The sequence below is a fragment of the Patella vulgata genome, chromosome 6 (assembly GCF_932274485.2).
Source record: "Patella vulgata chromosome 6, xgPatVulg1.2, whole genome shotgun sequence".
Taxonomy (NCBI): Eukaryota; Metazoa; Mollusca; class Gastropoda; family Patellidae; genus Patella; species Patella vulgata.
The window spans coordinates 60,739,366-60,883,544 of NC_065884.2; the positions used below are offsets into that span (position 1 = coordinate 60,739,366).

Here is a 144,179-nt window from a genome sequence, read left to right on the forward strand (position 1 = left end):
GTAACATATAGTTTAATTTTATTTTCAATAATTCGCTTGCGCGTAGGGGTCTTTAGCAGTGGGAGGAAACCGGAGGACTCGGAGAAAACCCACGAGGTTGGACAGGCGACCATACTCCTTGTCACGTACAACCGGTCTCAGGAAAGAATTGAGGAACAGGCTAGGCCTATATTACCTCTCTCCTAAATTCGACCAGAGCCGTAATTATGGTGTAACTGTGATATTTGCTGATAACACTATTTTGCTGAGACCGTTTTGTTTTAGAATTTCGAATTTTGTGTAAGGGTTTGGATTTTCGTTTTTGGTTTAGTTTATTTGAACGGTTTTTAAAATCGAATAGAAATTGTGACTTCTAGAAAGACCACAGAGGGCTATAATCCAGAAAGTTACGGTCCGATATGCGCCAGTATAATAATATAATGAGATATATTGATATATGCTAAGATTCATCAAAATACGAGGGCTGGCTGATAGTTCTAAGCCTATTTGTGAAAGACCTGTACAAAGTAGATGGTTTCCATATATTTTTCGACACTGCCCATCTTAACAAAAGGGTCGTTCGTTACAAGGACCAGCGGCTGCCAGGCAGGATATGCCCACATTTTGCAAGGGATGGATAGAGAACACGCTAAACAAAAAGCGATTTTTCGAACAATCAAGGGCCATAATTCAGGAAGTTAAGAATCGATATACGCAAATATCTAACGGACCCAAGATCCTTGAGTTATAAACATGCATTTCAAGTTTCATCAAAATCAGATTAAAATTGTGACCTCTACAGGGTCCACAACCTTGATATACCATATTTTTACACTATTCGCGTACAAGCGGTGGCCATTTTGTCCGTCAGTTTTGGTCCAAAATTCAACCTTCATTACGGTGTAACGGTGATATAATCAAACGATTTTTAAAATCGGATAATAATTGTGACCTCCAGAAGGACCACAAGCTAAAAAAAAGGGCGATTTTTCGTATTATCAGGGGCGATAATTCAGGAAGGTACGATCCGATATAAGCAAATATCGACAGGATTCAATATCTTTGGGTTATGAACATGCATTTCAAGTTTCATCAAAATAGGATTAAAATTGTGACCTCTACTGGGTCCACAAGCTAAAAACGTGATTTTCCGTACAACCAGGGGAGATAATCCATGAAGTTTCGATCCGATACATGCCATATCGAAAGCAACCAAGATCTTCTGGAGATAAACCTATATTTCAAGTTTCGTCAAAATCGTATAAGAATTGTGACCTGTAGAGTGTCCACAAACAATTGTGGACGGACGGACAGGGGTGACGACAATATAAGTCCACATGAAAATGTAGGCGTATAAAAATGAAGACCGGCTAGTTTCCTTTTCATTTTCCATTTTGTCCGTTTCTGGTGATTTCATTGGGTGGGTGATTATATGACAAAAGAATAGATAAGTTGTCAGGGCCTTCAACAAGGGTAATCGCATATTTTTGCTTTTGTCGGTAATGGAACATTTGCAATACACTAATATCTGATAATTAAGTAATTATGAGAAATCAGTAGAATTTGCTTGGCAACTAGTTCTGCCCCATGCTAATGTTCAGTATGGATTTGGCTATTCAAATTATGAGGAACCACTGAAACTCAATATACTTGTTTGTTTGTAAACATTTAACGTTAATCGAATGATAATTTTGTTTTGTGCAATCCACAAGAATTTTCGAAGTAATCAAGATCTATAACTCTGTAGTAATGATAGTAAATCCTTGAAAATCAATAGAAGTCTTCGTCTCATGACATTAAATATACTTTTACACACAAGTATTTATCGGGTGGTTATTTCCAATAAAAGTATGGCAATTTTTGTATGTATAGAAATTAGAAACACCCATCTTACTAGTAAAATGCTGGATTCCCATGGAGCGCATACAGGACAAAAATGTAAGCGTTTCTGTAAACCGCATCTCGACGATTAGGGATGTCTGCTCGAGAGACGTCAAAGGTTACCGCGCAAATATCAGCGTTAGTGAGCGCTTGATGTTTTGATACTTGATGGAGGGTTTAAGCGTACAACAGTTTCTGAGATTAAAAAAACCTCGCAAAAAGACGTAGGCAGCGGATAATCCGAGAATTTAATTAAGTTTCGATATTTATTATAAATAATCAGCTATTAAACATCGTCTTTTATGCAACTAATTCTCCTCCGACTTCGCACCCGTTGCTAGGTACCGCGTCCTCCAAGTCACATGACACAAACACGACCACTTTTAATAGATTTGCCGGACCAATGTACGGACGGGCTGACCAACCTACGGACAGGGGCGATGACAATATACGACCACATTTCAATGTGGACGTATAAAAATTATTGAATTTTTTTTTTCTCTCGACGCTCTACTTTTGCAATAATGAATACAATAACGGAAGGGAATTTTATTCATTAAACCGGCATTAGTTTTTTAGTCCTACCACCCAGCTGAGTGGTCTAGTTGTTTAATGCGTGCGCGTTAGATCACAGGGTCTATCATTGAGTCATATAATGCAGTTTCCATTCCCCGCTCTAACGTGATTAGGATCGCTTGTCCAACCTCGTGGGTTTTCCCCTGATCCTCCGGTTTCCTCACACTGCTAAAGACCTCTATGCGCAAGGGAATTATTGAAATATAATTGAACCATGTGTTAGTCACGAAATGGCCTATTTGTGTTGAGTGGACGTAAAACCCCATCTCTCTCGTATTCTCCCTGGCCCGCACATAACATAACCCTTGACAATTGAAATTCGAAATAAGAGTAGACCGTAGCGCCGATGTCCAGACATAATTCCCCTCATAGCAAACTGCACGGCGTATGTCCGTTTTCCTTAGCGCTGGTACCCACGGAAGCTAAGTGAGTAAGACGCTGGCTAGCTAGCCCAGAGGTAGTGGGTTCTATCCCGGTGTTGGCCGTTCCGCGAGAATGTTCATTGGGATTTTCTGGTGTGGATTTTACCTTTTCAGTGGTGCAGAATGGAGGGCCGGACAAGGACCACTGTCTACTCGTTCGAGAGGGACGAAAAACAAGGTCTTGTGTACACATTGGCGTGCACGTAAACGATCCTTTGGTAGTTGGAATTCGATGTAAGATTAGGCCGCAGTGCCAGTGTCCGACAAAATGTCCCTTATACCACACTGTATGGCGTATGCATGTCTTCATTAGCCCAGTCGGAGCAGAGCAGTAGAGCTTTAAACCTCATTTTATTTCATTAGGGCGCTTTTTCTAAAAACGCAGGAAATTGTTGAAATTTGACAGGCTTCTTCGTTTAACTAGTTTAAATAATGCATATAAATTTCGCAAAGATCGGATGATAAAATTCAATAGGGTTCTTCCTTTTACGAATTTAAATGACGCATATAAATTTCATACAGATCGAAAGACAACTTTTGATGTTAGAGCGTTCACAAGGTGCAACAACTTGAAACAAGGGCCATAACTCTAGAAGTAATTAACATAAATTGATGAAATTTAATAGGCGTCTTCGTTTCACTACTTTAAATAAGGGGGGTTGGATGGCCGAATGGTAAGCACGTGCGCGCTGTATCGTATGGCCTGTCATTGAGTCAACTGGCGGTGTTTCGATTCCCCGGTTGTACGTGACAAGGAATAGGGTCGCCTGTCCAACCTCGTGGGTTTTCTCCGGGTTCTCCGGTTTCCTCCCACTGCTAAAACCTCTACGCGCAAGCGAATTATTGAAATAAAATTGAACCATGTGTTAGTCCCGAAATAACCTAGTTTGTGTCGAGTGGACGTTAAACCCCATTTCTCTCTCTCTCTCACTACTTTAAATAACGCATATACATTTCACAAAGATCAGATGATAACTTGTGGCGTTAGAGCGCTCACAAGGTTCAACAAAGTGAAACAAGAGCCATAACTCTAGAAGTAATTAACCGAAATTATTGAATTTAAACAGACTTCCCTCGTCTCACTAATGTAAACAACATATTTCAAGTTTAAAACAATCGGATGATAATGTTTAGCGTTAGCGCGTTCACAAGAAATTGTGAACAGACGGACCGACAGGATCAACAGCAATATACGTCCACATTTCCATGTGGGCGTATAAAAAGGACGAAAAAAAATAAGAAAGCAAATTGAATGCATATTTGTATTTTATTGTCATAATTATTAGTTTATATACAAACTAATTATATTTACTACTTCATATCACAAATGTTTTCAATTTGAGCATTTTTAATGAACAACATAACGTGACAGATGGTATAATAATTAGATTTATATTATCTAAAACAAGCAAACGGTGAGTTAGATGTCCCCCCCCCCGTCCCAATCCCAAAATAAATAGATGACACATATTTATTAATTGCACATTTATCTTTTTGAAAGAGTATGGAGCAATCAAACTGATAAGTCCATGTATAAAATGTTGATGAACTTTCTCGGCCAACACCGGGAGGGACCCACTTAGCCACGTGGCTTCCACACGGACAGACAGCCGGGTGGACAGACTCATTTTAATAGCCCCCTGCTTTCTTCGAAAGGCGGAAGACACTCAAAGTAAAGAAAGATAAAAGCTATACAATCAACGGAAAACATAGTTTTTCTAACCTTCATTAATTATAGCACGGATTTAACAAGTCCACAAATTTAAAATAAAAAAATCTTCAAATAGATTATATTTGCTACAAATAATACCATGGGAGATTATTAAAAAACGATTATGCAGATAAGATAATATTAAAGCAACGTGTTATGCCTTATTAAGCATTAAAGCACAATATTGGTGTCAGTCATTATCACATATGTGATAGAAATGGTTAAACACGTTCCAAATATTATTTTATCACAGAGATCGTTGCTACGATAGATGCGTAATCAATGCTTGAACAATCGGAAGTGACCAACGCAAAAGGAAAACACGAGTTATCCCTCTATATAACTGACTGAAGTGACGAGTGATAACAGATACATGGGCGAATTTCTGCTCACTAATAATTCCTTCGAAGACCAAAAGTTGTTATATGAGACTGTAAGAGTATATCTGACAATTCAAAAAAGTAATTGAATGTCATTAAAATATAAACAGTCCCTACATTCACGTGTGTTTGTTCATTCTATACTTATAAAAACATGGTAAAGCACGGACTTTTTCTATTTTTCTTTCATGTTCCTTATGAATTGTCGGATATCCTTTCACAGTCTCACACAACAACTTTTGGTCTTCGAAGGAATTATTAGTCAGCAAATATTCGCCAATGTATCTATTATCACCCGTCACTTCAGTCAGTTATATAGAGGGATAACTCGTGTTTTCCTTTTGCGTTCGTCACTTCCGATTGTTGAAACATTGATTACTACGCATCGAACGTAGCAATCATCACTGTGATAAAATAATATTTGGAACGTGTTTAACCAGTTCTATCACATATGTGATAATGACTGGCACTAATATTGTCCTTTAAACTGAACCAGTTTGAGCGGATCATTTAGTCATTAATGGATAACATGGCGATAGGATAATACAAAATGGCTTCTCGAATTGCAGATAGGTATTAAAAGTATTTGATATCATTTTTATTTTAAATCCACTAAGATTAATATCAGTTTTAATCAGCTATTATTATTCACGTAAAAAAACCCCAACACATTACCGATTGGTGATTTGATCAATTTTAAAACAACGTAAACAAAGGCTAAAATATATTTTTACATTTCATGCAATGCCTTCAAATATATATACTTTAATCCGGAATCAGTTCAATTACTAATTAAGAAATTCGAAATTAATTAGACAAATATGCCGTTTATACTGAGCGAGAATGCGACCGCGAACGCTCCGAAAACATTAGGCCCCGAGTTCACAAAGTATTCTCAGACTTAAGTTAAGAATTTACCCAAAATTGTTCCACTTATTATAACCAAAACTTGCCCTTTTATAATCTTTTGTTGTTTTAATGTATCAAATACATCAATTAGAAACTAAAGCCAGGCGCATACGGGCAACAGTGAAATCGTTGGTCGTTGAAAGAAAAAATCGCTCGTCTGCGCCAACGGGCAACAATAGTTGCCTGCTGTTGCTCCGAGTTGCTTCTCGTTGCCAAATATCAAACATGTTTCATATTCGACAACAGAAAATCGCTCGTCGCCGAGAAATTGTTCATCTGTTGCTTCAAAATTGCTCGTCTGCGGCGGTAGGCGACAACAGGCAACAGGCAACTGGTTAACTGTCCAATCAGCGAGCGCTCTACTGAAATGTGATACTTCAAGATGGCTATTTTGAATGATCACGTGATATCGGCATTCCGGATACATCCGGGGAAAAATTGCTTCTCGTTGCCAGTCAGCGCACACGGGAGACCTCGAGTTGCCAATTGCTCGGAGTTGCCAGTAGTTGCCTATTGCAGCAACAAGCGACGAAAAGTTGACCATCTGCGCCAAGCTTAAGTGTAAAGTTTTGTGTTTCTGGATTAAAGACATTTCTCACTAACAGTGATTCGTCAGCTATTGTGTGAATGAAGCCGTTTATACCAACTGCGAGCGCGGCCGAATTTCTGTTCGCCCTGAAAGCAACGGGCGAATTTCTAGGAATAATTCGCGCAAAAGATTTTTTTTTTTTTTAGCAAATTAGAGTTTAGGTCAAGGAACATACATAGTCAAAAATCGTCAATGCGCATATTTTATCTGCCAATTTCCATGGGTATGGCATATTCGCGTGGAACGACGCAGTGGTCAGAGATCACAATCGCGCTCAATATATAAATGATCGCATTTGATAGATTAACTAATATTTGAACGAGGTCGTTTACACTTACGCGAATGCGGCCGACTTTACGAGCGCGGTGATTGACTCCAGAGTGTATTATTTATTTATTTTTTTTTTTGGGGGGGGGGGGGCCCAATGGTTAGCACGCGCGCGCTGTATCATACGGTCTGTCATTGAGTCCACTGGTGGGGTTTCGATTCCCCAGTTGTACGTGACAAGGAGCAGGGTCGCCTGTCCAACCTTGTGGGTTTTCTCCGGGTTTTCCGGCTTCCTCCCACTGCTAAAGACCCCTACGCGCAAGCGAATTATTGAAATAAAAAGATTAAACCATATGTTAGTCCCGAAATGACCTAGTTTGTGTCGAGTGGACGTTAAACCCCATTTCTCTCTCTCTCTCTGTATTTTGGGGAACAATTTTAATAGTCAATTGAGCGAGAGCAAACGGCACACATGGTTAAATCGTAAAATTTTATTTGCGAATTTCCGCCTGCATCTCCGCTTAAGGTAGGAACGATGATTCACGCGGAAAGTCGCAATGGTCGCTTTCGCGGTCGTTTCCGAGCTCAGTATAAATTTAATGCCCCTAAGGTAAAAGCGAATAATAGACAATCATGACCCCTGAATACATTTTTATCTCACTATATCTAAAGGGCAATACAGCCTGGGCTGTATTAAATGAAATACTATGTAACTAAAAATATTAGAGGAATTTAATACCAGGGATAAAAAAAAAAGAGAAATTTAATTGAACGTACTTCCACTATTATAATTCAGATATTAGATATCTTATTAACACAATCGGATCGGGAAACAAGCACAGCCTACGCAATGCCTCTAACTAATATTAAATATTGCATTGGCGTATTGCGATCATTCACAGCCTAAGTAATATTAAAGCATGTTCTTTCCTACTGCACTCAGCGCCGGGTTATGAGTTCGTGGGTTCATCTCCCTCCACAAAGAATGTTATGTACCTAGGAATTGTTTTCAGTAGCCTACAGTATTGTATTTTGCAGTAAGTTTCCTACAAATATAATGTAGAGTATTTTAATTGAAGCCTTATTAAGAATACATTGTGCAAGAGCTAAATCTGCCTATTGCAGGTCTTTCTTTAGGCCTGAAATGTTATCAAAATTATGAATTAGACATTAATTAACCTATCCAGACCATAATCAACTCTCGATGTCATCGCTAGTCTGCGATATTTACTGGATTGAGATCCGATTTGCTGCTCAACTTTCATTCATGATTAGATCATGAAATGGATAATGGCGACTATGTTTTTATCGTACCGACTTTAGTAATGATGATCGAGGCTAGGCCGAAAATTCAATCGCTAAATTATCGGTTCAGAGTGGATCAATTTGACTGAAATCTTCAGCAAATACCCTTTACATTATCTGGATTTTTACTATTGTAGTGAGAACTGTCAGCTCTTTATCTAATCTCCCATAATGTGTCTTTAATTAAACAGTTGCGGGAATTTATCATTTGATTCAGCATTTATACAGCTGGTGGAGGCCTTTGGTCTATATACTGGCCCTGAGTATACTCTAGAACTCCGGGCCCTGTTTCACGAAATTTTAGCTAAAGATAAAATCCAAATTGTAGTAGATACTTCAATTTTGATTGGCTAAGCACTAAAATCAATCTAATATTATCCAATTAAATTACTAAAATTTGGATTTTATCTTAGTTAAAAATTTCGTGAAACAGGCCCCCGATCTTAACATTATAGACACTTAAAACATAATAATGGCATGCGCACACTGGGGTATAATAACTTTTAGCTATAAGAAGCTACGCTCTCTTCCACTTCAATACAGGCACCGTTTGGTTGACAAAAGGCACGAAGCAGTATAACAAACAAACAAAAAACAAAACAAAAAATAATAACATATGAACACCGCAAAATCATACAAAAGGGAGACAACTCTGAATTATGTTATACCAATGCCTTGTCTGCCTTTAAATTGATTTATCACCCAATAATACATTCTACAGTAGATATCGCTTGTGTTATACATTTCATAATCTACTGCGATATCTACTATTTTTATTCAATTGACCTAGTTGGAAACACTGGGTTTAATATAAAGGACTTTGCAATGGTTGAATTGCTGTCAAAAAATGATGTATCACTACGCTGTAATGTTCAGTAAAAGTGAAATCTACAGCAAAGAATTATATTTATCTATTTGTGCATGTAAGTAGGGATTGGGTGATAAATAAAATCTCCTACTCGTCTTTTTTGATATCAAAAAATATCAACACTCGTTGATAAAGTAAATAAAAACTCGGCAGAACCTCGTTTTTTGTTACTTTATCAACTTGTTTTGATATTTTATTATATCAAAAAAGACTGGTGGGAGATTCTCTATGTGTAAATTATTAACAAAATAAAACAGCTCCCATTTCTCAATCTGTTTCCAAAGTTGTCGTACAAAAATTGGTATTAATCGGTAAAACAAGAATACAATGTCCAGTGGACCAATTAGACAAAATTGAACGCGAATTGTAATTAAGTTGACTGTTAATTGAAATTTATAACATCTAAATATACATAGATTTATACGTTTTTCTGTATTTATATACAGTAAACGTAGAAATACTTTGTATTTTGTATCCACCTACATTAAAGACACATTATGTAAGAGCTAAATCTGCCTACTGCTGGTCTTTATTTTGGCTTCAAATGTTACATATACTAATATTTAGACATTTATTCACACGACAAGCTTATAATCGACTCTCTAGACCACCTAATGGCGGAGATTTAAACAGATTAAAACACGATCGACATTTAATGATTCAATTTAGAAATGGTGAATCGAGACAAGTACGGTTAAATCGTTTCAAGTACGGTCGCTACGATAATAAACAATCTATGCAACATCTTGTCAAAACTTCAAATAGTGATAACTTAACTTAGAATAAAGTAATTTGAATGAAATTTTCAATAAAGTTATTTTGCATTATCCGTATTTGACATAATGTGTCTTTAATGAACATTGTATTGTATATATCATGCATAAAAATATTAGTCACCTTTCGCTTTATATGCTTCCGCCTGAGCTATGAGATGAGTGTAAACATGATTATATTTGGCCTTTTCGAGACATCTTAAAAATTTCTGATAGGCGTTCGGTCCCGATTGAAAGACGAAGTCAATACATTTACCCATTCCAGTCTTTCGTCCCTGCCTTTCTTCTGCATTGCAAATGACTATTACCTCGTCGTCCGTTAAAATCCCTTCTTGAAACATATCCTGCACCAAGTCCTTAGCACGCACCTCCTCTGTTAAAAAACAGAATTCTCTTTGTAATATGGTTTTATCTGGTTCCATTAGAGAACCCCTCTCTTTTATTCCCACAGTACTTAAATCTGTTTCCTCTAGACGTTTAATTACATGTGGGTAACTTTTTTCTAGTCCTTTTAAAAATTCCTCATAGGCCCCCACACCCGAACGGACTAAAATATCTAGAAAGGCTTCCATTTTCTCTCTGCGAGTCGGCTTGCTGCTTATTACGTCTAGGTCATGCTGGTCGAAAATCTGTGCAGAGAACATTGCATCCGCCATACCATGATCAGGGGAAATCTCATCCACTAAAAACACTCGGTTACACTGTAGTTTCTTCCGCCCCTCTTCGTCCATCAATCCTCGAGAGATCTTTGACATTCTGAAAATAAGAAGGGATTAAATATGAAATATTCATACTACTAATAAACTAATGTTCTTGGGTATCCAGAACCTAATATTGTATACACCCTAATAAATGAAATGAAATGGTGTTTAACGTCCTACTGTTCTGTTACGAACTGGGCTAATGAAGACGGGCATACGCCATATAGTGTACAATGGGGGCATTTTGCCCCGACAGCGGCACTACGGCCTACTCTTATTTTGAATTTCAACTGTCAAGGGATCTTTTACGTGCACGCCAATGTGTACACGGGACCTCGGTTTTTCGTCGCATCCGAACGACTAGACAGCTGTCCTTGTCAGGCTCTCCGTCCTACATCACTGACAAGGGGGAACCACGCCGGAAAATCTGGATGAACTTTCTCGGCCAAAACCTGGATCGAAGCCGCAACCTCCAGGATAACGAGCCATGGGAACTACTATATGCTGTCCCTTGTAAGCCAACGCCCATGCGTTAATCCCCATCCCACCTCTCAGATACCCTGTAGCATATATATTGGGGTTAGGTCTAAATATTAAGGCCACCTGCCTGGTCACGAGATGTAAACAGTCCTAGCCCTAACCCACAATCTCGTCAACAATCACGTGCCCTAACGCTATTTACATTTCTCAATGTGGCCTTAATATTTAGACCTGACCATGCGTACGGGTCTTGAGAATAACCCCTGAACCCAGTCACGAAGTTGTTTGAATGAGGAAATAGTTATTTTAAATGTTCGATAATAATGGCCGATTAATAATGACCTTTCAGTGTTAGTTTGTAAAATATCTGCATTATGGTAGTACGTCCACCTTCGTTACATTATGTCCAAGGCTATTACCTTCCATGTTTCTATGATTGATGCTGTTAATATAGGAGGGTTAATTTTCTACCCTCTCGAAATAAAGTGATTATTATTATTATTACGAGGTTTAGTTTTAGTTTCGATACGGAAATATTTTTTATAATTTATTATTGGATCATTTCGTCGGTTTGGAAAGATTTATCGATGGATACATTATTCGTATATGTTAGAGGGTTGTCTAGCGTGGATTTTGCCAAATTATTTCTTTAGCACTTAAGAATCAACATAGGCATAGGGCCTATCAATTGTTTTCTTACCAGAGGTCTAGCCCAAAGTTATTAATAGAGTTATCTCCCTTCTTAGCCATTCGTGGACCAATTTCCCTTAACAAAACCGAGTGAACGTCCATCGATCACATAGATATACACGAAGCAGGCATGCCAAACGATGTAAGAATAAATAGAGATCAAAGTTAAGCGCATCCAACACACATTTATCTGATTGAGCTTGTTATTAAACCGTGTCGCCATCGTCAACATACCGGTAGCTTTAGACTGTTACGTCATATTATATACGATCCATGATTAAAATTTAACCTAAATTGAGATTCGATTTTACACCGGCTAGTATTTAATGATATCGAATCCTTTACACCCCAAATGGTTAAATAAGGTTAGCTATTAACAAATGTTAAACATGTTAGCCTACCTGGACAATAGCTGTAGAGATCAAACAGCGCAATATAATATAAAACTGTCGTGTGGTGTTCAGGGTACACGGATTTATTCGCTAGTCTATAAATAGCATGTATACGGAAGACCTAGATAGGCTTATACTATAGTTGTATTAAATCGCATGACTATTTCTTCAATAGATACACACAATAAATATAATATCTGCAAACTTTTTCACGTGGCTTTTATACATATATATATACATGTAGTATTAGCTTACGCTCACATAATAACCTTAGTATAGCCCTATTGATATTTTTTCGGAGCTCGCTAGGGGATTCAATCACACTTATTTTCTCCATTGACGCTGGCATTAAATCCTAGAAATTCGATCAAATGTATGTAACACATTTATAAAATCCAACTGTCACCTCCGGTTGGCATGTACTATGATAACAGTCTCCTATTGGCATTACCAAAAATTCTCCGAAGCTTTTAGCCGCCAATATCTTTACAGTACACTGCTTATTTCAGCAAGGGGATTTCCCTCATTCGGTAATATTCGTCGATATGCACACGCGCAGCTGCCACTGTGAGTGGTGGTTATGCCCGATATGTTCATTTTCGGCCCGTCCCAAAATCAGTCAAATTTATTAATAAAGATCGTCAAATAATATAATTTTACACATTTTTCCACGGCCAAAGTAAAAAATTGGCATGTAAAAGGTAAAACAAGGGGATTTTGGTTAATTATCTATATCTGGAACTATCGTCATAGATTATTCTCTCTTTTATCATTGGTGGCTAGCCTGTCTTATCACGTCAGGTGCTGCATGATGTTAACCCCAATAAAGAAGAATTTCCCGTCATCGAGTTCCAAATCAACATTAAAATATTCTTTTCGGATCTAGAATGTACCAGATTCTCTTGGCAGCGCGGTGGTTCAGTAAGTAAAACATTTTCGCCGAGGAGGCTCGGGTTCGCTCCCGGTGACGGTCGAAAAGATTCCTCGGATTTTTCGGCGTTGTTTCGCCTCGACTATGGCACAGGGCGGAGTGCCTGGCAGAGAAGAGTTTCTAATCATTCGAATAGTACAAAACATTGGCGCGTACGTAAAAGAACCCTTGACAAAATAAGAGTAGACTGTAGTGCCGCTGTCCAGGCAAAATTTCCCAGTCCAGTCGGTGCAGAAGAGTAAGACTTTAAATCCCATTCATTTCGTTTCATTTTCAAAATCTGTCACACTGTTTTAATTACAAGTTTAATCAACCCTTCACGGCAAACCTGGGCCATTTAATACTTATTATTTATTCGACTGATGCTGGGTCGTGACCTTATAATGATTGATGCTGTGTGTGAAATTTGTTGTTTTAATAAGACCTGACTCTCTCGACTTCAATGCCAGTAGACTCAGAGATCCAGACGTTGATCAACGTATAATGTACCAACATTGCCCCGAAATTACTTAGTGGGAGTGTGTCTAGCTTACAATAAACCTCATTTTCATTTTACTAGGCAGTTAAGATCAACAGATAACAGTGCGATTGATGTTGCTATACATAGTGTAGATCAAATGCCAAGAAAACAAAAAGAAAACCTAAAAATTAATTTCATCAAATGAAATGGGTTTTAATGTTCTATCGTTCTGCACCGACTGGGATAATGATCTCGGATATAAGCCAAGCTGTGCTATGAGGGGAAATTGTGTCCGGACACCTATACTCTTATACCGAAATCAAATATCAAGAGTCAAGAGTTACCCCCCTCCCCTTTGCCAAAACCCTTTGGAACACGCTTGATGCCGAAGTTTTTAATCGATTCATTTCAAATTTTGTGAAAAGCATTGCGAGAGGACGAACCGTATTGATATTCAGTGTTCTCCAATGGTCATTTTTACAGGCACCCCACCCTTTATCGAAATCCTTGTGAGCACACTAGAAGATTAGTTTTGAACAGATTCTTTTGAAATTTGGTGTGAAGCAGTGAGACCTTTAGCGTACGAACCCTGTTAATATTCAGTATTCTGCGACTGTCAGTGATAGGGTTACACCCCCTCCCTACCCTCCACACACACACTATATCAAATATCAAATTTTCCTTTTGGATAAGCTGTTGTTGAGACATTGATGTTATGTGGGTGTATGTCTGGTTTATGCTAAATGATAAGGCCAGCTCAGTTTTTCGTCATAGGTCACGAGATGTAAACAGGGCTAGCGGTAATTCCAACCCTCACCCTGGACATACCCCCGAATGCTTTCCCTAACTTTAACCTACAATCTCGTGCCCTAACCTTAACCTACAATCTCGTGCCCTAACCTTATTTAAATTTCAGCGACCTTGACAAAAATTGAGCTGGCCTTAACAAATAGATTTACCCGTGTAGGTCCACACTTTGCATGGCTATTTATATTCTAAAATTGTCAATGTGTCATAATTGTTTAAATTTATATATTTTTGTAGAAATGAAATGAAATGGGGTTTAACGTCCTAATGTTCTGCCCCGAACTGGGGTAATGAAGACGGTATATTTTTGTTTAATTGTAAATTGGATTCGTACGCATTGAATTCAATTAGAGTTATGATTTAGAACAGATCGCATCTTTTTCTTTACTTGTAAATATATAGTTGTATTATCTGTGTTTAATAAACCCATAGAAGTTACTTGGACTACAATATTTGAGGTGGTCACATTACATCGAATGCGTCGGAGACAGTTGTTAAGAGCGAGCATATTAAGAGAACCAAGACATGTTCGCAATTCCTCAATAGGAGAGTCGGCAGACCCAGTTTTCATGATCCCTGTGTATCATGGTCCATATTCCATGCTCTTACAAACAAATAGAATGCCTGATTAACAACGCGTGTTATCTCCGGTTTATTGAAATAAAGATATGTAAGTAACAAAATGCTCTCTCTCCCTCTCTCTGGTAGTGTTACCATAATATGTATATTGATAGCTGTAATATTTCAACGTGTACAGGTTTACTACTTGATCTGTTTCCGCCACACAGCAATGTTGCTGATAGTGTGCCACATAGTTTACTTCCGGTGATGTCATAAGGCGGGTCTTAACTTACGATAAAGAGAGGAAGTCCTGACTGAACATGATATAGTTAATTATGAGTCTATGAAATAAATTAATATCATTACTATTGTCGAATTAATACTGGTAACTGTACATGTAAGTATATTATGAATTTCTTGTTCAATTTTAAGCATTTCTTATATTATATTACTTATTATTTTGCGTACTGTTGGTCGGGCGTTTCTACAAACTCTTAATTATATAATATTAATGTTTTGAATCGGAAAAGATCACTTAAAGGACTGATCACTACCCATATTCGAAAGCTACGCAAAATAAATTCTCCTCTCGGGTTGCGATACTCCCCCGTGGGCCACTATGGACTAATTCATATATACCACTAAGTACGTAAATATATCTGATATCTGAATATAACGGTATATACATGCAGTACTAAACCATCTGTATATACATGTACTGCGTAACATATATAAATTGTCTATGCAAGTACTAGTAAAAACGTATTAAATGTATACAAGCACATGTACTTCTAAAAACGTATATAAAGGTGTACAGTATATACGCATGTCCTTCTAAACCGTACATAAATGTACATTCATAATGTACTACTAACACGAGAGAGAGAGGGGGGGGGGAGAGATATGATTTAACGTCCACTCGACACGTCCACAAACATATGGTTCAATTTTATTTCAATAATTCGCTTTTCGTGTATGGGTCTTTAGCAGTGGGAGGACGTGAGAAAATCAACGAGGTTGGATAGGCACCCTACTCCTTGTCACATACCACCGGGGAATCGGAAACACGCCAGTTGACTCAATGACAGACCTTATGATACAACGCTCACGCGTACCATTTGGCCATCCAACCCCTAAACGTAAAAACCTTTATATACTACTACAAAATAATTCCGAGAACCATTTGGCCATCTAACAACCCCCCAAACGTATAAAGATCTTTATACTACTACAAAATAATTCCGAATGATATTCTACTATTTTCCAATTTTCAGTTTTGTTTTGTATAATTATGGCACTCAGTGTTTCTCAGATTGTCGTTCTGGTTGCTGGAAGCGTCGCATTTCTTCTTTTAACAGTTGGAATCTTCTACCCCCATTGGTGGAAATCGGTTGACAAATCAGATTACACCGTCCCATTATTCGGTGCAGTTTATTGTATCGACGATGTATGTTATTCTGCTGTAGTTGTTCCTGTAGACTATTACTCCGAACCAGGTAAGAACAAATAAATATTAAAGGAAATGAAATGAAATGGGGTTTAACGTCCTACTGTTCTGCTCATATACTGGGCTAACGAAGACGGACATACGCCATACAGCGTGCTATGAGGGAAATTTTGCCCGGGCAGCTGCACTATCGCCTACTCTTATATCGAATTCCAACTGCCAAGGGATCTTTTACGTGCATTCCAGTGTATACACGGGACCTCGGTTTTTCGTATCATCCGAAGGACTAGACAGCTGTCCTTGTCAGGCCCTCTGTTCTGCACCATTGACAAGGGGAAACCACGTCGGAAAATCGGGATGAACTTTCTCGGCCAATGCAGGGATCGAACACCCGACCTCCGGGCTAGCGAGCCAGCGTCTTACCCACTTAGCCACCGTGGCTCCCAAAATATTAAAGGAGCTAAATCTCTAACTCAATATTTTCCATAATTAGGGTGACCCGCGCACTTTACAGAAAGTTGGTCTCGACACGGCTAAATGTGCACGCTTCAGTTGCGTGTCTCGAAGTGATTTCTGACTACCCCGCACTCGCTTTGAGTCGATAAATAGCCATGGCACGTGCAATTCTCTACAAATATATCAACTATTACAGCCGTAAAAAATCTATTGTTGACGCTTTTGAATAGCAGTAAAATTTAGCGTCTTGGTTATTACAGCAGCTTTAGTAATTATGTTTGTTTTATTTTTTAAATTGCTTTATCATTAACTGTACCGTTAAGAGCGGCATCTTTTGGTTTAGTACAAATACTATCTCTGAATCACTTTCTTTAGCAGGAACATGATACTAGCAGTAGTTTCATTTTACTTTTACAAGTTTCTTAAAACAATTGTTGAGTTGTCTAAAGTGCTTATTTCTAAATTCAATTTCTTGTTCTAGCTTTCTGTTATGTTTCGTAAAAAAGTAGTCTTGATTATCCCGACCTGTCAATCAGACGTAGAATGGTCGATAGACTGGTTAAGCGAGACTAATTTCAAAACAAGGGCACGTAACCTATCTTTTACTCAAAAGTGTCTGGATGTTATGGACGCAACTTGGAACCAGTTTTCAGTCTATTATTTATAGATGATTAATGGTCATAGCTTATTAAGTACAACATGATCGTTTATTTCGTGACTATAATTGTGTGAAACTGATTTGAGGCTTGGCATATATATAAATATTGTGGCGTAATTGTCGAGATATTTGGAGATATTTATTTATGGTGGGTCACCCTACCATAATATTCGAAATTAAAAACACAAAATAGAATTCAATCATGGTCAATTCCAATCAATAGTGACGATATTATCTTGTCATGAAAATATAGGATCCTAATATCCAATACTTAAGACACAATTAACATTCGCAGTACACGAGTCGTGTATTATATGGATTCGGGTGTCATTTTGTAATAAACAAATATAAACACCCTACAACACAATGAGGAAGTAATTAGTAAAGGCTGATTCACTAACGACAATATAATAATAATAATAATAAAAACGTGTAGAATAGACTAAGGAGACGTAAACGACTGCCGTTCAATTTGAACTGTTCACGTATTTAATTGAATAATTGATTAGAAATTATAATATTTTTTTTTTTCAAAAACTGAATATTAATCACGTTACGTACATTCATATTACTATAATATGTGTTTTTAAAACCTTTTTTTTTGTCTATTTCAAGGTTCCAAAAATAGAGCCGTCCACCCTTTAATACACCATTAATCAGAATCAATTTAATACAACTCAAGACAAAACCCTTGTTGGTTTAACGTTATACTATGGAGCCCTTTAGGTGCACGACTCCTCTCTGATATAATTATTTCGATGAAATATTTTTGTCAAATTCGACCTTGTTTTAGTGAAGGCGTATAATGTTGTCGCCCCTGTCTGCAAATTTCGCCAGTCAACAATTTGTGACCGCAATACAGTTTTTTTTAGTGTTTTTTATTTCCAAATTTGGTGTCAAGCATTGGGGTCACAACATGTTAAAGCCTATCTATTTTCAGCGTTCCACGACCTTCATACCCTACGGAGCTCCTTAAGTGCCTCATTTCTTTTATGTTATATCCATATAATTCAAGGGCAAATAACCCGCATGAAAGCTCTTCTCGTTCTGACAAAAATAGATATTAACTTAAAGCATGTAGAGTCTAATATTTTTAACTTTAAAGATACATTCCCGCGTAAAAACTGGGTGATTTAATGGTATATATGGACTAAAAACATATTCAAACTAATTAATTTGTCATAATTTTGCTTCAAATCCTTCTCAAACATTGTAATTGCGAAGGAATGCCCTGCTATAAAAATCTGATCAAACCCGGTCATGTTTACGTCACGTGACTTACCTCTCTTGGAAGTCAGAGGAGAATTCATTGCATACATAAGACGATGTTGTCTTTAATCGCTTACTATTTATTACAAATATCGAATCCTAATTAAATTCTCGGATTATCCACTACCCGCGTCTTTTCCGTCATTTTTATCTCAGAAAGTGTTGTACGTCTAACTCTTCATAAAGTTTATCAACTTGTAAATCAAGCGCTCAATGTTCGTGTGTGACCTTTGACATCACGAGTGCAGAAATTCCTAATCGTCGGGCTGTCGATTAGGGGAACCCTTACAATTTTGTCCTGTATACGCTCCGTGAGTGTTTTTCGTGGAATCCAGTATTTTTCTAGTAAGATTGGATATCTCTACTTTCCATATATACCAAAATTGCCATACTTTTATTGGAAATAACCATCCGATAAATACTTTTATGGGAACCCATCTTTAAGTTTTGATCGTTATATGGTATTCATATTCCAGGGTGGCTAATGGCTGGACGTATACTAAGTTGTTTTGGTTTGTTTTCCGTAATAGGAGGAATAATATCCCAATTACTTAATATGAGATGGCAAACGGAACTATTTCATATTATGGCCTTAGTTATGTTTGCAACTGGGGGTAAGTATACCTTATAGAAAATTAAAGTGGACACCGCTCAAATAAAATGGGGTTTAACATCTTACTTTTCTGCACCATCCGAGCTAATGAAGACGGACATACGCCATACATTTGCCTGGGCACCATTTCAATTCCCGAACTTATAGCTACGTCATCTTCCTTTACAGCAAACACGTGAACAGTAGCGTTCAATCAGACTGAAATCAAACATGGCGAACTCCATGGAAACCTTGACATTTAACGAACCTTGAACTTTGCAACCCGATTATGACAGGTAGACATTTTAGCTGAAAAGCGCGAGATTTGGTATTCGCGATGATCGCAATTAGAATCGTAACGTATTTTAAGTAACAAATATGTTTCAGCTGCCATGATTGGTTGAGATATTTTTTAGGCAGTCGGTACATGCGCTGTACTCAGAAATTCTCCTTTTCACTCGATTGACACTATTTTCGGAATTGAAAGAATGTAATTCCAGAACGTTCAATCGAGTATCCCCTAGGTGTCATGGGTGTGTGTGTGTGTGGCCGAATGGTTCGACACAGGCGCGTTGGATCATAAGGTCTGTCATTGAGTCAAGTGGAGTGCTTTCAATTCCCCGCTTGTACATGACAAGGCAAGTAGAGTCACCTGTCCAACCTCGTGGATTTTCACCTCCTCCCCCGTCCCTATAGCTAGAGATCCCTTTTGCGCAAGCGAATTATTGAAATAAATTTGAACCATATTATGTTAGTCCCGAAATGACCTTGTCAAGTGAACGTTAAACCTATGAATTATTAGTCGATCATTGTACATATTATTTTTTATTGATTATGCTCTTTGATTTATTTCAGGTTTCTTAAGTTTTATTGTTTCGTTCGTCTTTATCGCGAAATTCAGTCAAATATCAGCGGCGTATCAATTAATGAGGATTCAAGACTCATTAAGCTACAACTTATTGCCCATCTCCCTGATGTTACTGGCCAGTATAACGTCTATCTTCACTGCCGTTGCGTCCGGTATAGGCTACAAAGCGGAGAGAGAGGTGGTGGTTCTAACTTGGAAGAAAGGCTCCTATTTATTATAGACTATCTATTGAATAGATTCTATTTATAGATGCACATATTATTGAGTGGTTTATATTTTATATATCATGGTTCCCCCCCCCCTCTAGCTGGCAATAGTAAAAACAAAATGTACTTTAAGTCGCTGATCCCGATCGTTCATTTTTAGGCAGTACCATGAAATATTTCACGATTTAATCCATGCTAAACCCAGATTGAATATTTAACATTGAAGTAAAGATGCATTATCTTAAGAGCTTAATCTGTCTGTGCATGTATTTCTTTTTTGTATCAAATGTTTTATAAACTATTATTTAGACACTTACAATCAACTCTCTAGACAATTGGATAGCCGAGATGCAATTTAATAATGTAATTTTAAAATGGTTTGGCAAACACTTGCTACGTTAATAAACAATCTTATGAAAACTTCAAACACTGATAATTCGATCAGAATACAGTAATTCGAACGAACTGTTCAATATATTCATTTTTCGTTATCTATTATAGCAAGAACGGTCAGCTTTTATTTTATCTAAATCTTGCATATTGAATCGTTAAAGTCCGGCCCACACCGCCACGACTTGCCCAGACTCTACCCAACGCAACGTCTTGTCTCAGATAATCAGTGCAGTGTTTTACAATCCCACGACCACGATTCAATCGATTTCCGTCGCGTCGTGGCCCGTCGGCCCGACTGAGCATGTTCAGTCGTAGTCGGATGCAGTTGGATGCAGTCGTAACCCATCGTGTTTGCGTGGACACTCACACGACAAGATCAATTGTCTTACTGTTGTTTAGCCAATCAGAGAGTAGCATTTAGTCATGTGACTGTGCAGGTCATGTGCTCCTTGTTTTCCCGGGACAATTCAAGATGGCAGATTTTTGTACAGAAGAGAGAGGGAAGTGGCGTAACTCACGACGCATAATCTGTGAGAGTCGGGTCTGTGTGGACTGGTACCGTCGTAGGCAAGTGAAGTAAAGACGCGACCCGATTTTTTTTACAACTACCCAAGACGCTGAGTCCTGTCGGGTTGTGTGTAGTCGTAGCGGTATTGGCCGGGCAAACCAAAGCCAAATTATAAACCTGTAGGTGATCTCCCAACTTCGATTCAATTGGATTAAATCGATTTTATCAAAAACTTACCTGTGCCGTTTGCTTTTTTATATAGTATGTAATCTTATTGAAATACAGATTTATATTTCGTTTCGTTGTTTTATACTTTCGATGACCTCCAACACATGAAGATCTGACCGGGTGTAGTGGAAGATCGCGTAAGGGGCAAATTGATGTTTCTAGTGTGATACCCACAATTCCGTGCACCTCACGCCAAGATCTCACCGTATAACTGACCGTTTCATTGGCTAATCCCCCCCCCCACATCAACCAGAACGCTTGTTTTATAACAACTCATCCAGTATAGTTTAGTAATGACAAGTAAAACAAATTTTTGAACTATAAAAACGAAACAAGATACGGTCTGTGTTCTAATCGGATTGATATTGTAGGCAGAAGATGCCGAATGTTGCAAAAATGAAATGAAATGGGGTTTAACGTCCTACTGTTCTGCTCCTATACTGGGCTACAGTGTGCTATGAGGAAAATTTTGCCCGGGTAGCGGCACTGTCGCCTACTCTTATATCGAATTCCATCTACCAGGGGGTCTTTTACGTGCATTCCAATATATACACGGGACCTCGGTTTTTCGTCTCATCCGAAGGACTAGACAGCTGTCCTTGTCAGGCCCTTCTTTCTGCACCACTGACAAGGGGAAACCACGTCGGAAAATCCAGATGAACTTTCTCGGCCAAAGCAGGGATCGAACACCCGACCCCCAGGCAAGCGAGCCAGCGTCTTAACCACCTAGCCGAATGTTGCGAAATATATCTTTGTAAATACTGAACGGATCTGAGCTTTTTTGGACTGATATCCATAGAGAGATTCAACTTTCACATGAAGATCAGCGGCTTTAACTACAGATCTGTAGACAGTGGAGAGGGATTGTTATGCTCATAGGCAATCGTTTAAAGGACACTCATATTATTGATTTAATAATTAATTGTAGATTGATTGATATTTACTTATTAAACGTAATGTGTCTTTATTGATTACATGTAATTACTTAATATCTATTGTTGCAGATAAATTCATATGTGTAATTATGTGTAATATGGAAAGGGTTTAAAGGGTCAACACAATACCTTGAGACTAACATAGATGATGGGAGACGGGGTGGGGGGGGAGGAGAGGGCATGTTCTCTTTTTCGAATTACAACTACCAGAGCTTCTTTTACGCCCAAGCCAATGTCCATTGTTAAACTTCGGTTTTTCGTCCCTTTTAAACAACTAGGCACATTTAACTTTCAGCCCCGCCACTACAAAATCCCAATGATTCTTCCCAGCTCACTCCGAGATTCGAACTAGGTCATTCGAGTCGATACCGATAAAGACCCTTATGCTAATAGTTACTGTTTTTGCACTTCGAAGTTTCCAAACTTTGGGGTCAAAAATAAAGTTGCCAATGATATGTTGATTTGTAATAAAAAGCAAATGATAAAGTGAAAGGTTATTGCATGGCGACGAGAGACAATGTGGCTTATTTGATAATTAACTATCGGAGTGACGTCCCTTTAATAATTGTACAGCAGTTGCTTCAATCGGCATTCATTGATAGATTCGGGAGATTTCCGACGTTACGTGATAAAGTCCATGTGTAAGCGAAATGATATGAAATAGGGTTAATAAAGGCAAATTGTGAAGACTATTATTTTGTAGGCTATATTGAAAAATGATCTATCTGGGATTCTGATATCGTGCCGCTTACTCCTGTTCCCAATCTTTATCCAGTGAGGGAAATAAATCACCAAAGGCCTGGTTTAAATGGCATTCTTGTAATGACTACGTGGAACAGCAGTTAACAAAAACATTGCACAGTAGCACCCGATTTCTTCAAATATCCTCGAAACATTTCTTGAATTTCTTACCTCCGTAGGTGCTCTATCAATACACACCGGGAAAGGAAGAAAGGTCTAGATCTATTTCACATGCACACCTGCAGATTTCGTCATAGATCACGAGATGTACACAGGACTTGGGCACGTGATTGTTGCCAAGGATTGTGGATTGGGGTAAGGCTTAAGACTAGGTCTAGGGTTAAGTTAAGGGTTAGTGCTATCTCTGTTTACATCTGAATACATCTGCAGGTGTGCATGTGAAATAGATCTAACCGAAAGAAGGGCTATGAATAATAAAATAACATGGCGTAGATTAATAACATTTACAGAGTTGTAATAATTCAACTCTTCTAAAAACAATAGTCTGATATCACAAACTCGTTTTAAAACTTTAGGTTTTTCACTTGATATCCTCTGGCAGAAATCTTACATCTTCTTCAACAGGTCAATTATTCATATGTACCCCCCCCCCACCATCCACTCACTTCATTTAAAATATACTCTTGTGATTATTGGTCACTCATGTGATGTGTGTCTTGTCCGCGGGTTTGTCTTTTTTTGTATGCGCCGTGGACTGTTATAAGTTATGTTCAATAATTATTTTACAAAATATAGTGGTAATTGTAAACAATAAAACATTAAATAGGTTTAATATAGCCGCCAATTTGTCGCTGGTTCTAGATTCGCCTTCGCACCTTGTTGACTCCATGTGTATCGGCTTCCATAGTTTGTTGTCTTTTCTTTAAAAAAATTAACAAAAACGCGGAACAATAGTACCAATAATAGGACTTTAAACAATAACATAACAAGTATGGGTTTAAACAAAAAAAAAACAAATAACCAATGCGAATTTGTTGTTAAGACAAAGGACTTTCCTAGCCAATATTAAAAATAACTTTCGTACTTTGTCTATTCCAAAAATAAGAGTTAGCAATTGTTAAGATTAAAAGTCTGTTTTTTTGTAGAATTTTCTCACAAGTATATCCTCATTATAATAGTCAGCAATGCTCAAGATTACAGGCACACGTTTTACACTGTTTTCTTGATTTACACACTCATGCATACTCTGTCTGGACAGCAGTATCTTTGATATAAGGCCAAAATTCAGCGAAACGGAGCGGGGAAACCATTTAAGGATATTTAGTTTCGCATTTGAGTAATCACAGGTTTAATGTCTTGCTGTAGTTCCTTTAATAATTTATTCAAGATGTCAGCGCCCTGTTTACATTTAATTTTGTCTGGTTGTATCAACCCCACGTGCACAGGGAGAGGGGTTTTACATAGGCTAAGCCTGTTCCCCAATCCCATTCAGACATCCTGAATAAAAATATTGCTTATAAAAAACCCCCAAAAAACCCCACGATCTCCTTATCTGACACGACATTGGTCAAACTTGGCCTCGTGATTCCTCCTTCCCGTCGTTCTCTGTTATACTGTTCTCTTGTATCGACTTCCGGCATGTAATTTTCGCACACATAGATTTGATCAAACCCATTAAGCAGGCTCTATGTTTTTTGTTGAATAAAACATACATGATAGGATTTAACAAAGGACTTAAAAACAACAGTGCCATTGTAATGGAATGATCCAAGCGATCTTGACTTTTTATGTTGTAGATGACGTCATATAATACTCGACTCTGAAATAAAAATTATAATTGTGTAATAAATTTCATGCGTTAAAAAGGAGTAAATTTAATCAAACTTTCGTTTTGTTCTGATGGCTTAATGGTTTACAGCGTGCGCGTTAGATTATTAGGTTTGTGGTTTCGATTTCCCGCTTGCACACGACAAGGGCTAGGATTGCCGTCCAGCCTCGTAGGTTTTCTCTGGTTTCCCCGTAGCTGCAGACCCCTACACACAAGCGAATAATTGAAATAAATTTGAACCATATGTTAATCCCGAAATGACCTGGTTTATGTCGAGTGGACGTTAAACCCAACTTCTCTATTTCTCTCGCTCTGTTCTGGACGTAGATCAGTAATTTTTGTTTTATTAGTGTGACGTCCGTGCCTTCCTTCAGACAGGGACCATGTATTTTGTAGCACGCATACTTGTGCTACAATGTTTACGAGAAAAATGAAATGGGATTTAACCGTCCTGTCCTACTGTTCTGTCCGGACTGAGCTAATGAAGATGGGCACACGCCATGCAGTATGCTGTGAAGTAAATTTTGCCCGGATAGCAGCGCTACGGCTTACTCTTATATCCAATTCCAACTGCCAAGGGATCTTTTACGTGCACGCCAATGTTACACTAGCTACGAGCACGTAAATAAGAACGCTGAGATATACTGATGTGCTAGTTATTAGCTACGATTGGATGCCTTTAGTTCCAAGTGGCAAACCCAATTTCTTTATTAATGTATGTACCATCTTAAAAATAAGTTAATTTTATACTATTAGTAATTATTACACATACGCAGTCCAATCTACCGAAACAACATTTATTTATCAGCAAATATTTACATTAAAGTAAATCAAGCGTTGTTTTTATCAAAATTGATTCGGACGTTCATAATTACGCCATAATACCTACTGCGCAACTCTGATCAGATGGGTACTTTGATTGGCTATTGCACACGACGCCCCGCCTTTATGTGTGTACAGATGTAAATTTAAAATGTCGGAAAAAGCAATCTACTGTTGCTTTGATTTAAAAAGAGGGGATTTGTACCCGTTTCAGGTAGGATTATATGCTTAATTGTAGATGGGTGTGGCAGAAATATTATAAATAACAATAACCAATCGTTGTTTTGATTAAAAATATTGTCAATTTTGTTAACAAATGCCGGGTGCGAATCGCTCCAGCATGTGCTACATTGAAGACAATGGCCTCATCTCTTATCTCGAAACACGGAGGGTTGAGAGATTAAGGTTTGCTATCTAATGTTACACGGGATCTCGCCTTTTCGTTCCATCATAACGACTAGATAGCTGTCCTTGTCGGGCACTCCGTCTTTCAACAATGACAATGGGAAACAACGCAGGGAAATCCCGATGAACTTTCTCGGCCAACACCGGGAACGAACCCGCGATCTCCAAGCCAGCGAGCCAGCGTCTTACTCACTTTTGAGATAAGAACGTATGTGTGTTACAAAGACATAAATCATCTGAAATATGGGTCATCATCCTACTGTTAAGCACAAACTGGGATAATGGAGACGGGCATGTATGCTATGAGGGAAATTGATTCAGTCTTTTCGTTCACGGAATCTAGGCTTTCGGCCCTTAAAAAATTCGCCCTTACACTACTGACATGCACACCAACGTGTACACGGGAACGTGTTTGTTGGACCGTCCGATCGACTAGACTCTTACCCGACCATCTGTCTTAAAGCTCGCTGGAAAATGTCGAGGAACGCCGGGATCGAACCGGGGCCTTCTGGTTAGTTCGCCAGCACAATAATAACTTAGCCACCGTGACTCCCCATTGCTTTGTAACACACATACGTCCTCTTCAGAGTTTTCGACGAAAGAGTATGTGTTTTACTAAGAAATGATCTCCAGACGAATGTAAAAAGATGACAGTTATGAAACATTTATTCATAGAGCTGTGTTCTGTTAATGCCTAAACCCCATTCCAGTTCTTTTCACCGAGTTCATCGTGATTTTCAGTCTTGGTCCCCCTTATCAATGATGCAGGATATAGGGGCTGGTAAAAGGGACAATCGTTCGGTGGGACAAAAAACCCATGTTCTGTATACACGTAAGCGTGCACGTAAAAGACCCCTTGGCAGTTGAAATGCGATATAAGAGCAGGCCATAGCGCCGCTGTCTGGGCAAAATGTCCCTCATAGTTCACTGTATTGCGTCTTCATTAGCCCAGCTGGAGTAGAACAGTAGGACGTTAAACCCCATTTCATTTCTGTGATGAATAGTTCGACCGGTTTACTTTTTGTAGAATACCAGTTGTCGGGGGTTGTTTTATTTTCACGTCAACCTCGGTGTTCACCGGGCTCCGGTGTTTCGTTCCATCCATCTTCAATCGAAGGTTTGATCTCGCTTTAACTACGTACATATTATCAAGGCCTTCACGTAATACCGTGCATATTTCGGAAATAATTTCGATTGGGTAATCACGCAGCTTGTGAGCCTATCAGATACCTCGATCATCGCGAATACCAAGTCTCGCGCTTTCCAGCTAAAATGTTTTACCTGTGATAATCGAATTGCAAAGTTCAAGGTTCGTTCAATGTCAAGGTTTCCGTGAACGGCGTGGAGGTCGATATGTCACAACCTCGATTGGACGCTACTGTTCACGTTTCTACAGATAACGTAGCTATAAGTTCGGGAATTATAAAGTAATCTAACAACGTCCAGATGTAGTATAACTCACAGTCGTTGCTTCAGGAACATGCGTCCCATCCGAACGACTAGACACTGTTCCTTGCCAGGGCCTACATCATGCACCATACTAATATGGGGAAATCACGCTGAAATATTGTCAATCAGGTAATGAGTGAGAGTGCGGCTAAATTTACTGGGAGCACATTAAATAAACAAATATGATCTTACCAAAAATGGACCGTATGTTAAAACGTAGACCAGTGATACCACTAACGTAACGGACGTAATCGCCGTTCTTTTATTATTTAATACTGATGACATCTTAGTCGGATCGGAATGACCAACACTAGCAGTTTTGCGAATCTGAAATCAATCGTTAAAAAATATTTATAAATGCATAGTTATAGTTTATCTTCTATTTATCCTAGCACAACATTCTGGGAGGTCGTAAGATTTTATTTTGATGTAATTTAAATTACCAAGTCGCGTCCGGTGTTAGGGGGTGCAAATTACCATCTGGGCTGCTCTGGGATATAATATCCATCTAACTATCTTCTATATAAATGGTATCAAATATGTGGTATCAAATTAACCAGCATGACACTGTGAATTTTTTGGGCCATCGAATTTGGGCACCGGGCCAACTGGGACTGGACCACCGCCGAATAACGCTTCGTCGTCGCTCTCCATTGCACCCTCACGTGGTATCAAATTAACCAGGATGACCCCATGAATGTTTTAGGCTATTGAATTTGGGCCCCGGGCGAATTTGGAACCTGGGTGAATTTGGGCCCCGGGCGAATTGGCCACTGGCGAATAACGCATCGTCGCCGCTCTCTGCTCCCACATGGTATCAAATTAACCAGCATGACACCATGAATGTTTTAGGCCATCGAATTTGGGCCTCGGACGAATTTAGGCCCCGGGCGAATTTGGGCCCTGGTCGAACTTGGCCTCCTGGCGAACTTGGCCCCGTGTGAATATGGCTCCCGGCGCAGCTGGGTATCCTGCTAGTTAATTACTAATTATGCCTTCCCCTACGTTCAGATTTGGGGATCACGTGGCTAAGTGGGTAAGGCGCTAGCTCGCTAGCCTGGAGGTCGGGTGTTCGATCCCTGCATTGGCCGAGAAAGTTCATCCAGATTTTCCGGCGTGGTTCTCCCTTGTCAGTGATGCAGGACGGAGGGGCTGACAAGGAAAGCTGTCTAGTCGTTCGGATGGGACGAAAAACCGAGGTCCCGTGTACACATTGGCGTGCACGTAAAAGATCCCTTGGCAGTTGGAATTCGATATAAGAGTAGGCCGTAGTGCCGCTGTCCGGGCAAAATTTCCCTCATAGCACACTGTATGGCGTATGCCCGTCTTCATTAGCCCAGGTTAGGAGCAGAACAGTAGGACGTTAAACCCCATTTCATTTCATTTCATTTCATTTACGTTCAGATTTACAGTTCTACTTAAATATGAGTACGTTATAACGTTGATTCGTTATAATAATTAAATATGTTTAGTGTGTTGCATATCTCATCATTTACTGTTTAATTTCTCCCGTCAAAAGTCAAAACCTAGTAACTCACTATTTTTTTTTTTATTAAATTTGAGTTAGGACCAATTTGTAGTTACTAGGGTAGGTACTTCCTGTTGTTGTACTAGATATTCCGATCTATTGATTTTGTAAGCAGTTACACTCATGACACAACCTAGCAACTTCCTTCATTTGCCTAGTATATGCCACAGAAAAACCCAATAACTCAATAGTCAAATCAATTGATAACCTGGGCTTTAATATTCATTCATTTCGTTTTCCTTTGTTTTCTCAGAATAAGAAAAAACATGAGTTACTAGGTGTTGCCTTTTGACGGGAGATTTAAACAAATTTAGTAAAATAGCACAATATTATGACATCTCGTGTATGGGTGCTAAAGGAGTGTTTGTCCCTGGTCGCTGAGAATCCTTGCCACGCCACTGGACGTTTTTACACTAATCTTTGTCCCACTTTCACGTATACACGTATTATAATAATAATTTGCTAAGCAAATCTCGTATATATACGCTCATATATAATCATAAACTATACATTATCTGATTTCATAAAAAAATAACAATATATTAGAGCAGTGGTTCTCAACGGCACACCCTGGAACACGTGAAAAAAGTAGCGGGACACCTGGCTAAATATATATGATAAATATTTGAATTTAGTAAAGTAAAAACATGATACGTCAGACGGCATACAACCGTAGACAGAGACTAGTCATACACACATAGGATGGCTCAAATCCAATAAAGAAAAACACAGCTATGAACTTATCAGTAGACACCAGGGAATACTCAATTGGGATCACGTGGTTTTTCGCATTTTCTTAGTCTGTGCACACTTAGGAAGATCTCGCGAAACAGTTGTGTGCCGCGGCAACGGGTTGAGAATATAAGCGTCAGATAATTAAATTTAGTTCTTCAGTTCAGACTCAATGTAGTTCACCCATATTTTTTTTTTATAAACAATATTTATTCAGAAACTGAGGGGATTGGGGAACAGGCAAAGCCTATATAAACCCCTCTCCCGGAGATCACCCATATCAAAATAGTAAGTGCAGGAGGACCACGCTACACCTAGTTATAGCCGATATAAGGAGCGATTGTTTCTTTATATTTTAAAACAAAATATATTACCTGCCCAACAATTGAGATGTTGAAGAAAAGAATGACTATCACTGTCAATAATCCAAACACTGATATGATACCCAGGATGCACCTGTGAAATAAGCCGCCATCACCAGGAGTAAAGTTATAAGCACAAACCATGTTTGAAGAATAGTAATAATACGGTGACGCTAACCCCACCAACGGAAACGTCACCATAACCAGAAATAAAGCCAAAAATCCCACAAGGCCAATTTTCACTGATTTCGCATTCACGTGCAGTCTGTAATAAAGTGGTCGCACCAAGGCTAAATAACGACACCCAGACATTACGACCACAATGCCCGCAGACCAAATTACGGTAATCGTTCCTAACCATCCGAATATATCACAGGTTATATTTTGTAACATCTGACCACATGATATCCATGACCCTATCCACATAAAGGTGTACAACAAGGTCGATATCATATCATTATAGGTCAAAGTCGTTACCAATAAATGATCAATTGTTTCTGTCAGCACTTTCATTCGATTTAAAATAAGCAATGAAACTGAATTGAATATTAACGTCAGCACTAGCAATATCGGGAGTTCTGCCTCCGACAAGTCCAAAATGCAGTTAATATCCGTTGTGTTGTTTTCCATTTTTCCTGCTGAAAAATAAAATTAAAATAAAATATTAAGCCCGAGCGGTGATAATGGAAAGATCTACAAAAATAGCGACGGGCATTCATAGGATTTGGGTCACAATAAAGTAAACTTCCAAATGGACTTACTGATTCAGACAGCAGGACCGGATTTCGAATGTAGAGACGGGGTGGGTGACTTGGCAAGCGTGGTGAGTTTTCAGAGGAAACTCATACAGCAAAGTCGACTTAAATTTCCTTCATAGAACACTTTACAGTGTAACCCGTCTTAATTATCCCAGTTGGTGCAGAAAAGTAGGACGTTAAACCACATTTCATTTCATTTTGCAGATCATAAGGATGTTTGCTCTGGTTCGCACGCCCTCTTGATTTAACTTTTGATTTCAAAAGTTCAGGAACAAACCTCACAATATCCCCAAGCGCCAGAACCAAACTGATCAAATAAATTCGTCACGTAATGATATGACCTTATAATTGATAGTTCAAATCACTTAGATATTCACTATAAATGTATATGTTACATCAAAAGGTCTGTTTTAATAACAAACGAAAAATATGAAACGATAAACGCAAGAAAAGGAAACGTGAATTTGACACGTGTATATAAATGAAAATATAATTTACATTAATACTAAAATCTGGGTTAAGAGTGCGACTAGTCCTATTGTCTTACATGTCCACTTTGTTTCACTAATTATAATTTTAAATAAAATAGTTAGAGTGTCATAGCGGCATTTTTTGGTAATTTCCGACATGTTTCAACTTTATACTCGGACGTCATGTCGGCGGAAGTGTTAACCCGGAAACTAAATGAAATGAAATGAAACGGGGTTTAACGTCCCGTTTTCCTGCAACGACTGACGACTATAAGGGAAATTTTGCCCAAGCAATACGGCCTGCTTTTATTTCGAATTCAAACTGTCAAGGGTTCCTTTACGTACACGCCATGGGTTTTCGTACCATCCTTCTCAAGCCTTTCGTCCTGCACAAACGACAAGGACAAACCGCGACAGAAATTCCCGAGGACCTTTATCGATCCCGAGACCTTCTAGTGAGCGAGCCAACGTCTAACTCACTGAGCCACCGCGGTTTTCGGCTGTGAAACCATATCCAGTAATCCGTGAAATAGTTGGTATATATTCTTACCTTTCTACAGTCTGGTTATATATCCCACGAGAAATATACAGATACACATTTTTCAATTTATTGTTAAGTCTATTCGACAAACATCAGTGACGGACAATCTATATGGTCTTTGGTATTTAGTTGGTAGTATAAAGAACTGAGTATGTTCGGCCAAGTGTACTGCACCTGCAATGGAAATAAAGAGATAATTATTTGACCACTGTTGCTGAAATGATCATGAATATTGCGGCATATTGACATTTGGGAAAGGTATTCTCACTCACTCATTCTATACACCCGGAGACCATTTCTCATATCCAGTCCACAAGTATCGCCATTAGATAATGTACCTTTTCAGCTGCGACAACAATGATTCAAATATCAGAATTTCCGTCAAGTAATTTTATTCGCGATAAAACAAAAAATGGTCAGATTTATGGTAAGTTTTATGACTCTGTGTTCTTTGTTAATTCTGTTAATATTGACCGTTTATATGAAGTGTTTGTTTTGCGTTCCAGTTTAGATCTACCAATAGATTGTCATCCGCAGTAAAAACAATAATGGGTTGAATATATATAGATATTGTTCTGTCATAAAAACAACAGTAGACTGAATATATAGATATTGTTCTTTTATAAATATACATTTTATTGATTTTCTTGACAATATGTGTACAGTTATCGGGTCGTAAGCGAGTAAGAGGACATCAGGCACACACAAAGCGCCATGCCACGTACATATTAATTTTTAATTTATTCTGATGTCATTTTGTTAGTAAATACAAAAAAAAGAAGAAAAAAAAAACCCACCAAAAAAAACAAGGAAGCTGATCGAATAAAGTAAAGTCTAGAAAGTTGTACCAAGGCCATGAGATAAAAAGGCCATATGACGATTATCGCTCAAGGCGCTTATTTTGACAAATGTATTTATTTGAGCCTTCGCTCCTCGAGATCAGTTATGTTTCGTGATCCGACATGTTTTCAATGGCACCTCATTGCCAACTGGACTATATTGTGCCAATATTTTTCGACGTACAGTTAGTTTTTGTTTACATGGCTAATTGCATCATTAAACACAGTTGTCATGGTAATATACCTTTAACTATTTTATACTTTGTGATTAATCCCTTTTAAAAATGTGATTCGTAGTTTGTGAGAAACTGCACGGTCTTTTTAAAAGTGTGGTTAGTAGTTTATGAAAGATCCCTTTAATAGTGTTGTTCGTAGCTTGTGATAGATCCTGTTGAAAGTGTGGTTCGTAGTTTGTAAAAGATACCTTTAAAAGTGTTGTTCGTGGCTTGAGACAGATCCCGTTGAAAGTGTGGTTCGTAGTTTGTGTAAGACTGCTAGATCTGTTTAAACATGTGGTTCGTAGTTTGTGAAAGACATCTTTAATAGTGTTGTTCGTGGCTTGAGACAGATCCCGTTGAAAATGTGGTTCGTAGTTTGTGTAAGACTGCTAGATCTGTTTAAACATGTGGTTCGTAGTTTGTGAAAGACCCCTTTAATAGTGTTGTTCGTAGCTTGAGATGGATCACGTTGAAAGTGTGGTTCGTAGTTCGATCTCTTTAAAAGTGTAGTTCGTATTTTGTAAAAGATCCCTTTAAAACTTGTGGTTAGTATGGCAAATCAAAATCAATAAATCATGGATTGATTTCTGTTCAGAAGCTGCACAATCTGTTCAAATTTCAAAAGTTCCCATCAAAATTGCGGTCTGTAGAAGGTCCACAAGCATTAAGGCTGTGGTCTGTAGAAGATCAACAAGAATACTACCAGTAGCAAGTACCTCTAGGTCCTCTAAGGGTTTTAAAAGGGTTCGTAAAGAAGGGGAAGTAACCCCGAGAGGTATTATCTGCAGTTGTTGAAAAAAAATGTCGTGAGATTTACGAACTCATCGGCAACCACATATTGAATGAAAGTTTGTATATCACAGCGTTTCAGATAGTTATACAACACTAGGATGATGGATTCTAAATGAATAAGCCCGTTGGAATACCTAATGAAATGAAAGGGGGTTGAGTATCCTATCTGACTGCTTCGACTGTGTTAATGAAGAAGGGCATACCCATGCAATGTGCTATGATGGCAATTTTGCGCTACTCTGATATCGATTTCAAACTGTCAAGCTTTTTTTTACGTGCATGCCAACGTCTACGCGGGAACTCGGGTTTTAGTCCCATTCGTATGGCTAGATACTGTTCTTGACAGACCCATCATCCCGCAACACCGTTACTGAGCTACTGGGGTTCCCTAGATTACAATCTGTGCTGGACTTCATTGTCCCGATGAGTGCAGAGAAGTGAAGCGTTTAATATCAATTGAATCTCATTTCCCTAACCTAACTGAACTATTTTAAATTTTATATTTATAATATTGATTATTGGTATTTGTACTTTATTAAAACAGTAAATGTATTGTTGTAACCACGAAGATAAATATTAATGTGTTTAATGTCATCAATATAAAATTTTTTAATTGACAAACTGTATGGTAACTAAAAGGTCAGAATCTCTGTGATTGCTGAGAAATACAGAATGGCAGTGTGGTTATATGTGATACGTTTATTTGAGTAGAGGTGGTGAGCAGTCCGGAGATTCTGTACTGCACTGTGGTAGTTTAAATAGGGATTTACATCCTGTTCTGCTACGAAAGGGATAATGAAGACGGACATATGCCATATAGAGCGCTATTTTACCTGGACAACGGCACTATGGCCTACTCTTATTTTGAATTCCAAATGCCAGGGGTTCTTTTACGTGCATACCAATGTGTACACGGGAGCTCGGTATTTTATCCATCCGAACGACTGACAGTCCTTTCACCCTGTACCACTGATAAATGGGAACCAAGTCGGAAAATGCCAAAGAACTTTCTCTTCTAACACCCGGCTCGATTATGGCAGGGGGATCACGCGGCTAAGTGGATAAGACGCTGGCTCGCTAGCCTGGAGGTCGGTTGTTCGATCCAGATTTTCCGGCGTGGTTCCCCCTTGTCAGTGATGCAGGACGGAGGGCCTGACAAGGACAGCTGTCTTGTCATTCGGATGAGACGAAAAACCGAGGTCCCGTGTACACATTGGCGTGCACGTAAAAGATCCCTTGACAGTTGGAATTCGATATAAGAGTAGGCCGTAGTGCCGCTGTCCGGGCAAAATTTCCCTCATAGCACACTGTATGGCGTATGCCCGTCTTCATTAGCCCAGTTCGGAGCAAAACCCCATTTCATTTCATTTCATTTCGATGGCACCTTCGGGTTAGCGAGCCAACGTCTTATTCACTGAGCAACCCCGGCTCCCCAGGGTAGTCGAACCTTAAAATAGAACCTGTGGTATTTGTTAAGCCATGTTCACACTTGTCAGGAATAGAATGTTCGAATCACAGTATTGCCTGTCAGGGGCCTCGGGATTATTCAAACCCGGTTCCCAGTTGTCGGGGACAACTTTAGTCTTTCGGATGGGACAAAAAGCGATGACCCACCTAATTATATCACATTTATAGACTCTCCAAAAGATACCTTTAAAAGTGTTGTTCGTGGCTTGAGACAGATCCCGTTGAAAGTGTGGTTCGTAGTTTGTGTAAGACTGCTAGATCTGTTTAAACATGTGGTTCGTAGTTTGTGAAAGACATCTTTAATAGTGTTGTTCGTGGCTTGAGACAGATCCCGTTGAAAATGTGGTTCGTAGTTTGTGTAAGACTGCTAGATCTGTTTAAACATGTGGTTCGTAGTTTGTGAAAGACCCCTTTAATAGTGTTGTTGGTAGCTTGAGATGGATCACGTTGAAAGTGTGGTTCGTAGTTCGATCTCTTTAAAAGTGTAGTTCGTATTTTGTAAAAGATCCCTTTAAAACTTGTGGTTAGTATGGCAAATCAAAATCAATAAATCATGGATTGATTTCTGTTCAGAAGCTGCACAATCTGTTCAAATTTCAAAAGTTCCCATCAAAATTGCGGTCTGTAGAAGGTCCACAAGCATTAAGGCTGTGGTCTGTAGAAGATCAACAAGAATACTACCAGTAGTAAGTACCTCTAGGTCCTCTAAGGGTTTTAAAAGGGTTCGTAAAGAAGGGGAAGTAACCCCGAGAGGTATTATCTGCAGTTGTTGAAAAAAAATGTCGTGAGATTTACGAACTCATCGGCAACCACATATTGAATGAAAGTTTGTATATCACAGCGTTTCAGATAGTTATACAACACTAGGATGATGGATTCTAAATGAATAAGCCCGTTGGAATACCTAATGAAATGAAAGGGGGTTGAGTATCCTATCTGACTGCTTCGACTGTGTTAATGAAGAAGGGCATACCCATGCAATGTGCTATGATGGCAATTTTGCGCTACTCTGATATCGATTTCAAACTGTCAAGCTTTTTTTTACGTGCATGCCAACGTCTACGCGGGAACTCGGGTTTTAGTCCCATTCGTATGGCTAGATACTGTTCTTGACAGACCCATCATCCCGCAACACCGTTACTGAGCTACTGGGGTTCCCTAGATTACAATCTGTGCTGGACTTCATTGTCCCGATGAGTGCAGAGAAGTGAAGCGTTTAATATCAATTGAATCTCATTTCCCTAACCTAACTGAACTATTTTAAATTTTATATTTATAATATTGATTATTGGTATTTGTACTTTATTAAAACAGTAAATGTATTGTTGTAACCACGAAGATAAATATTAATGTGTTTAATGTCATCAATATAAATTTTTTTAATTGACAAACTGTATGGTAACTAAAAGGTCAGAATCTCTGTGATTGCTGAGAAATACAGAATGGCAGTGTGGTTATATGTGATACGTTTATTTGAGTAGAGGTGGTGAGCAGTCCGGAGATTCTGTACTGCACTGTGGTAGTTTAAATAGGGATTTACATCCTGTTCTGCTACGAAAGGGATAATGAAGACGGACATATGCCATATAGAGCGCTATTTTACCTGGACAACGGCACTATGGCCTACTCTTATTTTGAATTCCAAATGCCAGGGGTTCTTTTACGTGCATACCAATGTGTACACGGGAGCTCGGTATTTTATCCATCCGAACGACTGACAGTCCTTTCACCCTGTACCACTGATAAATGGGAACCAAGTCGGAAAATGCCAAAGAACTTTCTCTTCTAACACCCGGCTCGATTATGGCAGGGGGATCACGCGGCTAAGTGGATAAGACGCTGGCTCGCTAGCCTGGAGGTCGGTTGTTCGATCCAGATTTTCCGGCGTGGTTCCCCCTTGTCAGTGATGCAGGACGGAGGGCCTGACAAGGACAGCTGTCTTGTCATTCGGATGAGACGAAAAACCGAGGTCCCGTGTACACATTGGCGTGCACGTAAAAGATCCCTTGACAGTTGGAATTCGATATAAGAGTAGGCCGTAGTGCCGCTGTCCGGGCAAAATTTCCCTCATAGCACACTGTATGGCGTATGCCCGTCTTCATTAGCCCAGTTCGGAGCAAAACCCCATTTCATTTCATTTCATTTCGATGGCACCTTCGGGTTAGCGAGCCAACGTCTTATTCACTGAGCAACCCCGGCTCCCCAGGGTAGTCGAACCTTAAAATAGAACCTGTGGTATTTGTTAAGCCATGTTCACACTTGTCAGGAATAGAATGTTCGAATCACAGTATTGCCTGTCAGGGGCCTCGGGATTATTCAAACCCGGTTCCCAGTTGTCGGGGACAACTTTAGTCTTTCGGATGGGACAAAAAGCGATGACCCACCTAATTATATCACATTTATAGACTCTCCAAAATATAGCAAACTTAAAATAACCAGGGACTCATCTAGTTATATCATACTTTCCACAGATGTTAGAAAACCAAAACCCGATAAACCAGCAGTGAGAATTACCATACCATACCAAGGGAAACTATCATACCATCTCAGAAGACTCCTCACTCCAACAGGCATCCAGGTCACGTTTACAAAAGGAAGGACCCTTGACGACATCCTTAAAGCCAGTCGTAAACTAAGTCGTTTGTACCTGTGGCAGCAAATATATTGGAGAAACGAGGCAGCCCCTTGACAAAAGAATCAGCCAGCACAAGTCCTCTACCACCAACTCGGCCGTGAGCCAACACCTACAATTCAACCAAGGACACAGAATAAAATCGTATACAACTCTGGCAGCCAACCTTCCTGTAGAAAAGACCCGAAAACTGATCGAGGCGATATACATCAAAAGAAACAGTCCAGACCTCAACCGCGACACAGGGATATTCCTGCCAAGCGCTTATATAACTCAATATTGTGTTTTTCTCCACACCTACTCATTCGTTAGTACTGTGGACTAATTATTTTGTTTTTTTCCAAGTAATATTATCCTCGTTATCATATTAGACATTTAATCACCACACATAAGATGGTTATTATAAGTTCCGTTATCTATATATAATACGGTAACTCATGCATTTGTATTGTAGTTGCTATTCCATTATGTCGATAGTCTTGTATCTGTAACCTTAGCTACTTAATTGCTTAACTTTACTTAATGTTTTCAGTTAACCCTGGTTAATTAGTCTTTGTAGAATATCACCCCTTTGATCTTGTTGTTGTCCTGTATGGTTTCATGAATTGTTGTTATAGGTTTTCTGTATAAATCGGCCTCATATTTGTTTTGTATTACTGTATTAGCTTGATAACGCTGAGCGAATACTTTTCGAAATGTCGCCCAAATAAAGACGTAGCTGTTTTTCCATAAGCATGTGTTATTGTTTATTGCTCTATTCAGTTACTAAATGACTCTCAAATATTATTACATCATACTTAAAATATACAATAAAAACATTTAGCAAGTTTTGTGCAATGCGTCTATTCATAGTAACATACTGTAGTACTATCGGACTTCTTGTGCTTGTTTCTTTCATGATCGGAATAACACTACAGAATAAATGGTTCTTTATTGCTAAGCTATAATGGCTTTGACGGTTTCTCGTTCTCAATAATAATAGCTGCTTGGAATATCTGGAAGAGCTCTGATCAATCTCGCTCTATGGCCTGTTTTATACGCCATAATTTCTGCATGTCTTAGATAGCCTTGACGCTCATTTACATCCCAAATATGGAATAAACCTCCTTATTTCACAAGACTAAAGGAGAAAACATTGCCTTATTTGGTCTACCAACTATAGGTCAATTAACAGATAGACTTTGATGGATATTTTGACAGTGGTTATGATTTTACCAAAATATCACTGTTTTTTTATGTATAACTATATATTCACGCTCATTAAGTACGTGTGATTTGACTCTATAGACAGAGTGAAGCAACAATTTTTCAAAGAAACAAAATTGTCTTAAGGACCAAAGTGTTACAATACCAACCTGGCGTTTCTTCTGCTGCTTATTTTAATTAGTATATATAAAATAACCAGAAAAATAACCATACAGCCATCTTATTATAACATATCTAAAACAACAAATTTAAAATAAACATAGACTCGTCTAATTAAAACATATTTAAAATAGCCGTATACTCACCTATTATAAATTAAATATAAGCACTGTCTTAATAAGAGAAACTTGTATCTTTCAACAAACATATCTCAAAGATTTTGCATAAAAATCTGATTAAAACACGTTCAATGTAGCTTACATAGTCAAATCAAGTCAAATAGAAAATTATTATAGTTTTTTCTTGCAAGTGGCATTCTCAAATTGCTTCTTTTAAGTCTTAAAATGCTTTGAAATGCTTTGCAATACAGCACGCGTTAAAACACTTAGATTGATTACCGATCAGGTACAATGTGTATACACACGCAAATACTCACCAACATCGATGACTTCAAAAGTCATGTACCGTTTCACTTTTGTGTATTGAGAAAACCCTTGTGTTCCAAGGTAACAAAGGATAACTGCGCTATGCCTTTAGTTTGAAGAGCAATGAAAATTGGAAATGTCAAATTACTTTATTCTGAGCGAAGTTATGATTGTTTTGACAAGATGTCGGAAGTCAAGTACCATTGCTACGAAAATAAGGAAGTTTCAATTTACTATTTTAACCTTTAAAACTGTTCAGACATTTATTTATACTTGTCTCAAAAATCATTCATGTAAGATTTAAAGCCAGAAAAAAATACCTACGATATACAGATTTAGCACAAACATAATTCAGCGTTAATTGAAGATTATAAACGAAAGTACCATACAGGTGTTGCCTAATATTACACACATTAAACTTGGAACAGTTTTCATATACCACATTGTGGATAGTGGGTTTGAAATGAAGTGAACTGGGACTAACGTTTATTTTTTTTTCTGCTTCAACCGAGATAAAAGACATTTAACCCGGAAAGCAGCACTACAGCCTTCCCTTTCAGTGATTTTAAAACGGCAGGAGACGTTCAATTAAATGTAGTGCTTGTAGGATATACGGAACCTTGTGATTTTGTCGCCCTAACACGAAGAACATAGGTTGGAAATACCTCATGAAGTTCCTTGGCCAACACACGGAGATCGATCGCGCAACTTCCTGGTTATAGAGCAAGCGAGTTATACTCAGAGAGACAGAGAGAGAGAGAGATGGGGAGGGAAGGGAGAAAGTCAACTCGACACAAAATATGTCATTTCGGAACTAACACATGGTTCAATTTCTTTTCATTATTTCGCTTGCGTGTAGGTTTTTTTTTAGCAGTGGAAGGAAATCGGAGGACTCGGCGAAAACCCATGAGACTAAATGACAGGCCTTGTTATTTCACGCGCATGCGTTAAAGCACTAGACCACCAACAACCCCCCCCCCTTCCCCTTCCTCTAATGAACATTTGAAAGTCAAGTAATACGGATAATAATAATATACATTTACTCACATATCTATAGTCGAGCATCTATATAACAATTTCCTTATCTAAACATAAAAGGTGACTGTTGCTGTTCTTGGAGCAGCTTACTCTATCTAAAACACCTTATACCACATCTTTTTTATCTAATACGTGGCTTACAATTTCTGTAGAGACGCCGTGTGTTCGGCCATTGGTAAATCATCGTTGTCAGTTAACCTATTGTCCAGAAAATCTCAATATGGTCGCTAATTCAGCTGTCAATATGATTAATCCGACACGGAAGATAAGAAAATTAACAATTGGTTGTTTTGTAAAGGACGATAATTAATCTCTGGAGCACAGATAGAATTACAGTAAGTTCGGCATAATATTTAAACATTACTTAATTCACATGTCCATCAATATAATAAAATGTCTATTGATTGATAGTAATTAACTGTATTTGTTGTAGATGTTGTTTATTAAAGTGTGTATAGTTCTATCGTTTCACACCTTAAATAGACAAAATCGATCTAAAATCACACATTAATGTAATATGTATGAATATAAACCATCGCCTGTCCAACCTCGTGGGTTTTCTCCGGGTCCTCCGGTTTCCTCCCACTGCTAAAGACCCCTACGCGCAAGCGAATTATGGAAATAAAATTGAACCATATGTTAGTCCCGAAATGACCTAGTTTGTGTCGAGTGGACGTTAAACCCCATTTCTCTCTCTCTCTGAATATAAACTCATATTTACGAGGACATGACGACAGACTACACCCCAACACAGCCAAGCTCCTTCCGGTAACAAATGTATAACCCTGTTTGAGATTGAAATGGCCATTTATTACAAATAAATGACAAAAGGAGTATTACATATATAATAATAATAATCTAACAACAACATATTATTGCACAAACTTAAAACACTAATATGTAATGAGGTATATTGACATTGCTTAATTACATAAATATTAGGCTTCCCAAAGATGGGGTACAGTATATCCCGCCATAGATTGGGAGCGGCACACAGGTGAGATTAACTAACCTGCAGTGACGGGACCAATTCCCCCCATCGATTCAATTTTTTAAATTTTTATCTTAATTTCTAATCAATTATTTGCTTTAGCGATTGAACATAATATAACACAACACATATGGATAACGATTACTATATAGGTTTTCTGTATAAATCGGCCTCATATTTGTTTTGTATTACTGTATTAGCTTGATAACGCTGAGCGAATACTTTTCGAAATGTCGCCCAAATAAAGACGTAGCTGTTTTTCCATAAGCATGTGTTATTGTTTATTGCTCTATTCAGTTACTAAATGACTCTCAAATATTATTACATCATACTTAAAATATACAATAAAAACATTTAGCAAGTTTTGTGCAATGCGTCTATTCATAGTAACATACTGTAGTACTATCGGACTTCTTGTGCTTGTTTCTTTCATGATCGGAATAACACTACAGAATAAATGGTTCTTTATTGCTAAGCTATAATGGCTTTGACGGTTTCTCGTTCTCAATAATAATAGCTGCTTGGAATATCTGGAAGAGCTCTGATCAATCTCGCTATATGGCCTGTTTTATACGCCATAATTTCTGCATGTCTTAGATAGCCTTGACGCTCATTTACATCCCAAATATGGAATAAACCTCCTTATTTCACAAGACTAAAGGAGAAAACATTGCCTTATTTGGTCTACCAACTATAGGTCAATTAACAGATAGACTTTGATGGATATTTTGACAGTGGTTATGATTTTACCAAAATATCACTGTTTTTTTATGTATAACTATATATTCACGCTCATTAAGTACGTGTGATTTGACTCTATAGACAGAGTGAAGCAACAATTTTTCAAAGAAACAAAATTGTCTTAAGGACCAAAGTGTTACAATACCAACCTGGCGTTTCTTCTGCTGCTTATTTTAATTAGTATATATAAAATAACCAGAAAAATAACCATACAGCCATCTTATTATAACATATCTAAAACAACAAATTTAAAATAAACATAGACTCGTCTAATTAAAACATATTTAAAATAGCCGTATACTCACCTATTATAAATTAAATATAAGCACTGTCTTAATAAGAGAAACTTGTATCTTTCAACAAACATATCTCAAAGATTTTGCATAAAAATCTGATTAAAACACGTTCAATGTAGCTTACATAGTCAAATCAAGTCAAATAGAAAATTATTATAGTTTTTTCTTGCAAGTGGCATTCTCAAATTGCTTCTTTTAAGTCTTAAAATGCTTTGAAATGCTTTGCAATACAGCACGCGTTAAAACACTTAGATTGATTACCGATCAGGTACAATGTGTATACACACGCAAATACTCACCAACATCGATGACTTCAAAAGTCATGTACCGTTTCACTTTTGTGTATTGAGAAAACCCTTGTGTTCCAAGGTAACAAAGGATAACTGCGCTATGCCTTTAGTTTGAAGAGCAATGAAAATTGGAAATGTCAAATTACTTTATTCTGAGCGAAGTTATGATTGTTTTGACAAGATGTCGGAAGTCAAGTACCATTGCTACGAAAATAAGGAAGTTTCAATTTACTATTTTAACCTTTAAAACTGTTCAGACATTTATTTATACTTGTCTCAAAAATCATTCATGTAAGATTTAAAGCCAGAAAAAAATACCTACGATATACAGATTTAGCACAAACATAATTCAGCGTTAATTGAAGATTATAAACGAAAGTACCATACAGGTGTTGCCTAATATTACACACATTAAACTTGGAACAGTTTTCATATACCACATTGTGGATAGTGGGTTTGAAATGAAGTGAACTGGGACTAACATTTATTTTTTTTTCTGCTTCAACCGAGATAAAAGACATTTAACCCGGAAAGCAGCACTACAGCCTTCCCTTTCAGTGATTTTAAAACGGCAGGAGACGTTCAATTAAATGTAGTGCTTGTAGGATATACGGAACCTTGTGATTTTGTCGCCCTAACACGAAGAACATAGGTTGGAAATACCTCATGAAGTTCCTTGGCCAACACACGGAGATCGATCGCGCAACTTCCTGGTTATAGAGCAAGCGAGTTATACTCAGAGAGACAGAGAGAGAGAGAGATGGGGAGGGAAGGGAGAAAGTCAACTCGACACAAAATATGTCATTTCGGAACTAACACATGGTTCAATTTCTTTTCATTATTTCGCTTGCGTGTAGGTTTTTTTTTAGCAGTGGAAGGAAATCGGAGGACTCGGCGAAAACCCATGAGACTAAATGACAGGCCTTGTTATTTCACGCGCATGCGTTAAAGCACTAGACCACCAACAACCCCCCCCCCCTTCCCCTTCCTCTAATGAACATTTGAAAGTCAAGTAATACGGATAATAATAATATACATTTACTCACATATCTATAGTCGAGCATCTATATAACAATTTCCTTATCTAAACATAAAAGGTGACTGTTGCTGTTCTTGGAGCAGCTTACTCTATCTAAAACACCTTATACCACATCTTTTTTATCTAATACGTGGCTTACAATTTCTGTAGAGACGCCGTGTGTTCGGCCATTGGTAAATCATCGTTGTCAGTTAACCTATTGTCCAGAAAATCTCAATATGGTCGCTAATTCAGCTGTCAATATGATTAATCCGACACGGAAGATAAGAAAATTAACAATTGGTTGTTTTGTAAAGGACGATAATTAATCTCTGGAGCACAGATAGAATTACAGTAAGTTCGGCATAATATTTAAACATTACTTAATTCACATGTCCATCAATATAATAAAATGTCTATTGATTGATAGTAATTAACTGTATTTGTTGTAGATGTTGTTTATTAAAGTGTGTATAGTTCTATCGTTTCACACCTTAAATAGACAAAATCGATCTAAAATCACACATTAATGTAATATGTATGAATATAAACCATCGCCTGTCCAACCTCGTGGGTTTTCTCCGGGTCCTCCGGTTTCCTCCCACTGCTAAAGACCCCTACGCGCAAGCGAATTATGGAAATAAAATTGAACCATATGTTAGTCCCGAAATGACCTAGTTTGTGTCGAGTGGACGTTAAACCCCATTTCTCTCTCTCTCTGAATATAAACTCATATTTACGAGGACATGACGACAGACTACACCCCAACACAGCCAAGCTCCTTCCGGTAACAAATGTATAACCCTGTTTGAGATTGAAATGGCCATTTATTACAAATAAATGACAAAAGGAGTATTACATATATAATAATAATAATCTAACAACAACATATTATTGCACAAACTTAAAACACTAATATGTAATGAGGTATATTGACATTGCTTAATTACATAAATATTAGGCTTCCCAAAGATGGGGTACAGTATATCCCGCCATAGATTGGGAGCGGCACACAGGTGAGATTAACTAACCTGCAGTGACGGGACCAATTCCCCCCATCGATTCAATTTTTTAAATTTTTATCTTAATTTCTAATCAATTATTTGCTTTAGCGATTGAACATAATATAACACAACACATATGGATAACGATTACTATATTATTATATACAATCGACTACATTTCACTGGTACAAATGTACAAATGATGAAAAATACAAAAACGTTGTATATGTAGATTTAACATTTGTTTCAGTAAACATTGGATTTGATATGCCCGATTACCATTAAATGGGGTAAAATGGGATGACTGTTGGTTGTTCTGGTTTGGGTTTATCTGGTTTACTCTCTTCATGTATGGTTTTACTAGGGTTTATTAATAATGCTAGTAACAAGTTGTTCCAGGTATCCATTCAGAGGGGTGAAAACTTTTCGCCCCTTTTTATCGTAAATTTGATTCTTGGATGCTGGCTGCTGAGGTGTTGTAGAAGGGTTGCAGGGTCATCATCTTCATTGATTATGAGGAACGTATCATCAACCTTTCTATACCAATGTTTAGGTTTGATAGGGGACAGTTCTAATACTGTTTCTTCGGAGGCTGACATGAAGATTTCACTAAGGGTATAATTGATTGCCCATAGGTAAACTATATAACTGTTGGTAGCAATCGTCTCTCCAAGTGAAATATATAGAATTAATACACTCTTCAATAAGCAGTATGGTGGTTTCAGTTGTAAGGATAGGGCGAATCGGGGATCAAGTTGTTGTAGCCGATTTCAAATAGTGCTGAGAGCTTCTTTCCTTGGTGACCGGGAGTAGGATCGCCTGTCCAACCTCGTGAGTTATTTCCGGGACCTCCGGCTCCCTTCCACTGCTAAAGACCCCTACGCGCAAACGAATTATTGCAATAAAATTGAACCATGTATTAGTCCCAAATAGACCTAGTTTGTGTCGAGTGGACGTTAAACCCCATTTCTCTCTCTATACAGAGGTTTGTATATTTACTGACTTTACCATCTCATTTGTGGATTTAAATCAATAAACAATATCATAGCATCTTAATATTGTAGCAACGGTACGTGACAATGAGTAGGGTCGCCTGTCCAGCCTCGTGGGTTTTCTCCGGGTCCTCCGGTTTCCTCCCACTGCTAAAGACCCCTAAGCGCAAGCGAATTATTGAAATAAAATTGAACCATGTGTTAGTCCCGAAATAACCTAGTTTGTGTCGAGTGGACGTTAAACCCCATCTCTCTCTCTCTCTCTCTCTCTCTCTCTCTCTCTCTCTATCCCATTATACCGTAACTATTGGACGGTAGGCCTGTCACGTGCTCACCTGGGACATGGTGTTCTGCTATACTGATAAAGATCCCTACGCAAATTATTAGTTTGAATCGAGTGGACGTTAAATCCCTTTTCTCTCAATCTTTCTCTCATTGGAAGTCCCAGCCTCCAAATTTAGACATGATTAAACGTTATAAGATGATTTAATCAAAGAACACCGGAAGGACTACTAAATAAATCCGATAGTGTTACTAATGGACAGTCTCTCATTCTGGTGAAGTCACGAAGCCGTTTAGTTGCACGGATATATTATTCCCCAGATCGTGTTGTACATTATATGGGATACCTTAAAAGAAGATGTAAACCCAACCGCATATGTAAACAGCGTTACAACCTGTCGTAATGGAACTAAGACGATAGTAATTCTCTACCCCATTATATTCAATGTTAAATTCAAGACATATATTGGATCTATAACATCCAATGTTATTAGAGTTTATAATTACAAATAGCCAACTTGTCGCAATCGTCTGATCAAGTGGGTTGACCATTCTATTTTACTCTACGCCTAGTTTAAGGAATCTATACGTTGTGGTGTCATTTTCCGTATACATGATTTCCATAATTCCTGTCTGATAACTTCGTTATCCTTCCGCCTAAGAATCATGAATATTCGACAAAACCTGGCAGAAAATGTAAATTCAAACACTGTCTTCTATTCTAGACCCCCCTCAAATTACAAAAAAAATGCCATACAGAACGGAGAACGGGGTAGGGTAGGATACTATAAATAGACGAATTTATATTTGCAAAACCAGAAATATGAGCGCTAGAGATTAAAATTGAGCTGACGTCATACTACCCGTACTTTTAAGATCCTACATATTCGGGATTTTTCTGTGGAGTCAAGGCCATATCGTTAACATGTCGTTAAAAAGCTAAAACATATTATGTTATTGTTATTATTATGTGTAACACTATCAACATAATATCTGTTTCGTAAATATAGAATTTATTTACATTGGGAACAGAATATGAAACAGGAACATAAATAAAAACATAAACACATTGCATTATTACTTTAAAACGGCCATTCCGTCCCTCTGCCTTACTTTAAGACAGCCATTCCGCCCCTCTGCCAAAGCAGTGACTGAAATCGGATGAGTCCATAAGCTCGTTTCCGCTCGACTCAGCTCTTCTCAACCAAGTCTGTATAACAAGTTTGTTAAACTGTCCGAAAACTCGTTGCTACATACCTTCCAACAATAGGGAAACTGTATGGCGTATGCCCGTCTTCAATAGAACAGTCGGGGCAGAACAGTAGGACATTAAACCCCATTTCATTTCATTTCATTTTATATTATGTAAAGAAAACAGTCTAAATTTGTTAAAAGATATGGAGCACCTTGTCACATATGTAGGTAATTAAAACCATCGGCGGTATGAGAACATTTATGAAGAATAGACTGGCCTGCACGTAAAAAGGATAGCAAAACTATTATTCAAGTATTTATCTAAGACATACAAATTATTATTATTCATTTATTTTCTTCTTAGACATATAATTCGAATATTTTTTAACCATTTTTTTATTTTTTTTATTTTTATAAAATAATTATAAAGTGCCGTTGATTGTGTTTAGTCTTATACTCTATTTTAAAGGGGGACTATAGGAGATATAATATTGCTGAAAATGTCAGTCAAATTGCCTCACTCCTCTGAATCGAGATATTAGCTTTTGAATTTTAGGCTAGCCTCGATCATCATTACTAAAGTCGGTACGATAAAAAAAAAAGTCTCGATTATCCAGTTTTACATTTAATTCTCTTTCACACAATGTATTCCAATTCGCTAAATATCGCAGGCTAGCGGTGGCATCGAGAGTTTATTATGGTCTGGATAAGTTAATTAATCTGCAATTAAAAATTTAGATAACAGTTCAGGCCTAAAGAAAGACCGACAATAGTTTAGCTGTTGCATAATGTATGTTTAACATTACAAGCCATAATGCATGTTTAATCTTATTCGTGACATGTTGGAGCTGTAATTGGTTGGAATCATTTTGTTATTCCTGTAAACAATACAAAAGGTCACGTTGAATCTGAATACAAACAGATTCTAGGCGGATTATCTTTTGTCTGTTAGATCTATTATAGAGACTTGATTAGTTGTAGATTTTATTACATTTTACAACAATAAATACAATATTAACAAAATAATATATATATCACCACGCCCACCCCAACCACACCCTTCGTGCGTATTGATGACGTAAAATGTACAACCAGGTTCGCTTACCCTTGCATTAAAACTGATCAGCAGTGAATATTCATTGAAAAGGATGACATCGTTGCGGGTTAATTCGCTCACAATATTAACTTTCTTCCTTTTGAAAATTAAATTCTTAAACATTTTCTTGAAGTATTAGAAAAAATTAATAACGGTGGTTGAGGTATATCTAGATGAAAAATATTTCTTATTTAATGTAGATGGATACATAAAATAGTAGGCGAAGACGTAAACTTGGTAAAGGGCACCATTCTGTCCGGACCAGTTTGCGTCAACAAATAGTCATGTCCAAAATCGTACTGGTCCTGTAACAGTAGTACGTAGTCGAAGGGATCTGAAAATTCAGGGGTCCCGAGTGAAAAATTTTTTTACATCTGTGCGTCACGTCACGTAGTCTTCATTGCAATTGCTGGTATGGACAAGTAGGACGTTTGTACCAATGTCATTTCATTTCGGGAAGTCATGGTGGCTCAGTGAGTAAGTCGCTGGCTTACTAGCCTGGAGGTACCATGTTCGATTCACGCGTTGGCCTAGAATCTTCATCCGAATTTTCCAGCGTCCCCCCCCCCTTGTCAGTGAGGATCTGGGCCCTTATTCACGAAAACTTAAACTAAGATACAATCGAAATTTTAAGAAATACTGCAATTCGATTGGCTAACCAGTAAAATCAATTTGCATATATCCAATGAAGTTGCAGTATTTCTTAAAATTTCGGTTGTCACTTAGTTTGAGTTTTCGTGAATAAGGGCCCAGGCAAGGGACATGAAATGCAATGGGGTTTAACGTCCTACTGTTCTGCTCCTATGCTGGGCTAATGAAGACGGGCATACGCCATACAGTGTGATATGAGGGAGATTTTGCCCGGGTAGCGGCACTATCGCCTACTCGTATATCGAATTCCAACTGCAAAGGGATCTTTTACGTGCATTCCAATGTATACACGGGACCTCGGTTTTTCGTCTCATCCGAAGGACTAGACAGCTGTCCCCATCAGGCCCTCCGTCCTGCATGACTGACAAGGGGGGACCACGCCGGAAAATCTGGATGAACTTTCTCGACCTGGCAAGGGACAACGTACAATCGTTCGGATGGTGTGAAAACCGAGGTTCCGTGTACACATTGGCGGCAAGTAAAAGAATCCTTGGCAGATGGAATTCTATATAAGAATAGGCAGGCCATAGCGGCGTTGTCCTGGCAAAATGTTCCTCATAGCACACTGTATGACGTATGCCCGTCTTCATTAGCCCAGTTTGGGCAGAACGTGGGACGTTAAAACCCCATTTCCTTTAATTTCTACAATAACACATAGATTGGATAAATATAGAAACAATATAAAACTAAATAATAAAAATTATCTTCTATAAATAGTTCAAAAGGATAATAAAACAATCACGTAGCTGTAATAAACATTCTCCCATTAAAAACCACATAGGTCACCATAATGTCTTAAAATAACTTTCATGGAAATAGGGTTTAACGTCGATGGACCAATATTTTTATCACCCATTAACATTCATATAGTACTTTATAATAATAGCATACTACGAATATTAACTAACTATCGTGATCGAGACATTAAGGAATATGTTGATACTTCCCGAGTGTTGTTTCAATATATACTATTCAAAAAAAGTAGGGGATATTTGATTTTGGGGGCATAATACTAAAATATGCAAATGACTAAGAAAAAAGTCACTATAGAACCTAACAGAAGAAACATTTCCAGTTACATGTGACGCCCAAACGCACCAATAGCTACCGCATGGAATGCAGGTGATGCTTGGGATCATCATGGGGGTCCAACCCAAGATTTGCACGACTCTGACTTTGAATGTTACAGTCATTGTGGCATTGAATTCCAGGGTGGAAACATCAGTTTAATTGTTTTAGTGACCAGAAAACAAATTTTGATATGCGTCGGCTTACCCAAAATGAAAGGTTACGTGCCCTTGGCATGCTACAGATCGGCACAACACAGGCGGTTGTGGCGCGGACGATGAATGTTTCTCCAGATACCGTGATACACAATCTGTACAGGACAGACCACGCTCAGGTCGACCAAGGGCGACAACTCAAGCCCAGGATCGATTTATCCGTACCTTGGCCTTGAGAAATCGTGTCATCACAGCAAATCAGATCAGCGATCGTCTTCAAACAGACACTGGTGTGAGAGTGAGTGGCCAGACGATTCGGAATCGACTGCATAGGGGTCACCTTCGCGCCCGACGTCCTCGCGTGATCCCTTGTTTGAGAGATCATCACATTCAGGCAAGACGTCGTTGGTGTAGGGATCGTCAACACTGGGATAATCGACGCTGGAGCAATGTGATGTTTTCAGATGAGTCAAGGTTCACTGTTGATTTTTTGGACAGACGTAGGAGGGTTTGGCGTCGTCGAAACGAGCGCTTCCAAGACGTTAACGTCATCAGACATGATCGATTTGGGGGTGGTTCTGTTATGGTGTGGGGAGGCATCACTGTTGCTGGAAGAACGGCTTTACATGTTGTTGCAGGGCGTGTTACAGGCCAGTACTACCGGGACAACATCTTGGCAGTCCATGTTGTGCCGTTCGCACGACGTCATGGCCGCCGTTTCATCTTCCAGGATGACAACGCAAGATGTCACAGGGCCAGGATCGTTACAGGTTACCTCCAACAACAGAACTTCACCACATTACCTTGGCCAGCACTGAGTCCCGACCTCTCCCCCATCGAGCATGTCTGGGACATGCTTGGACAGAGGTTACGTCAACAACGTCCTGCCAATGTCCAAGAACTTGCTGCTGCGTTGCAACAGGAATGGGACAATCTGGACCAAAATGACCTTAGACGTCTCATTAGGAGTATGCCACGTCGGATCAATGCTTGTTTGGAAAACAGAGGAGGATTTACCCGTTACTGACTTGGTTGTGATGCTGTGGTAACTTTGCTGTTTGACCCCGGGTATCATTTAACCCTTATAATGGTCAGTATGTGCCTTACTTAGTCTAACGATCATTTGGAATAAATCGATGAATGTGAACTTCATTTCATTTTGTCATTTGTTTCTTCGTCAGTTTCATTAGGTGACTTTAATAACACTTAAAAATCAAATATCCCCTACTTTTTTTGAATAGTATATTACGCAGCGGAAGAAATTAAAACATAGACGGTATCCCGCACGTGCATTTCACTGAAAGTGTCAAGAGAGAGAGAGAGAGAGAGAGAGAGAGAGAGAGAGAGATGTGATTTAACGTCCACTCAACACAAACCAGGTCATTTCGGGACTAACACATGGTTTAATTTTATTTCAATAATTCGCTTGCGCGTAGGGGTCTTTAACAGTGGGAGGAAACCGTAGGACCCGGAGAAAACCCACGAAGTTGAACAGGCGACCCTACTCCTTGTCACGTACATACGGGGATTCGAAACCACGCCAGTTGAGTCAATGACAGGCCTTATGATACAGCGCGCACGTGCTAACTATTCGGCAATCCACACCCACCCACCCTTGAAAGTGTCAAGCGAATCCAACATTTCATCGGGTATATAATAATGTAAGATTGACACGTTGCCCGTACAGTATTTAAAATGGTGGTAGGCCAAACATCAAATGAAATGAAATGGGGTTTAACGTCCTACTGTTCTGCGCCATACCCCATACAGTGTGCTATGAGGGAAATTTTGCCCGGACAGCGGCACTACGGCCTACTCTTATATCGAATTCCAACTGTCAAGGGATCTTTTACGTGCACGCCAATGTGTACACGGGACCTCGGTTTTTCGTGTCATCCGAACGACTAGACAGCTGTCCTTGTCAGGCCCTCCGCCCTGCATCACTGACAAGGGGGAACCACGCGCCAAACATCAAAGAATATCAACATATTTGTATTTTAATAGCATTCTATACCCGAAAAAAGAAGGGTAGTGAATCTGTAATGAAATTATTTTCAAGTTGAATAAATAAACATATCATATTAGACACGCCCTGTTAAAGGAGCTTAACCTCTAACTCAATATTTTCCTTAATATTCGAAGTGAAAAACACGAATTAGAATTCAATATTGGTTCAGTTCAATCAACATCGATGTTTGTTATCTTGCCGTGATGGGATCCTCATATTTAAGACGCAATGAACATTTCTAAAAAATGTGAACTCTATATTTGTAATGAACAATGAGAAAACAATGCCGAAGTAATTAGTAATGGCTGATTCACAAACCATAAAATAGCGTGTAGAATGGACTAAGTAGGCATAAAAATTTTGATTGTTTACGTAGTTCAACGAACATAATTGATTAGGAATTACAATATTTTTTTCAAGAGATAAACCACTTTATATAAACTCATATTATAATAGTATATGTGCTTTTAGAATATTTTTCGTCTATTTAATGGTTCCAACAAATAGAGCTATACACCCTTTAACAGCGGACAATATGAATATTTTACAGTAATTAATGTTAGTACGCGCATTTCGTTAATTAATCAACATTTATCAAATGATGTCCAGTTCAGTAGCTTCATTGCATTATCAATCAAAGCCATGAGATAACATGCGAAGCATTTAGAACGATTGAATGCCTGGGCAAGCTACGGTTTGATCGAGTCTCGGACGGTCTAACTGAAAGAGAGAAAGAGAAATGGGGTTTAACGTCCACTCGACACAAACTATTTCATTTCGGGACTAACACTTGGTTCAGTTTTATTCAAATAATTTGGTGTTTGATATTATAATCAATGCTGATAGAAACCCGAGGGAAAAATGAATCCGCTTGATTTATGTGATTATTTTACATGGCGGGGTGATACAAAAGGGTAGATATGTAAAAAGTTGTTGTATGTAAACATGTCACTTTAATCTTTTGTTGTTTGATATTATACTCAAAATGAATCCGCTTGATTTATGTGAAACGCGACCCTGGTCATCACCTTTTTAAATCTACAGATCAATTATAATCAATTTATAACATTACTCTCACCTTTCCCCTGAAATTGACCAATATCATTTAACAACCATTAACCTAAAACTAAACCAGCTGATTGACCTCTGTAAGAACTCCCTATTGCAGGTCTTTTTTTCTGGCTTCAAATTTTACATAAATTATTATTGAGACATTTATTCACATGACAGGCCCACAAGCAACTCTAGAGCAGTGGTTCTTAAACGGGTGTACATGTACTCCCAATGGGAGGTTCGAAGCATCAAAGCTGGGGCTACGAGATATGGTGTCAAATTCAATATTGTATAGACCCACTAGTACTTCAATTGCAATAATACTACTAATAATAAGAAGAAAATAAAGAAATAAATAACTAATAATTACTATTATCAATCATTATAATTTCATTTATTTCCGCAATTGATTTTAGACAGGGGTTACGGGGAAATATCATGAAAGTCCAAGGGGTACAAGCACATAAGAAATGACTTTGAACAACCGCGAGATTTAAAGATTTAACGATAAAATGGATAATTAAGACTGTCAAGCACAGTAACCGCAAAATTTAAATGAAATATTCAATATATTCACTTTTGTTCAACTAGTATAGCATATATCAGCTCTTAATCTAAATCTTGCATAATGCCTCTTTAAATTCAGCAATATCAGTTTTCTAATAATAATAATAATAATATGTCAATTTATAAGGCCATATATCCACAAAATGTGCCCAATGCGCATAATACATGTGTCTCTAATTATATAATTTAAACAGATTAGTTTTCAAGTTTTCTATTGTAATGTTGTAGGTTTTATTATCTGCTAAGCTTTCACCGCAGTGATCTCTCAGCTAGAATGTATCGGGTTCGAGTGCCGGCGTGGACTGAATAGAACTTTGGGAATTATTCAAATTCTGTTCTAACTTGTCTTTTTGCGTCTAATGGATTGACATGAAACGTGTTCTTAGTCTCCCGGAAGGGACATTGGCTAGGACGAGAGAGTGGAGTGGGGGCGGTAAAGTCTATTTGGGACTAACAAATTGTTCAATTCCATTTCCATAATTCACTTATGATCACTTGTACGTATTTTAGCTGTGGGAGGAACCCGAGAACCCAGAGAAAACTCACACGGTTGGACGGGCTATCCTACTCTTTGTCACGTACAATTTAATATGGAATCGAAACCAAGCCACTTTACTCAATAACAGGCATTATGGTCTAAAGCGCAAAATGGAACACCAACACTTACATCCACATCAACATTAAACTAGGAAATGAATCACACTTGTCCCAAATTGATTCTTTTTCTAAATTATGAAACCAGTTCAAAAGCTTGTAATCGCTTATAGCCTGCTATTAATCTTTATTTTATTTCAAGTCCCTGGTGCATGGAATAAAAACCCACAACAATACAATTTCCATTAGGCGGAGTATTTTCCATTAGGCTGTGTACTTTAATAAGCAAGATAAATATTATTAAACAATAGATGTTATAAAACATTATAACCTATATCATTATAGATTCTTTTTTATATATTTAGCACATTACTTTTGAAACGTTTAGTTAATTTAATTGCACGAGACAAGTGTGTTAATACCTATACGTAATATGACCTTGTATTGTTCGTTATTTTTTATATGCAAATGGATGGGGGTGGATGGCCGAATGGTTATCGCGTGCGCGTTGTATCATAAGGTCTGCCATTGAGTCAACTGGTGTGGTTTCGATTTACCGGTTGTACGTCGCCTGTCCAACCTCGTGGTTTTTCTCCGGTTTCCTTCCACTGCGAAAGACCCCTACGCGCAAGTGAATTATTTAAATAAAATTAAACCATATATTATTCCCGAAATGATCTGGTTTGTATCGAGTGGACGTTAAACCTGTATCCTTGTTTATCAACACTTAATACTCCGAAGACTAACATTCCTGTCTATCAAAACTCAATATTCCGGAAACTAACATACAGCAATTTCAACAGAAGCGTTTCCGCCTACCCTTTTTCGAATTCCAGCTGTTTTTCTTATTATCCGAACGACCAGACACATTTAACCAGACTTGAAGGTTCATCTCGGCAAACGCCGGGATTCGAGCACGGAAATACTTATCGAGAGGCCTGAGCCCTTATTCACGAAAACTTAAACTAAGTTACAACCGAAATTTTAAGAAATACTGCAATTCGATTGGATATATGCAAATTGATTTTACTGGTCAGCCAATCGAAAGGAAGAATTTCTTAAAATTTCGATTGTATCTTAGTTTAAGTTTTCGTGAATAAGGGCCCAGTGCAAGGCTGTACAACTACATACAGAAGAATGATGTATGTATGATACAACGGGAATCCGTGTTCCTTTCCGGCAAAATCGGATTAATATTTCTACGTCGAATGTTAGAGTTCGTAGTTTTCATGGAAGCCATTGATCTGTCACCAGATCTATAAAAGCTGTTTTTGTCCTTGTTTTTAACGGAGTTATTTCAAATTTGGTGTTGAGCATTGAAGTCATAAGGGGACGAACCCTAATCATATTCAGCGTCACTATCCCTTTTTTTCCAGAGTTATGCCTCCCCCCACTCCCCCACTTCCAACTTTCTGAAAACCTTAACAACACAATAGAGCTTACATTTTTTACGATATTCGTTCCGCTTGGGGGTGAGGCGTTGCAGTTATGGGGCGGACGAACCATATCTTTATTCAGCGCTCAGTGAACTTCCTTTCCAGAGTTACCCCTAACTTTGTACAACTTTTCCGGAAAATTTTAAGAACATGCTAGAAGTTGCAGTTTTTGGCGGACTTTTAGCATGCCTGTGAAACTAGATTTCTTGAAGGTATTAAAGTAGCCTACCATTGTCAAATTTGGTGAGGTAACCAAGTTTTTCTTTTGAATGAGTGCTATCTATGGTATGGCTATCTTTATCTTTAATGGAACAGATTTATACAAACAGGAAACCAAATTTAAGTGTCATTCCGGTTTCATATAACCAATCAATATCATAGACACAGTTATTTTCGTCCTGTTGTCGTGTAAATATTATTCCATAAAATCGTGTCCTGTCTATAAATGTCTTTCTCCGTAGTTTATATTGTATCAATACTAAAAGAACTCCAAATTTGCTGGTGTGTCGAAGATGCGCTGCCGTGCTAATTTTACCTTTTATGTCATATGTAATTCTAATGGGGGAGCAAGTGATTTAATTCAAACTAATGCTATATAAATTAGCGATTTGTGTATTTAGTAGTTTGTTTCTATGAATATAAAGAATGACAATAGCGGTTTTAGACAATGGAAAAAATTACACAATTAATATCATTGTTAAATTAGAACAATATTACAGAGTTCCTATAAAAGGTCTCTAAAATAGACAAACAATAAGTGACGATTTTGTTTCGAAATTTTTACAGATTAATGTTTAAACGTTCATTAGCGTATTCAAAATTCACTCATAGCAAACTGCATGGATGACGCCGGTAAACAGAGTGTCAAATCCCCATTTCATTTCCTTTCAATGGAAGATACACTAACTATTTACATTCTCTATTTTAACTCGTATCTTTAAGGGAAATAGATATAGGGTTTAGCGTCCACTCGATACAGACTAGGTCATTTCGGAACTAACACATGGTTCAATTTTATTTCAATAATTCGCTTGCGCGTAGGAGTTTTTAGCCGTGGGAGGAAACCGGAGGACGCACGATGTTGGACAGGCGACCCTACTCCTTGTCACGTACAACCAGAGAATCGAAACCACGCCAATGGCCGATTTTATGATACGTGCTAAACATTCGCTGCCCCCGCCCCCCAATACCTTTAAAGATACATTATGGGAGATTAGATAAACAGCTGGCAGCAGATCGGATTCCAATCCAGTAAATAACGCAGGCTAGCAATGGCATCGAAAGTTGATTATGGTCTGGATAAGTTAATTAATGTCTAATTAATAATTATTTAGATAACATTTCAGGCCTAAAGAAAGCCCTGCAATATACAATCGTGATACCGTGCTGTAAAATTGAAATACTGATCCAATTTCTGATACGCCTAAAACCAGTAGTGCAAATGCAGGACGGTTTGCCAGACAAGAAACAGTGTCTAGTTGTCAGGGTGTACATAGCCTAATATTAGCGTGCACGTAAAGGAAGCCTTGCCGGTTTGAATTCGAAATAAACTTAGGCCGCAGTGCCCTTGCCAAGGTAAAATTTCCCTTATATAGCACATTGCATGGTGTATGCCCGTCTTCATTGGCCCAGTAGGACGTTAAACCCCATTTCATTTCATTTTATTAATGAAATAGAATCCACGACTTTGTCTCGGTCATTCCAGTATAGTTTGAAGCTGGGATATTTTAGACTCGAATGATTGGTTTATAGGTTTATATGCTTACAATCTAATCAAGTATAGATCCTATTTCGTTTCGTTTTTTTATTTTTCCAATTTCGGCAGCATAAATAACTGTACAAAAGAGGGATATATGTATTTTGTTCTTGAGATTGCGATGATAGTCCAACTATTCTATTATGTGATTTTATTTTCCTTTCCATTTGTGCTATCTGTTTCCAGTTATCTAATTATCGCCAATGACATATAATCATAGCCAATGTTATATAATCATGTCTGATCTGAACAGATCAAAATTAGTTGAAGTTATAAACAAACGGCACTTACCTTATACAACAGTTTGCTGTTTTTCTCCGCATTAAAACATTATCTTTCAGTGTTATTATAATCCACTGTTTTTAAATATAAGATATTTCTTTGAATCAATACGTGTATTTATAAAGTTTTACAGATTCTGTATTTGCTATTATAAATATTTTTTACAGATTTTACATAAATACATTTTACAGATTGTATATTTGATATCATAAAAAAACATTTACAGATTTTACAGATTCTGTATTTACTATTATAAACAAATTTTACAGATTCTGTATTTACTATTATAAACAAATTTATAAACAAATTTTACAGATTCTGTATTTACTATTATACACAATTTTTACAGATCCTATATTCACTATTATAAACAAATTTTACATATTCTATATTTACTATTATAAACAAATTTTACATATTCTATATTTACTATTTTAAACAAATTTTACAGATTCTATATTTACTATTATAAACAAATTTTACAGATCCTATATTCACTATTATAAACAAAATTTATAGACTCGATATATATTATTGATAAAGATAAGTTTCCTCATCAAAACTTCGCATAGAATAAACTCAGTAATTGTGTATCCATAAAACGGTACCTTGTACCTATATTTCTGATTAAATATCTGTCTTAGTAATAACATCAAACAAGGGCATTATAACCTATTGTGATAGTCCCAGAAAAAACTGAAATATTATTTGTTTTTAACCAGTTATTAAATACTGTTATCTAACGCGTACTATTAACCGTGTTTTATCGGAAGCTAATTTCCAACCACTTACAGTTGGTCAGATTATAAAACATATTGCATGTCTTGATACAGTTATTATATTTACGTAATTTAACTCCAATTAGAGAATATGACCGCTCTTAATTAACATAGGGTTAGTCAGGAAACAATCTCACGCGACAGGCAATGGTAGCAAGCGATAAGATCTAGTTAATAATTGCAGGCAGAAGGCTGATAGCGGCCATTTTGACGAAACTGAGATTTAACTATTCAATGTTTGTCATAATTTTCCTATTATTGAAATGATTTCCTTTTTCTATTATTTGGCAGTCACGGTGACTCAGTAATGACTGAAGGCTCTGGTTCACTAACCAGCAGGTTCGGATTTCCCAGCGTAGTTAACGTTTGTCAGTTGTGTAGGACGAAGGGCCTGTGAGAGAGAAATGGGGTTTAACGTCCACTCGACAAAAACGAGGTTATTTCGGGACTAACATATGGTTTAATTTTATTTCAATAATTCGCTTGCGCGTAGGGGTCTTTAGCAGTGGGAGGAAACCGGAGGAACCGGAGAAAACCCATGAGATTGGACAGGCGACACTACTCCTTGTCACGTACAACCGGGGATTCGAAACCACGCCAGTTGACTCAATGACAGGCTTTATGATAACAGCACGCACGTGCTAACCATTCGGCCATCCAACGGCCTCGTGAAGCCGCATAGTCTAGTTGTTCGGATGATATGGAAAACCAAGATGAAGGGTACTAGTCGGCGTATACTTAAAGAAGGCCTTGGCAGTTGGAATTCGATGAAATGAAATGAAATGTAATGGGGTTTAACGTCCTACTATTCTGCTCCGACGTGGGTTAATGAAGACGGGCATACGCCATACAGTGTGTTATGAGGGAAATAGCACCCGGGCAGCAGCGCTATGGCCTACTATTATAATATATCGAATTCCAACTGCCAAGAGATCTTTTTTGTGCACGCCAATGTATACACAGGACCTCGGTATTCCATCCCATCCGAACAACTAGAAAGATGTCCATGTCAGGTCCTCCGTCCTGCATCACTGACAAGGGGTAACCACGCCGGAAAATCTGGATGAACTTTCCCGGTCAATGCATAGATCGAACACCCGACCTCCAGGCCAGTGAGCCAGAGTCTTACCCACTTAGCCACTGTGACCCCCTGCGATGCACGGAACTGTGGGTAAACCACTAGAAACGTCAACGCTGATTGATTAATCAATGTCTGACTTCATAGGGTCAAAAGCCGCTCGTACGACCCTTGACACGACCTTTCAGTACAACTGGTCAGATCTTCATGTAGTGTGGGCCATCGAAAGTATAAAAAAAACGAAACGAAATATAGATCTGTATTTTAATCAGATTGAAGAGATATCATCTACGCCTAGCAGAGTGTCTAGATTGTGGGCCGTCTCGCCATCAAAAAAAGATTATTTGCGAATCTCCTAGAAACTTTTTTAGTTTTAGTTTATATTCTATTATTTTCTGATTAGCAACCCAAAAGAAGCGCACTTGAGGTGAGAATTCTGGGGTCGGGTACATTTAAAGCACAACACAAGAAACTTACCCTTTCTGTAACCTTCCAACTTTTACTTTTATCTTATTTGAATCTGATTCTCCGGTTGTACGTGACAAGGAGTAGGGTCGACTATCCAACCACATTGGTGTTCTCTGGGTCTACCGGTTTCCTCCTACTGTAAAACCCCTTCGCGCAAGCGAATTATTGAAATAAAATTGAACCATATGTTAGTCCCGAAATGAGTGGACGTTAAACCCCATGTGTTTGTCCCGAAACGACCTACAGTTTGTGTCGAGTGAACGTTAAATCCCCATTCTCCCATTGCTAAAGAGAGAGAGAGAGAGAGAGAAGTGGGGTCATTTCGGGACTAACATATGGTTCAATTTTATTTCAATAATTCGCTTGCGCGTAGGGGTCTTTAGCAGTGGGAGGAAACCGGAGGACCCGGAGAAAACCCATGAGATTGGACAGGCGACACTACTCCTTGTCACGTACAACCATTGCTAAAGACCCCTACACACAAGCGAATTATTGAAATAAAATTGAACCATGTGCTGGTACTCTCTCTCTCTCTCTCTCTCTCTTTCTCTCTCATTTGAATATGGCTCTTTAATTCTATATTCCAATTAATCAAAAGGTTATTATCGAATATGAGAAAAGTACAGATGAGCTAATATACAGACGGTAAGCGACACAACTATCTGATAGTGAAAGTGATTTTATACTACCTGCAGGTATTCCTAGCATATCATAAATACACTTTTATTAGTTTTACAACGGGAAATCTGGACAGTGTTATACATTTTATTATACGTCATTATTTATTCAATAATAATCGATCATCGCTTTCGTGGTTTACATTAAAGGAGATGTAACATATAAATGAAATGAAATGGGGTTTAACGTCCTACTGTTTTGCTCCTGTGCTGGGCTAATAAAGACGGGCATACGCCATACAGTGTGCTATGAGGGAAATTTTTGCCCGGGCAGCGGCACTATCGCCTACTGTTATATCGAATCCCAACTGCCAAAGGGACCTTTTACGTGCATCCCAATGTATACACGTGACCTCGGTTTTTCGTCTCATCCGAAGGACTAAACAGCTGTCCTTGTCAGGCCCTCCGTCCTGCATCACTGACAAGGGGGGGCCACACCGGAAAATCTGAATGAACTTTCTCGGCTAATGCAGGGATCGAACGCCCGAACTCCAGGCTAGCGAGCCAGCGTCTTATTTCTAATGTCAACTGTCAATGAATCTTTAACGTATGTGCCAATGTATACATGGGATCTCGGTTATTCTCTCTCTCTCTCTCTCTCTCGTCTTATCACAAGAGCAAATGAGTCTGGGTTATCTACGTCAATCGAAATTAATGAACCGATAGACATTTCTTGAACACAAAACTAATAAGATGCCATCCGTTAGGGTTTGTAATTGGCTTAAATTCATACTTCAGGTGTTAGCTAAATATCATGTATTTAATACATTTGTTTTCATATTGGTCCTGGGCAATAATTAATAATTGATAATTTATATGTTAACTATTTCTGTTTATCGATATTACCACACCTACAGAAAATTTCGTTTACATCGATCGAGTTTTGCAAGCGGTCCTGCTGGTCTAGCTGCGCGCCTACGGCCCATCGGAACCTTGCTCCGCCTCTGCTTATCGAAGTCAATCATTTTCATTTACACCCAGGAACAGATGAACAAAATCTACTTCTAAACCATTAGCCAAGTATAAAATTTCTAAAGAAAATCATACAATATTTTCCTAGAAGCCTTTTAACTTTGAGTCCTTGTGAAATAAACAAATGAAAGACAATTGTTGTATCAACAGAAGGTTTTTGTCTCCGCAGGCAATATTTGATCAGTTAGAACTTCGTTTTAAAAGCCTTGTCACAACGATCGAACCTTTAAAAAATGTTGTTCTTTATTTTGACATCAAAGGATGGAGTGCCCCGCGTCTAATCGGATATGATTTTCGATGGTTTGTCAAAGACATACCAATATCTATTTATTCATCTTCGAGAGTCAGTGGATATTAATGGTAATGGTGTTCTTCGTGGGGTAGAGTATACCCTTGACGAATGAAATGAATGAATAACAGTTATAACTCGTGCATGAAGCGATGGACACAGACACAAAAACGGGGTTTAACGCCCACTCGACGCATCTTACAAACATTCCTTAAATTTTACGTTAAAACTTACATTTTTTGTCTAATGTAATTGTTTCTGAAAGCTCTAAGTTAAATTGTAACTTCATGCTTTATGTGAAGTAATTACATGATAATTAAAGTCCGCTTTCTTTTTGGTTTGCGTGTACAGGCGATAAATACAGGTGACATTGTTTGTAGTTTTGGACTACACGTAGTAAATAAATACAGATAGTAATGTTTGTAGTTTAAGCTGTCCAGTGGTAGAGGGGGTGGCTGAATGGTTAGCACATGCATGCTGTATCATAAGGTCTGTCATTGAGTCAACTAGGCGTGGTTTCGATTCCGCGGTTGTACTTGACAAGGAGTAGGGTCGCCTGTCCAACCTCGTGGATTTTCTCTGTGGCTTCCGTTTCCTCCAACTGCTAAACACTCCTACGCGCATGCGAATTATTGAAATATAATTGAACCACCTGTTAGTTTCAACTAACTAGTTTCTAGCTTTGACATCCATATGATGGAGACATTAATAACAATAATACAGATTGCCTTGCTTGTAGTTTTAGTAAACAAGAAAAATGAAGTTTTGACATCTATATCATGGAAACATTAATAACAATAATGCTTACCTTTCTGTCCGTAATCGTATATCCAATACAATTAATAGTTTTTGAGGTATACACTCTTCTTAAACGTCTTTTCGAATTGTGTATGAAAACTTATTGATAACAGCTGAGTGTGAATTAAATATCGGCTATTGTTATATCGATCAGTATAAACTCACTAAATTATTCACTATATCACATAAACTGACAACATGAAATCTGTAGATTAGTTATAGTATAAGGTTGTCTGTACATCAATCATATTACATATTATGAGCCGTCAAACTTTATGTCGTACTCTAATGTAAAAGTTGTTATTGTTAATTAAGTAGAAGGGGCGGATCTAGCCATTTGGTTAGGAAATGAAATGAAATGGGTTTAACATCCTACTGTCCTGCTCCGACTTGGCTAATGAAGACGGACATACGCCATACAGTGTGCTATGAGGGAAGTTTTTCCCGGGCAGCGGCACTATGGCCTACTCTTATATCGAATTTCAACTGTCAAGGCCTCTACAATCACTGATAAGGATGACATCGATGCGACTTATTGAGTCCCAAATATTAACTTTTTTCTTCCGTCAAATTAAATTCTAAAACATTTTTTTCATTTATTAGAAAAATAAATAAAGATGTTTGCATTATTTGCAGGTAGAAATCATTTCCTATTTAGTGTAAATGGGTATTAAAATAAGTAAAATTCACATTTAGCCCGAATCAGTAACGTCTTATGTAAACAATGCACGCGCTGTTGAGCCAATGATTGACGCCTCGTGATGTGACGTCACGTGTCGAAACAGTCATCTGTTACAGAGATATTAGAAGATCTCTGTGAAACAGATTGCGGTGTGATATGAGAGAAACCGTGGTCGGATAGCGGCTTATCCCCCTACTCTTCATTGAATCCATCTGTCACGAGTACAGAATTTCAATAATATCCAGGCCAGGTTCAAGCCTAGACGATCAAGGCTAACAAAGATGAGTAGCAGGGAATGTGTCACACGTCGGCTGTGGTAAGCTTTTGGCGTGTTTTCTTTCCATATTCGACCGACGGGTAGTGCTACATGCGACATCGTGGCTATCTTCAATCTGATTAAAATACAGATCTATATTTCGTTTCGTTTTTTTTTATACTTTCGATGGCCTACACTACAAGAAAATCTGACAAGTTGTACTATTAGGTCGTGTCAGGGGTCGAACGAACGGCTTTTGACCCTATGACGTCAGGCATTGATTAATCAATCAGCGTTGACGTTTCTAGTGGTTTACCCACAGTTCCGTTCATGGCACGTCAAGAAGTAGCTGTAACAGACCGTTTCATATGGCTTATCTCTCACTTCAACCAAAACGTCAGTAATATAAAAACTCTTCCAGATCCTAGTGTAGGGAAGACAACTAAAACGAAATTTTGAACTATAAAAAACGAAACGAAATAGGATCTCTGTTTTAATTAGATTGGGCTTTGGTGAAAGAACTACACGTAGCGGAGTTAATTACCCTAAAGATTATTACAGTTAAGTATACATCAGTCATATTATATAATCTACGTCATGTCCCTATATTAACAGTGTTAATTAAAATGGTATAACGACTTCATTCAAATAGTAGTTAATCTATCATATGTGATCGCCGTGTTCGGGTTCGCAGCCGCGGTCGCGTTCTCGGTCAGTGTAATCGGCCCTTTAAGCAGAATGGGCGGATCAAGAATTATTTTTCAGCTGGGGCTATTTTTAGGTTATATTGCAATTACAAGTATTTTTGTAATGAAATTGCAAGTTGACTTTATGTCGATCTGATTAAAACACAGATCCTATTTCGTTTCGTTTTTTATAGTTCAAACTTTCGTTTTACTTGTATTCGCATTACTAAGTTCTGGAAGAGTTGTTATATAACAGGCGTTCCAGTTGGTGTGAGTAATAAGTCATTGAAATGGTCTGTTGCAGCGAGTTCTTGGCGTGCTCAAGAAGGAACTGTGGGTAAACCTCTAGAAACGTCAACGCTGATCGGGTAATCAATGCCTGACGTTATAGGATCAAAAGCCGCTCGTATAACCACTGACACGACCTCGCAGTACAACTGTAGGTCATCGAAAGTATGAAAAAACGAAACGAAATAAGATCTGTATTTTAATCAGATTGATTTTATGAATGTGGAAATCTAAATAAAATGTTTATACAGTAATTATTTATTATTATTTTATCTTTAGAGTCAGCGAACTGAAGATTCGATCTGCATTTTCATTGACAAAGAAAAGTACAATCAAAATAGTTCTGTGTTCTTTACTTTCAAGAAATGGTCCATGGGCTATTAGTTTAGCTCGTAACCATTGTTATACCACTTGTATATTCATCTAATTATCGAAAATCCAAGCATAACTTAGCATATTAAAGGGACAATAACACTCTTGCTTGCTTGACAGCTCCGGAAAATAAAAAATAGCCTTATTCTAAGTACTAGATGTGTTAGTGTCCTACCTGTTGTTTAAATTATCCATTAAATCCTATTTTACTTGTCCAAAGCGTTCAAAAATATTTTTAAATCCAAGTCACATTTGAAAAGCTTTACGTCAGGCTTTTCAAATCATTTAGTTGAACTTTTCCAATTTTTTAAATTAGGTGTGTCCAGAAGAATTTTGTATCATCAATTAATTGGAATTATTATTGTAAAATAGTACAATTTGTTGACCAGAATAAAGATTGGGACATATTATTCAGTTACAACAAGAGTGGTATTGAGCCTTTAATGGAAGCTAAAGTAGCCCGATGGGTATGTTGCTTGGCCACTTACTAGGCCAGAGTTCGTTTCCGGTGTAGGCCGAGAAAGTTCCTTTGGGTTTCAGTGGTGCAGGAACGAGGACCTGGTAAGAAAAGCCTCTAATCATTCGGACAGGGGGGATGATATCTCCGAGGTTCCTTGTATACATACAATGGTTCCCCCTTTCCAGTGGTGCAGGACGGAAGGCCTGGCAAGGAAAACTGTCTTGTCATTCGGATGGGGATAAATCGAGGACCTGTGTACACATTGGCGTGCACGGAAGCTGGAATTCGATATAAGAGTGGACCATAGTGCCGCCGCTGTCCGGGCAAATTCTCCCTCGTAGCACACTGTATGACATATGCCCGTCTTCATTAGTCGAGTCGCAGCAGAACAGTGGGACGTTAAACCCTACTTCATTTCATTTCCTTGTATATTATCAGCAGCTCATTAAAGATCCTTTTACAATCGAAATCAGATAAGAGTATGTTGTAGAGCCGCTGTCAGGACAAAATCCCCCTTATAACACACTGCATAACGTATGTTATCCCGGTTGGTGCAGAAAAGTAAGACGCTATACTCTATTTCATTTCCTGTAATTGGTATAAATACTCTGTACAACAAACTTGTGTTGATTACAGTCATTTGTTTTTAACGGATATACAATCAATTACAACGGTGTACATTTACTACTTCAGTTTTTTACATGTTTTATTTCATATTAAATTGCATAGGATATTATGTCTCAAGGCAATTGACTTGTCTTCTGACACGCAGTTATATATTTATAACATTTATATGTATTTATTTTATTTGTATACGCTTTAACAGGGGGCCGCGGTGGCTTAGTGAGTAAACTGGAGGTCGCCCGATGTTAGTCCAGATATTGCAGCGCCATTTTCTCGAGTGGTTCCCTCTTGTCTGTGGTGTAGGTAGGAAGGCGCGCCTGGCAAGGGATAACGTATAGTCGTTCGGATGGGACGAAAAAACCGAGGCCCCATGTACAAACTGACGTGCGCGAACCCTTGACAGTTGGAATTCGAAAAAAAGAGTAGTCCGTAGTGTAGTAGTCATGGCAAAATTTACCTCATGACACATTTTATGGTGTATGGCCGTCTTTATTAGTCCAGTCATTTCTTTTCATTCATACGATTTAATAAAGAGTCGAGGATACGAAACTGGGGTCTGACTTTATTAATCTTAAAATACTATGGAAAAATGTCTTCTTGTATTGTTTGTTCTGCATGTGTTTGAAGCCGGTGTTGAAGGTTTTTCGGAATTATTTGGCAAGGAACAACGTCTTGTCTGTCGGTTGGGACGAAAACCCGAGGTCCTGTCTACACGATGGCTTCCAAGAAAAGAACCCTTAACAGTGGAAATTTAAATAAGAGTAGGTTGTAACACCGCTCTCTGTGCAAAAAGTCCCTCATAGCAAACTGCATGACGTATGTCAGTCTTCATTCGATCGTATTTGGTGCTGAAATGTAGGACGTTAAACCCTATTTCAATTATTCTGTGTTTGTCCATCAACTAACCGACGGGTAAACATCAAAGCAAATATCATTATAGTTAGCTTCCCGAGAACAGGTTTTTTTCTGAGAAAATGATGAACGTTCAAGGTTTCAAAAATACAGAATCTTTCAGTAGTCTGGAACGTTGTGGCATTACTATTAAACATACATTACGCAAGAGCTAAATCTGTCTATTGCAGGTCTTTCTTTAGGCCTGAAATGTTATCTAAATTATTAATTAGACATTAATTAACCTATCCAGACCATAATCAACTCTCGATGTCATCCCTAGCCTGCGATGTTTATTGGATTAGGTTCCGATTTACTGTTCGATTTCCATTCATGATTTAATCATGTAATGGATAATCGTGACTATGTTTTTTATCGTACTGAAATTTTCAGCAAATTCACTTTACATTATCAAGTTTTTAACTATCATAGTGAGAACTACCAGCTCTTTATCTAATCTCCCATTATGTATCTTTAATGGTTTAAATATATTCAATAATATTTATTATGTCTCCAGTTCGGCATTTCATATCAAAAGACAGACCATACCTACGATTAAATGACCAGGCTGTTCTATGTCTTTAAACAATATAAAACGCTCTGGTTCTTAGAACAATTTAATGAGTTTTAAAAACATATGATAAATAATAATTATGGTCTAAAATCTGGTAAGTCTTTGAGTAAATACAAAAATAGCAAAAGGCGGAATCCTAAAATGACGGCACATAAAGATCTACCGTGCTGCGGTGGACGCAAGTTTCTAACATGGAATGATTTTTAAAACCATAGCCAGGCTTCTTTTTCAGTTTCGCCTTTTTATTAAAAACTAAAATGGATAACTCTACTCGGGTAGAGACTTAATATCCAGGTCGGTTCTCACCTACGATATTTTTTTGAATATCTTCGAGCGGAGCACCCCACCCCCAACCCCCTCAACTGTAATAAAATCCTGGCGCCTCCTCTGAATATCAATATTTTTGTTTTCGTAAATGTTTTTAAAGATAATATCTTTAAATTGTACAATGTTCCGTGTAACTATCTCACAGAAGCCAAACGACATTTCCGCACAAACAAGGAAAAATCAATGAACTGAACTCGCGCCCTCTTAAACGTTTTAAGTGGTACTTCATTAAACTTGACCCAATTCAATAGCGGTCTTCTTTTGATGGTTTATGCGAACGAGACAAAAATATTGTCAATATTATAAAAAGTTATCGCAAGTGTCTGAGAAAATTTCAATGTCGCTAGAGGATTTTTGTTTTGTCACAGGAAATCTTAAATTTGGCTATTGATCAAGATTTTCCTTTAAAAAATATTTGAAAAAAAAAAGAACAGAACCGTTTTGCGATCGACGCCCAACTTAAAGATCCACTATGTTAGAGCTAAATCTGCCCATGCCTATAACAGGATCTCTTTTCTAGCTTCAGGTTTGATATAAATTACTATTTAAACATCATAATAATAAACCCATACGCAACTCTCTGGAGTATCTAATGGCTTAGATATTGAATGAATGGATTAGAGCACCCGCGTCATTTGATAGTGTAACTTTAAAAATGAAAATCGACATTTCGTTTCTTATCGTAGTCATGGTACTTGACAATAGGTAATATTGCGTAATTTCTTATAAAAACATCAAACACCGATAACTTAACTCAGAAAAAAAGAAATTCGAAATTTTCAATACAATATTTGATATTATTTAACTGATAATGGCGATGCTCGATTGAACGTGCCCAAATTGAATTCTGTCAAACCCCAAAATAGTGACAATCGAGTGAAAATGTGGATTTGGGGCTAGAATGTAATGCACCGACTGCATAGGAAAATATCTCAACCAACCATGACAATTGAAACATGTTCGTTGTGTTTTATTACGTCGCGATTCTACTCACACCACATCAGCACCGTGACAGGACTGAATTCCCCGTCACACGATTGCAATTCCGTCAACAATCGAGCATCCCCATAGTGTCATGTCTTACTGTAGTTACCTCCCTTGCTACACTTAACATTGAACAAGGAAACAGAATGATCTTTAATAAATGAGCATAGGCAGCTGCCCCCCTAACTTTCGGGCAGACGAGTAAAGTGAAAAAAAATTTTTTATTTCATCTACTTGGCAAATTAAAGTGCCCGGAATCTAAAAAAAACACTAATTTTACGGGCTGGAATAGCAGTAAAACGCGTTTACGGCCTTCAAATATTCTAAAATTTTCTTGGGGGGTCCATATCAGGTCAGCTCCGCTTCTTCGCCTCTCGAAGGAAACCGGCGCCGCTGTCTGTAAACCTGAAATTTTTTCGGGCATTTCTAGTTTTGCTTCCCTAACTGTCATCGAGCTCTAATAAAACACTAACTTTTATTTTAATTGAATACCACGAATTTGTACTGAGTTGACTATGAATTAAAACATTTTGTCTAGAGCCACTCTACTTTGTGCGACATTTTTCGGGCATCGATTATTATTTGTGAATGCAGCTGCAACAGTCTGATTGGATGCTTGGAATTCAGAATGGGATTTCGGTTACAAAACCATTGGATACTTTTGGAGTTGCTTACACGGGCTAGAATAGCAGAAAACGCATTTGCGGTGGTTAAATTTTCAAAAAATTTTCCGGGAGGGTGAGACCCCATACCCCGCGACGATTGATTGGTTGTTTGGAATTCGGGTCAGCCAGGCAGGCTATATTGGACCAATTGAAGTTGCTGTATTCACAGGCTGGAATAGCCGGAAAACGCGTTTGCGGCAGTTAAATTTTTTTAAATTTTCTCCCAACGGTCCCGTCTCTGTGGACTGTAAATGATTGATCTTTTGATTGGAATTCGAGCCAGCCATCTTAATTAGCCTATATTAGACCACTTTGAAGTTGCTTTATTCACGGGCTGAAATAGCAGGAAAACGTGTTTGCAGCCGTCAAATATTCCAAAATTTTCTTGGGAGGGGGGGTCCACACAAGGTAAGCTCCGATTCTTCGCTTCTCGAGGAAGACCGCGCCGCTTTCTCTAAACTCGAAATTTTTTCGGGCACTTCGGGTTCCTGCCCCCCTAACTGTCATCGAGCCCGTACGCCTATGTAAATGAGACCCGAATGAACTAGTTTTATCGAATTGACAGTTGGAATTCGATAAAAGAGTAGGTAGTGCCACTGTCTGCACGGCGTATGCCCATCTTCATTAGCCCAGTCGTAACAAAACAGTAGGACGTAAAGCCCCATTTCATTTCGTTTACTTTGTAGATAATTCCTTCTGTCTCCTTTTGCGTAATTTATTTGCATGGCATTTTGTTTTTTACTACGGAAAGATTGGTTTTGAAAACATGTATAGTATGAACACCACAAATAGTAGTTAACTGAGTGGTTAACTAAAATTCACCATTCTGCCCGGACCAGTTTACGACACCACGTCATATGTAAACAATGCACGTGCCATCGAGCCAATGATCGACGTCGTATGACGTGACGTCACATATAGAAGGCATTTTAACCTTTAAAGCTCATTCATCTCATACAGAGCTATAATGATTTCACAATACCTCTGTGAAGTAGATTGGAATCGAGAGAAAAGGAACAAGGTGAAGAAGAAAAAAAAGAAGAAGGTGGGCAACACCTTATTATTTTATCGAACTCTGTTGTACGTCATGTGGACGGTCTACGGGACTGTTCTTTGGGTAATCAGAAACAACCCTTCCAGAATTTAGATCTAGACCCGTTCCACTGCAATTCAGAGTTATCCGCCCACTTACGTCTAATCTTGTGAGCACGATACAGGACGTGGTGGAATTTTTAAATACTTAGTGGGATTATTTATTGCGATAAAAGGAAGAACCCTGTTGAAGTTTAAAATTTTGGGATCTGAGATTATTAACGGGTTTCGTGAAGTTATCAATCGACGTGTATTTCTCCAATAAACATAAAGTGGTATCAGATGTTATAGAAAGATCAATAATAGGTTTAAATGTACTGATGTTTCTTTATTTAAATTTCTGTTAAAATTATATACATTATTTACATATTTATTTTTTATTCAAAATCAAATTTATTCTTAGTTGTTTCAAATATAAACACAAATTGTGATGGGAAAAAGTTGTTCACCGTTGTACGGAAATGGGAAACACCGTTATGGTGAGGGGCGAGTTCAAAATATTGGAAATATAACTGATGGTATTTTTCTTGCTTAATTTTTGAGGGGATCAAGTGTTAGTTTTCAAAATATATACAAAGACAGAATTCATTAGAATTCGACGTGGCCATTATAAAAATTACACAACCAATAATTTTCAGGTATAGGCCTACATTTGTAAAATTAAATACTAAAAAATAATTTATAGTTTATTGGCTGATTTCTCCATATTTGCAACTTTTTATCCTCTTGGGACATTTTAAGGTATGGCAAAAATCATCTTAGCAATCGTAACCATAACAAGTGTATGCATCACTGGTTGTTACCACGACAACGACAACCACTATAGTAACGACGACCAAAACGGCACCCAGGGCCATGGCAATCATTGATAAACGTTTAGCTTGATGGGCTTCTGATGCTGCTGTTACGAAGTCACCTCTTTCGACTGCCCGACGTGCCTACAAAATAAAGAACACGGTAAACCAGTACTGAATAAATGTGAAATACTTAGGTAGCCATGCTACCAAACAGATTGGGGGCAATGCTGGGTCACAATAGAGTTGACAGGCAATGTATATGTTCTTAATAGCAGCTTTGAACGATGATTTCTCGGGAAAATAGCGACGTAAGGACTTGATGTTCGAGTCTGAATTTATGATTATCTGTATAATACCATTAAGTATAAGAATAATCTCAGTTGGTTTCGGTGACAGGGGCAGTAACTCTTTGAGTGAATCTGACTTTTGATAGGTATCTACTCCTAGCTGAATAATCAAAAAAAAGGGCACTAATACTGCGAAAAATTGGTGTGCAACTCAAGACGGTCCTTCCTAGGGACTAGCCGAATAATCAGACAGGCGACAGCTGGATTAAAGAAGAACAAAAACACTGTGATACGTCGCACGGTTACAAGAATTGTGGACTGACAGGCGAGCTGAGGACAATACACTTCCAAATGAAATGGGGGCATCATCTACAATCGACATTTCCAATGATTCTCGATGCTATTGGTGACTCTCGGGTACCGTGTGTTGTAATATTTCTTGTCACTTAAAGATATTGACCCAATAATAATAACCTTGGGTGAGAAATACATAACTGCCATCACGCTATGATGTTGTTACTAATACTTACGTCAAGGGCTCTCATTATGGCCATAATACCGATTGGCCAGCAACATAATAATGTGGCAATAATAGCCAATGTTAAATGGTCTGGTGGTGCAATTGCTATCTGGTTGCCCATTGGTTGAGTAACCTAGAACAAAAATTAAATTTAAGATATAATTATCATTCCGTTTATTTGGTTGATCACGACGTGATCTTAAAGTAGCTAAGTCTCTAACTCAATATCATTCAAAGTCTTACACGTTGAAAATACGAATTTTTTGTCAATTCAAATCAACATTGGTGTTGTGATCTTACCAGGAAAAGGTAGGCTTCTGATATGCAATATTTAAGACAAAATAAACATTTTACCATTGGTACACGAATCGTGAACCATGGTGCGTTTCAGCGTCATTTGTAACAAGTGACCAGAAAGAATGAGGATAGACATATTCCACAACTCATGTCAAACGGTGACGCCATATCTTATATGGAGAGCTTGCGCAATAGACTGTAATAACCAGACGCTAGAAATAGCTATTCGGTTGAGACTCATGCCGTATTTCGCTGGACATAACTGATTTGAAATTAGAGTCAAAACGGAAACAATTAAATGTAAATCAGTTTATATACAATCAGATTACATTATCATATGCGTTGCGACCCATTTGGGTCAATTTCTAGGTCTCAAATATTAGCGATTTGGTTCCTTTAAGACGTGTTTAGAGATTTAGAGCTAAATATGCCTATTGCAGGCCTTTTGTTTGGTTTAAAATGTTATTTTAAATTATTTTATTCGCATAGAAAGTCTATAATCAACGCTCTAGAGTCTAGATTATTTGCAAGATTTTAAAAAGTTAACGACCGAGGTTCTGTCTCGGTTGTCAAGTACCCTTGTTACAGTAATGAATAATCTACGCTATATCTTCCAACAGCCAATTTTCATGATTTGACCTATGATAGCAAGAACACCCAGTCCTTTATATAAATCTTACATAATGTATCTTTAATATATCAAGTGAAATGAAGGGTATGCATTTTATTCTAACCAATATCGATTTTTTGTAGAGATGCAGTCACAAGCAACTTTATCATTGAGGAATCGCTTTAGCATCATTGTATTAAAGATACATTATGGGAGATTAGATAAAGAGATGGCAGTTCTCGCTATAATAGTTAAGAACTAGATAGTGTAAAGGTAATTTGCTAGTCTCGGTCATCATTACTAAAATCATTAATATAAACAGCATAGTCTCGATTATCCAGTTTTTCTGATTTAATTATCAATAGCCGTTGCGGCATATAGGAATCTAATCCAGCCAACATCAAAGGCTAGCCTTGACATCGAGAGTTTATTATGGCCTGGATAAGTTAATTAATGTTTAATTGATAATTTAGATAACATTTCGGGCCTAAAGAAAGACTTGTAATAAGCAGATTTTGCTCTTGCATAATGCATGTTTAATTATGTATTCATTTTATATCAGGAAAGAAAAACAAGAAAAATCCCCTTGCGATGTAAACACGAATGTACTTGTGGCTATAAAATATCCTATATTCTATCAAATACAAAATAAAGGATAGGGTGATATTGACTTATTTACTAATAGATAACTCGTCCGTTTTAAAGGGGGCGTATCACAAATATCTGATGTAGGGGTGTGTATTTGTTTTTAGTATTTTGTCATCAAATATTCGTCAAAGAATATTAGTTCGAATCTGAATATTCAACCATGAACCGATTGCAACGGCCCACAAGATAAAGAAAGGAAGAAAAATAATTATCCAATTGCTCGTCTTCAAATGAATTGTAAGAGAGGGGAAACTCGACAGGCCTATTACAACCCTCTACTTTAATCCATAACAACGACTAGTCTCCTGTACGTGCGTCACTTCCGGAAGGTACAGATCAACCATAGCAACGATCTTTACTAAGAAATCATATTTGGAAGTTGTTTAACTTATTCTATCACATACGTGAAGTTTGTGGACAGCAACAGTCTCCCTTTAATGGTGCTCGCCATCCGAAAATAAGTCTCAATCACTCGAAGTGAATAAGGTGAAACTGTTTGACACGAGCTTTAAATAACAAAATAGTTTTGATTAGATCGGGTTACTAAGATACCAGCCACACACCGATATCATAATGACAGAAGCGATAACGACGGTTAAAATAAATACATGGGTTTTCTATGATTAATCAGCCAATCCCTCACAATCTCATAAACATGACCCTATACATGCTTATGTTAATTATAAGATCGATACTCGTCGATTTCGTAAAGTGTAGTTCAATTTTTCACTACCCGAATTATTCTACCTTGAAATCAACAGAACATTATTTTAAACAAATGGCGAGATTGTTCATCCTGATTATAAACATATATATTATTCAATTCAGGTTATGTTTACTTTCGTTTTATATTCCAATTTATTTTCAGATTTATCTTATTATTTATCTTAGTTAGTTTTAACTAAGTTTAATAAAGAGTTGGGCATTCTTGCTATAATAATTCAAAAAGACAATATTGAAAGTTTCAGTCAAATTACTTTATTCTGAACGGAAGTTTGGACTAGAAATGGGCATCAACTGTGTCCGCACCGTCTTCGAGAATTGCCGATCGTTTGATTGACAGACGATAACTCCACCCACATATTCTCGATTATCAAGTTGCATTCTCAATGGCTATGGTATCCTCGCATGGCAGGCCTTTTATCACCAGTTTCCCGCAGTGACGTCAGTGACTAACGGTAAACGTTAGCTTAGTCCGCAATTTATTGATTTAATTTGAAATGTACGACTGTTTAAATCCAAGCTGTATCCAAACCATCTGAGGGTCTACAGAGTTGATTTTGAGTCTGTCGTGTAAAGAAAGGTCTAATTGGAGCCTAAATAAAGACTTGCAATAGACAGATTTAGTTCTTGCATAATGTATGTTTAATGAGGGGATAATGTGAAAGGCAGTTTTGGGACCAAAAGTACTCTGTATTATGCATATTCTCAACCCAATATTTACTGGGAGATAATCTAGCATTGATATTTTGGTTAACTAAATGTTTAATAATCAATTTGAGACTTGGGTACAGTTTGCGTGAATTAAATCGTAAAAAAATGAGATATTGTTCGAAATATGCAAATGACGATGGTCGGCTGTAAATTATTTAAATTATAAACTAACAATGTTATAATAGGACCGACAGCTATTTTTCAATTCAGATAAATATGTAACAAACTATCCGTGATATTCTCTAATGCGAATAAGAGTATTTGATAACTTTTACATTAGTTATAAAACATCGTGATATTGACTGATATTCCAATGAGTCCATTATTTTGAAATGAAATGAAATGGGATTTAACGTCCTCCTGTTCTGCTCCGAACAGAGCTAATGAAGGTGGGCATAGGCCGTACAGTGTGCTATGAGGGAAATTTTGCCCGGACAGCGGCACTACGGCCTACTCTTATATCGAATTCCAACTGTCGAGGGATCTTTTACGTGCACGCCAACGTGTACACGGGACCTCGGTTTTTCGTCCCAACCGAACCACTAGACAACTGTCCTTGTCAGGCCCTCCGTCCAGGATTACTGATAAGAGGGAACCACGCTGGAAAATCTGGATGAACTTTTTCGGCCAATGCAGGAATCGAGCCAATGCCTTACCCACTTAGCCACCGTGACCTCCGCCGCATTATTTTGAGGATATTATATATTATATAGATGTTTGCTTTTTTTTCTATGCTGCTAATTTTGTATAGCTTCTTATCTACGTATATAGGTCTTAGTTACAAAGGTTATGGAAAATTATAGATGTTTGCTTTGTGGGTTTTTTTTTTCTCTCTCTCCCATATATAGTATAGTCTCTTATCTACGTTACACTCACTTTGTGTACTCTTTCAAACTATACTATTCAAAAAAAGTAGGGGATATTTGATTTTTAAGTGTTATTAAAGTCACCTAATGAAACTGACGAAGAAACAAATGACAAAATGAAATGAAGTTCACATTCATCGATTTATTCCAAATGATCGTTAGACTAAGTAAGGCACAGACTGACCATTATAAGGGTAAAATGATACCCGGGGTCAAACAGCAAAGTTACCACAGCATCACAACCAAGTCAGTAACGGGTAAATCCTCCTCTGTTTGCCAAACAAGCATTGATCCGACGTGGCATACTCCTAATGAGACGTCTAAGGTCATTTTGGTCCAGATTGTCCCATTCCTGTTGCAACGCAGCAGCAAGTTCTTGGACATTGGCAGGACGTTGTTGACGTTGACGTAACCTCTGTCCAAGCATGTCCCAGACATGCTCGATGGGGGAGAGGTCGGGACTCAGTGCTGGCCAAGGTAATGTGGTGATGTTCTGTTGTTGGAGGTAACCTGTAACGATCCTGGCCCTGTGACATCTTGCGTTGTCATCCGGGAAGATGAAACGGCGGCCATGACGTCATGCGAACGGCACAACATGGACTGCCAAGATGTTGTCCCGGTAGTACTGGCCTGTAACACGCCCTGCAACAACATGTAAAGCCGTTCTTCCAGCAACAGTGATGCCTCCCCACACCATAACAGAACCACCCCCAAATCGATCATGTCTGATGACGTTAACGTCTTGGAAGCGCTCGTTTCGACGACGCCACACCCTCCTACGTCTGTCCAAAAAATCAACAGTGAACCTTGACTCATCTGAAAACATCACATTGCTCCAGCGTCGATTATCCCAGTGTTGACGATCCCTACACCAACGACGTCTTGCCTGAATGTGATGATCTCTCAAACAAGGGATCACGCGAGGACGTCGGGCGCGAAGGTGACCCCTATGCAGTCGATTCCGAATCGTCTGGCCACTCACTCTCACACCAGTGTCTGTTTGAAGACGAGCGCTGATCTGATTTGCTGTGATGACACGATTTCTCAAGGCCAAGGTACGGATAAATCGATCCTGGGCTTGAGTTGTCGCCCTTGGTCGACCTGAGCGTGGTCTGTCCTGTACAGATTGTGTATCACGGTATCTGGACCATAGCCTGCTTATGACAGACTGAGAAACATTCATCGTCCGCGCCACAACCGCCTGTGTTGTGCCGATCTGTAGCATGCCAAGGGCACGTAACCTTTCATTTTGGGTAAGCCGACGCATATCAAAATTTGTTTTCTGGTCACTAAAACAATTAAACTGATGTTTCCACCCTGGAATTCAATGCCACAATGACTGTAACATTCAAAGTCAGAGTCGTGCAAATCTTGGGTTGGACCCCCATGATGATCCCAAGCATCACCTGCATTCCATGCGGTAGCTATTGGTGCGTTTGGGCGTCACAAGTAACTGGAAATGTTTCTTCTGTTAGGTTCTATAGTGACTTTTTTCGTAGTCATTTGCATATTTTAGTATTATGCCCCCAAAATCAAATATCCCCTACTTTTTTGGAATAGTATATTATTACGAAACAAATTACATCGATTGTGAAACAGTAATCGGCTTTCCTCGATACATTCCGGTAAATCCCGGCTTATTTGAATTTATTGTACAGAATTCCTTTTAGAGCTAATGTCTCCGAAATGTATAGGTGCATATAATGAATACACCTTCATATTCCGGAAGAGTCCAAGATTTCCGATATTATTTTATAATAGCAATTTATTTAAAAGTAGAGTGCATAATTTAGAAAAGTTTACGCATACATAAAGTTGACCATTTGTGCATAAAGTTTACCGTTTGTACATAAGTAAACCATCTGTAGATAAAGTTAACCGTTTGCACATAAATTAACCGTCTGTAGGGCCTACATATAGTTAACCATTTGTACATAAGAAAATTATTTGTACATAAAGTTAACCGTTTGTGTAATAGTTAGCCACCTATGCATAAAGTTAACAGTTTGTAAATAACTTAAACGTTTTTGCATAATTCACATATAAAGATAACCGTTTGAACATAAATTTATACATAAAGTTAAACGTCTTTACATAAATTTGTACATAAAGATAACCATTTGTATATAAAGTTAACCATTTTACATACAGTTAACCGTGTGTACATAAAGTTCACCCTTTGTATATAAGTTGACCATTTGTATACAGTTAAACATATATTATGCAAGAGCTAAATCGGCCAATTGCCGGTCTTTCTTTAGACATTAATTAACTTATCCAGACCCTAATCAACTCTCGATAGCATAGATAGCTTGCGTATTTACTTGATTAGAATCCGATTTACTGTCTTTGAATAAATCAAAAATTGGATAATCGAGACAATGTTTTTTATCTTAGCGATTGTAGTAATGATGATCAAGGCTAGGTCCAAAATTCAATCGCTAAATACGCGGTTCAGGGTGGATCAATTTGACTGAAATTTTCAGCAAATTCCCTTTTATATTTTCTAGTTTTTATCTATTATAATGAGAACTAACACCTCTTTATCTAATCCCCCATAATGTATCTTTAACCATTGGTACATAAGTTAACAATTTGTATACAGTTAACCATTTGTACATTAGTTAACAATTAGTGCGGAAAAGTTAAGAAATTGTATATTTACCACCACATTGTTATAATTTCCTGGCTGTTGTGGTTGTCCGTGCTGCTGGGGTTGTCCATACTGCTGGGGTTGGCCATACTGTTGGGGCTGTCCGTACTGCTGGGGTTGGCCATACTGTTGGGGCTGTCCGTACTGTTGGGGCTGTCCGTACTGTTGGGGCTGCCCGTATTCGGGTTTTGGTTGTTGTGGCTGTTGATCAGCTCCGTAATTGGTATAACCAGTACCATAGTTGTTGCTGCCCCCGGAGTTATTCAAGGTTTCAGTATAGTCTGGTGGTAATCCTGCCATGATACAATACATTAAAATAAGTGGGACAACAATTAAATAAAGGGAGGAAACGCCATTTATCTTTAATTTCTATAACACCTGATACCACTTATAATAATTAAACATTTCTGTCGCACTCTTGTATTTCAAAACCTTTTCTGTTTATGATCATTTCAAGAGGTTACCTTCTAGAAATTAATTTGGGTTTTTGACATCCAAACTATTCATGGGTGTCTTGTACGATATTGTGTATGCTCATTTTCTTAGAACATTTGATACCATTTCTCACCATGGTGTCGTATAGTCCCTGTGGTATTAAAATCCACATACTGTGACGATTATATTGTTATATGTCGGATTCAACTTTTCGCCATTTTGTGTCACGTGAGTATTTATTAACGGACCGGCTTGCAATCAAGCTGAATTACAAAAGAATGGCTGAAATATGGTTTAATGGTACATCAACGTCAAAATGGCTGTGTTGCGACAATGGCACAAAACAGAGAAATTGGGACACTGCTGAATACTACTGAAAGCTAGTTACTACTATGGTGTTAATTATTTTCATAGGGGTTGGGGATATCAGGCCGGTTTAGGGAGATCAGACCTTTTGGGGTGATCACAATCTGATTTAAGCACAGATCCTATTTCGTTTCGTTTTTATAGTTCAAAATTTCGTTTTACTTGTCTTTACTACACTAGCGTAGGCCATCGAAAGTATAAAAAACGAAACGAAATATATGTCTGTATTTTAATCAGATTGGTAAAATCAGGCCAATTGGAAAGGTCAATCAGGTTGGAGTGATCAGACAATATGTTGGGGAGACCAAATCCAGCATTCTGAAAATTCCAGCATAGGAAAATTCACCTTTCAAAATGTCTGCGTTATAATTACGTTTGGTTTTATGGTATCGGAAATTCCATTACACCAAGTCTCTTGGCACCAAATGCGTCAGGGTTAGGGATAAACTGAAAACACACAATCCCACTCATACATGTATATTGTATTGTACAGTCTGTTAACCTATATACCAAATATCTATTGAATTTTCTGGAGTTCAAAGACTTCAAAGCCTTATTTTCGTATAGACCCTTTCTGTACATTATAGTGTGCGTGTGACTGAAAAAAAATTTTTTTTATTACCTCCTGCTTTTTCAGACATTTTCGATGTTTTTGTATCCCAGCTATAGATCCAAATGAATTATTGAGCTATGTGACCCAGCTTGTCGGCCACAGGATTGTAATCTAAGACGAACAAGTTATTGGGCAAGATTGAAAGGAAATCACCAGATAAGAGGTCAAATGATATCTGGTTAAAGATTAATAAATATCACAATGCTTTGATACCATAGTCATGTGAATATTAATGCAAACACACATTATGACAACCAACTATATTCGGTATACGCCCACTTTTAGAAGACCAAATAATGAAATGGTGTTTATGGTCCTACTTTTCAGCACCAGAGAGAGAGAGAGAGAGAGAGAGAGATAGAGAATGAGATGGGGTTTAACGTTCACTCGACACAAACTAGATCATTTCTGGACTAACACATGGTTCAATTTTATTTCAATAATTCGCTTGCGCGTAGGGTTTTTTAGCAATGAGGGGAAACCGAAGGACCCGGAAAAACCCCACGAGGTTGGACAGGCGACCCTACGCCTTGTCACGTACAACCTGGGAATCGAAACCCCACCAGTAGACTCAATGGCAGACCGTATGATAATATGCCGTGGGGTGAATTTTGCCTTGCTCTTATTTCAAAGGATCTTTAAGCCCACGCCATTGTCAACAGCGGACCTCGGTTTTTCGTACCATCCGAACGACTAGACACTGTTCCTGGTCAGACCCTTCGTTCTGCACAACTGACAAAGGGAAACCACGCTGGGGAAATCATGATGAACTTTCTCGGCTAACATCGTGAGCGAACCCCAGACCTGGTAAACGAGTCGGAATCTTACTCACTGAGCTGCCGCGGCTATATTTTTTTAAAAAAAAAAAATTTTTAAAATACAGACTAGTCCATGTTAAATTAATTATATGCATTTCTCTCTGATATGTTACAATATAACATTTCCTTCACTCTTTTTAGTTGACTTTTCGTTATGTGATTTGAGGTACAATTGTAACCAATCTTACCATGTTTTTCGTTTCGTTTTTTTTTACGGAATTTAAGTCAGCCTATAATTACAAACTTAACATTGTTAACCAGGCATTTTTTAGGGGATTTGAAGTAGTGGGTTCCGGGGGAAAAGTGGATGTGTTCGGGGGAGAGTGAGTGTGTTTGCATTGTGGAGGGGGGGGGGGGGCGGGGGATATTTGAACAAACGGTCGTGATCTGGTGCATATTTACATGTATGTATCGACTGACGCCCCCACATAATTTTTTGCTCTTATGTACTTCCCTAGCTGTGTATCCTTTACCAAAAGCTTTGGACAAATTACGTTCTTCATGAGCTGAACATGTACCGTCACCGTCGTTCCATCAGATTTAAAATTGGGCACCGTAAGTGGGCGAGCAACGGCTTTGTATTAATTTTGGACTTTCTGTACACTCTTTCAAAAGCAATCATTATCAAACATCGCTATCTTCATTAGTCAGGTCTTTAAGACGTTGTAGGGCACAAACAACAATGCACCAAATATTGTTTAATTTGGTAACAGGTTTAATACATCTCAAAATCTTATACAGTTGATCGAAGATCTTTCATCAAGACTAGAGACATAGGCTACATATTAATAAATAATGATGACGGTGGTGGTGATGGTGATTAGAGTTGAGGTGGTGGTGGTGATTGACTGAAAAGGATAAATAAACCAATCAAGCACCTGACAATAATTATCAATAAACTATACTATTCAAAAAAAGTAGGGGATATTTGATTTTGGGGGCATAATACTAAAATATGCAAATGACTACGAAAAAAGTCACTATAGAACCTAACAGAAGAAACATTTCCAGTTACATGTGACGCCCAAACGCACCAATAGCTACCGCATGGAATGCAGGTGATGCTTGGGATCATCATGGGGATCGTCAACACTGGGATAATCGACGCTGGAGCAATGTGATGTTTTCAGATGAGTCAAGGTTCACTGTTGATTTTTTGGACAGACGTAGGAGGGTGTGGCGTCGTCGAAACGAGCGCTTCCAAGACGTTAACGTCATCAGACATGATCGATTTGGGGGTGGTTCTGTTATGGTGTGGGGAGGCATCACTGTTGCTGGAAGAACGGCTTTACATGTTGTTGCAGGGCGTGTTACAGGCCAGTACTACCGGGACAACATCTTGGCAGTCCATGTTGTGCCGTTCGCACGACGTCATGGCCGCCGTTTCATCTTCCAGGATGACAACGCAAGATGTTACAGGGCCAGGATCGTTACAGGTTACCTCCAACAACAGAACATCACCACATTACCTTGGCCAGCACTGAGTCCCGACCTCTCCCCCATCGAGCATGTCTGGGACATGCTTGGACAGAGGTTACGTCAACGTCAACAACGTCCTGCCAATGTCCAAGAACTTGCTGCTGCGTTGCAACAGGAATGGGACAATCTGGACCAAAATGACCTTAGACGTCTCATTAGGAGTATGCCACGTCGGATCAATGCTTGTTTGGCAAACAGAGGAGGATTTACCCGTTACTGACTTGGTTGTGATGCTGTGGTAACTTTGCTGTTTGACCCCGGGTATCATTTTACCCTTATAATGGTCAGTCTGTGCCTTACTTAGTCTAACGATCATTTGGAATAAATCGATGAATGTGAACTTCATTTCATTTTGTCATTTGTTTCTTCGTCAGTTTCATTAGGTGACTTTAATAACACTTAAAAATCAAATATCCCCTACTTTTTTTGAATAGTATATCTTAATAAAGAAACATAAAATAGCATCGAGTGCCTGGAATTTTCTGGGACCTGCACAACCACGTGATAAATCAGTCATGCATGTCGACTGTCAATATCATCGAATAATAACAATATATGACTATAACACATTACAAAACTTATGGATTAGATTAAACTATAACTTAATATGCTGCGGTAATTCATCTTACCGTGTTTTATGCCCTCCAAGCGTTACAAAACTGGTGCTGAAGACCACGCTTGCTTAAGCGAACAAGTTGTCAATTAAATAACAGTCTCCTACATCCAGGCGCAAATTAAGTCAACTAAAACAATGACAGGCCTAAATAATCTAGACTACCTTCTCGCTTAAAGTTGATCAAAATTTATGGAACTTTAAAACCCATTTCATATCATAAATCACAGTAATAAAGGCTGCCCCCAACTGTTTTCATTTTTTTACCTGTTATAACGACGGGGTAAGAAAGAGAGTGAAACAAGATAGTGTCACTTTGTCATGACTATTTTATCTGTGCAAATGTAAACATCCACTCCTTGTATTTGATATAAACATAGTTCATTATCGCAATCTATATTATTGCGTACTTAGCTGAATTACCCGATATATATATATGACTTAAACGAATAAAGAACGTGAACTTGAATATAAGCGAATCGGTAATTTAGTATTATTAATTCAGCATTGATTGTTTAGTGAGTTGGTAATCTGCACTTACCACGGATTGCTGCTTAGTTGGTAATCTGAACGCCCATATCTCGGTTATTTCTCAACAAACAAACTGTGGACGGACGGACAGGGGCGACGACAATATACGCCCACATGAAAATGTGGGCGAATAAAAAGGTTTACAGATATTATAGTAGATATATTTTGGGGAGAACTTATATAGGTCCTCTTTTGTCTGTTGTTAAATCCTATTCAGTTTAAACTAAATTACTCTTACCAATACTCTATAATTTGACATTTTCCACAAAGGGAGATAATTCCTTGTATCGTAATTGGGTGTTCCCTTGTCCATTATGTGTTCCTGGTGTTATTAGTTTTCCAAAAATGTACAGTTTGTTTAGCAAGGAGAACGTTGTAGTGGAACTTCACGCTAGAAATATTGGCTGTAGATCTAATTTGAATAAAAGCTTTATTTCATCTTTAAGCAATCAATAGGTTTCCCATTGCCCTTCACTGTGCCACTAGTGATACACCATAGTATCTATATATATATTTGTGACTGTCGCTTGTCTGTCTGTCTTTCTGTCTGTCTGTCTGTTCGGGGTTGGCGGCTACACTAGGTCTACCCCGAGTCTGAAATTTGGGGTATAGGGGTAGCTCGGACCGGGGAGTAACATAGGCCAGGTGGCGTTAGTCTACCACTTCCGGTTTCGGAGTTATGAACCCCGAGCGAAGCCGGTCTGTTCGGGGTTGGCAGCTACACTAGGTCTGCCCCGAGTCTGAAATTTGGGGTATAGGGGTAGCTCCGACCGGGGAGTAACATAGACCAGGTGGTGTTAGTCTACCACTTCCGGTTTCGGAGTTATGACCCCCGAGCGAAGTCTGTCTGTTCGGGGTTGGCGGCTACATCTGCCCCGAGTCTGAAATTTGGGGTATAGGGGTAGCTCGGACCCGGGAGTAACATAGGCCAGGTGGCGTTAGTCTACCACTTCCGGTTTCGGAGTTATGACCCCCGAGCGAAGCCGGGTATCCTGCTAGTAGTCCATAAAACAAAATGGCCCTTTTTAAAGATGGGTTCCCAGAAAAGTATTTATCGGGTGGTTATTTCCAATAAAAGTATGGCAATTTTGGTATATATGGAAAGTAGAGAAATCCAATCTTACTAGAAAAATACTGGATTCCCCAAAAAACACTCGTATACAGGACAAAAATGTAAGGGTTCCCCTAATCAACAGCCCGACGATTATGACCTTCTGCACGCACGATGTCAAAGGTCACAAGCGAACATTGAGCGCTTGATTTACAAGTTGATAAACTTTATGAAGAGTTAGACGTACAATACTTTCTGAGATAAAAATGACGGAAAAAGACGCGGGTAGTGGATAATCCGAGAATTTAATTAGGATTCGATATTTGTAATAAATAGTAAGCGATTAAAGACAACATCGTCTTATGTATGCAATGATTTCTCCTCTGACTCCCAAGACGTGACGTAAACATGACCTGGTTTGATCGGATTTTAATAGCAGGGCATTCCTTCGCAATTACAATGCTTGAGAAGGATTTGAAGCATAATTATGACACATTAATTAGTTTAAATATGTTTTTGGTCCATATATACCATTAAATCACCCAGTTTGTACGCGGGAACCCATCTTTAAAAGAAAATATTTGAAAACTTTGAGGTCCTATAAAAAAAATTCAGATTACAAGTCTTGATGGCTGAAGTTTGATTATCTGAGCAACTTTTAGATACTAACATATTGGCATTAAAGCTAGTATAAATACCTTAAGCGGTCAGTCATGAAAATTCCCTTTATTTTACTGCACTCCGTCAAAAACTCAAGTCTCAGTACAGTAATGGCTAGAGAGGGATTGCTTCGAGAATATGTTTGTAGGCCGGTTGGGGAGGTTCGGGAATTTCCGACGGTAAGTTTTTAACAAAGTACTCTTTAACTTTCATCAAATTGAACGGTCATTTAGGTGCTTAGAACTTTATGACCTCAGCTGATTTTTGATAATATATGATATTGACTTTTCAACTCTGTATAAACTTATCTTAATGCACAGACTAGCGATGATCTAATTAAACATGTAATTAATCCCATATGTCATTTACAAACTACATTATTATGATCTGTGCACACGTTCCGCTTTACATCAAAGGATATACGTATTGGTCAGTAAGGATGTCGTGACGAGATAAAAGAAACAATTGCATGTATGACCATGTGTCCAAAGGTATATAACGAGGAGTTTGCTGACAGTTAGGCAGACAACTAAAGAGGACCACAGACGGGTGGAGAAAAGAGGCTTGGACGAGTGCATGGACTCGCCTGAGTTCAGCCGCTGCCTAATTGGCAGAGGGGCAGAATGGTGGATTTAATATAGTTAGTTCCCGATGTAGTTAGTTCTTATATAGTTTAAGTATCTGTATTGCTGTTGTAATTATATAGATGTGTGATATTCTGTTCCCATTGTAAATAAATCCTATACATGTATTTACTAAACTGATCTCTGTAAAACTAAAATAGTGTTACAAGTTGGACCGAAGTTAAGTCCACAATGGCCGCTTTATATAAATGTGTATTTTGGACAATACTAACCCTAACCATTTTAAGAGGGGAAAAGGCCGGACCCAAGTTCAGTCTTCTAAAAAGGGTTAGGGTTGGTATTCTCCCAAAATACCCATTTATGGGAAAGGATTCGGCAATCATTATCCGAGTGAAACGTCAAACAAACCGTATTTTCGATGTAGACGGGACTAACCAGGGGCTTATATTCATCTTTAACACAAATAATGTCAGCCCCTGGAACCCTATATCTTTGTGCTTCAGCATGCCTTTCCAATTAGTAAAGCGGCCACAACATGTCCACCATCCAACCCATGTTTTACGATCATTTGCTGTAGACTTTGTTAGAACTATACGATTGGATATTGACATTGTACAAATCACACAAATCATTCATTTATAACACCTGTTTATATACAACAGATACACATATTGTAATTAGGATTTTTATTACAAAATTCAAAAACATGTAAAAACTATAATCTTGTATAAATTTGACCCCAAAAATAATATATATAATACCCGTATATAACCTAAGAAAGACGATATATTTTTATTACAAGATTCAAAAATTCTTGTATATGTGGAATACTGTATAAAAATTGAAATATAACATATTGTAAATATATTATTCAAAAATGATAAATAAATACCCCCCCCCCCTTCCCGACACTTAATAACAAAATTCTTCCTCTTCATATCCCTCTCTATTTCAATAATTTAAAACTAATTCTCTATTTCAATAATTTAAAACTAATTCTATGCCCATTCATCCAAAACCAGTCGTGACTGGTACTTACAATATTAATTCATACCGCACAAACAAGATATAGTTGAATTAATAACTAAAGAATCTTTCAAGCACGCTTATTGATAAATATAACGGTTAAATTAACACTTAACAACAAATTCCTATTCATAAATATATACATATATATACACAAACATTCACACTTAAAACAACCATAACCTATTCTTATTCACAAACATACTGTTGAATTAACAATTAAATTAAAACAACTCTCGCACAAACATACAGAAGAATTCACGCTTGATGCAATTCTCTTACAAACATACTCACAATTAAGTTGAATGCACGGTTGATGGAACTCTCACAAACATACCCACAATTAAGTTGAATTCACGGTTGATGGAACTCTCACAAACATATTATTCCCAAATAGTAGATAAACCAGATACAACATCAATAAAATATGATTTGGCGTTGATTCTGTGTCTGTTAAAATACAAGTTTCTGTCCATCGCCCATTCTGGTACATCAACGACTTAATCTTCAGAAAGATCATCAGCCCAATTAACAAAATCTTTTGTCAAGTTTTCTTTAGCATCGCTATCTAAACCTGTTACTCGAGCAGATCCTATTTGGCTGGTTTCAGTAGTGGCATTAAATTTAAAATCAGGAATCAAAGCCCAGCTAGGAATGTCTACGGCTCCTTCATACACGGGTTCTTCAGCCCAGTTGATGACAAATTTAGGGCAGATTGGGTCAAATTCTCCAATATTGTCTTGGGCGAAAGAATAGATATGGCGGTCGTAATCTAATCCAGGAATTAATGCCCAGCTAGGGACATCTGCGGGTCCATCATACACAGGTTCGTCAGCCCAGTTGATAACATATTCATGGTAATGTCTTCTAGAACAATCATCTTTATCATGTCGATTAAAATCAAATGCAGGTATCAAAGCCCAGTCAGGGACATCTACGGGTCCATCATACACAGGTTCGTCCGCCCAGTTGATAACATACTCAAGGTAAATTTGACTGAAGTCATCAATATTGTCTGTGGTAGAGTAATCATCTTTAGCATGTCGATCAAAATCTAATCCAGGTATCAATGCCCAATAAGGAATATTTGTTGGTTCTTCATATGAGATTTCGTCAGCCCAGTTGATTACAGAATAATGTTGGTTTTGGTTTAAGTTCAACTGACAAGTGTCGTCTAACTCTTCGTCCAAATTTTTAGTATCTCCATTGGATGATACTGATGATAGAGATGATGATGTTGGAACTCTCATTTCACAAATCTTCTCGTATCCATGGTTGGATTTCTTATAGTAAGATACAACTGAAAAAAGTGAAATCATTTTAAGAAATGAAAATAAGAAAGTAAAAGACAAATAAATAATTGACCCTATATAATAAATAAATGTTCAAATCCACTACAAGTAAAGTACGTAAAACAAGGGTCTTCGTGCATGTATTGCACACCAAATAATTGTTTGGCAGTTGGAATCAAAGAGTAGGCGAAAACGCCGGTAACCCCTTCCCCATCCCCGCATTTCACACGTAAGTATAAATACAAAATACCGTATGATCGTGTCAAGCGACAAGTCGATAACAAATAAATAAATAATTCTAACCATTTTATTTGTGTGATTTCATCAACTGCATGTTGATTTTGATCTTACTGTGAACGGACACCGTAAACGTGTTCAGGTTTAATAGCAGTAATAACGGTAGGGTTGATTAGTATAGTAACGCGTTAGACTTACTAGAAGTATAACTAGTAAAGTGTTAGACTTACTAAAAGTATTAACTGTAGAGTTGACCAAAAGAGTGTTAGACTTACTAGAAGTATTAACTGTAGAGTTGATCAAGTCTTCATCAGTTAATGTAACAAACATGTTATTATCATCATATATCATCTGACTTAATACATCACAATAGTCTAAACTACTATCACTATATTCTGGTATTTCTCTGGAATAAATATAATACAAAATAAAAGTAGACGTAAAAGAAAGTAAAATACTCTTTATACTTCAAATTTCTTTAATTTAAAAAAGCAAAAACCGTATTCAAAACATATAACAGAGAAAATCTGTTTATCTATTTGTTTTTACCTGTTCTCAACTCAACTACGAAAATAATGAAACCCTATTAGAGATTTTAACGGGTTATTTTTCTTTCAATTTTTAGAATAGAATTCTTTACAATATAATTAAATATACTTACAATACAGTCATAGCTGATGTTATACTTTCCTATCCGGATTCACAATAACGTAGAAAATGTAATAAATTTCAGAGAATTATCACAGCGCGTCTTTCTCTTAGCAGATAAAATAGCTCAATGATACAACAATAAGATGACGTTTTACCAATTGTGACGTCATAATTAAAAGACGTCAAAAGTTTTGTTGAATTTCCCCCCAAACAAGAAATCAAGTTGGATTGTTCTTTGAAGCTTTTCCACGAAACTTGTCATTTTTTGTCGAAATTTTCGCCCAAAAAAGGATTTTTCCTAATCGATCAGCCTCTCTGTGTGTTTTTGTTACCCCTAAGCGATCGCCATGTTTCTTCTACAAATTGAAAACAAGTATGGCGGTCGTTTAGGACCTTACCTTTGTTTTATTTAATTATTTCTGTAATTTTATAATCGGAGTTCAGCTTTAAGTTTCATCAAAATCGGACAAAAATTGTAACCAGCCAGACATCGGTTTCCCGCGATATAACTCTCTATTTTTGAAAACAATCAAATGATATGTCCATTTTGCATCATTATATTGTAGTATTAGATAGTATGTGGTGATATTGAGGTGGTATTGTGTAGTACAGGGTAAATAGTCCTGCCAATGGTATACGTAAAACCTTAGTGTTTCGTCCCATCCAAACGCATATACGATTTTTGTTTCCAGGCACCACTAACAAATGAAAACAATAAGGCAAATTTCGGGGAATTTTCTCAATCAAATCCGGAATCAAAAACTAATGTGAAGCTGCATCCATATCTGTGGTGTACGAAAATCTATTAACATTGTTATTTGCAAAGTCAAATGAGATTTGAGAAATCTAAAAAATTTGCTACATCTGAATCATGCATAAAATGAAATGAAATGTGGTTTTATGGCACGTCAGCTCAAGCCAGGCTATATTGCGCCAAACATATGGTGAAAGCTCTGAAACATGCACCCAAGAAAGACCAACAAGAGAATTATATCAATCAGGACAGAATTTAATCATATAAAATTTTACCCACAAAAACAAACAGATACAATAATTCAACAAAGCAACCAAAACAACTATATTAACACAACGTGATCAGGATTACATTTGTATCTATATAAATAATTCTGAACATCTTATTGTGGACGAAGTTCGAACATACACACAGTAGTTTTTGTTACATTTATGGTCTCTGTCATATTGTGGTACACCCAAAGGCCACTGTGTTATATTTTCTAACATTATGTTTGTTACATAAATGATCACAACATTGTACTGTTTAAATTAGTGTCTCTAGTCATGATCACTTTCATGTTACTGTTTTTACTCTTAGGGTTACTATGTTTTAATTAGGTACTGCTCATATTTTAGGCTTTGGTTTGTTCAAATAATGATTATTTAAGGTTGGTATGTTACATTATGTTAAATTCAAGGTTACTATACTACGTTTTGTTCAATTCAGTAAGGGTTTTTATGTTATATTTTGTTCAATTCTCAATTAATATGAGTTATATTTTGTAACATTAAAGGTTGGTATGTAAACATTATGTTGAATTCAAGGTTGCTGTGCTACATTTTGTTCAATTCAGTAAGGGTTTTTATGTTATATTTTGTTAAATTCTCAAATAACATGAGTTATATTTGGTTACATGTTTCATATTTTGTTGCATACAGGGTTACTATGTTATGTCACTAGTGTTACATTCAGACTTAATATATATGTTACTAAGTCCTATTTTGTTACAGTCATAGTCACATGTTCACTCTGTTACACTGATTATCACAAAGCTAATGGTCACTATTTAATGTTCATTATATTTGTATAATAATTATTAAAGTTACATCTATGGTTTGTTACATCTATAGTTACAACATAATATATACAATTATTAGCTGGACTGTAATACAAGAAATATTAAATCATACAATGTCATTAACTTTCAAGCATAAATATATATACCCTTCAGGATGAATCCCAGATAGTATTTTAATAAATAAAACTGGTTAATTTGGGTTCAAAGACTTTATGTTAACCTTTATTCTGATACTGTGCAACTACTATCAAAAATTAGTCATTCGGATGGGACAAAAATAAATGTAAATGAACTCCAGACAAGATGAGTTCAATGTAATTATGTTATAATTTATCAAATAAATACAAACCTTCAGTTTCCAAGAGACTTTGGCGGAAAGTCCATCAGTCAGGACTACCCCTTTAACAACTGATCATCGGCTCAACTTGTTTATTTTAAGATCAGGGCCCTGTTTCTTGAAATCTTAACTAAACATAAAATCCAAATTTTAGTAGATACTTCAGTTTTGATTGGCTTAGTACTAAAATCAATCTAATATTATCCAATCAAATTACTAAAATTCAGATTTTATCCTAGTTAAAATTTCGGGAAACAGGGCCCTTATTCACAAAAACTTAAACTAAGTTACAACCGAAATTTTAAGATATACTGCAACTTCATTGGATATATGCAAATTGATTTTACTGGTCAGCCAATCGAATTGCAGTATTTCTTAAAATTTCGATTGTATCTTAGTTTAAGTTTTCGTGAATAAGGGCCCTGGCCCCAGAATGATAGATAATAATCAGTTATTTTTAGATAAAAAAAATACACTACCCTGGTTCAACAAATCCACTCTCACTATGCAAATTATACAATGTATATAAGGCAATTGATGTTACAATTGAACGGAAATATTTTTATTGTCATGAAATAAATAGGACTTTATAGAATAATAATTATGAAAAATAAACAGTTTTAAGAGGAGTATAAATTATGAAACAGGCCCATTTCCATTTCACAAGGCAGTATTATTATCAAAAAGAAAAATAATAAGTTCTAATATGAATATAAATTGCGATACTAGTAAAAGAGGTAAAATGGGTTCTAAATTTTAGTTCTAGAATATAACATTTTAAAAAAGCACTGATACTATCATTCATAAAGAAAAATAAACAAAAAAAATCTAATTTTTTTTCTGGATCAACAAATTCATTATAACATATTTGAGAATATATCAGATATTATTTGATTTAAAAAACAAACAGTTTTTAAATGACATGTTTAAATTAGGGGCCTGATGTGCTTGACTATTGTGATAATATGGATTATTTTAATCAGAATTAAGAAAATGTAAAAAAAAGTATTTATTATTCTTTCTTTTGGTTCCTTTTTCGTAAACCGGCTTTCCTGGCTCCTAGCATAATATTTCTTTCAACCATCTTTGGAAGTATAGATGCCATCAAAAATCCCTGAAAATACATATATCCATAAGTACCAAAATTGCATTTTTTTAGACAAGAATAGAAGATAGATTATTTTTGTTAGTGCCAGTAATATCTTTTTGGGTCACCTCAAACTTTATCACAGACTGTTTGGTGTTGGTTGTTATACCAGGGCAGCCCAGGGGCTGAAATACAGGGCATAAGCATTTTGCACACAGAGAACTATCTACTTCAATAACAGATCTCTGCCATAAATGGGCGCCGTATCCAACAAATAGTATACTGTTTTGTTATGTGGTCCTACTCCGGTTCACATCTGTTATACACATAAAGACTAACTAAACCTCTTCAATTTTATTAAATGAAATAAAAGCAGAATATATATATATACTTCTCAAAATTCTCAAATATACTTAAGTGTTTTCGACTAAGACTTGATTTAGGATTTAAAATGTCGGTCAACCAGTTTAGTGTCTGTTCTCAAGCGGAGCTAATTGTAGACAGACAACGTAAGTTTAGTATGGGGTATAACGACATCCTGAGTCAGTGAGTGGCAGGGTGAAGGCCTACCCGTACAACACAGGGTAAACAGCTAGTCAACTGTTCAGAATTCTTTTATTCCCTTGAGGGAAAGAGAAAATTGTTTCAAAAATTCGAAAATGGTGTCTTAACAAATGTACAATGGTTTTAGATGGCTTTATATAAACATGGGGGGGGCTGTATGGCCAAATGGTTAGCCCATGCATGCTGTATCATAAGGTCTGTCATTTAGGGAGTTGGTGTTATTTGATTCCCCGGTTGTACGTGACAAGGAGTAGGGTTGCCTGTTCAACCTCGTGGGTTTTCTCCAGGTCCTTCGGTTTCCTCCCACTGCCACAGACCCCTACGCACAAACGAATTATTGAAATAAAATTGAACCATACGCTAGTCCCGAAGTGACTTGATTTATGTCGAGTGGACGTTAAACCCCATTTCTCTCTCTCCCTCTGTATATAAACATTTTTCTAATTCTGTAGCTTGTGTATAGGTCATGTCAGTGATTAGCAGTTTGAGGCAACTGAGAAAACCCAGAAAACCACCATGGGTTCAGTAGGCTGTCTATCCTATATTAATAGATCTATATATCTGTACATATATTACAATATTACAGGGTATATAGCAAGAAATTAGCACTTTATATTCTGGTTCACATACAATTTCAGTCATTTCCTTCCCATTACAAGATCTGGACAAAAGAATGGACGTTAAAGTCTAGATATCGATTGTCCAGTGCCATTTATGATTTAGCAGGGTTGTGTACTTGATAGCTGAGCCTACTGGCCCCTTCCTAATACCACCAGAAGTGTTTAATACAGTTACTGCCCCTTATATGAACTTGCAGTAATCAAGTTTTGAAAACCAAAATGGGCCAAGTGACCATATTTTAAGGATTCAGTGTTTTCTGACAAACTAAATAGCTTGATATTAGAGTAACATATGTTAATTACCTGAACAGCATGGGACCAGAAACCAAATGTCCTGTTTTCTATACCTACAGTAGACAGGGCACTACGAACATAGGTTGTTGGTGATGGGATCAAGAAACTAGTGTTTTTGATTTTAGAAAGCTTTGTTGCCACAAAACCTGGTAGTACAACCTGAAAAAGTTGTTAAATATATTTAATACAAACACAACTAATAATGAAATTTAAAGGAAATGAAATGGAGTTTAAAGTCCTACTGTTCTGCTCCTAAACTGGGATACAGTGTGCTATGAGAGAAAATTTGCCCGGGCAGTGGCGCTACGGCCTACTCTTATATCGAATTCCAACTGTCAAGGGATCTTTTACGTGCACTCCAAACGACTAGACAGCTGTCCTTGTCAGGCCCTCCGTCCTGCATCACTGACAAGGAGAAACCACGCCGGAAAATCTGGATGAACTTTCTCAGCCAATGCAGGGATCGAACACCCGACCTCTAGGCTAGCGAACCAGCATCTTACCCGCTTAGCCAACGTGATCCCCAACAACTGATAACAAACACTAATAAAATTAATCTTCTTTGATTGGCATTTAGTAATTGAACATATTAACACAAGGTACAATTTTATGGATACACAATTACTGAGTTTAATACTAAGTGACGTTTCGACAAGGATACTTTCGTCTTTATCATGCAAATAATATAGGTATGTGAATAGTAGGCAAATATATACAGAATATGCTACAAAATAACAATCAAATACAAGTAAAATTTAACACCTTTGATTAATGAGAGGGCCATTTACAAATAAACCTACACAACATAAATTCTTACGGGGATTAAAAAGGGGGGGGGGGGGAATGGCCCTCTAATCAAAGGTGTTAAGTTTTATTTGTATTTGAGTGTTATGTTTGTTGCATATTCTGTATATATTTACCTACTATATTCATGATAAGATTGTAAAGGTGTTGTTTCTTCAACAGGTAAAAAAAATATAGTGTTTAGGTATTCATACCATACCTGAACTGTGACACCTTTATTACTAACTTCTTGTTGAAGAGTTTGTGAAAAATAGTCCATATAAACCTACAAAACAGAATTAAAGAAATTAACAAAAAGTACTTGTGTATTATGTAATGAAATGAAATAAAATGGGGTTTAACATCCTACTGTTCTGCTCCGAATTGCCTAATGAAGTCGGCCATACGCCATACAGTGTGGTATGAGGGAAATTTTGCCCGAACAGCGGCACTACGGCCTACTCTTATATTGAATCTCAACACTTGGCAAACCTCGGCAGATTCCGTTACTCTACATCTCGCCTGGGCTGTATGATGGTAAGTGATATGTACCTACACCTATACAATTGTGATGCGGTACCGGTTTACTTATTAGGAAAACTTGCCGCTTCTAAAACAAAGTTCTCAAAATTGCCTTGTTTGCAGAGTGTGTAGAATTTTCAGTGCAGAGTTGTCCTTCTTTGAAGAAAATCGGATAAACTTGAAAGTAAAACAGCTTCAGACTTTGAAATATTCGTATGATAAAACATTTTCAAAGGCATCGTCATGGCAACGCCATTGGTAATCCTGGAACTTGAAAGAAGTTCCAATGGCAGACTTCTTCATGTGGCCGAGGCTAGATGTAGGGTACTGGAATCTGCTGAGGTTTGGCGAATGCAAATTCCAACTGTCAAGGGATCTTTACCTGCACGCCAATGTGTATACAGACCTCGGTTTTTTGTCCCATCCGAACGACTAGACAGCTGTCCTTGTCAGGCCCTCAATCCTGCATCACTGACAAGGGGAAAATGCACTGGAAAATCCCTATGAACTTTCTTGGCCAATGCAGGTATCATACACCCGATCATACACCCGACCAGACCGACCAGACAAGAGGCATTTTCGCCTACTCGTCTTCAATTTGCAAATCTCTGATGTGTAAACGGGTGAACAAGTGATGAACGTGCTAATAAATTCCAGATTTGAACCTTGGACACTCTGGTGCTCTGACCAATCGACTCCCATGATTCCCCCAATTAATTAAACAATCAATGTGTGTAAATTTTCGCACGGATTAAAGCATGAACACTGTGCAAAACATGCACAATTGGGAACAGCATCTTTTCAGGGCAGCCATGTTCTGGTTTACAGTGATACAAATGGAAGTCCCTAAAACTGGAATCTATAAATAATTTTTTTTTTACCTTACTAGCAGAATAAAGGCCTAATAAAGCAAGTGGGGCTGTGGCAGCTGTTGATGCGATGTTGATGATGTAACCACGTCTTCTTTCAACCATAGCAGGTAATACTATGCTGGTTAACTATAATAAAACAGTTATATAAATAAGCTAAAGATAGGTTCCCAGAAAAGTATTTATCGGATGATTATTTCCAATAGAAGTGAGGCAATTTTGGTATATATGGAAAGTAGAGATATCCAATCTTACTAGAAAAATACTGGATTCCCTGAAAAACACTCATGGAGCTTATACTGGACAAAAATGACATTTCCCCTAATCGACAGCCCGACGATTAGGAATGTCTGCTCGCGTGACGTCGAAGGTTGCACACGAAGATAGAGCGCTTGGTGTACATGTTGATAAACCATGAAGAGTTCGACGTACAACACTTTCTGAGATAAAAATCCTGGAAAAAGACGCGGGCATTGGATAATCTTAGAATTTAATTAGGATTCGATATTTGTAATAAATAGTCAGCGATTAAAGACAACATCGTCTTGTGTATACAATGAATTCTTGTCCGACCTCGCAAGGGTTGCTATAGGTACCGAGGGAGGTAAGTCACGTGACACAAACATGACCTCTTTTGGTCGATTTTTATAGCAGGGTATACCTTGTCAATTACAATGTTTTGAGAAGGATTTGAAGCAAAATTATGATAAATTAATTAGTTTGAATATGTTTTTGTCCAAATATATCATCAAAACGCCCAGTTTGTACGCGGGAAAGTATTTCTAATTGATACTATGATAGGAGGTAATACCATGATGGTTCACTATAATAAAACAGTTATATAAAATAAGTTAATTGATAGCAGGTAATGCCATGATGGTTGACTACAATAAAACAGTTATGTAAAATCAATTAATTTTAAAATTAGAAGTGATACCAGATGTTCTAGAAATAGTAAGCATACATAGTTGCTGCCCTGTTCATCTTAATTATTCAAATATTTCGTTTATTTGTTATGTTACAAAATTTTAGTCCAGGGATAGGAGAGACTAACATTTGGTTCAATTTTATGTCAATAATTCTCTTGCACATAGGGGTCTTAACTTCTTGATCTAAAGCGCATGCGTTAAAGTTACAATTTCATATTTTCTAAGAAAGTCAAAACATAATTATTTCTATGTCTTTTGTTCAACAGGTTGTCAACTCACTATTATACGATCATAGGTGTCATTCTCACACTTAAAACTCATTTACACCGGAAATAATAACACAATTACCTCCCTTGTTTTCTATTCTCCACCATGGAGTAGCTATCCTCAAACGTTTGAATTTGAAGAGGAAAATGATATTTTTGCCAATAGTGAATTATAGGATTAATAGGATTATTCTTTAACAAGGTAGGACTGTTTATAGGTACCATCTATTTTAAGGCTTTATTTTAATAAATTTTAAAAATATAACGTAAAAATATGAAATTGCAACTTTAAACATTTGGAGTCACCTCCCAAAAATAGGATGATCTTCCCCTTTATGTCAGTGGGCATGAATGGACATAAATTATGTAAGACTCCTGAGATTAAGCTGATTGGATGACAATGTCGTTAGAAACAGGAGTCCAGTCGTATTCTTACTATAAAAGATATGTTTTTTTTACAGATCATTTGTTCAACCTTCTAAACTTACTTTATCTGCCAACACAACACTTGTAATGGACAGTAAAAATCAAATTATCTGATAAGGTCACAATAGTTGCACTTGATGTTGCTATCTTAGCAATGCACTCATATGTTACTTGGTAACAATGATTTAATTAAAGATACATTATGTAAGATTTAGATAAAGAGCTGGCCATTCTTGCTATAATGGTTTGAACATAGATAATGTAAAGTGAATAATTTGAAAATTTCAATCAATTTACTCGGAAGATATTAGCCTTTGAAGGTTTGACAAGACGTGTGCAATAATTTCAACCACCGTACTGGTTGTTCGAAGCTACTTCTCGCTCCTCCCTATTTAGCTTAAATCAAAATATGGCTGAACTGTTCTAATCTATTTAATATAGGAGAAATCCGATATCATTGAGAGTTGATAAGTTAATTAATGTCTAATTAATCATTTAAAAAACATTTCAGGCCTAAAGAAAGACCTGCAATAGGGGGATTTAGCTCTCAGATAATGTATGTTTAAGGATTTTGCTGATCAGAATAAAATGAACTCACCATAGTCATAGATAACATATTAACATTTATCATATCCTTTACAATCTGAAAAATATACCATCAGCACAACTTATTTAATTTAAGAATAACACACAAATAATACAATATTTTGTTACATAACGAAAACACAGGTTGCCATGCAACAAAGCATACAACCACCAGCCGTTAAGTTGTTCCATGGACCATATAATATACAGTCCATGGTTGTGCAAACATTTATGAGCTTAACAGGGTATGCAAAATTATATATTATATATATTATTACCTGGTCTCGATTTTCCAGTTCCACGAAATATTCAGGAAATGGAAACGACATACCAACATTGTTAACTGTAATGAAAATTATATATGAATTGAAATTCTTACTTTAATCTGAATAAATTCATATTTTCAATAGCATTTTATCTTGTAGGAAATGAAATCAAATGGGGTGTAATGGAACATCCTATTTTTCTGCATCGACTGGGCTAATGAAGACGGGCATACTATACAGTATGCTTTGAGGGAAATTTTGCACGGACAGCAGCGCTATGATCTACTCTTATATCGAATTCTGTCAAGGTTTTTTTTTACATACACGTCAATGGATTCACAGGAACTTAGGTTTTCATCTCATCCTAATGACTAGAAACTGTTCTTACCAGACCCTCCATTCTGAACCAATGACAAGGGGAAGCAATTCTGGAAAATCCTGGAGAACATTATCAATCAATACCAGGATTGAGCCACTGCGACTCTTTATTCTATCATAATCAATGAAAAACCTATGAGTTAAGGGCTGTCAGTTGCTGTTCTACAAATGTTTGGTGGATTGGGTGGTCGAATAGTTTAACGTGTGCATGTTAGATCATAATCATAAGGTCTGTCATTGAGTGAAGTGGTATGGTGTTGATTCTCCGCTTGTGTGTGACAAGAAGTAGAGAGAGAGAGAGAAATGTGGTTTAACGTCCACTCGACACAAACTAGGTCATTTTGGGACTAAATCATGGTTCAATTTTATTTCAATATTATTCGCTTACACATATGGACCTTTAGCAGTGGGAGGAAACCTGAGGACCGGAGAAAGCGAGGCTACCATAGCCATTGAGCATGTTACTTGATAATTGAGAATATGTGGGTAGAGTTATCGTCCGTCAATCAAACGATCACCAATTTTCATAGATGGTGCAGTCACAATTGATGCCTATTTCTAGTCCAAACAGTGACAATTCCGTTCAGAACAAAGTAATTTGACTGACATTTTCAACATTTCCTTTTTTTATCATCTATTTTTGGAGTTATTATAGCAAGAATGGCCAACTCTTTAAAAACTCTTAAATAATGTATCTTTAATGATTAATTAAGTTAATTGGAGTCAGGGTTATTCCAGAAAAAATGGTGTCCCACCCCAAAGATGGCAGGGTTTTTATTTTCAGACCCATGACCAACAGATTTTACATTTTAATGGCTATGATGACTTACAGAATTTATTTTATATGACAACAACCACCAACAGAAATTTCATAATTATTAATAAATAAAATATTCACCATGATAATTACCCATTTCAATACTAACACCGTATAGATCATACTAACAGAAATGTGATGAGTATTAATAAATAAACCATTCAAAATGATAATTACTGGTACCCATTTCCATACTGACAGTATAAAAAAATATTACACCGAATAGACCACAAGCTAGACATTCATTAGGGTTCATTTTGAAAGTCAAACCATCCATTCTCAATAATATGCATGACTGACTACAGTGAACGCCGGTAGACCATGAAATCATTGATTTTATAAACTACTGACCATGCAAATTATTATACATTGGAATCGTTTAATTTGCAACTTTTCCAATACCACATAATACAAATTATCTCATTAATATTTATCAATCTGATTATCTCAGACTTAAGTTAGAATATACTTAACTTTCAATCACTGTTTATGAGAAATGTCTTTGGTCCAGAAACATAAAACTTTGCACATGGTTTCTTATTGATGTATTCGATACATTAAAACAACAAAAGTTTTATAAAGGGCTATATTTTAGTTAAAATAAGGCGAACTATTTTGAGTAAATTCTTAACTTAAAGGAGCTAAATCGCTAATATTTTGGGCCTAGAAATTGGCACAAATGGGTCGCAACGCATATAATAATGTAATATGAATTTATATAAACTGTTTTACATTCAATCGTTTCCGTTTTACTGTGAATTGTCATCAGTTATGTTCGGCGAAATACGCCAGAAGTCTCATCCCAAAAACAGTTTCTAGCGTCTGGTTATTCCATTCAACACCGATAGTATATATTGCGCATGCTCTCCAAATAAGAATATGGCATCACCGTTTGACATGACTTGTGGAATATGTCTAGCCTCATTCTTTGAGCACCTTGTTACAAATGGCGCTGAAACGCATTATGGTACACGATTCGTGTACCAATGGTAAAATGTTTATTTTGTCTTAAATATTGGATATCAGAAGCCCGTCTTTTCCAGGTAAGACCACAACACCAATGCTGATTTAAATTGCAAAAGAAATCGTGTTTTCAATGTCGAAGATTTTGGATGATATTGAGTTACGGACTTAGCTACTTTAAGTCTAAGAATGCTTTGTTAACTCGGGGTCTAGTTGAAATGTCTTTCAGAGCACAATATATACATGGCATTGCTTTGTATCTGATTGATGTTCTTTATGTTCTTTTGAAATAGTGGTTGTCTCTTGTTAGTGATGCAGGACGGAGGACCTGACAAGGACAGCTGTCTAGTTGTTTTCGGATGGGTCAAAAAACCAAGGTCCCGTGTACACATTGGCGTGAATGTAAAAGATCCCTTGACAGTTGGAATTCGAGATAAGAGTAGGCCGTAGTGCCGCTGTCTGGGTAAAATTTCCCTCATAGCACACTGTATGGCGTATGCCTGTCTTCATTAGCCCAGTTCGGATGTTATACCCATTTCACTTCTTTTGAATTAAAGGGGCATTAATAGGTAAGATTAAATAAAGAGCTGACAATTCTTGCTATAATAGTTAAAAAATAGATAATGAAAATGAAATATATTGAAAATTTCAGTCAAATTGCTTCACTGTCAACTGAGATATTATTAGTGATTTATTTTTAGCCTAGCCTCGATCATCTTTACTACTGTTGGTATGATAATAAACAAAATCTTGATTATTCATTTTTACGCGAAATCATCCATCACAAACCATATTCAAATCCACTAAATATTGCAGGCTAACAATGGCATGTAGAGTTGATATCAATGTCTAATTAATAGTTTATATAACATTTAAGGACTTATAAAGGAAGACCTGCAATAGGCAAACTTGGCTCTTGCATAATGTTTAAGTGAAGCCTAATACACAGGGGGCAGAAACATGATTTTTCCCAAATTGAAAGTAAGATTTCATACTCGGCATACACAGACACTCATAAACATTGAAATAAGTAAGAAATTATGAGTATATGAACTTTGATGTGATATTGTTCAAGAATTTTCACGTTTCTGAATTATCCGAATATTATTCGGATAGTAAACAAAAGTATTCGGATCACAAATCTCGATCCGATTTTCAACACTATTGGTCAGAGCACCAGAGTGTCCAAGAGAGAGAGAAATGGGGTTTAATGTCCACTCGACACAAACTAGGTCATTTCGGGACTAACATTTGGTTTAATTTTATTTCAATAATTCGCTTGCGCGTAGGGGTCTTTAGCAGTGGGAGGAAACCAGAGGACCCGGAGAAAACCCACGAGGTTGGACAGGCGACCCTACTCCTTGTCACGTACAACCGGGGATTCGAAACCACGCCAGTCGACTCAATGACAGACTTTATGATACAGCGCGCGCACGCTAACCATTCAGCCATCCACCCCCCCCCCCCCCCCCCCAGAGTGTCCAAGGTTCAAATCAGGAATTTATTAGCCTGTTCATCACTTGTTTACCTGTTTACACATCAGAGATTTGCAAATTGAAGAAGAGTAGGTGAAAATGCCTCTTGTCTGGTCAGTCTCGTCATATTTCTCCAAACTCGCATTGCACATGTGCATAAGACGCTGGCTCGCTACCTTGGAGGTCGGGTGTTCGATCCCTGCTTTGGCCAAGAAAGTTCATAGTGATTTTCCGACGTTGTTTCCCCTTGTCAATGGTGCAGAACGGAGGGTCTGACAAGGACAGCTGTATATATTGCAATGCACGTGAAAGATTCCTTGGCAGTAGGAATTCAATATAAGAGAAGGCGATAGTGCAAAACTTCCCTCATAGCACACTGTATGGTGTATGCTTGTATTCATTAGCCAAGTATAGGAGCAGAACAGTAGGACATCAAACCCCATTTTATTTCATTTTTTTTTCAATAATTACCCAGTGTTCCTATTTCTAGACCCTCTAAACTTCTACTAATAGTACTGTAAATATCTGCTCTTGTAAAGTCTACCGCAATCACTCTTGTCTGTACTTTATATTTAGATTCTGTAAAACAAGGGAGATAATCAACATAAAAACAACCCCAAAAATAATAAATCTATGTGCATCTGATTTCTCCAGATTAACCTCTGAAGTAATGGCCAGTAGCATGACAACTGTACAAAATATCAGTTTATTTAATGCACCGTTGATGAGAAACACCTTGGACTTATATTCATGGCTAAAATGAATTATACCTTCAGGTTTTCCACTATATGACATCAATGGAATTTCATTTAATGTAAACTTCAAATGACCATATTATTAATTCATAATATCCAACCTTGTCAAGTATGCGCATGAAGCTAAAATATGGTATATCATGACATAATGAATGTGACATTTTTCAAATACATCATTTGAAAACTCTAATTCTTGAATTTGTTGCCAGCAAAATAACATCTGTTTATCGTAACAGAGAGATAAACCGTTGGTACCGGCATTATTCAAGAATAGTACTAGAATTTAAACTGTGGAAATATCTAAATCAAAATGCGTATTCAACAATTAAAACAAATTATCCCCAGATTCCTGGCCATTTTCATTCTGTATGGCAATTTTTTTATTGTGTAAGTAAGGTCTGAAAGTTTTTAAAATTTGTTGCCGTTTAGTTGCGTTGAAATAAAGTTTGATGTTTTTGAAAATAAAATAAAAGATTTCTATTATTTACCTATTTCTTTTGCGAGATCATTTAATTTAGATGCTGTTCTGCTGATCAATACTACATTTATACCTCTTTCAGCAAGCTGCAAGAGAGACAGAGAGAGAGAGAAATGGGGTTTAACGTCCACTCGACACAAACTAGGTAATTTCGGGACTAACATATGGTTTTAATTTTATTTCAACAATCTGCTTGCGCGTATAGGTGTCTTTAGCAATGGGTGGAAACTGGAGGACCCAGAGAAAACCCACGAAGTTGGACAGGCAACCTTACTCCTTGTCACGTACAACCGGGGAATCGAAATCACGCCAGTTGACTCAATGACAGACTTTATGGTAAAGTGCGCACATGCTAATCATTCAGCCATCCAAACCCCCAGCAAGCTGCAAAATGAAAATGATTAGTCTTTACGGTATTGATTTGATGCAATTTACATACAGCACATATGTAAATATCTGAATGATAAAATAAAAAAATTTTAAAAGCTTGATGCGTTAATTTGCATTTTCGCTAAAAAATCAAATTTCTCGCGGCTTAATATTAATTAACATTTAATTAAGAAAACAAAAAGAAAATACCAACGCTAGATAATCTCCCTGCTCGGATTCAATCAGATTTAAACTAGGCCCATCAGATTTCTCCCCTACCAATAAAAGATGGCGACGACGGCGGCGTCTTGTTACGTTCGCACAGCATAGCCTGATGAAATTGCAATTTATTGTACTGAACGGAATTGAGCCATTTAAAGTCCACTCGACACAAACTAGGTCATTTCGGGACTAACATGGTTTTAATTTTATTTCAATAAAAGGGATCTTTTACATGCATGTCAATGTATACACAGGTCCATGGTTTTTGATCCCATCCAAACAATTAGACAGCTGTCCTTGTCAGGCCCTCCATCCTGTACCACTGACCACGGGAAACCATGTCAGAAAATTCTGTTAAACTTTCTCACCCAATGCAGACGGGACATGCGACCTCCCGACTAGCGATCCAGCGCCTTACCCACTTAGCCACCGTGGCTCTGAGACTTTTTGTTAAAAACTGCAACAGATTGGTTATTTCATAAATGAAAAGGAAGACTATTACATAGCCCTGCAGTCTGTGCATGTAAAGACCTGTTGCTATGATACAAGATATGGGTGTTGTTTACTTAGTTCCTTGTGCAGGCTATTGTTATCTGCATATTGCATTGCATAGTTACAATAATAATAATATTTTTTACACAATGATATCCCTCTTTTATGGTATTATTTTATTTCAAATTTAACCTTATGGACTGAAGACAGATGTGCCTTTGAAAAAAAGATTTCCTAAACTTCTTTTCTTCAAACATAAACATACCAAAACTGACCTTTCTTTCAAACATGTAACAACTAATCACATAATATGTGGTATTGTAAAATTACAAAAAGATTGTAAAATATACAATAATATTGTGGCTTTCTGGTTTGTTTACCTGTTCTGCATATGCTTTACCAATCCCATCTGTACACCCAGTCACAACTGAAATATTAATAAAATTACGGTATATAATCGTGATTGATAATTTTGAATATTTTGTGGAAACTATTTTGCTCTAATTAAAGATACATTATGGGAGATATTTATAGAGAGTTGGCCATTCTTGCTATAACAGTTCAAAGTAGATGATGAAAGAAGAATATATTGAAAAATTCAGTCAAATTACTTTATTCTGAACATAGTTATCATCGTTGTAATATTTGCCTAGAAATGGTAGCGAAATGTGTCTTCACCTTCGCCGAATGTTTGATTGACAGGTGTTAACTCCACCTACATATCTCGAATATCAAGTAAAGTTTTCAATGGCATACGGAAACGCTTTACAGCGGCCTCGCTAAGTACACTCAATCATTTAGCCTCGATCTAACTGACGTATTTTCATCAGGTTACCCCTTATCTGATTTAATCAATTAGTGAAATCCTATTTAAATCCGAGCTGTAGCCGAGTCATCCGTGGGTCTACAGAGTTGATTTTGGTCTTGTTGTTTAAATAAAGATCTAATTTATAATTTCTATAACATCTGAAGCCTAAATTAAGACTTGCAATAATTAGATTTAGCTCTTGCATAATGCATGTTTAATGAAAAGAAATGCAATGGAGTTTAACGTCTTTCTTTTGAAATGGGGTATTACGTTCTATAGCTGTTCTGCACCTGGGGTAATGAAGACTGGCGTACAGCGATCATGTACTTATCCGTCCGTACTGTGTCCACATATATGGAACTTACTACTTTCTATTAGGGTTAGGGTTAGGGTCAGGTATTTAAGATTAAATCCTGTAAGACAAAAATGGGAGTCACATCAAACATGAATGCCTGGCAGTGGCATACTACAGACACAGTGACAGTCAAAGTTTCTGCCGTGTCACTGCGTAACGATATGATCATAATGATATGCATGAAATGAATTATATTTCTATTTCAAATTGAAAATAATGCATAAGATCTTTATTAAATAGTTTTGACAGTTAGTCTAAATAAGACTATTAAAAAAACTCCATAGCTTGTTGTTTGGACATGACTCGGCTTATCGAATGATTCAACTAGGCCTATATACTAAACTAAAGACAGTCAAAGTCCACAAAATTGAAAAGCTCACCTGCCCAGCTCCCGGCTTTCTTGAGATCAGCTGACAATCCCAACAGACCAGCTAAAACATAAGTTGATATAAATCTAAATACACCGAGAGCTGCTTTAAAAGCGACGAATGATGCTGCTGTCACACCGAAAACTGTGAAAAAATCGGCAGATTTGCCTAAACTAGAAATGATAGTTTGAAAGACAGCCATGCTTATTGTTTGCTTATCGCCCTTTGTCTACTCTTCTTTTTATAAAGTACCGGTACACTACATTCCCCTCGATCATGTGATCTGACAGTAACCATTGACAATAATAATAATTATATCTTTAATTATTTCAGAAGTGTAGAAATTTTCGACTTTTAAGCTTTTGGTACACGTTACTCTTAAAAATATTTTGTTTTCTAGTCGGCAAAATTAAGTGACTTTCACGGGTTAATAAAACACCAATTTTACTTTCTTTTAATTAAACACAGCTAATTTATTATTTAGTAATTTGTTGCCTACTGAATTGACTATAATATAAAGACTTTAAAAAAAGAATTAAATATTTGTTCTGGAAGCCACCCTGCTTTGTCACTTCTGCCTTTTTCGACATTTTTCTGGCTAGACCAGAAATAACAGGGTAGAGCGTTATTTTGCAGCCGTATAATTCTCAACGACTCCAAGCAGGAACTTTTTCAGGCATTTCATTTCTGCCTCCTGTAGGATACTCGGAAATATTTCTGTGATCGTCCTCGGGTAGCTGCAATTTATAGCCGTGATAATTCGTATCTACGGCTGCAATTGATACACTATTCGAGGCTTTGAGCAAGAAAAATTTGGTTCAATCGCAAAATTTTCAACACATATCATCACAATTTACATGCAAATAAGTAATTATGTTACAAAAAGTGAAAAGTGGAACACTGAAAATATAATCTTATCTTACCAAACATTTTTTTCTGTATTTTCGAGTGACATGATCATGACACACGTGATTCTGGTTTGGAGGCCATTTTAAAGTGAACAGAAATTTCGCAGAGCAGTTGAGGAGAGGGGTGATATAGGCTTTGCCTGTTCCCTGATCCCTTTTCATAAATTTCTGGAATAAAATATTGTTTACACAAAAAGAAGTTGGTTTAATCAAATCATATAATTATAGGGTAAGGTTTCACCTTTATTTAAATGGGGATTGGTTTATTATATGTTAAGCTATGTAGGCTACAGTACAGTTTGGGGTCAGTGTAATTGGAAATTAAGTGAGTTATAGAGCGTTATCTTCCATAAAATGTATTCAGATGCGCTGTACAATACAATTCAATAAAATATACATAGATCTATAAGAAGACTTAATAAAACTTTTAAGTAAAATATAACAGGGTAGCTTAGAATAAAATCTGATATCACAAATAGGTTTTAAAAGTAGAAAAGAAGCTACTTAAAAAATAATAAATTAGTGCAACATCTTATATTAAAAGGTAATAGGAATTCCATAATTTGGGTGTCTGGACGGTAAACGATTGATCTCCAAATGATAAAGTCTTGCTGATCAATTTACAAGTAAAAAAATGATCAGAAAAAACCCGCAGAGTGCGACTCGGTGTATACATTTCTAAAAGTAAACATAAATAAGGTGACATATCATTTATATACATTTAAAAGTTAGCGAAGCGCAGAATTGAACACGTGACAGTTTGTATTTTGTGTGATCGGCAAAATCGTCGTTGCTATAAATAAACGAACTACCATTAGCTGGTACCGAGATTGATAAGAAACCTCATCTCTCAACCTTCCGTGTTTCGAGATAAGCGATGGAGCGAGGCCTACATAGTTTCAAGTGGCAAACCTCCAACGCTAATCACATTGGGCTTCAAATAAGCGAAATTGACAATTTTTTCTTCAAAACAACGTTTGATTATTGTTATTTATAATATTTCTGCGACATGAAATGAAATGAAATGAAATGGGGGTTTAACGTCCTACTGTTCTGCCAATAAACTGGGCTAATGAAGACGGGCATACGCCATACAGTGTGCTATGGGGAAAATTTTGCCCGGGCAGCGGCGCTACGGCCTACTCTTATATCGAATTCCACTGCCAAGGGATCTTTTACGTGCACGCCAATATGTACACGGGACCTCGGTTTTTCAACCCATCCGAACGACTAGACAGCTGTCCCTGTCAGGCCCTCCGTCCTGCATCACTGACAAGGGGAAACCACGCCGGAAAATCTGGATGAACTTTCTCGGCCAATGCAGGGATCGAAACCCGACCTCCAGGCTAGCGAGCCAGCGTCTTACCCACTTAGTCACGTGATTCCCATTCAGAATGGAGGAATATAATGTGCTAAGTAACCAGTGCATGACCTCACTGTACTTTGTAAAGTAATATTAGAAAGTGTATTTTGTATTTTATCACAGCGACATTGCTATTGTGGAGCAATAGAAATTGCAAATTGTAAAACTAAAATAAGTATTTTGAACTGCTGATGCATTTTTAGCCGTGAACATTGAAATAATGGCAACGTTATTGTTCCATACCATAGATGAGCTTTCTCGGCCAATGCAGGGATCGAACACCCGACCTCCAGGCTAGCGAGCCAGCGTCTTACCCACTTAGCCATGTGAACCCCCTTTCTGCCACATCCAACTACATTTAAGCAGAAATTCCTACCTGACACGGGTACAAATCCCCTCTTTAAATCGAAGCGTTAATAGATTGTTTTCTCCGACATTTGAAATTACGTCTTTTAAAGGCGGGACCTCGTGTACAATAGACAATCAAAGTACTAACCTGGGGTCTGTTTCACAAAATTTTAACTAAGATAAAATCCAAATTTAGTAATTTGATTGGATAATATTAGATTGATTTTAGTGCTTAGCCAATCGAAATTGAAGTATCTACTAAAATTTGGATTTTATCTTTAGTTAAGATTTCGAGAAACAGGGCCCCGATTCGAGTTGCGCAGGAGTAATATACCGTAATTATGAATGCCTCTTTCAACAATGATAACAACAATGCTTGATTTACTTTATTGTCAATATTTGCTGATAAATGAAAGTTGTTTCAGTAGATTATTTGGGTTGCGCGTGTCTAATAATTTCTAATACTATAAAATTAACTTATTTTTAAGATATAACATGCAGAAGCCCAATAAAGATATTAAGTTTGCCGGGTGAAACTAAAGGCACCCAATCGTAGATAAAAACAAGCACACCAGTATCTCAAAGTTTATATCTATCTACGTTCTCTAACTAGTAGGCCTACCGATATGGTGAGGTTCAATAGTGGTCTGCATCCACAAACAAAGAACAGAGTACAGTCCCTTCTATTCTGTTTCGTAAAAGTCCCAAATACTTGTTTTATAATACAGAATGGAAAATGAAATGAAATGAGGTTTAACGTCCTACTGTTCTGCTCCTAACCTGGGCTAATGAAGACGGGCATACGATATACAGTGTGCTATGAGGAAATTTTGCCCGGGCAGCGGCACTATCGCCTAGGCCTACTCTTATATCGAATTCCAACTGCCAAGGGATCTTTTACGTGCACGCCAATGTGTACACGGGACCTCGGTTTTTCGTCCCACCCGAACGACTAGACAGCTGTCCTTATCAGGCCCTCCATCCTGCATCACTGACAAGGGGGAACCACGCCGGAAAATCTGGATGAACTTTCTCGGCCAATGCAGGGATCGAACACCCGACCTCCAGGCTAGCGAGCCAGCGTCTTAACCACTTAGTCACGTGATTCCCATTCAGAATGGAGGAATATAATGTGCTAAGTAACCAGTGCATGACCTCACTGTATTTTGTAAAGTAATATTAGAAAGTGTATTTTGTATTTTAACACAGCGACATTGGTATTGTGGAGCAATAGAAATTGCAAATTGTAAAACTAAAATAAGTATTTTGAACTGCTGATGCATTTTGAGCCGTAAACATTGAAATAATGGCAACGTTATTAGTCCGGGAGCTAGGTGGGTTTTGTTCAACATGGAAGGTGCGGAAGGTTTGGGATGCTAGTGATGTATGGCTGGGTTAGGAGACCCCAGAAACCAAATTCTTAAGTTGCGGCAGTGGTGGGTGTGGTAGGGGGAGCCACCTATAGTAACCCCCCCCCCCCAAAAAAAAAAATTGGTTTATTCAACATGGAAGGTGCAAGTACCACTTCAGTGGCATTTGATAGCGGAATGTGCCCTGAATTAAGAAATATAAAAAAGTTTAAATTTCAAAGATAAAACACAAAACAGTTTATATTTTAAAAAGAAATATCATACAAAAAACTTTAAACTTTCAAAAGAAAAGACTCCTATCTATAACATAATAGCCAACCTTCGCCAATAAAATGGAGCCATGGTTTTGTTACTTCGACTGAACTGTGCTATGGGGAAAACTTCTTATCGAACTGTGCTATGGGGAAAACCCCTGTTTGAATTGACACCACAGCCTATCAGGAAGGTGTTTAGCATGGTATCAGTGGTAAGCATGTGATCTGGGTTTTGTCCTATTCGAACGACTAGACACCATTCCTAGCCAAGCTCCCAGGTTAAGCCTGAACATAATGAGGAACTTTGCCAACAACGGGACTCAACCGTTGATCCCATGTGACTCGCTGATACTTTCAGTGGATAGATTTTAACAAACAATGGTATTAGAATAAATGGTTTATCATATAAACATCACCAGAGAGAGAGAGAGAGAGAGATAGAGAGAGACAGAGAGACTAACGGTTTTTAACGTCCAATCGACACAAACCAGGTCACTCGGGATAACAAATTCGATAATTGTATTTCAATAATTCGCTTCATAAACAAGGAAGATAGCATCCTTACAAACAAACCAAACTCAATAATACAAGTACATTTATCTAATACCAGGACTAAAGCAAAAACAATAGTTAAACTAGAACTGCGAAGCAGTAATGACGGGTTTCACCGGTGCCACGTTACCCTAAACATATGTCACTTCCGGTACCAATGAAACCATTAAACAGGTTTCCACATAAGCATTGCACACATCAAATAAAATGGACGCCGAATTAACCAAATCCAGCGCAATCAATTCATTTTATACATTTGTTACATGTAAGTGAACAGTACTTCCGGTGATAATGAAAATTTTCAATTAGTTTTATGAAATCAGAAATGGCATAAGGCATCACATGGTGAAAATTTTATGTATATCGAATAATAATTGCCACTTTTATAGACCAAAAAACTTGAAAAGTGACTTGTAGAAAATCGTCTATTTCTCTGCAACCGTACAAGTTAGAAACCATTTTTTTGGTATCTGTTTGATCGTGTTGGAAAATGAAATGAAATGAAATGGAGTTTAACGTCCTACTGTTCTGCTCCTAACCTGGGCTAATGAAGACGGACATACGCCATACAGTGTGCTATGAGGGAAATTTTGCCCGGACAGCGGCACTACGGCCTACTCTTATATCGAATTCCAACTGCCAAGGGATCTTTTACGTGCACGCCAATGTGTACACGGGACCTCGGTTTTTCGTCCCATCCGAACGACTAGACAGCTTTCCTTGTCAGCCCCTCCGTCCTGCATCACTGACAAGGGAGAACCACGCCGGAAAATCTGGATGAACTTTCTCGGCCAATGCAGGGATCGAACACCCGACCTGATCGTGTTGGATAGTTGATTGGAATCAAATATCAATTTTAAAAACATTACAAATCAGATTCATTTTAATAAAGTATCTGTTTTGAAGGCTAAAAATAGAGTTTTTGCCAAAATGACGTTACTTCCGAGGAAATCGTAAATAGCATTAGGTATCACACAGTGAAAATATTATGAGAATCCAATAATAATTGACACTTTTTTGGACCAAAAACCTTGAATAGTGACCTGTTGAAAAAAGTCTATTTCTCCGCAACTGAACAAGTTAGAAACCATTTTGTGATATCTATATGACTCATTTGAATAAATTACTGGTTCTGAAGGCTATAAATACAATTTTTGCCCAAATTACGTCATTTCCGGTGACATTGAAAATGTTTAATTGGTTTGACCTAGGTAATACATTACAAGCTTCACGTACACCGTACAATAGGAGTGACATTAAGCAATACGTTTTCTTTAAAGAGAAGACTTCCCACGTTATTTGTCCTAACGTTTAATAATAATAATAATCAATTTGTATAACCCTGAGTGTTCCAGCTAATACGACAAAGTGAAGTAAAGGGTTAGGGTTAGGGTTATGTCACTTCCGGTAACAATGAAACCGTTAAACATGTTTTCACATAAGCATTGCACACGTGTTACAAAATAGACAGAGAATCATCCAAATCCAGGGACATCAATTCCATTTATACATTTGTTACCTGTTACCATGTTTTACATATGTCACTTCCGGTGGCGACATAAAAAACATTATCGGTAACAAAAAAGTTAGCGATTTGCAACATGAAACATATGAACTTTGTATTATAAATATCGGGAAGTAAATAAGTAACCTAGAACCAATAAACTGAAATTAATAAGGCAAAAAATCTTTAAAAAAAGGATCCTGACAAAAGTGGTTATTTCTCGGCAACGGGAGATGCTAGAAGCAATTTGTGGACATCTATATGATCAAATTGATTCAATCTATATGTCCATTGGAATAAAATATCATAATGTTAAACGAATGCTAAATATAACTCACTTCAAGAAAATATTTGTTTTGAAGGCCGAAAATACATTTTTTTGCCAAAATGACATTACTTCCAGTGAGAATGAAAATGTAAAATTAGATTTATGAAATCAGAAATGTCATATGGCATCACGTGGTGAAAATTTTATAAAAATCGAATAATACTTGACACTTTTATAGACCAAAAACCTTGAAAAGTTACTAGTAGAAAATCATCCTTTTCTCTGCAACCGTACAAGTTAGAAATCAGTTTGTGGTATCTGCATGATCATATTGGTTCATTGTATTTGTTCATTGGAATCAAATATCATAATTTTAAAAACATATAAACAAAAAACTCATTTTAATAAAATACAATTTTTGCCCAAACGAGGTCATTTCCGGTGACAGTGAAAATGTTAAATTGGTTTGATCTAGTCAAATTTTGCATTATTCATCAAATAGTAAAACGAAATTGAAAATCGAAGAATAATTGACCCTTTTACAGGCAAACTACCGTAAAAAGTGACTCATGCAAAATTGACCATTTCTCGGCAACTGCTCATATTACAAACTACTTTTCACATACATTCTCTTCGTATGGATTATTGCTACTAGTTTATGAAAGTTGCGAAGAAATATTTTAAAATATGAAAAGCCTGAATAGGTTGTGAATAGCTCATTTTTTCACCTTTAAATTGAAATGATCCGAAAACGAAATAAAAATTAACAAAACTGAGCGCGTTGATTTCTGCGCCTTAACAGGAGAACCCCTTTCAGTCATACCAGATTTGAAAAAAATAATATTTGCTTTCAAAAAGTGGTACCGAACTGTCAAAATTGCAGTTTTTGCTAAATTTACGTCACTTCCGTTGCCGAAAAGAAAATGTACCGGTAGCAAAATAAATGACATTTTGGACCACGGAGCATATGAACTTTGTTTTATACAAATCGAACAATAAATAATTAATCCAGGACTGAAAAACTGAATTAGCCAATGGGGGCCAAGGAAAAATACGGTGACAACAGATGTTGCCATTTTTGGTCAAATCAGATGACTCTCTAACACTAGGTAAAATAGCACATAAAAATATTCATTAATAAAAAAGTTTTTCGTAAAAATTTAAATTTTCAAAATTTGGCGCCTAATATCTCCGAAGATTCGTCGAAAATAAAAAAATCTAAAGACTTGTAGCTATGTGCCTTGTCTCCAGCTATGTCAAAATGTATCAAATATTACAATCCGACAATTATTGATAACATTACGGCAAAATTTCGAAAAACGACAAATTCGGTGATTTCGGACATTTTGCATTGTCGCAAAACGTTAGAAATAGCTTTAAAATCTAAGTCAAACCCGCTTTCCCAGAAAAACCGAAAACATCAAATCGATCCGACAAGTAGTTTCTGAGATATGGTCAAATGGAAAAATAATAATAATAATTTGTTTAAAACAAAGTTCATATGCTCCTTTTTCCAAAATGTCATTTTTTTTTTACCGATAGAGTTATCCGTTGGCACCGGAAGTGATATAATTTTAACAAAAACTATAATTTTGACAGTTCGGTACCACTTTTTGAAAGCAAATATTATTTTTTCAAAATTTGATATTAACAAAAGGATGCGCCATGCATAGGCGCATAAAACATCGGACTCAGTTTTTTTTAATTTCGATTTCGTTTTCGGGCTATTTCGATTAAAAGGTTAAAAAACGTGTAAAATTAAGCTATTTATAACCCATTCAGTGTCTTCATATTTTAAAATATCTCTTCGTAACTATCATAAACTCGTAGCAATAATCCATACGAAGAGAATGTATGTGAGAATTAGTCTGTAATATGAGCAGTTGCAGAGAAGTAGGCAATTTTGCATGCGTCCCTTTTCACGTTATTTTGCCTGTTAAGGAGTTAACTATTATTCGACTTTCATGGGTTTTTTTTACTATTTGATGCCTTATGCCAATTTTGACTAGGTCAAACCAATTTAACATTTTCGCTGTCACCGGAAATGACATCATTTATTCAAATGATTATTATTTGTAATGTTTTTAAAATTATGATATTTGATAAAAATCAACAAATAGAAAAGACCTATACGATCATACAGATACCACAAAATGGTTTCTAACTTGAACGGTTGCAGAGAAATAGACGATTTTCTACAAGTCAGTTTTCATGGTTTTTGGCCCATAAAAATGTCAATTATTATCAGATTTTCATAAATTGTCACCATGTGATGCCTTATGCCATTTATGATTTTATAGAACTAATTTAACATTTTCATTATCACCGGAAGTAATGACATTTTGGTAAAATTTGTTTTTTAGCCTTCAAAACTAATATTTTCTTGAAGTGAGTTATATTTATCATTTTTGTCTCAGTAATTTACGTTAGCCGCCATTGGCTAGTTCAGTTTTTCGGTCCTAGAGTAATTATTTATTGTTCGTTCATAGGGTCCGTTTTCGGAAATGTCATTTTTCATGTTACCGACAAAGTTTCCTGTCGACAATTTTGACAGTTCGGTACCACTTTTTGAAAGCAAATTTTAAAGGCGCAAAAAACATCGGACTCAGTTTTTTTAATTTCCATTTTGTTTTCGGGCTATATCGATTAAAAGGTGAAAAAAGGTGTAAAATTAAGCTATTTACAACCCATCCAGCGTTTTCATATTTTCAAATATTTCTTGGTAACTTTTATAAACTCGTAGCAATAACCCATACAAAGAGAATGTATGTGAAAATTAGTCTGTAATATCAGCAGTTGTCGAGAAACAGGCCGTTTTGCATGCGTCATTTTTCACATTATTTTGCCTGTAAAATAGTCAATTATTATTCGATTTTCAATTTCGTTTTACTATTTGATGAATAATGCAAAATTTGACTAGATCAAACCAATTTAACATTTTCACTGTCACCGGAAATGACCTAATTTGGGCAAAAATTGTATTTTATTAAAATGAGTTTTTTGTTTATATGTTTTTAAAATTATGATATTTGATTCCAATGAACAAATACAATGAACCAATATGATCATGCAGATACCACAAACTGATTTCTAACTTGTACGGTTGCAGAGAAAAGGATGATTTTCTACTAGTAACTTTTCAAGGTTTTTGGTCTATAAAAGTGTCAAGTATTATTCGATTTTTATAAAATTTTCACCACGTGATGCCATATGACATTTCTGATTTCATAAATCTAATTTTACATTTTCATTCTCACTGGAAGTAATGTCATTTTGGCAAAAAACTGTATTTTCGGCCTTCAAAACAAATATTTTCTTGAAGTGAGTTATATTTAGCATTCGTTTAACATTATGATATTTTATTCCAATGGAGATATAGATTGAATCAATTTGATCATATAGATGTCCACAAATTGCTTCTAGCATCTCCCGTTGCCGAGAAATAACCACTTTTGTCAGGATCCTTTTTTTAAAGATTTTTTGCCTTATTAATTTCAGTTTATTGGTTCTAGGTTACTTATTTACTTCCCGATATTTATAATACAAAGTTCATATGTTTCATGTTGCAAATCGCTAACTTTTTTGTTACCAATAATGTTTTTTATGTCGCCACCGGAAGTGACATATGTAACACATGGTAACAGGTAACAAATGTATAAATGGAATTGATGTCCCTGGATTTGGATGATTCTCTGTCTATTTTGTAACACGTGTGCAATGCTTATGTGAAAACATGTTTAACGGTTTCATTGTTACCGGAAGTGACATAACCCTAACCCTAACCCTTTACTTCACTTTGTCGTATTGGCTGGAACACTCAGGGTTATACAAATTGATTATTATTATTATTAAACGTTAGGACAAATAACGTGGGAAGTCTTCTCTTTAAAGAAAACGTATTGCTTAATGTCACTCCTATTGTACGGTGTACGTGAAGCTTGTAATGTATTACCGACTTCAAATCATTTCTAAAAACAATATTTTTTTTAATTACGACGGACCAATAGGCTTAGATGACTTTAACCATGTTTATATAATATGCAGATTTCGTTCTAAGTATAAGATGTTTAACACATAAGTACAAGTAAGTAAGTAGGCTTATCATCAAATATTGCGATCATTAGAAGTGGAATAATTGCCGATAGTTCATCAAACTGCTTCTACTTTGATATATTAACCAGTGTTTGATTCTACGGGGTGATTGGATAAATTACCCCGATTATACTCTATATTTATTTATGTAAAGAATAAAACATAAAAACATGCGAGAAAATCAATACAGCTGAGCACATGATAAATTGAAGATTTGGAAAACGTTTCTCACAATCTATTCTCTATCTTTTTTGTAAGTTTATTTTGAGGTTTAAATAAAATATTCACTGATTCAATCAATAGGAAATTTTCCATAATGGCTGAATTAATGCTACATGTGCAAAACAACTGTTTTACTATTGGTTAGAAATGTATTGTTTTCTAGACATCTGTCATACAATAACTTGTTGGATGGTGAAAGAAATGTTGTAGTGTTGCTTGTTTGTCATGTTTTTAAAACATTTGGTGTATTGTTTGATTCTCTAGAAATATGTACAAATAAACAAAATCAATTTCAAGCCATGTAAAATTTATTATTAAATGAATCCACGTCAAATGTTTCTACTAAAATAAAAGTTTGAATATTTTTGATGTGTCGTATTTTAAACTCTATATTTATTTATGTAAAGAATAAAACATAAAAACATGCGAGAAAATCAATACAGCTGAGCACATGATAAATTGAAGATTTGGAAAACGTTTCTCACAATCTATTCTCTATCTTTTTTGTAAGTTTATTTTGAGGTTTAAATAAAATATTCACTGATTCAATCAATAGGAAATTTTCCATAATGGCTGAATTAATGCTACATGTGCAAAACAACTGTTTTACTATTGGTTAGAAATGTATTGTTTTCTAGACATCTGTCATACAATAACTTGTTGGATGGTGAAAGAAATGTTGTAGTGTTGCTTGTTTGTCATGTTTTTAAAACATTTGGTGTATTGTTTGATTCTCTAGAAATATGTACAAATAAACAAAATCAATTTCAAGCCATGTAAAATTTATTATTAAATGAATCCACGTCAAATGTTTCTACTAAGATAAAAGTTTGAATATTTTTGATGTGTCGTATTTTAAACTCTATATTTATTTATGTAAAGAATAAAACATAAAAACATGCGAGAAAATCAATACAGCTGAGCACATGATAAATTGAAGATTTGGAAAACGTTTCTCACAATCTATTCTCTATCTTTTTTGTAAGTTTATTTTGAGGTTTAAATAAAATATTCACTGATTCAATCAATAGGAAATTTTCCATAATGGCTGAATTAATGCTACATGTGCAAAACAACTGTTTTACTATTGGTTAGAAATGTATTGTTTTCTAGACATCTGTCATACAATAACTTGTTGGATGGTGAAAGAAATGTTGTAGTGTTGCTTGTTTGTCATGTTTTTAAAACATTTGGTGTATTGTTTGATTCTCTAGAAATATGTACAAATAAACAAAATCAATTTCAAGCCATGTAAAATTTATTATTAAATGAATCCACGTCAAATGTTTCTACTAAGATAAAAGTTTGAATATTTTTGATGTGTCGTATTTTAAACTATTTTCGAAGAATTCAAATTTTCACCAAATATTCACCAATTCCAGATAAAAAGGTCCTTGGAGCTACCAACAACAATCCAAATCACACAGTCACGGGTAAAACAAGCTATTGGACGTATTATACATACAGTCTCAGGTTAAAGAAGCAGAGAGAGAGAGAGAGAAATGGGGTTTAACGTCCACTCGACACAAACTAGGTCATTTTGGGACTAACATAGAGAGAGAGAAAAAAAAATGGGGTTTAACGTCCACTCGACACAAACTAGGTCATTTTGGGACTAACATATTGTTCAATTTTATTTCTATAATTAGCTTGCGCGTAGGGGTCTTTAGCAGTGGGGGAAACCGGAGGACCCGGAGAAAGTTAAAGAAGCAATCCAATGTATTATAATAATATACAGTATAATGATCTATACTAAAGGATAAGAGGGCAGAATTCACATAGGTTGATCTTTAAATACCTAACATAAGCACATACACGTGCAAAGAACAAAAACGTTATACACACCATTCCAATACTTTTCTAAAAATGAGAGAGAGAGAGAGAGAGAGAGAGAGAGAGAGAGAGGGGGGGTAACGTCGACTCGACACAAACTAGGTCATTTCGGGACTAATATGGTTCAATTTTATTTCAATAATTCAAGGGATTGGACAGGCGACGCTACTCCTTATCACGGTACAACCAGGGAATCAAAACCACGCCAGTTGACTCAGTTACAGACCTTATGATACAGCGCGCACGGGTTAACCATTAGGCCATCCATCCCCCTTACTCAAAATGAAAAACAGACATACAATAAGGAATATTTCCCAAATGTTGTATAATAATATTGTAAGTAATAATCGGCTATTTGGCATAGAGCAAGTTCAAAGGTAATGTGGCACCGGTGAAACCCGTCATTACTGCGTCGCAGTTCAAGTTATACATTTGTTGCCATGTGTTACATGAGTCAAAAATGTGATTCTGACAGAAATTGTTACTGACCTGCCGCTAAGTAAGCTGACTTTCTAATGGGAAATTAAAATGCGAAAAAAATCTGAAAAATTGATCCTGACAAAATTGGTTATTTCTCGACAAGGGAAGATGCTGGAAGTAATTTTTAGACAACTATATGATCGTATTGATTCAATCTATATGTCCATTGGAGTCAAATATCATATTGTTAAACAAATAATAAACATAACCCACTACAAAAAAAATATTTGTTTTGAAGGCTAAAAATACAGCTTTTGCAAAAATGACATTAATTTCAGTGATAATGAAAATGTTAAATTAATTCTATAAAATCATAAATGGCCTAAGGTACCACATGGTGAAAATTTTATGAAAATCGGATAATAATTGACACTTTTATGGACCAAAAACCATGAAAGGTGACTTGTAGAAAATCGTCTATTTCTCTGCTACCGTACAAGTTAGAAACCATTTTGTGGTATTTGTATGATCGAATGGGTTTATGCTGTTTGTTTATTTGAATCAAATATAATAATTTTAAAAAAATTACAAAAAAAGAATCATTTGAATCAAATATTGCTTTTTAAGGCTAAAAATACAGTTTTTGCCCAAATGATGTCATTTCCGGTGACAGCGAAAATGTTAAATTGGTTTGACCAAGTCAAAATTGGCAAAAGTCATCAAATGGTAACAAAAAAATGAAAATCGAATAATAATTGACTCCTTTACAGGCAAAATAATGTGAAAAGTGACGCGTACAAAATTGCCTATTTCTCGGCAACTGCTCATATTACAAACTAATTTTCACATACATTCTCTTCGTATGCATTATTGCTACGAGTTTATGAAAGTTACGAAGACATATTTTAAAATATGAAGACGCTGAATGGGTTGTAAATAGCTTAATTGTTCACCGTTTTTGACCTTTTAATCGAAATAGCCCAAAATCGAAATCGAAATTAAAAAAACTGAGTCCGATCTTTTGTGCGCCTTTGCATGGCGCATCCTTTTGGTAATATCAAATTTTGAAAAAATTATATTTGCTTTCAAAAATTGGTACCAAACTGTCAAAATTATAGTTTTTGTTAAAATTATGTCACTTCCGGAGCCGACAGATAACTATATCGGTAACAAAAAAAATGACATTTTGGAAAAAGGAGCATATGAACTTGGTTTTAAACAAATTGAACAATAAAAAATCAATCTACGAGCGAAAAACTGAATTAGCCAATGGACGTCAAGCAAAGTTATCTAGACAAAAATTGTTGACATTTTTGCTCAAATCAGACGACAAAATACCATAACGAAATATTCTTTAATAAAAAAAATTTTGTAAAAATTTAAATTTTCAAAATTTGGCGCTTAATATCTCAGAAGATTCATCGAAAATAAAAAATCTAAAGAACCGTAGCTATTTGCCTTGTCTCTGGCTATGTCAAAATGTATCAAACTTTAAAATCCGGGAATTATTGTTAATATTACGGCAATATTTAAAAAAAAAGCAACTTCGGTGATTTCGAACATTTCGCATTTTCGCAGAATTTTCGAAATATATTTAATCTCTAAGTCATGCCATCTTTCCTGAAAAACCAAAGATATCGGATCAATCCGAAGGGTAGTTTCTGAGATATGCTCAAGTGGAAAATAAAACGGCCAACGTGTTGGATGATTGTTTTTTTGGTAAAAACAATCATCACTAGAACTGCGATGCAGTAATGACGGGTTTCACCGGTGCCACATTACCCTAAACATATGTGACTTCCGGTACCAATGAAACCATTAAACAGGTTTCCACCTCATCATTGCACACATCAAATAAAATGGACGCCGAATCAACCAAATCCAGCAATATCAATTCATTTTATATATTTGTTACATGTAAGTGTACAGTACTTCCGGTGATAATGAAAATATTCAATTAGTTTTATGAAATCAGAAATGGCATAAGGCATCACATGGTGAAAATTTTATGTAAATCGAATAATAATTGCCACTTTTATAGACCAAAAACCTTAAAAAGTGACTTGTAGAAAACCGTCAACTGCTCTGCAACCATACAAGTTAGAAACCATTTTCTGGAATCTGTATGATCGTATGGGTTTATTCTATTTGTTGATTGGAATCAAATATCATAATTTTAAAAACATAACAACTCAGACTCATTTGAATAAAATATCAGATTTGAAAGCTAAAAATACAGTTTTTGCCAAAATGACGTTACTTCCGGTGATAATGAAAATCTTAAATTACTTGTATGAAATCGTAAATGGCATTAGGTATCACATAGTGAAAATTTCATGAAAATCGAATAATAATTGACACTTTTATGGACAAAAAACCTTGAAAAGTGACCTGTTGAAAATTACCTATTTCTCTACAACTGAACAAGTTAGAAACCATTTTGTGATACCTATATGATCGTATGGGTTCATTCTATTAGTTGATTAGAATCAAATATCAAAATATTAAACAAACAACAAATACGACTCATTTCAATAAATTATTTGTTTCTAAGGCTATAAATACAGTTTTTACCCAAATGTCGTCATTTCCGGTGACATGGAAAATGTTAAATTGAGTTGAACTAGTCACAATTGACATTACGCATCAAATGGTGTCACTTTTATGAAAATCCAATAATAATTGACTCTTTTACAGACACAATAGCGTAAAGAGTGACTCATGCAAAATTGACCATTTCTCGGCAACTGCTCATATTACAAACTAATTTTGAGATAGATTCTCTTCGTATGGATTAATGCTACAAGTTTATGAAAGTTGCGAAGAAATATTTTAAAATATGAAAAGCCTGAATGGGTTGTAAATAGCTCATTTTTTCACCTTTTTTCACCTTTAAATCAAAATGACCCGAAAACGAAATCGAAATTAAAAAAACTGAGCCCGATGTTTTCTGCGCCTTTCATGAATAAAAAAGTTTTTTGTAAAAATTTAAATTTTCAAAATTTGGCGCCTAATATCTCCGACGATTCGTGGAAAATCAAAAATCTAAAGAACCGTGGCTATGTGCCTTGTCTCTGGCTATGTCAAAATGTATCCAATGTTAAAATCCGACGATTATTGTTAATATTACGGCAATATTTCAAAAATCGACAAATTCGACGATTTCGGACATTTCGCATTGTCGCAGAACGTTCGAAATAGCTTTAATCTCTAAGTCACACCCACTTTTCCAGTAAAACCGAAGACATCGAATCAATCCGACAAGTAGTTTCTGAGATACAATCAAATTGGAAAAAAAAAAAAATAATAATAAGAAGAATAATAATAAGAATAATTTTAACAAAAACAATAGTGTTTCACACACGCTACGCAGTGTGAAACCCTAAAAAAAGGTGGATCGTCGTTTAAACAATATGTTGCCAGCTACGTGTACACAAAAGTAGATAAGAAGGGATAACTAATGATCAATATACAGTAGATGTATTGACTTACGTGTGGGTATTCATCGATGATTGGTGTCCAATAATGAAAATAATTTAGGGTATGTAAAGTTATTTAGGTATGAAAATATAAATTAGAGTTGCTTTGTTATTAAATTGTTATAATTACTTTGCGTGTGTAATTCGTCAGATCTACCATGTTACTGCAGAAATGGTGTGTAAATTTGTAACTAATAAAACTGGTATTATCGTGACGCCATGGGGCCGGCGGAAGCAATTCTTGATTTGGGGAGGGGGGCTACCGTCCTAGGACTTTAGGCAAGGGTCCAGGGGCCCCCTAGGCCCGAGAAGCACTTGGGGGTCTAGATCGTCGGGGACTCTTTCTAGGCGATTTCTGGCTATTAAAATTACCCAGCATTGAAGTTTTTATGGGTTTTTTTTAAATCCCTAGGCGATTTCCTGTGATGCTGAACTGGACAAATATATGCATAATAATAGCAAGGTTGTGGACACTCTAGAGGTCACAATTTTTATCTTATTTTGACGAAACTTACAATGTATGTTTATAACACAAAGATCTCGGTTCCTGTTGATATTGGCACACATTGGACTGTAACGTCTTGGATTATGGCCCCTGATTGTACGACAAATCACACTTTTAGCTTGTGGGCCCTCTAGAGGTCACAATTTTTATTGATTGTAAAAACCGTTCAAATACGGTTACACTATTGCGGCTGAGTTCAAATTCAAAGTTGAAATGGCCACTCACTTTTGCGCAAATAGTGTAAAAGCATATAATACCCAGGGCAACCATCGACTGCAGTCTGAACCAGCACCCGAACGCAAATGGCCTGGACCATTGGCTATTCAATATGGCGGTGCACATGTTCATTGTTTCGCCTGGTATATTTTCTGCTGTTTACCCATTTTTTAAACTACATTTCGACGATAGGGATAAAGAAATGTCTTTAAAACATTTTCTTACAAAGCTGACTCCATCAGGGTTAACTGGTAACATGGATCATTTCACAAAGTTTTTGGTCGTGGGCCTATATATATTGTCTAATTTCTGGGTGTTACCATAAAACCTGAAATACGGTCCATGGTGTAAATAACGCATTGGAAATTTTATGACATTTTTCAGACAAATCTACACACGTGTCAGTCTTTTCAACCATCTTTGAAGTATCTCGACCGTGCTCTATCGCATGTTACGGCTGGGTACGGCCAGGGGTTGAACTAAATGTCATTCGCAGGCAGTTAGTTCGACTAGAGTACGGAAATCTGTGCAACCGAAAATCGCCCTGTCGTGGACCATCTAGAGGTCAAAATTTATTTCCGATTTGCGCTTTTCGGACCGTAACTTTCTGGATTAAAAACCCTGATTGGACGAAAAATCACGTTTTTAGCTTGTGGGTCCTCTAGAGGTAGCAATTTTTATCTTATTTTCAAAATCATTTAAATATATCACCGTTACACCATAATTATGGTTGAGTCCGAATTTCATGAAAATCGAACATATAAACTTTCCGTCAAATGGTCGCGCCCCGTTACGCAAATAGTGTAAAAGTAGGGTCATTCCATGTCAAGGTGGTCAATTTCAGAAATTTGGGAAATAGCTTCCCTCAAAAAAATCTTGTAAAAAATATATGTCATTGTACATGTACAAACTAGAAACTGAACAAAGTTTGTGGTCTGTAGCTTGAAAAAAGACTGATATACCGATATTTGAGTTTCATGATTTACCAATAAGTATTCGAAACAAAATATGTATCAATAATTTACTCGAGATTCAGATATCTTGTTTTTACCTTTCTAGTGAAGATATACATCTCACATCTGGCAGTCTTAAAGAACTTTTTGTGTGGATTACAAATCTGCAATCAGATTATAGGTAAGTGGTATAGGGTTCGTATGCTACTTGGCCATGAAAACCAAAAAAATAATGATTTACCAATAAGTATTCGAAACAAAATATGTACCAATAATTTACTCGAGATTCAGATATCTTGTTTTTACCTTTCTAGTGAAGATATACATCTCGCATCTGACAGTCTTAAAGAACTTTTTGTGTTGATTACAAATCTGCAATCAGATTATAGGTAAGTGGTATAGGGTTCGTATGCTACTTGGCCATGAAAACCAAAAAAATAATTAGTGTAATTGTATATTTTCTGGATTTTGTAGTGTTCAGGAGCTACAAAGTAATAGATATAGACCCAAATGTTATCCTATCCAGAGATTGTCGGTAGTACCATAATAATACGAAACATATGAAAACGCACCCGTTTTCACTAGATTCCCAGAAAATTGGTCTCGAATATGGTTGCAGCCCAGTGATGGTATTTCACCCGTATATTCCGGACATGTCCGACGCTATTTTCCAAACGTCCTAAATTGTCCGACCAGGAGTATGCTCAATCAGACATCAAGGTATGGTGACTAATATTCAAAATTCCAAAATTAATATAGTGTACTAAGTGTATATCTACCACTCAACCTGATTATCGTGGATAATAGGATGGAATGATTAGGTAATTAAGTGATTAACAAATTCAGACACAAAAGAACCCGGTAGATAAGCAGCTAAAAATCTGAGACTTGGTGGAATTATAGTTTGTACTAATGTCTCCAACATATGTTAAGGCCATTCTTGTCCCTTGTCATCTCGATATTTTTTCGAATTTTTCAAAATCTGTGTTTTGGGTCAATCTATGTCAATTATCGTATTTTCGAGCAGAAAGAACCCGGTAGATAAGCAGCTAAAAATCTGAAACTTGGTGTAATTATAATTTGTACTAATGTCTCCAACACATATTAAAGTCATTCTTGTCCCATGCCATCTAGATATAGTTTCGATTTTTTTTTAAAATCTCTGTTTTGGATCATTTCATGTCAAGTATCACCCAATGAGTTAAACCGTACCCCCTTCGATTTTGCTAAAATTTGGTTTAATAGAATAATTTATACTTTTTTATTATAGATATTACCCTTAACTTTAAAAATATTTTAGACTTATTAGAAAAATTTATACATTGATCATTTATTAGGCTGAAACATGTTCGTTATTTTATTATAGATATTACCCTTAACTTTAAAAATATTTTAAACTTATTAGAAAAATTTATACATTGATCATTTATTAGGCTGAAACATGTTCGTTATGTTTTATTACGTCACGATTCTACTCACACCACATTAGTTGTTAGGACTGGCAGAAATGTGACAGGACTGAATTTCGCGCAACTTGATTGCAATTATCTGAATTCAGGATGTTTTGGGCTGACAATCTTGCATTCCCAAGTACCCTACACCCCAGAATTAACAATTGTGGGACTGTCGACCAAAGTGTGTTCAGTTATTATGGTTCGACAGGTACCCGATTTGGCTCCGTTCCCTGTGCGTAACTATTTGGTTCCCAGTTTTTATATGGAACGTGTTTTATAACAGTCGTTAAATATTTATTAGTTTATTGAACCCGTCCACTATACTGCTTTAGAAAATGTCATTGACTTAATTAAATAGTTATTAGCCTACTCCTCCAACCCCGTACGCTGACTGATGGAAATCTATGAAAATTGGGTTATGTGCAAACACCACCGACTGTGTATAATTCTTATACGAGAATTTTATTTGTTCTTGTATCATAGAAACGATTATCATTTATATGAATGAATGAAATATTATTTAAACATACATTATGCAAGAGCTAAATCTGCCTATTGCAGGTCTTTCTTTTGGCCTGAAATTATAATATATAAACTATTAATTAGGTACGTATTAACAAAACCAGACCATTATCAACTCTAGATGGCATCGGATACTCGAGATTAGATTAGAAGGGTTTGCCATTTAAAAATTTAATTTAAATATGGGAAAGCGAGGCTAAGTCTCGAATATACCGGTATCCTGGTTACCACTATGCACATATCTTGTCAAAACTACAAACAGTGATAACTTGGCTCATAATGGAGTAATTTGAATGAAATTTTCAATATTTTCATTTTACATTATCTATTATAGCACGAATGGTCAACTCTTTATCTAAATCTCACATAATATATCTTTAATGACACGTCAGCCCCAGTCGGACTATATTACGCCAAATATGGTGATGTTACTCGAGAAAATCATTTATTGGAGATTCAAAATGGCCGATAATGACGTACTGATGAAAGGCGTCAAAGAATAATTTCTGTCAACAAGATGCTAAAACTAACCCCTAAAAGATTTTAAGTTTAATAAAATTTACGATTTATGATTCACGATGTCACACAATCTCTAGGAATATTAGATACTAGAAGGAAAATAAAATATTTGATTCGACCTGAGACAATAAAGTAAATCATTAAAATATCATTATACTGGCAAGGGATCATATTACGCAATCTGATTAAAATACGGATCTATAAATCGTTTCGTTTTTTAAACGCCCACATTTTCATGTGGACGTATTATGCCGTCGCGCCTGTCCGTCCGGACGTCCGCCCGTCCACAATTGTTTGTGGACCCTCTACAGGTCACAATTCTTATCCGATTTTGACGAAACTTGAAGTATAGGTTTATCTCCAAAAGATCTCGGCTGCTTTCGATATTGGCATGCATCGGATGGAAACTTCATGGATTATGGCCCCTGTTTGTACGAAAAATCACGTTTTTAGCTTGTGGACCCTATAGAGGTCACAATTTTTATCCAATTTTGTTGAAACTTGAAATATAAGTTTATAACCCAAAGATCTCGGTTCCTTTCGATATTCGCGCATATCGGACCGTAACTTCCTGAATTATGGCCCCTGATTGTACGAAAAATCGCGTTTTTAGCTTGTGGACCCTATAGAGGTCATAATTTTCATCTGATTTAAAAAAAACCGTATTATTATATCACCGTTGCACCCTAAGGACGACTGAGTTCGAATTTCGTGAAAATCGGCCCAAAATTGACAGACAAAATGGCCGCCGTTCGTTCTCAAATAGCGTAAAAATATGGTATATCAAGGTTGTGGACCCTATAGAGGTCACAATTTTTATCCAATTTTGTTGAAACTTGAAATGTAAGTTTATAACACAAAGATCTCGATTCCTTTCGATATTTGCGCATATCGAATTGTAATTTCCTGATTTATGGCCCTTGATTGTAGGAAAAATCACTTTCTTTTTAGCTTGTTCTCTATCCATCTCTCGAAAATGTGGGCGTATCCTGCCTGGCAGCCGCTGGTTTATACTTTCCTTAAACATACATTATGCAAGAGAGAACTGCCAATTCGTTATCTAATCTCCCATAATGCATCTTTAAACAGCAGAGTGGTTTGGGTTTTTTTTTTTGGTTTTTTTTTTAAATATAATTCTACCTATGTTAAGTATGGTATACGCATCCTTTAGTTTTCTTGGATTCTTTTTACTGCGAATGTAGCTTTCAAATTAGCTGACAATTGGTCATTTTTCTGAAGCATCGATTGCGAGTTTTACACTATCTAATGATTGCTAGATTAGTCTGACGTTCCCAAACTTTTAGTATGTTATCTCCCTTTAATATAATACAACCACAAAATGGAACAGATTTACAAACGACTTTATAGTCCAGGAGAGAGAGAGAGAGAGAGAGAGAGAGAGGGGGGGGGTTAACATCCACTCGACACAAACTAGTTGATTTCGGGACTAACACATAGTTCAATTTTATTTCAGTAATTCGTGTGCGCGTAGGGGTCTTTAGCAGTGGGAGGAAACCGGAGGACCCGGGGAAATCCCAAGAGGTTGGATATAGCCCAGGAGCTAATGACAAAATAATGTAAGAACAGAAAACTAAATTAGACAGGTTTGGGCTAAAAAGCTACGTGAGTATAGCATAATCATAGCGGAAAAGCAGGGGTTGAAGTAGAAAAACTCACGAACCTTGACACTGAATGAACCTCGAACTTTGTAATTTGATTATCACAGCTAGATGTTTAAGTTGGAAAGCGCGAGACTTGGTATTGGCGATGATATTTCCTGTCGATGAATCTGAGAGGTCTAGAGCAGGGTCCAAGACCAATCGAAATTAGCGACGAAAAATATAGAGTTTATATTTCATTGTTTATGTTTGCAATGCATAGGGGATAATTTTGCCCGAAAAGAGACCGGTCGGCCTACCCATCTTCGAATTCCAACCGCCATGGTTTCTTTTACATCAACACCGATGTGTACATTAGTTTTTCGCATCATCCATACACATGCCTGGTAAGTTTTCTGTGACAAGTTAAAATAAAATGAAACGAAGAAACACAATATACATCTATCTCCTAGGATACAAATGGCGCACGTTATTTAAAATGTCAGATTGTAAGATAATAAATATTTAACGACTACTATGAAACACGTTGCATATATAAACTGGGAACCAAATGATTACGCGCAGGGAACCAAGCCAAACTGGGAACACCTGTCCACAATTCGTGTTCATCTAAAAGACTGGACAAAAATCGCCAGTCCCGCAGTTGTTACTTTGACGAGTGGAGTATAGTTGATAATCCCCGAGGATGCTCTTTGTGTCACATCCTGAAATTGAATCCTTTTTAATTACTGACTGAAATAATGGCACATTGTTTTTTTAATAGCATTTATTACTAAAATGACAACTTCAGTGTAATAGTCTAAGTGTCTTTTTTATATATCACCATAGTATATATTGTTCAGACGACGATCATACAAGGGGGGTTGTTAAACACAAAGCCTTCTATCCATCAAATCTCATGTCAGTGGTCTATAGTAATATTGGTAATACCACCACATGCAGCGTGGAGTTAATTCACAGTACACGAACATTCAATAAAAGCTAAAAGTGTGAAGCCGTGTTTATAACGTTGAAAACTATAAAAACCAAACTTATAGCCCAAGTTTTCTCATGAGGATATCAATCATTCGTCTACAAGGGAAGAACGGGGTGGAAATATGTAGGTTGATCAATCGTACTGCCAAAAGCCGGGGATTTCTACCTCAACACTTTTAGACAGTAGAGGGAGATAATCCTCATTATACCGAGAGATTTATAGACACTTACAGATACGTTATGGGAGATTAGATAAAGAGCTGGCAGTTCTCATTATAATATTTAAAAATTAGATCATGAAAGGGTATTTGCTGAAAATTTCAGTCAATTTGATCCACGATGAACCGAGAATTTAGCGAATTAATTTTCGGTATGCCTCGATCATCATTGCTAAAGACGATACGATAAAAAAAACCCAACATAGTCTTGATTATCCATTTCATAATTTAATCATGAATGAAAGTTGAGCAGCAAATCGGATCCTAATCCAGTAAATATCACAGACTAGCGGTGGCATTCAGAGTTGATTATGGTATGGATAAGTCAATTAATGTCTAATTAATAATTAAGATAACATTTCAGGCCTAAAGAAAGACCTGCAATAGGAAGATTTAGCTCTTGCATAATGTATGTTTAACAAAACATCTTGTGAAGTTTGTGTTTTAGTGCCGCCGACCGTTAAAGGGACAACAACACTCTTGCTGGCTGACAGCTCCAGAAAATAAAAAATAGCATTATTCTAAGTACTAGATGTGTTAATGTCTTACCTGTAAATTATCCATTAAATCCTATTTTACTTGTCCAGAGGGTTCAAAAATAGTTTTAAATCCAAGTCACATTTGGAAAGCTTTACGTCAGGCTTTTCAAATCATTTAGTTGAATTTTTCCAATTTTTTAAAATTAGGTGTGTTAAGATGAAATTTGTATCATCAATTAATTGGAATATTGTAAAATAGTGCAATTTGTTGACCAGAATAAAGATTGGGACATATTATTCAGTTACAACAAGAGTGGTATTGAGCCTTTAAAATTAATGGCATTTTTCGGAAAATGTATATATATTGTCATTCCTTAATCAATCGGATTCAAAGGAGACCCGTGTCGAGTATTACGAAATTTTTATTTTGTAACATCTTTCTTTGTACCTTTGCCCATCCTATTTTTTAACTGTACCATTCTTTATAAAGACTACAGAATCCCAGTCGAAACGTCGCCAAGCACTAAACAGTCACTGTATTCCATTGAATTGGGTCTTGTTTATCTCATAGCTGGATTCACTTTCATTGACATATATACAGGTCACAATTCTATGGAATACAATTACTGCTTATTACTAAGCGACGTTGTTTTTTTACATGAATATAATAATATTATCTCGTTATATTTTATCATTACTTGATAATGACTAGAGAAGACCAGTAGAGACGTCGCTCAGTAATCATGTTCCTGAAGCAACGGTATACTAGTTTTATAATACCGTTGCTTCAGGAACATGCTCAGTAATAAGCAGTAATTGTATTCCATAGAATTTGACCTGTATGTTCCAGTTCAGTTACTAAATTCCATCGAAACAATTTTTAATGACATGTTGATTATCGATCTATATCATTTTAAGACACAGATTATGTCATGAAAAAATAAATAGGCATAAAATATTGAAAACCGAGATGGAGTTTAACGTCCACTCGACACCATTACACAACACTCTATCCAAAGGCTAAATTTTTCTCGGTGAATAAAAACCTTCACTAGCAAATAAGAAGTAATGTTTCGAGAGAAGAGAGAAATGGGGTTTAACGTCCACTCTACACAAACTAGGTCATATGGCTCAATTTTATTTCCATAATTCGCTTACGTGTAAGGGCCTTTAGCAGTGGGAGGAAATTGGAGGACCCAGGGAAAACCCATGAGGTTGGACAGGTGACCCTACTTCTTGTTACGTATACAAGCAGGGAATCGAAACCATGCCGCTTGACTCAATGACAGACACCCCCCCCCCCACGTAATGGTTCAACATCAAACACTAAATTAGGGGTTTTAATTAAAGGCCCTTTACACTTTCATTGTCAATAATCAACTCTCAATGTCAACGCTAGCCTGTGATGTTTACTGGATTAGAATCCAAATTGCTGCTTAACGCTCATTGATAATTAAATCAAAAAATGGATAATCGAGACTGTTTTTTTTATCATACCGACTTTAGTAGTGATGATCGAGGCTAGAGCCAAAATTAAATCGCTAAAATCTCTGTTAAGAGTGGATCAGTTTGACTGATATTTTCAGCAAATTGCCTTTACATTATCTAGTTTTAACTATTATAGTGAGAACTGCCAGCACTTTATCTTATCTCCCATAATGTATCTTTAAGGACGTTATTTGATATAACTGCCAAAACACTATAAGTATTTATGAGCTCAGATTTTCTCAGTTTGTTATATGATTGGGTTCTTATTTGATAAAATATTTATCACTACTTTATATAAGAATACGGGGGATCACGTGGCTAAGTGGGTAAGACGCTGGCACGCTAGCCTGGGGGTCGGGTGTTTGATCCCTGCATTGGCCGAGAAAGTTCATCCAGATTTTCCGGCGTGGTTTCCCCTTGTCAGTGATGCAGGACGGAGGGCCTGACAAGGACAGCTGTCTAGTCGTTCGGATGGGACAAAAAAACGAGGTCCCGTGTACACATTGGCGTGCACATAAAAGATCCCTTGGCAGTTGGAATTCGATATATAAGAGTAGGCTGTAGCGCCGCTGCCCGGGCAAATTTCCCCCATAGCACACTGTATGGCGTATGCCCGTCTTCATTAGCCCAGTTTAGGAGCAAAACAGTAGGACGTTAAACCCCATTTCATTTCATTTTATAAGAATACGAGTAGTGATTTAAGTGTTTCTTGTCCAACTTAAGCGTACGCATCTGACTTCCATTCTCAAAATCATAATAAATTGGTCATCTATTATATTTCACCCTGCAAGATATAATATACTACAACTATCATATTTCTGTTATTAAAACAAACAGCCAACGTCTCCATCTATTTTATAGCTAGTGGAGTTTTTACACGGTAATGTTATACTTTGGTTAGCAGCTAAATCATTCAATACTGATTCACTTCGGTGTATATTTTCAAAACAAAGACTGGCTCGACTAAAACAGCACCCATTAATTCTGAAATATTTTCAACTATCACATTTACGTGAGTGTTTATTAAAATCCAGTAATTGAGCTACAATGGTTATACTACCATATTATACCCACGACATGTCGTAATTTATCGATTATAAAACAAATTAGACATAGGAAGTCAGGGAGATAACAGAAAAACGTTGCCTGAAGGTTCATGTCATTGCATATTAGCGACTATGTGTTCGGTGACCAACAGAGCAACAACTTCCCGACAATGTTTGTCTTCCGTCCTTCTACATATTTCTGAAAGAGCTTGCGTGGCTTGGTGCAGGTCGAGAACACTCCATGCGGGTTTCCGCTTGTGAGTTCACAATTGTGAGTAGTGCAGGACGGAGGGCCTGCTGGTTCAGATGGACGAAAATGGGATCCGGCTTACGCCATTGACCCCACGTTAAAGATCTCCTAACAATTGGAAATCGAAATAAGCGTAGGCGTTAAGATATGGGCAGGCGAGTTTATTTTATCGGCTGATCGTGGCAATTGAAATTCGCCAGCGATTATTTACGGCCGATCACGGACACACGTAGCGATCGTCTCGTGAGTGTACGCCACTCTGCGAGTAAATTACGTAATCACGTGACTTGTACGAAATGGAGAATCACCGAAACCGTCAGGTTGCTGTGGTAGCTGCCATGCATTTGCTCCTAAAACGCTGGAATCGTGACGTCAACATGTGGACTATTTAGTCAAACTCCACGCTTTGGCAGTGGATGCACCCAGTTTGATATCATATGATATCAATGATGTCTCGATTGGCTTATAAAAATGCTACGCTTGACAATATACGGCCGAAAATATCTAGCATGCTAGATACGGCGAATGGTTCGCCGAGCAGAATCATCGTCGCCGTGAACAGGCACACAGGCGATTTTCCCTCATCTCTCAACCTTCCGTGTTTCGAGATAAGAGATGGTGCTATACAGTTTCAAGTGGCAAACCCCCAACGCTTCAAATAAGCAAAATTGACAATTTTTTCATCAAAACAACAATTGATTATTGTTATTTATATCATTTCTGCCACATCCAACTACAATTAAGCAGCAAATCCTACCTGGCACGAGTACAAATCCCCTCTTTTTAAATCGAAGCGATAAAAAATTGCTTTCTCCGACATTTTAAATTAGGCCGGACCTTGACAATGTGTACAATAGCCAATCAAAGTACTAACCTGATCCGAGTTGCACAGGAGTAATACATCGTAATTGTAAATGTCCGTATCAATTTTGATAAAAACAACGCTTGATTTACTTTATTGTCAATATTTTGCTGATAAATGAAAGTTGTTCCAGTAGATTTGGCTGTGTATGTATAATAAGTTCTAATAGTATAAAATTAACTTATTTTTAAGACGTCACATCTATATATATATTTGTGACTGTCGTTTGTCTGTCTGTCTGTCTGTCTGTCTGTTCGGGGTTGCCGGCTACACTAGGTCTGTCCCGAGTCTGAAATTTGGGGTATAGGGGTAGCTCTGACCGGGGAGTAACATAGGCCAGGTGGCGTTAGTCTACCACTTCCTGTTTCGGAGTTATGACCCCCGAGCCAAGCCGGTCTGTTCGGGGTTGGTGGCTACACTAGGTCTGCCACGAGTCTGGAATTTGGGGTATAGGGGTAGCTCGGACCGGGGAGTAACATAGGCCAGGTGGCGTTAGTCTACCACTTCCGGTTTCGGAGTTATGACCCCCGAGCGAAGCCGAGTGTCCTGCTAGTAATAGTATAAAATTATCTTATTTTTAAGGTGTTACATGCATTAATAAAGAAATTAAGTTTGTCAAGTGAAACTAAAGGCACCTAATCGTAGGTAGAAACAAGCACATCAGTATTATCTCAACGTTTTTAGCTACGTTCTCGTAGCTAGTCTGCCCTAAGTATTAGCGATCGTATCCGGGTTTAATTTACCTCACAACACACTGACTGCCCATATTTATTATACCGGTTGGTTCCGAGACGTAGGGCGTTAAACTCAATTTCTTAATTCATGGGTTACTATGCTTCAATTACTATGATAAACTTGTGTTTCGCCTTATTTATTTGGACTATATGTGGACAGAGGACGACACAAAACAGAGAGAGAGAGAGACATGGGGTTTAACGTCCACTCGACACAAACTAGGTCATTTCGGGACTAACATATGGTTTAATTTTATTTACATAATTCGCTTGCGCGTAGAGGTCTTTAGCAGTGGGAGAAAACCGGAGGCCCCGGAGAAAACCCACTAGGTTGGACAGGCGACCCTACTCCTTGCCACGTACAACCGAGGATTCGAAACCACGCCAGTCGACTCAATGACAGACTTTATAATACAGCGCGCACACGCTAACCATTCAGCCATCCAACCCCCCGACACAAAACAGGGCCTACGTATCAGTAATATACATGTACATTTCACGTGGGTATTTGGTAACAGCACCTGTATAAACACACTCCAGTGTCTCATTTAAATTCAATTTATATAAGAACCATTATTGATTCATTCGTTTACCAGACCAACATAGGTTATCTGAGTGTTTTATGGACTTTATACCACAATAAAAGTATTTTATTTCTAATCTTAATTAGTTTTATAGACTTTTTCCAGTATCTCATTCAATAAAATGAATTGGACTGAACAAAGGGCAAAAGCCTAAGTTCTCTCGTGCTATTTAAAATCGTTTAATCTTATGTTTACAATAAACCGTGGTGGACATATGTATAGTCTGTTAGTTACAAAGATGTTATACAATTCATAGAGTGACATTGTCTGATCAAGGTGTACTGATTGGATCTTGAATCTGTAAACTACAATCGGTACTCGGAAATTTTAACACACCCCTATCGTGAGAATGACCTATTTTTCTCATGGCCTTTTGAAATATACTATAGGTCAAAAATTTTATTAAACGCACCTCGTAATCTTCACCTGTCCGTGCTTGCACTCAACACGCCCTATTATTCTTTTAATATGGGAATAAATATAAGTAGAATAGTTGAACGTTTACATAACACACCTTAGTTGGCTTTTTTCTGTATCAATAGATACATATGACTGTCCGCTTGAAAAGTTAATATCAATTTTGTTTTTATATATGCTAACATGTTGACTTTCACACACAAGCCGTGAATTGAAATGAACACTTTAATGGGCCATATCTTATATCAATAACAAAATGATCACGACAGCGTTGGTTATTTTATTAATTTTTTTGAATTAATCTTTTATGTTCTGCGATCTTCTATAAGATTTCGGACAATCCTAGTTGTTTGAAAGACGGATATGTTTAGGTTAAGAAAGTACAAGCGTGAATTACTGACTGGGGAGGTTTTTATAAGACTTGAGCGAGATGTTTGCATTTATAATATTAATGTCTTTTTACAAGTACAATTTTAGTCGTTGCGTTTCTGTTGGGTTTTTTAAATAATTTTTTCGTTATCTTGTTTTAAAGACACATTACGAGATATTAGATAAAGAACATGCAGTTCTCACTATAATAGTTAAAAACTAGATAATGTAAAGAGAATTTGCTGAAAATTTCAGTCAAATTGATCCACTCTGAACCGAGATTTTAGCGATTGAATTTTCGGCCTAGCCTTTATCATCTTTACTAAAGTCGATACGATAAAAAAACATAGTCTCGATTATCCATTTCATGATTAAATCATGAATGAAAGTTATGCAGCAAATCCGATCCTAATCCAATAAATATCGCAGGCTAGCGATGACATCGAGAGTTGATTATGGTCTGGATAAGTTAATTAATGTCTAATTTTAATTAGACATTAATTATTAAAATAATTTAGATAACATTTAAGGCCTAAAGAAAGACCTGCAATAACAAATAAGGAGATACCCGGAACCGTAAATTCAGTTTTCAGCGACAAATAACGTGACGATGTCATAAGCTTCTAGTGCCAAATTATTTACCTCCTCCACAGATACTTTTTTTAAAAAAAGAGATGTCTAAACTCCCTAAATTTCTAAACTTATATCACAAAGCAACCATTAATTAGGAATTTAACGAGATTTAATGTCTTGGTGGTTTAACGTCTGCTTCCGCAATAGTGACATTATGCTACTTAACATTTTATTTATCAGTATATTTTATCAGTATGTCGTGTTCTTAGTTGTGTACTGTAAACGGCCAATCACATCGTACACTGGATGTACTCACTAATGCCACGTCAGCTGCACCTGAATGTATATTAGATATTTATAACGTCCAACTGTTCTGTCCTCGACCACTTAGCCACCGTGGCTCCTGATCTTATACAGTACAGAAAATTAGAACCATAAAGACGTAAGGGCGGTGATAAATATTTGCGTCTAATTACTCCTACAAAACAATCCATGTCCGCTATAGGAATATGATCAATCTGATTAAAATATAGATCTATATTTCGTTTCGTTTTTTATACTTTCAATGGTCTCTACTACATGAAGATCTGACCAGATGTAGTGGGGGATCGCGTCAGAGATCATACGAACGGCTTTTGACCCTATGACGTCAGATATTTGATTAGCATATCAGCGTTGAAAACAATAAAAACCAAACTTATAGCCCAAGTTTTCTCATGAGGATATCAATCATTCGTCTACAAGGGAAGAACGGGGTGGAAATATGTAGGTTGATCAATCGTACTGCCAAAAGCCGGGGATTTCTACCTCAACACTTTTAGACGGTAGAGGGAGATAATCCTCATTATACCGAGAGATTTATAGACACTTACAGATACGTTATGGGAGATTAGATAAAGAGCTGGCAGTTCTCATTATAATATTTAAAAATTAGATCATGAAATGGTATTTGCTGAAAATTTCAGTCAAATTGATCCACGATGAATCAAGAATTTAGCGAATGAATTTTCGGTATGCCTCGATCATCATTGCTAAAGACGATACGATAAAAAAACCCAACATAGTCTTGATTATCCATTTCATAATTTAATCATGAATGAAAGTTGAGCAGCAAATCGGATCCTAATCCAGTAAATATCACAGACTAGCGGTGGCATTCAGAGTTGATTATGGTATGGATAAGTCAATTAATGTCTAATTAATAATTTAGATAACATTTCAGGCCTAAAGAAAGACCTGCAATAGGAAGATTTAGCTCTTGCATAATGTATGTTTAACAAAACATCTTGTGAAGTTTGTGTTTTAATGCCGCTGACCGTTAAAGGGACAATAACACTCTTGCTGGCTGACAGCTCCAGAAAATAAAAAATAGCATTATTCTAAGTACTAGATGTGTTAATGTCTTACCTGTAAATTATCCATTAAATCCTATTTACTTGTCCAGAGGGTTCAAAAATGATAATGATAAAGATAAAAATAATGAGTAATCAACAGTTGATATATTAGTAAGTCGCGCAATTTCAAGTAGTGACACTTGTTAAAGCATATTAAGCTAGTTACAATTGTCTTATATAATGCGTAGGTATCACTGAACAATTTTTGCCTTTCCGATGTACTAAAGATAGAAGGCGTCGGGAACAGGTTTTCAGGTGTCCTAGGGGAGCTCCTGGGGCATCGCGATCCATGTGGACCCATCGGGAGGTGTAGCACTATCATCGTTGCGACATTGTTTTTAAATTTATAGACAAGGAATAGAGAAATAAGATGGGTTAAACAACATTTTTTATCTTTACAAATTATTCTCTCTATTGTCAGTGTAGTAGCTATGGTTTGAGTTTATTTAACACGGAAATTAATTGTTTGTGAAATAGCGTGAGAATAACAGGAAAGGGGTTCTAAGTTCAAGGATAGATTGTGTCGAAAAACATGTGACGGAAATTTACGATTGCATCATTTGACCAATCTCTGTAATTATTTACATCATATTTGACCAATTAGATAATTGAAGATCCAAATCCAAAAGCTACAAAACTATCATATTTGTGAGAATTCGTTAGGCAGCAGCTTGGTTCTCGAAGTTTAAAGATGTAGAAGTTTCCATTCAGCAGACTCGCCCATATCGGGTTTGAGATTGACTTTAGTATTGTAATCTTACTATGCTTATATGTATCCAGCTTGATATATAAATTGGAAAAACGAACAGTTGCATCGTTATAACTACTGAGAAGACAACCGTCTTAAGAAAACAGTAAGAAGTAAATACACAACGTGAAGCAGAAGTAAAGACAGCGAGAGGCAAATTCAAAACGATCACAAGGCTAAGATATGTAGTAAGAAAAGATGCATGGGTCGTACGTAGGATGTGGCGACCGATTAGGATCTCCCGCTCTCCACGACTGACAGAAGGCCCATGGTGCTACAGAGGTCACGGAAGAACTGCGAAAAGTTTCAATGCTTGCATTTTCAGGAAAATAGATCGGGATGCATCCCCAGAACTTTCCAGATTCACAAGGAAATTCCGGGGGTGCTTCCCTGGAGGTTCCGCGAAATATGCCCCGGGGCATGACCAAAGCATCGGCGATGTCTTGCTGATGTATCAGAGGACCTTTGAGGATATTTAAATCGGGGATGCCTCGGGGAAAAAGTATTTCGCGGAAGCTTCAAGGAAGAATCTCGGAGCTTCCCCGTCGGGTAAACATCGGACAAATTTTCAATACTAGCTTTGAAATTTATCGCAGTTATCTCCAGGCTTCCCGATGGTTTCATATAGCCCGCGACGACTCCGAAGCATCGGCGATGTCTTGCTGACTTATCGGGCGACCTTTGGGTATATTTGAAGCAAAATATTTCGCTGAAGCTTCACTGCTCCAGGGAAGCATCTCCGGAGCTTCCCTGTCGATCTGAAAAGCTGCCGGCATGCCCTCCCGGCCTGTTTTCCAGACAAAACGTCGGGAACACATCGGAAAAAATTCCAATGACTGCTTTGAATTTTTTTGCAGTTCTCCTGAGTCCTCCTGATGGTTCAACATGGCTCATAATAACCACGAGACTTCCCCTTCACACCGGGGCGCCTCAGGGGGATCATCAATTTCAGTCGGTAGTATATCGCCGATGCAAAAAATGCCCAGTAGGACCTTGGCATAGGTGCCGCCGATATGCCACCACGCAAGAGATTGAGATCTCCCGACATGAATATTCACCCGATGATTTTGATTATCGGCAAAGGTACCCCGGAGCTTTCCCAGTTATTGGGAGCCATCCCCGATGATTCATGGCAATTGCTCGGGGGGGGGGGGGGCATTCCCGGAAGTTTGTGACCATAGCCTAAGCACCAGTGCACATTCACCAGACCACTCCCGATGCTTAATAAGTTCTATTTCTCACGGGACTACTTCGTTTCTTTGGGGCAAAAACATCGGGACCCATCAGGAGAAAATTTAATATCTTAAAAAGTTAAGTTCTTAAAAGTTTAAATTAACACTGTAAACCTCAGAATGCCTCGTTCGGCAATTTTGTCCAAACGTGGCAAAAATGTGTTATAATTTTTGCCACAATTTTGCCACGTTGTAACGTGGTAAAAACAATGCCACGTTTGTCTGGAGTTTCAAAACGTAGCTGCCATGTTTTTGGAACCAGGTATTTCGTCCAGAACGAGGCAGGGTAAAAATGCCTCATTAGGTGTATTTGCTATCAACACAAAGAGCCAAACAAATTATTTTTCGACCATCATGTGACAAATTGCAGATCTACAAATTAGATTATTTATTTGGGACATGATATGGTTCATTATTATGGTTTACTAACTGGAGTTCTATGGTGTATTTATTTTATTAATTCCATTTCACCATTGGTTTGGCTTATTTCACAGTTAAGTTATATACATTTAGTAAGAACCTTAGAACGACAAAGTGGGGAATACATTCATCTTAAACATCTCAATATAAACTCTGCCAGCGGCATGTTTGATCTACACTCACTTAACTTTAACCCAAACTTTAAATCTTTCAACGGTAAGTAGGTGCTAGATAAATGATTACAACCCTCAGTTGTATGGATGTGTAGGCCTGCAAGACGTGCAGTAGAACGGATATGAGCAAATCAATTATAACAAAAAATATAGAATATTTCTGAATGAAACTTTAAATCTCTGTAAATAAATACAAAAAGCAATTCGAAATAAAATTTAAAAAATGTAATTTCGAAAAGTAAAACAAAAAGTATAGGAACCACCCCAATTTCAATAAAATCATGCATTATAGCTATTTTTATTTATTTATCTTTGCTTTTTCAAATCTAATTTGGTTCTTCGTATGTAACAAGTTATACATATTTATTTTATATAGAGTGCCAATTTTTAAATCGGGGAATAAATGTTTTTACAGCTTTAGATCATAATTTTTATATATCTCTCTACCATAAATAATAGCCCGAGCATTTCCCAGAATACATGGATTTAAGTATAGTATTTTACGGGGTAGAGTTGATGTGGAGTTTAAAGGCGCGTTCACACTGGGGGTTTAATCTGAATTGAACTCAGAATAAAGTCTTATTCCGGATTTAGGCGTCACACTCAAAACTCAATCCGAACTCAATCTGTAATGACGAATCCGTATATTTTTTCCGAATTCAATTTGGAACAATTATTCCAGATCGGGTTATTCGCAGTCAAAATTTGAGTGTGGCGTGCTTGATGCAGATCAACGGGGTTACCGGAACCGAATAACGTTGCGCGCATGTTCACTTCTAATTCAATATTATGGCTTGGATGGAAACGTGTGTATTTTCCGGGCCAATAGTCTGCAAATAAATAAAAATTAATATTGCAAACATAAATCAGTTGGGGTATAGCCTACATACCCGTAGCCCTACATCACTAAAACATATACTGAGGTAACATAACCAGTTCAAAATCCAAATACAAATATATGGTGAGTTCAGATCACGGCTGTTTATTTAATGCCTAGACATTTGAGGCATGGCAGGGCATTCCAGTTCCAGACATCTTGAGTCTAGTAGAATCCAGTCTCTAGCATGTATTGTATGTAGTTCGATTACAATGACAACAAAATTCAATTGCTTTGCATTGGGCATGTTTTGTGCTGAAAGGATTTGAACTATCAAATGTTATCTTTGCTAGTACAGAGTCGAGAGTGAAGTACATGTACATACTTGTTAATGCATAGGAAACACGACCAGAAGAGTAATCATCCTCATTCGCTTTTAATTCTTGCAGACAAATCGTGCCCGACGCTCAATGGCAAGTTGCAAGACCCGACGTCGCTGATGTAGCCTTGCTCTCCCCAAAATTAAATATTAGCAACAGAAGATCACGAATACGAATGACAGGAGTATCCATCTTGCATATGAATGACCTTCACTTCTGCTAGTTATCTGCATTCAGTGTGGCACGTTTTAATTTGAATTCAATCCGCATAAGCTGTAATGTGACCGACCGTTTTTAATCCGAGACAAACCAATCCGAATTCCGGAGGCCGGTCTCCGAAATTCGCATTGAATGCGCATGCAGTGTGAACGCAGCTTCAATCGAATCATCCTATTTTACTGTTTTCGACCTCCATCCATAAGCTGCGTTCACACTAAGGGTTTAATCTGAATTGAATTCAGAATAAAGCCTTATTCCGGACTTTGGCGTCACACTCAATTCGACAAAAACCGAACTGAATCTGAATTAACGAATCCGTTTAATTTTTTCGAATTTAACCCGGAACAATTATTCCGAATCGGGTTATTCGCAGTCAAGATTTGAGTGTGGCACGCTTGATTCAAATCTACAGTCTTACCGGAAACGATAACTTTGTAGTCTACATAGCTGCAGCCCACTTCACTGAAACAAATGCTGCGGTAACATAACCAGCTAACAATAGATTGTCTGGCAACGAAGCATACGCCCTCAGCAGCTAAGTCCTCCGAGCAGTCAACAAGGGTCGTGGCATACTTTTCCTTTTGTCAGTAAAGCAAACATTTACAACACACTAAATTCTGATTACGAGTTCTACCCTGTACTAACATTTAATATCATGGGCCATAACTCTGGCAGTAATTATCGTAAATCGTTCAAAATCAATTGGCTTCTTCATCCATGACCTTAAACACTGTGCATAATTATGATGGGCTATAACTCTGGCAGTAATTATCGTAAATCGTTCAATTTCAATTTGCTTAAAATTGACCTTAAACACTGTGCATATCAATGAGATATTAACATTAGCCTCTAGCGCGTCGGGCGGGGGCGACGATAATATACGACCACATTTCAAATACAAAGATAGGTGTCTTCAGATCACATCTGACCATGCACGGTCTAGACCTTGGGGGCTGGGCAGGTAAGCTATAGTCGTCTCGAGACTGGTCTCTAGCATGTATTGCATATAGCTGGATACAAATGACAACAAAATGTATTGCTTTACATTATGTATTTTTAATTATGAACTGGGGGCCACGATGGTTCAGTGAGTAAGAAGCTGACACCCTAATCTGGGGGTCGGTGTTGACCGAAAGGTTCAACGTGATTTTCCGGCGTGGTTTTCTCATGTCAGTGTTGCAGAGCGGAGGGTTTGACAAGGAGAGCTTTCTAGTCGTCTGGATGGAGCGAAAGACAGAGTTCGCGTGTACACGTGGACGTAAAAAAATCCCTTGATTTCTAAATGTGCAGACATATTTATATCGGTTTCTGCATTGATGTTGCTATACTTTTCCTCGTACATGAACATAATCGACCCATAAGCCACGTTTATCTTGAATAACCAATCACGAGCAAGGATTTAAACACTAAAGCACCAATATAAAATATTATTTCCGGGACAATTTTTTTCTAAATGTGCAGACAAATTTATATCGGTTTCTGCATTGATGTTGCTATACTTTTCCTCATACATTAACATAATCAACCCATAAGCCACGTTTATCTTGAATAACCAATCACGAGCAAGGATTTAAACACTAAGGCACCAATATAAAATATTATTTCCGGGACAAAAATGAAAGCAACATGTCGACAAGAAGTTGATAGCTAAAACCTTTACATCTAGTTACTGATTTTATTTCCAAACACAATTGATACATACTATTTGCAGCGAGAACCCCCCAATATTTATTTCTTTTTAACGCAAGGATACTTCCCACAATTAGACTATTGAACATGGGAGGTTATCATTTGTTTTATACACAAATAACTGATCACATGACGTGTTCCTTTGAACATGAATATAAAACATATAACGTTGCCATCTCATCATGATGCCCATGAACACAAAGGAATTTTAATTATTAAAATAACATTAATATAACTTTTTTTGTGCAAGGACAATAAATTTCCTAGTTATACTTTTGTCTGAAAAACCCGCGTGCTCATGACAAGTCGGCAGTTATATCCGAATGGCTCCGTATTTTAAACTGACAATA

The 144,179-nt window shown here is 37.0% G+C and overlaps 3 protein-coding genes and 1 long non-coding RNA gene across 6 annotated transcripts; 1 reads left to right on the forward strand and 3 right to left on the reverse strand.

Moving 5' to 3' along the window:
• Positions 1 to 14,947: 14,947 nt before the first annotated feature.
• Positions 14,948 to 21,379, forward strand: LOC126824526 (uncharacterized). Its single transcript, XR_007681546.1, has 4 exons — positions 14,948 to 15,079; positions 15,957 to 16,178; positions 18,989 to 19,126; positions 19,960 to 21,379. It is a non-coding gene; the product is annotated as an uncharacterized LOC126824526 (long non-coding RNA).
• A 2,670-nt stretch (positions 21,380 to 24,049) lies between these two features.
• LOC126824517 (cannabinoid receptor type 1A) lies at positions 24,050 to 63,397 on the reverse strand. Of its 3 annotated transcripts, none has more exons than XM_050553759.2 (5): positions 63,161 to 63,397; positions 31,849 to 32,013; positions 30,083 to 30,708; positions 27,641 to 27,775; positions 24,050 to 24,763 (listed from the first exon to the last, which is right to left on the reverse strand). In XM_050553759.2, exons 3-5 carry the CDS (start codon positions 30,698 to 30,700, stop codon positions 24,512 to 24,514), a joined length of 1,005 nt encoding a protein of 334 aa, XP_050409716.1. In that variant the 5' UTR covers positions 30,701 to 30,708; positions 31,849 to 32,013; positions 63,161 to 63,397; the 3' UTR covers positions 24,050 to 24,511. The 3 variants fall into 3 exon arrangements, with proteins under 3 accessions (XP_050409716.1, XP_050409720.1, XP_050409717.1); XM_050553763.2 differs by lacking the exon at positions 63,161 to 63,397 and adding an exon at positions 58,099 to 58,119; XM_050553760.2 differs by lacking the exon at positions 63,161 to 63,397 and adding an exon at positions 39,143 to 39,204.
• Positions 63,398 to 71,374: 7,977 nt separating this feature from the next.
• LOC126824520 (proline-rich transmembrane protein 1) lies at positions 71,375 to 80,703 on the reverse strand. The gene is made up of 4 exons (XM_050553766.1): positions 80,587 to 80,703; positions 79,176 to 79,456; positions 72,666 to 72,788; positions 71,375 to 71,989 (listed from the first exon to the last, which is right to left on the reverse strand). Exons 1-4 carry the CDS (start codon positions 80,603 to 80,605, stop codon positions 71,810 to 71,812), a joined length of 603 nt encoding a protein of 200 aa, XP_050409723.1. The 5' UTR covers positions 80,606 to 80,703; the 3' UTR covers positions 71,375 to 71,809.
• Positions 80,704 to 90,507: 9,804 nt separating this feature from the next.
• Positions 90,508 to 106,588, reverse strand: LOC126824518 (very-long-chain 3-oxoacyl-CoA reductase). The gene is made up of 10 exons (XM_050553764.2): positions 106,374 to 106,588; positions 105,211 to 105,257; positions 103,758 to 103,833; positions 102,986 to 103,093; positions 98,894 to 98,958; positions 98,629 to 98,673; positions 96,422 to 96,538; positions 95,239 to 95,304; positions 94,245 to 94,394; positions 90,508 to 92,784 (listed from the first exon to the last, which is right to left on the reverse strand). The coding sequence occupies exons 1-10, from the start codon at positions 106,561 to 106,563 to the stop codon at positions 92,683 to 92,685; spliced, it is 966 nt and encodes a 321-aa protein (XP_050409721.1). The 5' UTR covers positions 106,564 to 106,588; the 3' UTR covers positions 90,508 to 92,682.
• Positions 106,589 to 144,179: the final 37,591 nt, after the last annotated feature.

Coding starts and splice junctions, on each gene's coding strand:
- LOC126824520 (XM_050553766.1), bottom strand. Junction 72,789..79,175: donor GAAATTATAACAATGTGGTG/GTAAATATACAA, acceptor TTTTTGTTCTAG/GTTACTCAACCAATGGGCAA. Junction 71,990..72,665: donor CCATAATGAGAGCCCTTGAC/GTAAGTATTAGT, acceptor TTTATTTTGTAG/GCACGTCGGGCAGTCGAAAG.
- LOC126824517 (XM_050553759.2), bottom strand. CDS start 30,700: ATGGAAAACAACACAACGGATATTAACTGCATTTTGGACTTGTCGGAG. Junction 27,776..30,082: donor ACATCTCAATTGTTGGGCAG/GTAATATATTTT, acceptor GATTGATTTCAG/ATTCGCAAAACTGCTAGTGT. Junction 24,764..27,640: donor TAACATACGGTCCATTTTTG/GTAAGATCATAT, acceptor TTTTTATTTCAG/AGTCGAGTATTATATGACGT.
- LOC126824518 (XM_050553764.2), bottom strand. CDS start 106,563: ATGGCTGTCTTTCAAACTATCATTTCTAGTTTAGGCAAATCTGCCGAT. Junction 105,258..106,373: donor GAAAGCCGGGAGCTGGGCAG/GTGAGCTTTTCA, acceptor TTAATATTTCAG/TTGTGACTGGGTGTACAGAT. Junction 98,674..98,893: donor AACTGGAAAATCGAGACCAG/GTAATAATATAT, acceptor TATATTTTTCAG/ATTGTAAAGGATATGATAAA.